General features: G+C 46.2%; 3 protein-coding genes and 1 non-coding gene across 8 annotated transcripts in view; 2 read left to right on the top strand and 2 right to left on the bottom strand.

Annotated features, from left to right (window-relative positions):
- Positions 1–4,118: 4,118 nt before the first annotated feature.
- Positions 4,119–87,473, top strand: Tdh (L-threonine dehydrogenase). 5 transcript variants are annotated; one of them, XM_084578224.1, is made up of 9 exons: positions 4,119–4,252; positions 66,486–66,621; positions 68,087–68,129; positions 68,246–68,316; positions 70,966–71,288; positions 72,959–73,049; positions 81,974–82,240; positions 83,802–83,983; positions 85,772–87,473. In XM_084578224.1, exons 1-8 carry the CDS (start codon positions 4,160–4,162, stop codon positions 83,927–83,929), a joined length of 1,152 nt encoding a protein of 383 aa, XP_084434350.1. In that variant the 5' UTR covers positions 4,119–4,159; the 3' UTR covers positions 83,930–83,983; positions 85,772–87,473. The 5 variants fall into 5 exon arrangements, with proteins under 5 accessions (XP_084434350.1, XP_084434353.1, XP_084434354.1 ...); XM_084578227.1 differs by lacking the exon at positions 4,119–4,252 and adding an exon at positions 19,090–19,244; XM_084578228.1 differs by lacking the exon at positions 4,119–4,252 and adding an exon at positions 24,953–25,095.
- Positions 55,604–55,676, top strand: TRNAT-CGU (transfer RNA threonine (anticodon CGU)). Its single transcript has one exon. It is a non-coding gene; the product is annotated as a tRNA-Thr (tRNA).
- An 882-nt stretch (positions 87,474–88,355) lies between the features above and the next one.
- On the bottom strand, positions 88,356–104,530 carry LOC146178394 (DNA primase large subunit-like). Its single transcript, XM_084578223.1, has 12 exons — positions 104,262–104,530; positions 104,064–104,179; positions 103,659–103,738; positions 100,956–101,076; positions 99,823–99,918; positions 96,176–96,454; positions 94,033–94,215; positions 92,438–92,564; positions 91,565–91,647; positions 90,278–90,440; positions 88,811–88,933; positions 88,356–88,505 (listed from the first exon to the last, which is right to left on the bottom strand). Exons 1-12 carry the CDS (start codon positions 104,419–104,421, stop codon positions 88,477–88,479), a joined length of 1,560 nt encoding a protein of 519 aa, XP_084434349.1. The 5' UTR covers positions 104,422–104,530; the 3' UTR covers positions 88,356–88,476.
- A 15,800-nt stretch (positions 104,531–120,330) lies between these two features.
- The window catches only part of LOC146178393 (sodium-dependent nutrient amino acid transporter 1-like), a 17,550-nt gene continuing 14,684 nt past the window's right edge, over positions 120,331–123,196 (bottom strand). Inside the window, exon 9 of the mRNA XM_084579687.1 lies at positions 120,331–120,424. Within this exon, the coding sequence (XP_084435813.1) occupies positions 120,390–120,424 (35 nt within the window). The 3' untranslated portion in view covers positions 120,331–120,389. The remainder of the gene's footprint in view (positions 120,425–123,196) is intronic.

The raw sequence follows: 123,196 nt of genomic DNA, 5'->3' as shown, positions 1-123,196 counted from the left end.
AAAGCGAAACCGCGAGGAAATTATGCTGCTGTAATCAAACAGCAAGAACAGAAAAAGCAGCACGTCTAACGGCGATCAGTCTCTTCTCAGGTTCTCTCTGCACTTTCAATGTTTGGGTATGGGGTGTGAACGCAATAAGTAAATGAAAAGCTACGTTTACAACATTCTTCATTCATTTAATCATTTCTTAAATCATCATCACATATCCGACTGATGCCCTGAGGCAATAAATTTCGTTACAAGAAAAAAAATGTCTGCTCAGGCGAAATTGAAAGTTGTGCGCGCGGGTGTTCCGACGCGAGCGGCGCGCACTTCGCGGTGACGTCGACGCCGTTCACGTTCTAAATATGACAGTTCTCGAACAGGCGGCCAGTATCCTTTCGCCAGTATAGGTTTTCGGAAGTAGCTCTGAAGACATTCGATTGCCTTAAAACCGCAGAAAATGAGAGCCGAAATACTTACCGCCGTACAACGCGAGCGCAACCCGACCGCGCCGGCCACCTCAGATTACTCGGCGCCGCCGTTGCCAGCACTGAACGCTGCACTCCACTAGCGCCGCCTGGCCACTGGAGGTTGCTTATTGCCCGCCCTGATAATGCACGGTTGGTGGCTGTGAAAATAGCGGGGTTGGAAGTGCCCGCTCTACTGGACACAGGTTACACTGTTTCTGTTTTTGGCCATGAGGTCAAGCGAGCATGCGATGCAAGACATTTGCAATTACGAGACGTGACCACAAAATTTCGGATGGCATCGCCACAGATAGCGTCGGCAACCTCTGCAGCACGTCCGACAGTTACTGTAAATGTCGGAAGATAAGGCAGCGCTTTCTGCACCTTCGCGGACTCTCTTGTCCGGCAATTTTGGGCCGTAACTTAATCTCGAAGGCAGGAATCATTGTCGACCTATATTCAGGCAGCTACCGATACGCCATTAATGCAGAACCACTGAAGTTCATTACAAACATAACAGAGCATCACTCAAACTTTCTGGTCGCAGACCCCCCCTCGGTCAGAGTGGCAGAGTGTGGCGTTCTCAATGTCCTGCAGTCTTTCACAGCGTCAGAAACGGAAAGATTTAGAATCCAGGCCACACTTCAGCCTTTCGCTGCCATGGTGACGGAGGCTCCTGGCAAAGCTAACGTGCTGACGCACAGGATTCACACCGGCAGCTCCCGCCCGATCCGTTTCAACCCCAGGCCATTGAGCGTCCACAAGCAAGGACTCCTGGATGCCGCTCTGGAAGAAATGGTGGCTACCGGTGCAGTAAGACCCTCAAAGAGCCCTTCGGCTTTTCCCGTTGTTCTTTCGCCTAAGAAAGACGGCACAGCACGCTTATGTGTCGATTATCGGCGTCTGAACGCTGTAACAGTCAGATTCGTACCCTTTTCCGTCAGTCGACTCTGTCATGTATACGCATGGATCAGCAAAATTATTCACTACTCTGGACTGTAGCAGGGGTTTTCTGCAGAGGCCGATTGACGAGAGTGACATCGAAAAAACTGCATTCACTTGTCATAGGGGATTATTCGAGTTTGTCCGACTGCCTTCGGTTTATGCAATTCACCTGCTACCTTTCAGCGCGTGATGAATATAGTGCTCGGAGACGCGAAATTCAACTATGCAATGACATACATGGATGACATCGTGGTATTTTCAGAAAGTCTAGATGAACATCTGATCCATTTAACCACTGTTTTACAACGAATGCAGGCTGCAGGCATCACCATTAACCCCCGCAAAGTGCAGTTGGTTTCATGCAGAATCATCCTGCTTGGTTTCGTTGTTGAACAGGGCACAGTCCGGCCTGACGAGGAGAAACTGCAGGCCAAACTGCGGCTGCCACCACCGACAAACGTCAAGAGCTTGCAGCGATTCTTCGGCATGGTGGGTTTCTATCGCCACTCCATTCCAAACTGCGCGGACCTGGCAAGACCCCTTCATCAGCTTCTCCGGAAGGGTGCCCGTTGGTCCTGGACAGACAAGTAGCAGGGATAGAGTCGGGCGCTGTCAACGGCTATCGCCGATACTGCTCATATGCGGCTCCCGGACCTAAACCGGCCTTTTACAGTGCAGGCTGATGCAAGTATGGAATCTGTGCTGTTTTGCTTCAGCAGCACGAAGGGAAGCTTTGCCCCTTTGCATTTGCAAGGTGCACTCTCTCATCGCCGAAGCGAAACTACACGGTAACAGAAAAAGAGTGCTTGGCAATTGTACTTGCGCTTAAAACATTTGACATGTATTTGGATGGGGGTTAAATTTACAATTCAGACCGATCATCAGGCACTGTCCTTGTTGTCAAAGCTGCAAAACCCAGTCGGCCGTCTCCCGCTGGGCGCTCGCTCCTCAGAAATATAATTACAGGGTAGAGTACAAGAAAGGCACATTCAACAAGGCAGCCGACGCCCTGTCCCGAGCTCCGTTACCTGCAGATGGCGAGCAAGTACCGCAAGTCCTGGTGATCGCAGAAGCCGCTGATACCTGGGGCACGCTGGTTTCCCGTCAACAGTTGCTCGAAGCTCAGCTAAGCGATCCTCAGTGCATCCAGATACGAAAAGGCCTGGACAGCGCCAACCCTGCAGGAAGCACAGAGCCTACCGGCAGCTATGACTGCTACCTGGAAGCAGAGGATGGACTTCGCCTGAGATATATACCCGCTGCCGACACAGACAGTGGTGAGTCCCCATTTCGTGTTGTCGTACCGAAGAGCCTCCGCAAGCTCTTTTTAAAGTATTTTCACGACGCATGCCTTGCAGGCCACAGCGATGACAAGAAAATATATAAAAAGTTGGGTCGCATCGTGACTTCGCCCCGCATGAGAAAGGACGTCGTGGCATACGCCGGTACTTGTCTTACATGCCAGACAGCGAAGGCAAGGGGAGGTAAACAACCGGGCTTCTTGCAACCTGAGGAAAGCCGTTACCCGTGGGAAATTGTTGCCTGCGACGTAATGGGCCCTTATCCTAGATCTGTGAAAAGAAATCGCTACTTGCTAAATGGGTTGAATTACACCCGCTGCGTAAACTGGACTCGAAGGTAATCTGGGATAAACTCCTAGACGCATTCTTCGGTTCGGCTCCCCGCGCAGCTAATCACTGATAATGCGACGTATTTTAGGAGCAGGATATTTGCTGACACCCACAAAGCTCTTCGCGTGCAGCAGAAAAAGACTGCGCCCTACCATCCTCACGCCAACATCACAGAGCGGATCAACAGAAACCTGAAAAACATGCTCGTGACTTTTACGGAGCGTCACAAAGACAGGGATTCGCGTGTGCAAGAGATGGCGTTCGCCACAAAAACAGCAGTAAACCGGTCGACTGGTTTTACGCCGGCGGCTATACTTTTTGGTCGTGAGCTTCGATTTCCTATTGAACATGCCCTTACCTATGACTCTGAATTACCAGCTCCCAGTTATTCCAGGTTCACCCAGGATCTCTCCATTCCTCTCGCTGGAACCCTAAAGGAGGCGGGGGAGAACTTGGACCTCGCCTGCCTGGAGCACTGCGGCCAGTACAACAAAGGAAGGCGTCCTTTGCAGTTCGAGGTTGGGGATAAAGTGCTCCGCTGCTCGCACCCGCTAAGTGATGCCGCAGAAGGGTTTGCCGCCTCTCTCGCTCCTCGGTGGACTGGTCCTTTCATAGTAATAAAGCGTCTTTCGCGGCTCGCTTACATGCTTCGTCATGTGCAGGGTGGCCGGGAGACCGGGCCAGTCAACGTCGCCGACCTCAGAAAATACTACGAGCGGCCAGAAAGTGCCAAAGGCACTCCGTCTACCAGATGTGAGCCACGTGGACCATCGCCTGATGAATGTTACCAACCCAGCGGATGCCTTAAGCGGGCAGCTCCTCGGCAGCAGCATTGTTTTTGTACTCCTCCCAGTACTCCTCTTTCTTTCGTTCTTTGACGTCTCGGGAGGTCTTGAGGGGGAGGGGGGGAGGGGGGGGGGGGGCTCCGCAGCCCCTTTGTGTTTTAAACCACGCGCACGTTTTTCTATTTGTATTGCGTTTGCGCGGGCAGCGCGAGTGCGCATGAGTGCGCAGATAATCTTGGTGGCGGGATGTTAGCGGCGAAAAACGAGGGTAGATAAGCGCGTCGGAAACAAGGCGCGGGGCCTTTTTTGCCACGACGGGGAAGTCAGCACGGGGCAGGCAGCGAGCGGCATGGGCCAGCGGGGTGAGCACGGGCGACAGAAAGAAGGCCGGCGACATGAAGGAAGGAAGGAGCGCCTGCAGAAACGGCGTAGGCGTATTCGCGTGAGTTTCTGTCATGCGAGGAGCAATGTATCTTGTGCCGCCGTTAGAACTTTAACCCTATTGCTCGCCCTGTTCGCTCCGCAGCCTGTTTTGATCGCCGCTGTAAAGCCGTGACTTTTTTCCCGCTTCAGTGTTCTATTGTGGCGCGCATGAACAGCATGTTCTCAGCGCAGTAGCGCCTGATGTTGCTTCCTTCTAATAAGTGCTTGTATGTTTACCCGGAATAAACCGGTGTTTATAAGAGACTGGATTTTTCACTCGTCGGGCGAAATTATGGCTCGCGGACCCGTTTTTTACGCCTTTAACGGGCGTTTTTCAACGGGCACCTTTACGCCTGTAAACATTGCGATTTGAAACTCCGAGCGACGACAGGTACTGTCACGATCACAATATTGCGGGACGTGGGAGAGCGTGGCAAAACTGCGTTCTGCGCCTTCTAACGGCGCCCGTCCGCTCCAGTTACCCTCGCAGGCTTCTCTGTACCCTTACTCCTACCTTGCGCTCAGCAGACGCAGATCGAAACCGGCGCCAGGGGACGCTTTGATATCTAGCGATGAGTGAAGCGATATCTGCTTCACTCATCACAGCGGCTGGGGCACATGCTATCGCTAGATATCAAAGCGTCACCTGGCGGCGGTTTCGATCTGCGTCTGCTGAGCGCATGGTAGGAGTAAGGGTACAGAGAAGCCTGCGAGGGTAACTGGAGCGGACGGGCGCCGTCAGAAGGCGCAGAACGCAGTTTTGCCACGCTCTCCCACGTCCCGCAATATTGTGATCGTGACAGTACATGATCGGATTCAGATGTTTGGCACGATATTCAGGGATAAAATGTAGACAGCCGAAGCTGCAGCAAAAAGTGTCTATCGAGACTGTGAGAACTACGTTCTTTTCTTCACTCGTCAGATATTTTCTTTCGCCATTCATTGTGGCGACATGCCACTCAGATTAAAGTATTACGCATCGGAAGTCCCACCTCCCGCTCATTGATATATAGCTGCTGCTGTGGCGGTATTTCATTGCGTGCATGGCACAATGCAGCGCCATGCACTGGACAACGCTGTCAAGGAAATGCGGACAGAGAATGGAGGAGATCTTATAATGGAGGACGTGGAGGACATGTTATGTTGTATGGAAGCATGGGACTTCGGCCTTAACAGTGTCTAATGGACGGGCTTCCTTCAATTGATACGAAGTTTCAACACGACAGAAGTATCCCGCAATATGTGCGGACATAGTGAGCTTGTTGCTCTAAAAAAAGACAACGTGCGTTTATCGTAGGCATTCGTTCTCCAGAGAACGGCCGAGAATTTGTTTTATTTGATTGAAATTTCTGGTCTTCCGTTAGAATCCACAACATATTTATTTCGACCGTAGAAAGATTACCGCAGTCCAGTTCGGACAAGTGAACTGTGTGTAGACTGCGGCACCCGAAGTTTTTCACTGTAATAGTGCTTGCGGAGTGACGCTGCATCTCGCAAGGTAAGTATCCTAGGGTAAATAAACAGGAAATAAAGCCACAACTAAACACGCAATATAAGGAAACCCCATTGCCAACCGAAACAGCGTTGCAGGCGAGAAGGTTACTGCATCCACTCCGCGAGAAGTCTGCCCCCAAAAGTGTTCCCGCCGTATTGTACCCTCTGTTGTGACCGTGCATGGTCCGCGCTTGCGCGCCCTATTGTTCGCCTGTGGGCATGGTATGATATGTGCTGTTGGTGCAAGGGCTCTAAGTGAACCTGTTTCCATGAATCTGTTTGTGTGAGCCTGCTTTGCTTTGTCGAGACCCTGCAACTGCCAAATTGGCCCTGTCAAGGAAACTTCAAGAAAAATACAAAGAAATGTCGCCCTGTGGGAAATAGCCGGAAGTGCTTTTGTTCAACTGTTCACCCGTCCCGTCGAGAAGCGCTATTGTCAAGTGAGGAATGCCTATTGTCCAAAGGAGACGATCGGAATGACAGCATGACGAATACGGCCATTAGAGGATTTCCCGGGAATGCAGGAAAGATTTGCAATTGCCGGAAAGGGACAATGCTGGGAGCAGTATTCGTGACGCGCACGTACACTTGGGTTTCTGAGAAGGAAATCCACTTGCCGGAACCACCATGTCGAATCTTTGCAGAAGAATAGAAATGTACCTCCTCGCCGTTCCCAAGCTCTACCCGCCAACAAGTGACCACGCCCAACGAAACAATACCGGACCAGTCAGTGCATCAGACCATCAGTGCAGTGATGTGTTCGATTGGATGCCGATATCTGAGGGGCCAGGGTTTTATGGAGCTTATCATAGGAGGTAAGCCATTATGCAAGATGTAGAGGTAATCGGGAAAGTGCGATGCAGTGACCACAGGATGGTGAGGTCCCGAATTAGCCTAAATCTGAAGAAGGAACGCAACAGATTAGTAAGAAAGAAACCCATCAACGAATTAGCGGTGAGCGGGAGGGCAGAAGAGTTCAGGATCTCGCTACAGAATAGGTTTTCAGCTCTAACTGAGGATGGCGACATTACCCTAGAGGCAAGGAACAATAATTTCAGAGATATCATTACTGAGTGCGCGGTAGAAGTAGGCGGTAGGATAGTTAGAGAGGATACCGGTAAGCTGTCTAAGGAAACGAAAGATTTGATTAAGAAACGCCAGAGTATGAAAGCTTCCAATCCAACAGACCAGATCGAATTGGCCGAGATATCAAAGCTAATCAATAAGCGCAAGGTGGCCGATATAAGGAAGTATAACATGCAGAAAATTGAGCATGTTGCAAAGAACGGGGGAAGCCTTAAAGCGCTAAAGAAGAAATTGGGCATAGGCAAAAACCAGATGTATGCGATAAGGGACAAGGCGGGCAACGTCATCACTAATATGGAAAAGATAGTCAAAGTAGCCGAGGAGTTCTATACAGATCTCTACAGTAGCCAAAGTAGTCAGGACCGTAATGAGATTGGCGGTAGGGAAAAACAGTCAGACGTTCCACCAGTGACGAAGGACGAGGTCAAGAAAGCACTAGAAACTATGAAAAGGGGGAAATCAGCTGGAGAGGATCAGATAACTACAGATTTGCTGAAGGACGGGGGGGATATCGTGCTAGAAAAACTGGCCACCCTGTATACGCAGTGCCTGGTGTCATCGACGGTACCAGAACCATGGAAGAATGCAAACATTATCCTCATTCACAAGAAAGGGGACTCTAAGGACCTTAAAAATTACAGACCAATCAGCTTACTGTCTGTTACGTATAAGGTATTTACTAAGGTAATCGCTAATAGAATCAGGACAACCTTAGACTGCAATCAAGCAAAGGATCAAGCAGGGTTTCGGAAACGATACTCTACTATCGATCATATCCATACCATCAATCAGGTGATAGAAAAATGCTCGGAATATAACCAGCCCTTATACATAGCATTCATTGATTACGAAAAAGCATCTGACTCAGTTGAAATCTCGGCGGTGATGCAGGCATTGCGAAATCAGGAGGTAGACGAGCCGTACGTGAAAGTGCTGGAAGATATATATAGTGGCTGCACAGCAACCATAGTTCTGCATAAAGAAAGTAACAAAATTCCCATAAAGAAAGGTGTTAGGCAAGGAGACACAATCTCCCAAGTACTATTCACAGCTTGTTTAGAGGAAGTATTCAGAGCCTTGGAATGGGAGCAGTTAGGGATAAGGGTAGATGGAGAATACCTGAGTAATCTGCGATTTGCTGATGACATTGCCTTGCTAAGCAACTCGGGGGATGAACTGCAAATGATGATTGATGACCTAGACAGGAAAAGTAGAAAGGTAGGCTTGAAAATCAATATGCAGAAGACTAAGGTAATGTTCAACAGCCTCGGGAAGGAACAGCAGTTTACATTAGGTAGCGAAATACTGGAAGTAGTAGGCGAATATGTCTACTTAGGACAGGTAGTAACCGCAGATCCGGATCATGAAAAGGAGATAACAAGAAGAATACGATTGGGATGGAGCGCATTTGGCAAGCACTCGCAGGTTATGACTAGCAGCTTACCGGTATCGCTCAAGAGGAAAGTATACAACAGTTGCATCTTGCCTGTACTCACCTATGGGGCTGAAACTTGGAGGCTAACCTAGAGAGTTCTACTTAAGTTGAGGACAACCCAGAGGGCTATGGAACGAAAAATGGTAGGGGTAACATTAAGAGATAGAAAGCGTGCAGAGTGGGTCAGAGAAATGACTCAAGTTACCGACATTCTAGTAGAAATTAAGAAGAAGAAATGGACATGGGCAGGACATGTAGTGCGAAGAGAGGATAACCGATGGTCGCTGAGGGTAACAAACTGGATTCCAAGGGAAGGAAAGCGTAGCAGGGGGCGGCAGAAAGTTAGGTGGGCGGATGAGATTAAGAAATTCGCTGGGGTCAAGTGAATGCAGCTAGCACAGAACCGGGTTAAGTGGAGAAATATGGGAGAGGCCTTCGCCCTGCAGTGGGTAATCAGGCTGATGATGATGATGATCTGAGGGGCGTGCCCTGAAACTGGTTGGTCAGCATCTTCAGAGAGGGACTGGACATAGGGGGTTTTAAGGACGTTGTAGAGCACGAAATGAGGCTCTGAGCCCTGGGTAAACGGCTCATCCAGACGCTTCTCGCTATGAACTCTTAACGCTTGCCATTTATTTTGCTTATATACCTTTTTTTTTCATGTAAATAAGTTTTTTCAAAGTGCCATTAAACCTGCTTGTATATATTTTACCAACTTCGAAGATTCAATCCTTCATCAACCCGGAGTCTCTGCACGCTACCAAGTGAAGGCCGGGGCGACTTAGTCCCAGCGTCACGACAACTGGTGGCAGCGGTGGGGTCTGAATCTACAAGCCACAACATCTGGTGATCGGAGGTGGCATCTCAAGCAACAAGCAGGAGCAACAATCGGCCAACAAGAGAGCAGCTCGGAACATCGATCGCATGTGTGCGTGAGTGCTTGGCTTTTCTTCTGATGTGGACCAGGTTCTAGAACAGGGTTAGATTTTAGAACTGGTAAAGAGTGTTGAAACGCCTTTAGGTTTGGTAGTTTGCACAGTTGTTTTGGAAGTAGCCGACACTCGGAGCGATCATGGACCTACAAAAGCTGCAGAAACCGGAACTGTTGCTATTGTGTGAGGAATTGGGAATTGACACAAGTGGTTTGGAACGAAAACCCTTGATTTTAAAGGCAATCACTGATTTGGGAACCGATGATGAGGAGCCCAGTGAAGCATGGAACTTCATCGGACAAAAAAAGAAAGAGCGGGGAAAAGAGGAAAAGAGGCGTGAGCGTGAAATTGAGAGAGAAGCAAAAAGGCTGGAGCAAGAAATTGAGCTCCGGAAATTAGAAGTAGAGTTGAGCAAGAGGTCGGGCAATTGTCCCCAGCTAGCGGTACCTCTTCTCAACAAGGAGGCAGATTTCAAGATGTCAAAGTACATGCAGCCATATGTGATATCAGGGGATATCGGTCTGTATCTGGCTAACTTTGAGCGAACCTGCGAAAAACTGTCCTTCCAGCGAGACACTTGGTCTCAGAGATTATTGACGGTTCTGCCCTGCGAGGCAGCGGAGGTTGTCGCGCGGCTAAGCAAGGAGGACGCGGACAACTACGAGAGGGTTGCCTTTTGAGAATGTATAGGCTTAGCGCCGAGGCGTTCAGATAGCGTTTTCGGAACGCTACTAAGTCCAGGGACGAGAGTTACCCTGAATTCCTGTACAATTTAAGAGTCAATTTGGGCAAGTGGCTAAAGAGCACTGATTCCTACAGTGATAGGGACGCTGTAGTCGAGCGAATTCTTTTGGAGCAGTTTTATAACTGCCTCCCAGAAAAAAGAAATAAATTGGTTACAGGCCCGAGGCGACATTAAGTCGGCAACTGAAGCTGCCGAACTCATTGAGGAGTACGCTTCGCGCCGACAATTCAGCAACCCAGCAGTGGATAGGACCCGCAATCCCAAGTTTAGTGTGAATAACCGTCAGAAAAGGCACTTTGCTAGAGTTGCAAACGAAGAAAGGAGGGCTTCTTCAGACAAACTCCCTAGAAAGGAGGGTATGAGAAAAGTGGGGAAGTGACCAACGCGCAGAACACAAAGAACAAGCTTGGGGCTAGGAAGCCGCTCACATGCTTTAGGTATAATGAGCAGGGTCACATTGCCGTTAACTGCCGGAAAGAAAAGATTGCTTTCTCGTCTGTCAGTGACTGCGATGAAAACATGAGGCTTTTGGAACCCTACATGCATGACCTAGTAGTCAACGGGAAGCCCTGCAAGGTACTGCGCGATTCGGCCGCAACGATGGGTGTTGTCCATCCGGCGTATGTGTCGCCTTCCGACTATACAGGACAGTGTGCATGGATCCGCCAGGTAGTGGAGGAACAGAGTGTGTGCTTGCCAATCGCGAACGTGGTCATTGAGGGCCCTTTCGGAGAGTTAACAACCGAGGCTGCCGTTTCAGGAAAGCTTCCTAAGTGCTATCCGTATTTGTTTTCCAACAAATCGGACATGCTGCTGCGAAAGAGGGGCATCCTTTTCGGAGACAGAGTTGTGCAAGCTTTAACACGTTCAAAGGCGCGAGTACTAGCTACACTGCTCATTCCAGAAAATTCCACAGCGGAGGAAACGGCAGTTAAAACAGTGGTCGATGCGGAAGATAGCGGGTCAGAAAACTTTGAGAGCGAGGCATCTCAGATAAGTCAACTTGAAAGTGAGCTTGATGAGACGCGCAATGAGGACGTTCTTGAGAGTAACCTCTTGCCGCCAGTGTTTAGTAATCTCACGAGACTTCTAAATGGAACCCGAGATGACTTAGCTATGGAGCAAGTCAATGATCCCAAGATACAGGATATAAGGGAGCGCCACCGCGCCACTAAGACAACAAAGAATATTTCTTTCGAGATGAGAAAGGGAGTGCTGTATCGCTTATTCAAGGATAAGCGCGCAGTAGAGCGGGACCAATTAGTCGTTCCCCAAAAGTACCGCGAAGACTTACTGCGACTTTCCCATGGCAGCTCGTGGTCATGTCACCTTGGAATAAAGAAAACAAAGCAGAGGCTGTTGCAAGAATACTATTGGCCTGGATGTTTTAAGGACACGGAAAATGTTGTACGGTCATGCGACACGTGCCAGCGGGTTGGAAAGGTGCAAGATAAGTGGAAAGTTCCGATGGTGTTAGTACCAATCATTACCGAGCCGTTTTACCGGTTAGTAATAGATGTAGTTGGGCCACTTCCTGTGACAGAGTCAGGGTACCGTTATATCCTCACTATGTTATGCCCAGCCACAAAGTTTCCAGAAGCTGTTCCCCTGCGCGAGGTGACGTCCGAAAGTGTAGTGGATTCGCTGCTGTCAGTGTTTGCACGAGTTGGATTCCCTTCCGAGGTCCAAAGTGATCAGGGTAGCGTTTTCACAAGTGTCCTCACCACCTCATTTCTCGAGCGATGCGGCATTAAGGTAGTGCATAGCTCGATCCACCATCCGCAGAGCAACAGCGTAGAAAGATGGCATTCTGTTCTCAAACGAGTCCTGAGGGGACTGTGCTATGAAAACAAGCGCGAATGGGATACCTGCCTGCCTGCAGCACCTTTCGCTTTGCGGTCAGTGCCGCACGAATCCACTGGATTTAGCCCAGCCGAGTTGGTGCACGGAAGGTCACTGCGCTCACCTTTGCGAATGGTGCGCGAAGCCTGGGAGGGGCGCGGAGAAGGCCTAACAGTAGTAGAACTCATTCCGAACCTCCTGAATCGCTTACATAACTCTAAGGAACTCGTTGAGGCCAGCATGAAGTCAGCCCAGGCTCGTTCCAAAGTGTACTATGAAAAGTCAGCCCGTCAAAGGACGTTTCGTATCGGGGACCAGGTGATGTTGCTGAGAGGTTCAAGGCAGAATAAGCTCGAAGTACAGTGGGAAGGACTTGCTGAAGTCGTTGCAAAGCTTTCTAACACTAACTACGCAGTGAAAATCCCCGGTAGGCGTAAAGAGTGCGCTTGCATTGTATGGGCCATTCAAAAATTGCAGTTCTATCTTGGAGGGGCCAAATTCACCGTAGAGACGGACCATTGTCCCCTGGCTTGGCTGCAAACTGCGACATCGAAGAACAGTCGCCTTCTGAGGTGGAGCTTGATTTTGCAGCAGTACAATTTTGAAATAAGATACAAAAAGGGGAAGTTAAATGGGAATGCGGACGCGCTTAGCCGCTGTTTCTAAGCGGTCCCAGGTGCTCCTTACCATGAATCCAAATTGATACTCAGGTTCTTTTTTTTTTTTTTTTCGTGCGCTTGTATATATGTGACCATGTCAAACAGCACGTTTGGTTTTCTAGGCATACGTGGGTCCTGAGCGTCTTGAGTGTGGGCTTTTCTCGGACAACGATGGCAGTTTTCTTTTGACCTGGTCTCTTCAGACGGGAGCCGAGTGCTTGCTTAGACATGTGGTTGACTTTCAGAGACAGCTCAAGCAATTTGGCCTACAACAATCAAGACAACTCGACAAGCGACAGAAGGCTTCAAGCATTCATGTGCAGGCCATTAAGTCGTCTCTCCATGCAGCAGCTGCGACTGCTGCCCTCCGTGGCTCTTCTGGCAGGGGAGGAGGCTGTTGTGACCGTGCATGGTCCGCGCTTGCGCGCCCTATTGTTCGCCTGTGGGCATGGTATGATATGTGCTGTTGGTGCAAGGGCTCTAAGTGAGCCTGTTTCCATGAATCTGTTTGTGTGAGCCTGCTTTGCTTTGTCGAGACCCTGCAACTGCCAAATTGGCACTGTCAAGGGAACTTCAAGAAAAATACAAAGAAATGTCGCCCTGTGGGAAATAGCCGGAAGTGCTTTTGTTCAACTGTTCACCCTTCCCGTCGAGAAGCGCTATTGTCAAGTGAGGAATGCCTATTGTCTAAAGGAGACGATCGGAATGACACGTCCGCTGACTTACAGAAGAAAGGAGCATGACGAATACGGCCATTAGAGGATTTCCCGGGAATGCAGGAAAGATTTGCAATTGCCGGAAAGGGACAATGCTGGGAGCAGTATTCGTGACGCGCACGTACACTTGGGTTTCTGAGAAGGAAATCCACTTGCCGGAACCACCATATCGGATCTTTGCAGAAGAATAGAAATGTACCTCCTCGCCGTTCCCAAGCTCTACCCGCCAACAAGTGACCAAGCCCGACGAAACAATACCGGACCAGTCAGTGCATCAGATCATCAGTGCAGTGATGTGTTCGATTGGATGCCGATATCTGAGGGGCGTGCCCTGGAACTTGTTGGTCAGCATCTTCAGAGAGGGGCTGGACATAGGGGGTTTTAAGGACGTTGCAGAGCACGAAATGAGGCTCTGAGCCCTGGGTAAACGGCTCATCCAGACGCTTCTCGCTATGAACTCTTAACGCTTGCCATTTTACTCATATACCTTTTTTTTTCATGTAAATAAGTTTTCTCAAAGTGCCATTAAACCTGCTTGTATATATTTTACCAACTTCGAAGATTCAATCCTTCATCAACCCGGAGTCTCTGCACGCTACCAAGTGAAGGCCGGGTCGACTTAGTCCCAGCGTCACGACACCTCCCTTAGCGTAACAGGGCCCGGAAAGGCAGCAGAAAAAAGCGTGGGGCCCTCTCTCATTGAAGTGTGCCTTTGTCCGGAACGCGCAGACACCAAGCGGAGGAGAAAGGTACTCTTAACTACAGAACTCTAAAGTTATTCAGATGCCGGACTTTCGAAGCTACTTCTCCTTTTAATATGTGGCACCACTCGGAGGTCCACCGTGTGATGCCCGCATAACAGGGAAGTCGCGGTTAGAACTTTCTCGGAACTGGAAAAACACGAGCAGCATAATTTGTGTCCGAAGAGCGGTATCTCGCAGTGTAGCAGAGAACGTGTCACAAAACCTCACCAGCGCTCGGTGCGCTAACAAGGAGTGTCGACATCGAGTCGCCGCTTTGCCGTGGTTATCGCGCATAACAGCGTTCGGGGCTCTATCAGCTCGCGCGGATTGGTGTGCTAACAAACTACGCTTTGCTGTACTGTTTTTCTCTTATAGTACACCATTCACACGCAGAACTCCTTTTTCTGACTGAGCTGGCTATTCCATGAACAATGAACTCTTAGATTGGGCATGCGAACTCTGCGAAATTCGGTGTAGGAATAGCATGTCTTGTGATCCACTGCAAACGGTAAGGCTGTTGGCCTGTTCAGTTCGCAATTCTATCGATGTGCTGTCGTGAACAATAATGTAGAGAAGTTTTTGAAGATATACCTCTAAAACACATATATTCGCGGTGGTTCAGAGGGTAGGGCATTTCACCACTGTGCACAAAGATGCGGGATCGAATCCTGACGCGGCGGCCGCTCTTAGATGGAAGCGGAAAGCAAAACGCCCGTGTGGTGTGTGATGTTAGTGCAAGTTACAGAACTGCAAATAATCGAAATTTTCGGAGCTTTCCACTACGGCGTCTATTATACCTGAAGTCGCTTTGGGACGTGAAACCCCATAAACCAATCCAATTATATCGATTAAGGCGACGTTGTGCGCCACGTCAGCAGTTTTCATCCATTTCGAGAAGTTCCTTATTGGCTGGTTGGTTTTGATGTTATTTCTTCTAAAACGTTCACATTACAACGCGCATTATTAGAAAACGTGTCAGGCGCTGTCGCAGACGTGCAAAAGTAGGTCTCTACCTTCAGTTCCCTTCCGGGTCCCGAATTTTACACTGTGAGCTTGAGGCACCAGGTAATACCTTCGTGTGGGCCACTCAGTGAGGCATCATGGAAATGTGCAGTGCTATGAAAAACGGACACAGGACACATGGAAGGACAGAACTAGCGCAGTGTTGTTGTTCCGTCAACCCACCACCCATATACCTCCCCGAACTTCCCATAGGCCCTACCTGCGTCAGCCTGTAGTCTTCAGAAAGCCCCATTCATCACACACCCAGGAGCCTTCTGATACCACGTACATACGGTGAAACCAAATTGAAAGAAGCAGAATCTCTGTACAGGACCCGTAAACGGCTGGAACAGACTAATAGAAGTGAATACACACCATATGTAGAATAGTGGTCGGCAATAAACATCTTTTCTCTGTTCTTTCCAAGTGGGGAGAATAGACATCCAGAACATTTTTGCTATGCAACTTCAATGGTCACGTCTTGCTTTGGTGATGGAACACGTAATTAACGCCAGACTAATGCAATAGCTGCTATGAGAACTGTTTAATGATGTTTTACCTCATATTATGCATGTGGTGTTCGCGACTTTACTGCAGAAAGTGAGAACTGAATCCTCGCAGATCATGTAGCCCTGCTGGCCCTGCCAAGTGAATACTTATATGCGTCATTTTGCAGCCAGTGAAATTTGTTTCCAGGCGCTTGTACACGAACAGATCATGTTCATCTTCTCTGTATTATGCAAGGTAATTATGCTCTTCAGCGTCCTTGACTTCACACTTTTACAATGCGTTGTAGACCGAGCTCATATTTTGCTAAGCAAGCTGCAAACTCCAGTACGTACTGTGCGGGCCACCCGTGTACGCCGTGATGCTGCACGTTCGTATTTGTCACAGCAGGCCACACGTGCACCTTCAAATACAAGCATCGCAAAGACGTAAGTTTTGAAGTGTGGCGCGAACACCCCCATGGATTTTGTACTGCAGACAATATGCGTTATAAGAAAAATATAATATTGGCGAAATATTACTTTCATGGCGCCACAGCAGCAGCTATATATGAATGTGCGGGAGGTTAAATTTAATTAAGAATTAAATTTATTAAAAGCACGCGTTTTAGTGCGGCGGCAACATTGTCTCGTACATAACAAATAAAAATAGCATTTACAAGATCAGTTATTTCTCATTTATTATAGTTATCTCTGTGCGTACATAATCATGTGCTCACCTGCCTGCCTTTGCTTATTATGCACTGCAGAGAGGAGCCTCCCAGCATGGTGTCATCTGTGTGGGCAGCATAACAGTGAGGGTAACAGTGATATATAAAAAGCGAGTTGAGTACCCGTGCTAGCTAGCTCCTCGCTTTCAAAGCGTACTGTTCGAGCTCAAGTACCATCCCAAATAAAAGGGTTATGTTAACTGAAGTTACTTCTTGACACCTCCAGCTTTGTACACGGAAGGCTGAGTCGTGTTGTTGAGTAAATATAGCGTTCACCTGGTTTTGAAAAAAAAAAAAAAAACTGCTCGGAATGCGAGAGTTCTTTTGTCCTCGATGTTGTGGAGGGTGTTTATGCACCGGCTTATGTGCATAACCACATGCGTCCGCAGTTTTCCATTGCAATGCGGTAGTCACCACGTCAGCTGCACCATATCTAACAACGGGTGGTTTCGGTTGCTATGGCCCCGTGACCAGTGTGGTATTCGATGCATGCTGATGGTAGTGGATGTAATTGCAGATGGCTTAACAAAAGTTGTTTTCTGGGTCACCTAGCACAACATAAAAAAATTTGAAAGAGCTCGGAAAGATAATGACGAGAAAAGTAGAGCGTTTGACTTCTGTCATCCCTGTCTTTCTGAGTGCTCTTAAATTTGTTACTGTATATTGCAGAAGAAGGTGGGCTGCTCCTATGGTTCTAGCTTCTCCACCTGGAGCAAGGTGAAATGTCTGGGATTCTGGTGCCAGAGCGGTGGCGCGTTTCTATCATGAGTGGTCATCCAACGACTCAAATCAAATCAAATCAAATCAGATTTATTTTCCAACAAGTGGATGGTCGCCTGGGCTAAAAGCTGTACAAACAGCTTGACAGAGGCCCAGGAGATCAAAAAACCAAGAAACCAATTCAAAAGCCAAACACTGGATTTCAGTTGAGTTTATTGAAGTTTAGACAAGATACAATTGTATGGGTGACGAAAGATAAATATGACTCGCATGGATTTCCTGATAAGGCCTTAGACCCGCTGTATTCATAAAGCCAGAGCTTGGACATATAATGCAAATACAATATGATAGACAGAACACACAATATTACAGGAAGACCGCAAGGATTTGTCACAGAATCGAAATTGAGATAAGAAATCTCAAATACGTTCACTTGCCAAAGCGAAAGGAGAAATACCTTAAGAAGTAGTACATGATCTTCTAAACAACAACAAATATGCAGACATTGCTGTGTTATACACACGAGCTGGAAGAGGAAATCGTACGTTTGCGAGGATACGGACACTCGACGTTCGCGGAATGCCCATGTTGGCAGAACATAATTCAAGAAGAAAATCTTCCCCTGTTTTCGGAAAGCAGACATAGAAAAACATGTTTTCATGACATCGATGAGGTCAGGGTGGACAAGTTGCGGAACTCTGTAAATCAGCTTCTATGCAAGGCTTGCTTTCCAATGGAAAAATCTTTTACCAGACGACACTTGCAGTCATCGTGGAAAAAAAAAAAAAAGAAAAAAAAAGCAGGCACCTCGGACCACGACGAATGGGCCGAACTAAGACACTGAAGGAGCAAGGCGCTGGACAATCTCCATAGTGGTCATACCATTCATCGTCTATCTTACATATGCAGAGGTGGTATTCAAACATTGTACTCTACTGATCCCTCTCCCCGAGTCATCTTGAAATTGAATGGAGACATTCCTGAATTTACTTAGTAAAGAGAGCTTCCATCTGCTCGTTTCTTCGAATAATGCGGGAGTGGCGTTTGGGAACGAGAGCTTTCTGTTGGAAAACAAGCCTTGCAGAGAAGCTGACTTACAGTGTTCTACATGTTGTTCATTGTGTTCCATAATTCGTCTTGCATTTATTTTTGACAAAACCGGGTTCCTAAATTCGTAGTGGCTCATGCATTGTATATTTCGAGATGAATATGGCAGGATCAAGTAAAATCTGAATTCCACTTACACTAAGGGGTCGAAGTAGAAATCGATCCAGGACAAACCGGAATAGCGCTGCGGCTTTCAAAGACCTGGAAGCGCCATCAGCTGGCTTCCTGAAGAGCAGGAAGTTGTTTGTACTTGCTGACAACGAGCGTTCACCGACGCGTATTTAAGACAAGCGATCGCGCTTATTCTTTTTTGTATCGAATTTAGGGCGGACGGGGTCTGTAGCGTGGTGCATGCCAGCAAAATGGACTCAGGCACGCACCTATGAGGATATTTTGTTTTTATTTCCATCTGTCTTTTGCTTTCAAAGTAGCACTCAATTCCTGATATGTCCTGTAGGGCTGTATGGAGAGCAAAGTTGCTGTAGCAACAGAAAGCCGTCACGCTCTTTTGTACCACTGATTTTCGTCTCCTCTCGGAAAATGTCGAGGAACTATGGCTACTGAACCTACATGCAAGGCTGGATGCGTTTGTGTGTGCGTGTGGGGGAGGGAGGGGGGGCAATCTACGACTCGAAAACCACGCCAACAGGAGCACCATCAAACAAAATAAAGAGGACTCAAGCGCACATGGGCAAGAGCGCGCTTTGTACGGTTCCTGGCGAACCCATCGGGGCAAGAGGAATTCACGAAAGCAGTATTTACTTGTACCCCGTGCTTGTACCTGTCATTAACGTTTCTCCTCCTCAGGACCATTGTGCCCGCTCTCGGACCCTCGCTGAGGGTGGGAAAGAACTGAGGAAAGAAACAACAATGAAAGAATAGGAAGCGAAGGGGCGACGACAGAAGCTGCGGGAGACAGGTGGGTGGGAGGCGGGGGAGGGGGTGCATGCAGTATGAACAACGACTCGTCATACCGGCTTCGTCTGAAGCCCTTCCCTCAGACAGCTAGGCAGGCCCTCTCTTGCTTCTTCGCTGCGCGAGAGAAAGGGAAGAGGCCTCACGCCATCGCGCGAAGCCTCTCAAGGACGGCGACTGCACACCTCCGCGGGGGCTCGCCGCTGCAGACGAGGGGCTCGCTCTACGTAGACGACGTGTGCGTGTTTTCTGTACGTGCGGAGGGCAGCGAAGTGGTGGGACTGCGTCAAGACAACGGTAAGGTGTGTGAGTGCGCCCATTGTCAAAAGCAAGCTGCTCAGTTGCGTCGACTTCTCTGGCTGCGGATTACCGGACTCTGAAGAGGCGATAAAAAGAAAGGTGCGCGGTTCTGCTTTTCAATCCCTACCGTTATTTTCAGATTCGCTAACTATAGTTTGTTGCGGCGCACCGGCCGATCGCCTGCAGTGGAATGATAGCCATCTCCATGGTTGCGAATTCCGCCTGCTTCGTAAAAGCGCGCGAGGGGGGTCGGCGTCTGCAACGCAGGCGTTAGCCAATCACCCCTGACGCTGAGCGCTTACTAGTTCAAATGGTATTGTTAAGCCGCTAGAAGTTTGAAACAGAATACGGCTGGCCCGGAAGCCCAGTCGGGCAGGGACTTGAGCTGTTTCGCCGGACCCGGGTCGGGCCCGGGCTTAACGTTGCTTGCCCGGGTGGGGTTTGCGCCCTTACATACAGGGCCGACGTCCGGCTTTTGATTCGCTATTGTAGTTTAAGTACACATTGCGCATTACAGCAGGCACAAAGATTAAATGCGTGGTACGCGCTGGGAAAAAAATTTGGGAACTTCTACCCCGCCGCAGAGGCTCTGGGTACCCAGATTCGGTCCAGACCGCGTTTCGATTGCAGCGCAAAGCTTGGCGTCAATGTAGTATGCGTTGTCAATGCACGTTAAAGAACCTCACGTGGTTGCAATTTTTCGGACCCTTCCACAAGGCTTCTCTCGTAGCCTGAGTTATCTTGGGACGTACAGTACGTTCCACTGTTATAGGGAACGAGGGATTATTTGGTGTAAGCAATTTACAAAGCGCTGTGCCGATAACATAGCTAGAATGGGCGGCCTTATGTACATGCCCGGGAAGAGCAGCCAGCCATGCTTACTGCGCATGCATCTTAGCGATCGTTTGTCGCCCGCTTTCTTGGCAGTGCTTTGTAAAGCCCGCCGACCACGCTGTCTTACGTTCCATTTAACAGTTGAGCGTATTGTACATATGCAAGACGTTTTGCTTTTCGTCCTTATTGAAAGACAACCAGACCAGCTAAGAATTCAACCCGTGAACTCGTGTTAGAAACATTCCATGCCACTGGCCACGGGGTCGCTTTAATATTTAGACACCGCGCGGGCAAGGAAATATGATTCATTAAAAATATTGAAGAATCACAAAGCAGTTTATTACATGCAACCTTTTTTCATTTGACTCTGGGCCTTCCGAGTTCCTACCGCTGCCAGCCAGGCGAACACCCTCATTGCACTTCCTTTTGAATTAAAATAAGATCATATTGTTTCAAGCGTCACTGTGAATCGAGCTATTTTGTCGGTCAGTCCTTTATTTGTGTTGCAAGGGCATAATCTGCTTACAGTGAGTGACTTTAAAACTCCTCAGTTAATTGAAGAGCTTTAAGTAATTAACCTCATGAATTACTGTGAGAGCGCGCTGGGTTTCACTCTGAGCTTTGCAGATTGGGCTGGGGCCACTAGAGCGATAATTTTGACGGGTCCGGCTTGAAGCCGAGGGCCTCGAATTCAAGCCCGTACAATGCTCTGGTTTGGAACACTGCACGTGATGCTTATAGGCCCGCGTACGTTTGCCTGCTCTGCGCGTGTCACAAACGGACTCGAGCAATAACTATTCCTTACGCGTTATGGGTAACCTAATCTCGCCGGCGCTAGACTTTCAATGTAATCTCGATATCTAGACTCTATATTGTTGCGGACTGTCGACCGGCAGCCGAGCTGTCTTTGTGTGCAGACGGTCAGTATTCCCTATTGCAGGGTATACGTGTTAAGGACAGTCTGCATGAGAGCGAGGATTGCGTTTTGGTATGAGGATTCAACATCCACCGCATTGCGGCCTTATTCCTCGCTGTTGTTATGAAATCGTTCACACGGTTGTTGAGTATCGCTAATGAATTGAAATGAAAAAGTGGCGGTATGTCAAGTACGCGGTGGAAAAGAGCCATTGATTTCTGAGCCACGACGCGAGTGTGGTCCACACGGTGGCCTCGCTGATGAACTTCCCATCAGGCGCATATGCGGAGGAACATTTCTTCGCGGGAGAAAGGTGGTGGGAGTGGGAGAGAACACATTTGATGTTCGCATTACTTAAAAGGGGTCGTAAACAGCGAGCACAGACACAGACGTCTTTCACGAGAGCACGTCACGAGGCCACGAACTCGTTCATTGGAATCGAAAGTAGCAGGGTGTCTTTTAGCTAACGGTGCCATCATCAACTCACTGAACCTTGTCTGACGCGGTAGTTCACATACTCAGCCCGTCAAGGGCCCCAATCTTCCTCGTACTTCAAAGGTGGACTCGCTTCCTTTATTAATTCGTAAACATTGTATGTAGGCGGGCTTGCCGGAGCTGTGAAAGAGGAACTAGTTGGCATATCGGAAAAAGAATAGTACCATCGGATAGAGCGTAAAGGAATGGTGTGCAAGTGACAAAATGGTCAATGTGGGTTAAGTGGTTTACAGGAAAGGAAAGGCCCAGTATCAGTCATTTGCGGAATCCTGCTGACACATCTCGCGGACAACACAGCAACGCCCAGGCTCACGGATTTCTCCAGTGCAGATTCTGCAGTGATCTCGCAAATTTTTTTTTGGTTCGATCATCCTGTCGCACAACGTTTGTAATCGGTAGAATTTAAAATTCAGCCTCTCGCGACTGAAAGGATTCAGTTATGGAGCGGTGCCGCCGTTTTTTCGACGCCTACGAGGAACGATCCTGCCATTGGGCAGTGCACGTAGACGCATTTTCGGCATCAAATTCATACACTGCATATAACTGCCTTTGGCGAAATGTTCGTGGCGGACACGCTGGCTGGGACGACCACCAGTGTGTAGCACGGGTGTTACAGTAGTAGCTGATGCTGTAGGCGCGGAGATACGCGCGTAATTCTCGGAGCTTTTTGATGGACGCGCCGTTGCGAATAATTGGTGGCATATAGCCGGAACTGCGTCTCTCCGCACACGTTTCCCACACCGTCTCTCGTTCCATGCACGCTTTCGTAAGCAGCAGGATGCGCATTAAGCCGGAACGGTTCAGAGGCTGCGCATGTTCGAGAGAAAGACAAACTTTATTTTCGTGGACAGCGAGCAGGAGACAAGTTCGAGAACAAATATCCCGGCGCGAAGATGGAGCATATATGCACGTCCCTTCACAGTGGACCTTTTCCAAGAGCTCTACTGCGCACGCACGAAGCCTCCTAGGCCGCCATTCTCGCCGGGATGCCACGCGCAAGTAGGGGCACACTGTAGTAGGGGGATGGACTTCGCTGCATGTGCTTTTCCAGGAAACGACGCCCCTCGTTTCATCTACGCGACGAACTGCTGCACAATAATTGCGTGCAGTGCTAGCATCTAGCTTCTAGGCCTTCGGAAGGGAATCATTGTATTGTCCCCGCCTACCCTATAGCTTGCCTCAACAGAGAAGACACGGCCAGGTTATCCAGCTTCTTGTTGTCATTGTGATGGTTTAATAGAAAGTAAGAAAAGAGGGGGGGGTCAATGTATGTTCACTGATGACGCACGTGTCTCTGCGGAGGCTAATTGAGACCAGCCATGCATTCAGCTACTGTTTGGAAAATAAGCCCACCCCACTACTAGGAACAAATTTCTGCACAAATCCACGATAACCCGTCCCGTCAATCGCACTTTGTCTGGCGGACACAAGAGGGGTGCGCTACTGAAAGATGGTCCACTGCTTGGTCTCTTAACGGCTCCCCCTCTCTTGTCTGTGCTGTCTGCGACGGAGTGGTCATAAAGGATACGTTGATTCATGACATAAAAGAGCATCGGTGTAGCCAACCAGAGAGAAAAAAAGAGCAAGACTCTTAGATGAGACCGACCGCATCCATAATTGCGGTGACACGTGCTTGATTTCTACGCCATAAATTGTCGTTTCTGAACCAGTCCGTCGCTGCGAAAGAAGGCCGCGTGAACTTTGTGGTGCCTCGCAAGATTATCGGCTTGGGATAGTTGGTTTTTTATCCGTGATATAATGGAAAAACAAAGAAAAAAAAAACTTCCACGTTGCTCTTACGTTGTCTTTACATTCCGTTGTCACCTTTCTTAAATTTCTTTAGTTGCTTGTTTGCACGTGTCACTTATTATTATACATTGCCTGAAGGAATCGACAAATATTGGTCGATAGTCGGCGCAGTCTCCTGACACTTTCTTCTCCGGTCTCTGTTTCTCGCCTTTTCCGAACCTCCAACGTACTTCCGCATAACTTCTTCTTGGACCTCGCGCATAAAATACACGCGGTGCGTGAGCCGCTTTGCGCGCACCGCCTGCGCACAGCACAGCGCGAGTTCAGTGAACGTCCCATTTCATGCGCTCTCCCCCCGTCGTTGTAGTGGACGCTAATGACGGATTGGAATGCCCGTCGACCCGTTTTCTCAACCCCTCCCCTCGCCCGCTCTTTTCTTCGTTCTGGCAGCGGTCGAGTTCTCTGACAGGTATAACAACAGGCTGCCTTCGCAAGCGAGGCCACCGTGTGCGCTGCCCCGAGGCATCCTCGCTATGCGGCTTAGCGAGCTGCCACTTCTGCAATATCGTGTTGCCTTGCCACACTTGTATACCCAGATAGCATCGTCGGTGCACAGTTAACAAGGGTTAAATTCAAGAGGTTAAACACCTCTCCAACTGATCTAACCATCTCGCCCTCTTGCCTCGCTCAAACTAATCAGTATTCCCCAGCACCTCCAATACTCTGTATTATATCGTAGATTCCTTTTGGATTCCATTCCGGTTTTTTGATATTTGCATTTTGGGGTTAGATGAAGCGTAGCCAAGCCCCCGTCATCACTGGCCTTGAGCCAACCACGAAGAGAGAGCTCGGAGTGAGGAGCCGCGGGAAGCAACTCATAAAATTGCAAAAAAAGAAAGATATGAATTGGCAATGGACTCGGTTTATTATACAAACCCAGATCTGTTAACCTGCAGTCCATTGCAGTTCTTTCATCCATTCAGTCAGTCCAGAGGAGTGGACAACCTCGGAACTATATATTGTTATGCATTGAGAGACGTTTCCTGCCTTACAAAATACAAGAATGTAATTTTACGTACGTGCAACTTTCCTGAGTAATCTCTACTTTTACGAATCCATACTGTACGTAGAAGTGCTGCACCAAGCGGCGCAAATTAAAATAATAATAATAATAATTTGAAGCGCGCACCTAAAGATAGCGCAGCCGATATCGATTTTCATTGGGTCCGTTGCCTTGGCAACGCGTCATCGCCACTCTCCTTCTGTCGGCACCGCTACTGCATGCAGACGGTCTCGCGCAGCGACTGAACCGAAAACCGTCTCGATATATATATAAAAAAATAATAAGTTGGTGAATCAGTCCACTGTCATTTTTAAGTCACCTTGAAGTCTAAAAAGGCAACAACTTCTGCACAGAAGATAATTAGGCTTTTTCCTGGTGCCGCATTGCAGGCGTGTTGCAGACGGGAAGGATTTCGCAGACGATACTCGCATCCATTTAGCAGACGACACGAGTGCCGCGCCTCAAGAAACGTGCCTCGAAATCGAAAGCATTGCTGCCACGTAATTCTGCGCTTTGTTTCCGCGGATGCGTTGATGCCATAAAAATAAAATACTTATAATAATATATTACACCTGAAAATTGTTTTCACCATATACCCATTTTTTTCGAAGCTCTAAGGTTCGTAAAGTGGTTTGATTCAACCAACATCGGCTTGGCGGCGTTCCAAACGTCGTCGCTGCTTGCGAAATGAATGGTCGGCGCCGGCAGATCAGCCAAGAAAGGCGATCGTCCATAGCGTGAGCTGAAACTTGAACACCACGAAGGAAGTCGCTGAAAGGCCGCGCAGTATACTTTCTTCCCTACACACACACCTCTTCTCTTCAAGCGTCACCGAATAGTGGACCACATTCATATCGCATCGCTTGAAGAACGCATCGCATGACGCATACCAGGTACGGCTGCGAGATGTTACAACCGTATTTGCTTTCCATTTTCAGTAATGCAGAAGCTCTGTAGAATTCCCGGGAGGAAAGCTGTCCCCAGCTTTTCTCTGCCCAGTCGCTTCTTTCCTGTTTATCCGCATACGCTCCTCGTGTCGGCTGCATTCTTCGCTTCTTTTACTTCATTTCTATTCCCAGAATCAGGCTCCAAGGCCGACAGGGAATTACAAGACCCGTGTGTCAGAAATGTGGAATGCATTTCATTTCCCTTTGCTGCAGCGAAGTTTCCGCTTTGGCAGAATTTATTCTTTTTTTTTTCTATAGCGGGTTCTGCAACTTTTTTTTTTTTTTCTCACTGAACTCTTTTTAAAATCACTTCCCTGCGTAAAACTTGCAAATAATCTGCACACGCCACGTGGCTTAATTCTAGTTCCTTTCTGTCCGTTTGCAGATTTCTTGATCTCGTCGGGTTGCAGTTATTGATTTGCTTCGTTATTCGATAGATCAGTTTGCGAATAAATGCACATATGCCTGACATGCAATTCTTCATATGTTTGCTTAGTAAATGAGATTTATCGTTGCTGTTTCGATTTCGCCGGTATTAACCATACTAGGATATACATTTCGACCGCAACTCTCACAGCTCGAAAATGGAGCTCCCGGAAGAGTGCGCACCAACAATAGTGCAGCTTCACCTTATTAACCTGCAAAAGCCCTCGTTATTGGCCTAGATGTTCGTACATCGATGACCCCTTCAGCGGTCTTCAGTGATGCTACTTGGAAGCCGTACAGGACAGGCCATGAGGTCAAGTTAATCGGCGCCGTATGGGTATATCATTATAATGACAAATTTACAAAGATTCGCGCCTAACACTAAAGCTGCAAATACATACCGTGGTTCGAATAGTTTGTCAGCTGCTGAATTCCTACGTCACATAGTGCATGACTACTGATTGCGACTGCGCGTTTTAATTCGTTGACGCGCACCAAATACGCGTAACTCCACGAGTGTTTTCGCGTTTCGCCTCCATGGACAGCACGCATGGCCGCGGCACGCGGGAATTTCCTACTCTCTCCACACTTTGCACTCGTGCAATGGAATGCCAATATATGATGCGTCTGGAGCAGCTGAGGGATCTTAACTAGTTGCACGACCGGGTTTCCGAAGCGCTTTCAATTATTGCAGCGCGCTGAGAAATTTTCTTGGAAAAGTTGTGAAGTAAGTAATAGAACTGCGCAGTGACGAGTTCCTTTTAGCGCATTGCAAAGTGAAGCTTTTCACGAAGCTCTGGAACGTCTTATTTGAAAAGCAGACAGGAAAAAATATCGACAATAAAAATGGTGGCGTAATGCGATAGATGAGGCCGCCTACAGTCCCGACTTGAAGTTCCGAAACGTAATTGCATCATTTTGCTATAATTGTCTATTTTTCTAATGTGTGATTACGTTACGAGCAAGTTTATAGACCTTTTCACGATCCCGGGAGAAACCGGTTTGACTGGGCTGTGAAGCAGGCGTAGGGGGAGAATCCGCAGCTTTTTCCTGTGCTATGAGCACAGCCCAGTCCCCAGTATGGCAGCGCCCTTTGGCCAGTTTTGAAAAGGTCTATACACAACAGGCATGGCCGACACGTGTCGACACGGTCCAACGTGTGCAGTGACATTCGTTGGGCATGTTTAAACCGTCTTCGCCGTTTGTTTATTTATTTTTGTCACTATTACATGCATTGAGGCGTCATTAATTCGAACTCTCCAGGTTAGAGCTTCCATGCAAGGGTGGAAGAACGGGCTAGTTGGTAGCTGATCGTAGGAATACAAAACAGCGCATTCCTGACACACGGACAAAGGAAGAGACTACAACACAGCGCTGAACTGGCTATTTTATTGCAGAGCAACGCATGTTCGAAAAGTGAGCGGGAATGCATAAGTAACAGCTGCTGACTTTACACGAGACAGAAAGTTGAAAAGACGAAAGATAACAAAGCTGAACATAAGAAAGCGAGACAACAAGCTAGACAAATTAATGGAATGATGATAAAATGGTGAAGTCAATAGGCAAAAACGAATAACAAATAACATTATGCGGTGACACGAAAACAAAATGCAGAAAAAGCCAAAACGGCCGTTAAAAGGAGAATGAAAATTAAAAGCGATAAAAGCCAATAAGGGCGATAAAAGCAGAAAACCTAAAACAACCAACGCCGAAAGGGCATTAAGAGCTAAAATATGTATAATCCGGAATACTGAACATTAAAACTACTCTGTGCATGGCACGTCTAACTCACGTTTCGTTAGCGCAATCGAGGGTATTCTAACGCAATGTTAAGTAAGTAAAACTTGAAATTTCTCCAACCAACACTTTTTTTTCTCCTCCCCCTTCTTCTCCCTCTCGACCATTCCTTTACTTATAGCTGCACGCAGCCCCGCGTCATGCACCCTTGAAGAAGGAGCCGAGCCGGCTCGGAAACGTCGGGTTTTGTAAAATAAAAAAGTGTTGGTTAGAGAAATTTCAAGTTTTACTTAGTTATCAACCCAACCAGACAGGCAAAGCTGTCGAAATGTTTAGCGTTCAACGCAATGTTGTCCCAGCTTTAGATTGTGGGCGGCTTCTATTATTTCGCGTTTGAGCTGATGCGCATTTCTCGCAATGACAGTGCATTTCTGAAGGGAAGGCTGACAGGACGGAAAGGGGAACTTTAGGCAGTGGACACCCAGGCTGCTCTTTACAGTGTTGTACACATTATTTGAGTGTTCCCTGATACGTTCATTGAGGCAGCGCTCGGAGCTTCCAACTGACTCGATTGGACGTTTCTGTCCTTGTCGAAATCAACGCATTCTAAAAGTGCTCTCTTCACTTCGAACTGCGTCTATTGCGAAAACCCTTCCCCGCCCCCTTCCAGTTTATGGTAATGATAGGATTTTAATATTTCGAGAGCTGCATGAGAAAAAAAAAACAACTAATCTTGATCTCCTTGGGCAAGTTCATGGTGCTCCCAGAGTTACAATATAAAAAATATATTCCAAGGTTCGTGCGTTTATATTGTGTTTATATGGCACTTCCAGGTGTGCGACGCAGATAATTTTTCGGTCATGCAAGTGATGCAAATAAACTACGCGTAGAATAAAATGACGCGTATGCATGCTGCTAGACCGTATGTGTGCACTTTTCCTTGTGAACGTGGCTTCTTTACACTGCGCGTGAGCCTGAAACAGTTGTAAAGCCTGTCTCAAATGATTAGAGCACTAACGTTCAAGCGAGCAGCTTTTACATTCGTATCTTTCCTTTTTGTTTCTGTTGCAACTGTCAACCTAATCTTTCCAGCTGTCAACGTTTTTTTTTTTTTTTTTTCTTGTTGCCGGGTTCTCTGAGAGAGGAGCGCCTCGACGCACGGGCTTCTTACAGAGGTCTGGCCACAGTGGTTAGTCACCAGTGAGCGAGCTAGGGTTTATTGAGGGGCTTTAAGCCAGGGTAGCTAGGGCGCCAAACGAGAGAACACACAAAAGACAGACGTGTCGGCGAGGGGGATCCCGGTGCAGTATCACATGTCACCTAACTGCGTCGATCGCGTTCTCACGCTGCGCGCGTCCCTGCACGCAGTGCAAGGCAATACATCTGCGGGCGACCTTGTGTGCATGGTTAGGATTTTCTTCTTTACGTGTTGTTGATATATACGGTGCCCCCTTTTGATGCGTGGTCGTGAACGGCGCTGGGAATGGGAGAGACTGAGCCAGGACGGTGTGGCGCGAACCAATCCCATCTCCCCTTCCCCTGGACGCCAAGAGTGCCGCCACGACTTAGGCCGGCATGACTCGTGTCCAGTATCCCCTCCCCAAGAATACCCCAAATAACTTGGCAGTAGTAGCAGTAGTGAATTAGAGGTTTTTTTTTTTTTTTTTTTTTATATAGCCATTCTGTTTATCCACTTGCGCGCTTTACTGTTCTTTTAATTTGTGAGTAAGTTTAAAGTTGGAAAAGGCAGTAAGCGGGGAAAAAAAGACACATTTTCTGATAACGTGTCAAGAGAAGTTCTTCAGAGCCTACGGACATAAGACTGCATTTCGGCCTGCTTCGTTGGCACAGGTTACAGTATCTATTTAAGCGCAGTGGCGCTTGAATTGGAAATCATCCACCGCCATCACATAAAACATATAGAGCTCTCCATGACGTCATTTGGAGCTTTCCAATTCGCCGAAAGTGATGTCAGGGTTGCTCACTCACCCCTCGGCTGCGCAACATAGCGTAGCACGCAGCTACGCACAAGGAGGACAACCGGGCGAACATCCCCAGACAGTATACGCCACCTTTCAAGGTGTGGACCAGTGTGAACCTCGCCGTACGGCGCGCTAAACTTCTCTGCGGGAACAGTATACCGTGTCGGTTTGCGCAGGGCACACACGCAACCCCTCTCAGCGTTCTCAGGTTCGGGAGGCTCAAGAAGCGAGACGCGGCATGCGGGCGTTGGCTTCCGCCTCGTGGTCGGGCCAGCCGGCGGAAGATCGGGTGTCCCGAGGAGGCCGCTGCAGACCACTCGAGAAACTGCGCGTTTCCGTTCCTCCTTTCAATCCTTCCACCTAGGTGCGGCGAGAGTCACGACGCGTTCCGAAAGTTCAGCGCGCATGTACTGCAGGCAGCGGCAATTTGAATTAAGGCATGAGTACACGGCCTTAATTTGTCTTAACATTAAAAAAACAAAGATCATGGCGTCTTGCCCTATTAAGTCCCGGAGCATCAAGGGACAAGAAATGGAAGCTGTGGCAGATTTGCCTTAATTTGTCTTAACATTAAAAAAAAAAAAAACAAAGATCATGGCGTCTTGCCCTATTAAGTCCTGGAGCATCAAGGGACAAGAAATGGAAGGTGTGGCAGATTTGCCTTAATTTGTCTTAACATTAAAAAAAAAAACAGATCATGGCGTCTTGCCATATTAAGTCCTGGAGCATCAAGGGACAAGAAATGGAAGCTGTGGCAGATTTGCCTTAATTTGTCTTAACATTAAAAAAACAAAGATCATGGCGTCTTGCCCTATTAAGTCCTGGAGCATCAAGGGACAAGAAGTGGAAGCTGTGACAGATTTTCTCTTCTTGGGCTTCAAGATTACCCCGGAAGGAGACTGCAGCCATGAAATTAGGAGACGCCTGCTTCTGGGATAGAGAGCCATGGCTAGCCATGACAGCCTAGTAAAGAGCAGAGACATTAGTCTGTCAACCAAGATCCGTATAACTCGTGCTATGGTCTTTCCAGTTGTGATGTATGGATGCGAGAGTTGGACTGTGAAGAAGGCTGCCCGCCGAAGAATTGACACGTTTGAATTGTGGTGCTGGCGGAGACTCTTGAGAGTTCCTTGGACTGCCAGAAGATCAAATCAGTCCATATTGTCGACCATAAACCCTGACTGCTCATTGATGGGTAAAATTCTAAAGTTAAAGCTCAGCTGCTTTGGTCATCTGATGAGAAGAGAGGAGTCGCTGGAGAAAGATTTAATGTTGGGAAAGGTTGAGGGTCACCGGATATGGGGCAGGCAGCAAACACGATGGTTAGATGGCATCCGCGAGGCGCTTCAGATGAAGTTATGTGATGCTAGGAAGATAGTGAGGGACCGGAAAGCGTGGCGTGATATGGTCCATAGGGTCACGAAGAGTCGGACACGACTGAATGACTGAACTGAACACTCAACCACTTATTACGAGCACGATTGCACGATGCGCATTTTTTTTTTTTTCGGTATGGTTCGCTTCTGCAGGGAGGAATAATGCCTACAAGTCATTTTGAAATTCAGAACTGTAATAACAAAGTTCGTTCAGTGACGAATCTCCCTCATACTGCAGCCAATGCAGCTGCCTCCCCATTTCCCTTTATTCGCACCTCCACCATATCTCCCCCCAGCTTACTTTCTGCCTTAAGTGGGCTTCGTGCCAGCCCTATATCAATGAATAGTGGTCATTCGCGTACGATCGCGCGTACACTGGGAATGAAGCTGAAACGTTATTTTTATTTTGTTAATTAACTACTTTCAGGACGTAAAATCCTCTATCTGTTTCGAGCATATGCCGCATCGAAATGAATTTATTTCCTGGCCGCGGCGGTCGCTTTCGATAGAGGCGAATTAAAAGCAAAGCGCCCATGTGCTGTGCGATGTCAGTGCACGTTCAAGAAACCCATGTGGCCGAAATTTCCAGAGCCTTCCACTACGGCGTTTCTTGTAGCCTGAGTCGTTTTGGGACGTTAAGCACTCTGAAATAAACTATTAAGGCGAAAGTGTTTCCCGGCTGATGGTGAAACCTCGCGTTCGCGAGTTGTGTTCGCGAGATTCCACGATATTTTACGAGATTTTACGAGATCCCAATAGGTTATGAGTCGAAATAATTTCTTCGATCAGGACGTCGCAATAGACCCTGACGTCGACATAATTTCCCCGTTCGGCTCGTTAGGCATAGGCCCTCCAAAAAGCCCCGTAAAGCCACGTACGTGTGAGTCAGTTCAGCCTCGCATGTCGAGGGGTCCTGAGATGCCGATGTCGCCGAAGAAATTAAATTATAACGCGGGCACAAACACGCAAGATAGGTGTAAAAAGAGGCAAAAGGGAAGAACGAGGAAAGGATTTCGCCGTTAGGCTCTTAAGCGAAACTAATTAAGTGTATTCCTGTCATTTTTGTCCGGGGCGATTGAAAAGATTTTCGCTTAGTGCAGTCTGGACGCCAAACATTGTGTTATGTTAGTCTGCTGTTTTCTCGAAGCATCTAGGCACTTGTCCTAGTATATGCGGCGTCAATGTCTGGAAATCAGCTTCGATTAAGCCCCTTCACGCCCAGAAGACCAGCAGCGTCCCGCAAGGCGCCGCTTCTCTTGGCGCCCAATGATCTCTGGTTCCATTCACGTATTATTGTTAATTCAGTGTGGCGAGATATCGAAACGTCGTTTACGCCTTTGTTGCGATAGCTGAAAAACTAAATCGTACCAGAGTCTTTCAACGGCATTGAAGGGCTCTGGTGGTACTTTCACGTTGTTCGATCTTCGGCGCCACAGAATCGTTTACCATTTCTTCAAGACATATGGATTGCAGCATGGAGCCGAGTAGGGTCTACTACATAGAAACAGGGCAATATTTTATGATCTCAAATTCGGATACAAATCGAACTGTTTAGCGACAAGACCGGAATTGTTTTTTTTTTTTTTTCGGGTCATTGTTTCGTTTAGTGCGAAATCACTAATCCGGAGGTTGCAATCTAAAACAAAAACTTTGAGAGCACTGCAGAACCTGCACCATGCGAAAGTTCGGTATTTGCTGCTGTTTCGGCGGTACTGGACGCGTCATTTCTTTTTCTTTTTAGATATTTCTCATTGTTTATTTTATTATTTTTTATTCTTTATTTTTTTGCTTTCCCCAGCGCTCTCCGCTGGACAAGGGGAATTATGGACACGTTCGCAGGAATTCGAACTTGTAGAAAGGAACCTATATACAACTTTTATTATTGGGATGTGTTTCCTGGAAACTGCCTCACTTTTGACAATACGGCCAGTCTACTTTGTGTATTGTGTGTGTGTGTGTGTGTGTGTGTGTGTGTGTGTGTGTGTGTGTGTGTGTGTGTGTGTGTGTGTGTGTGTGTGTGTGTGTGTGTGTGTGTGTGTGTGTGTGTGTGTGTGTGTGTGTGTGTGTGTGTGTGTGTGTGTGTGTGTGTGTGTGTGAGTGCGTGCGTGCGTGCGTGCGTGCGTGCGTGCGTGCGTGCGTGCGTGAAATAAAGGCAATGAGATAAGAAAGTCGGCTCCAGAACGGATATTTAATTGGACACAAATCTCGTTACAGCCACCCATACGAAGGTATAGGCGACAGAAGAGCAAAACAACACTGGCCGCTTTTGCACGATATTAGAGTTATATTTTGTTTCTTTCACGCGTTCAGTAACCCAATTTTGCGGAGCACATCCGCATCCATGCAAGAACTGCCGGAGTTTTACAGCGAAAGCCTTCCTTGGCTCACGGGCTGCGGACGAAAGTTTTGTTTTTAAAACCAATTAAAAACACAACTGCGTCTTTGACTGTCGATTTAACATCGACATATATCCGGAAAGAGCGAGGCAACAGATCCTTACAAATAACAAAAAAATAGTCCCAGTAATGCTCAGGTGGGGTGCCTGTTTTAAATTTTAATTCACACGTCACACTGTTAACTGTAACTGTTGTATTTTCGCATCTGTTTCAATGATTTCGATTCCGGTCGTCATCGCGGCCAGCTACCAAAGTTCGTCACCCCATCCGTACGTTTTACTGCTTACAGGCGTTGGAATTGTCTCTCAACCTGGAAGTTTGGCGCAATCAGGCTGCCAGATTTCACAGTATGAAACCTATGGGGATTCTCGTAGCTGGCACGGCCAAAGATCGATTTTGTCACATTCGGTCAGATGCGGCGCAGCCGGTACAGACCGATCGCTCAAAAGGGGCGGTTGTATATATATTCAACAGCCGCTTTTGGCTGAGCCGCATCGATTACTAACGGTTAGTTCTGAGGAATCGTTATCCAGCGATCGAAACCTCGATCGAACGAGGACCCGTATATATCCGCCGGGTAAAGTTTCCCGATCTCGACGCGGTGGAGCAGTTTGGATTATTTTAACTCGATTTGAAGGAGACAAGTTAAGGTACAACCTAGCCCGGTTAACTTTTTTTTTTACAGTTTATTTCCGCAAGGAGAAAAATTTAGAGCGGCAAGGGGCATCTTGTTTGCTCACTTCATCTAACACGAGCAGTGGGTTCTCTGCCGTAAAAGAACAGGTGCACTCATGCCTCCGTGCGTGTGCAGCGTTCAAGCCATCTGCGGCGGCCTTTTCCGCTCCGACGTACGTCCATGCAGCTGGCTGCCTGCAATCCATGGATGCTGCTCCCGAACTTGCCGCATGTTTGGCGGAGGAGAAAAGTGGCATTGAGCCGCCTATTAGGCGTGTGTATAATGTGCATGCAACATTAGCGAAGCTTTTGCGAGCGCACGTCGTATCGCTCATAAACAACCTACCTGCTTAATGCACATAAACTCCAACCATGCCGATTCAGAAAACGGGGGGACAAATGGTATGCAACCGTTTACTACGAGAATTAATAATTTTTTTATGCTATTTATTTGTTCTTTGTTTCTTGAAATTAAGCTGGTTGTCATGCATGTTCAGTTAGTTTAAGGCAGTGCTTACTGCTTTCGCGCTAAGAAACACCTAAGTCGCTACTGTTGCTGAAAGGCTGTCCGTTTTTCTTTATAGGTCTTAAGAGATGGTTTATTAGCCACACTGACAAAAAATATCGCCGCAGTAAAGAAGGAGACAGGATACACAACGAAGAAAATGTCTGTGATGCACGTATTTGCAAAATTTAGCTTTATTCTTTAACTGGTGAAATGTTTTCAAAATTAACGCTACGGTCACTCCCCCCCCCCCCCCCCCTTATGAAAATAGATGCCTGGCAGACTTTCTTTAGGCGTACCCATTTCAGCTGGAAAACACATTTCCAGCTGAATTTCTAGCGGGATTGCCATTTTCCAGCTGGAAAGAAATGAGATTCCAGTTAAAGTTATTCCAGCTGGAAATTTTTCATCTGGAGCTTGACTGGAGGTGTAAATTTTCCAGCTGGAAACCTTAAAATTACAGCTGGAGATGATTTCCGGTTCCATAATCCAGCAAGAAATAGATGTCATTCCAGCTGGAATTTCTGTTTCCCAGTTGGAAAGCATAGTTTTCCAGCTGGATAATTTGGGTACACGGCTCCACAATTCAACAGGAAAATGAGTGTTTTTTTTCTCTCGCAGTTTCTGAATATATTGGCTAAAAAAACAACAAAACAAAACGCGCATATTATTTGGCGTGTATTATATTGCTGTATGCACTCCTAAAGTCGGACTTGATTGTCAATGAAATTTCATACATTGTGCTGTGAGGTATATAACGTTCCGGAGGATGCTCTTAATTTGCTTTTATCGCTGGCTGGGAAGGCAGAAAGGCGGAGCAAAAGGTGGCGAAGCGTATACGGCCAGGCTTCCCTTGTCAATCAATAGAGACTCGCCGTTGGTTGCACGTATTATGCGATGGAGAAACTGCAGTCATTGCTAGACGTTCCTCCTTCCTTCCCTTTGGTTTTCTGTGGCTTCTCTCATTCACGTATCATAATGAGTACCTGATTTCCTCTTGAATTTCCTGCTTAACAGCTTGCGAGGATCTCGGTTCTGTCACTCTTGATGCATTAGGGGGCTCACTTACTATTGCTTTCTTCGCCGTTAGATCACGTTCTATGCGTGGCACTAGCGCAATAAAAGAACGTCCGCCGCTAGGTGCTGGCGGCCTCAGTCAGGAGAACGCTAGCGCACGTGTCGAGTACACCGACCGTTCATCCCATCCTTTATGCCTCCCTTTCTCAGCCTCGCCGACACCTAATGAACGTAAGCATTTTCCGCACAGGCACGCGCCAGTATCTGTTTCCGCGTGCGGTTCACACGCTACAGCTGCGTTGGCGGCGTAGTTATTGCATTATTTTCTCTTCTCTTTAACAGCTGTTGTAACCTGCACAGCGGTAAGCAGATCAAACGCATCCGCCTGCCAGCGCTGGCTGGCGCCGACACGTGCCTGAGTTTGCTCACCTCGCCGACAGGTGATACGCATAAAGAAAGGACATGCACTGTCTGCTATGCGCAGCAGACAGAGAGGGAAGGAGCAGTTTGGCCTAACTCGCATCGCATTTTATTTGGCGCACTGTGGTTCGAGTTGCTACTAGCGCAGTCAGTATTCAGCTACACTACTACTATTATAATACTACTATACTACGCTACCGCTGCTAGTACTTATAACTTCTTAGATATCAAGTATACACACATACTACTGCCACGGATACTACTACTACTACTATATTTTCTAGACATTATACCTATCCATTCCTACCTACTTAGTGGCGTAGAGAGAAATATTTTTCTGGGGGCGTTATAAGCCTCGACTATAAAGAAAAGGTGGGCGAAAAAAAAAAAAGGCCAAAAGCAGGGGGCAATACCAGGGCCGGATTAACTGTGATCTGAGAGGCCCCCTATAACCCCCCCCCCCCCCCTACCCCGCCCCCTTTTGTGGTGTCTGAGACAATTGACGCATTTTAGAATTTCCTACAGAGAACACACGCCATATTTAGTCAAAGAAACGGCAGACTTCGTATGAATATCTCCTGAGCATATATTTTCCCGCAGAGCACAGGGACAGACTGACATGTAGGCTGAGCTAGTCTAGGAAATGAAAGTACACACAACATCCTCCCTCAAAAACCACAACGCGCATTTGTGAAAAATAAATTTGAAATTTCTCGATGGGTTATTTTCTTGACTGATTTGATAGCGCAGGACGATTAGCTGCGTGTCAGCACAGACGAAGAGATGGGTCTTGTTCATAAGCTGTTCGCAAATTCTCACCGTAAATATGCTAAAAATAGCCTAATAATTTTGTGAATTCATCCACCAAGACGAATGGAAGCTCTCCTAAAAGGCAATGTTTCTATAGAAATTGCTATATTATGTTGTATATGCTGACATAATGTTGTATATGCTGACTACAGCAAATGGTGTTTACTAATCGAAACACTGTCATAATGCAAGGAGCTAAATTTTATCTAGGTGGTGACGCGCGTAGAAAATGACATCGTTACTGAACTGGCCAAAAACATTATAGTTTTAACCCGCTCAAATATACAGTACTATATCTACATTTATACAGTTAGGCCGCATTTTCAGTTAGACAGTATATTAACATTTTGCACAAAACTTCCAGTTTTAAAACAGAAAGAAGCATTTTTGGATATATCACACGTCTTTTCTGCTTTACAATTACAGAATACATTTCCATTTTATGAGATATAGAGCTCGTTCTACCAAGAAGCAGCCGCCGCCGTAGACGGCGGTCGGAAAAAATATGGTGAGCACTGAAATTTGAGTGGATACTTAAACTTCGCCTTTAAGTGTATTATGAGACAGCGTAATGGCGCCTATTTACCGGCTCCTCATGGAGATCCTCATTTCGCGTACATGTGCTATCGGGTCTACAAGGCGGAGCTTAAGCGTCCTCGTAATTTGTTTTGAGGAAACATTGCATATTTACACAACGAAGAGAATATGAGTTTAAATATTTCACAGGATTTAACATTTAAATGACACATGAATTCGTGTAACATGTCTGCTTTTTCGACTTTTAAGCAAGTGAATAAAGGTATATACGTTTCTACAAGAGTTTTCAAGTCCTTCTCTGGGTGAGTTTCCTGATGACATCTTCAACGTTGACCCGCCTGAGAATCTCATCTCTCTATTCACAGCAGCGTCTAATTACCGAGGCAGCTGTCAGCTATGAGCGGTCGTATCTCAAACTAGTAAGTCATTGCTTTTGTCACAGGTTTGATTGCTTACGCTTAGATTAAAAAAACACACAATGACCTCAACAGCAGTAATGACAGAGGCCATTTGGTTTGCCAGCTCTTACGAGATGACTCCCAACTGAAAGCCAGCTAAAACCCGTTGAATCCACTCGACCACCAACTGGGACCAGCTGACTTCCAGCTGGTAGGCACCACGAACCAGGTAATGCCAGTTGAATGCCAGCTGGGACCAGCTGACACCAGTTAGAACCGCAGGTAAAACGTTTGGATTTTTCCCTTTATTTATGCGAGTACAAAGTTTCGTTTTTGCCTGGCTTAATACGAGGCGGGCTTTGGGATTAAGCGTACGATACGACGAACAGCTTTTCAGGCATTAGACATTGCAATACATGAGGTTTATTTTAACCATGAGAAATCAGGAAGGTGATGACTTGGCTATTTTTCGAACCAAGCCTCGAAATCCTCCGTTGAACCCTTAGAACCCTGGATAATCCGGCCCTGGGCAACGCAGCGCTCAGAAAATTTCAGGAGGTGTTTTGACGCCGAAAAACTCTCCCCCCCCCCCCCCTCCCCCTCCCCCTGGTTACTCCTCTGTACCTACTACTGCTACCTTACCTACAGTACTACTCCTACGTACTATTAAAATTACTTATACCGGGACTAATTACTTCTACCAGGGTAGGCTAAAGTGAAGAATTAGGGAACAGCTCGTCGTTAACTTAAATAAGTGCACACTGAGGCCTGCGAACTGAGTCGCCTACTTTGGTTACCTGCTCACATGCGGTATCGCTGGCAACGAATACGCCGCTGCAAAACTACTACCTCACGATTCATCAGTGAGAATTCCAATTCCATTCTCACGAAGAGATGCAGCAAGACCTGGGGCTGCTGAATCCTGACGGTCGCAGCGCTTTCTGTGGTGTGATCCGGAACATCAATACCGACTTTTGCATTGAATCATACCCAACTTGTGTCTTTCGGATTCCACAAAAGCAGATGCCATCGTAACTGCCAGCGCCGAATTCGCTTGAATGAGACGCGCGCAAATTACTTCATACACAACATCGATATATCCCTCTGTGCTCTGCATGTGAAGATTTCGAACATTTGCTCCTGCCAAATGTTTATCGCACACCGCAGGGCATTAATTTAGGATTAGTTCAAGACACACGTTTTGAACAAGTCTCTGATGCAATGGGGCTTCGGCTGTGCGAGCTTCAAAAGCCCCAGTGACGTCCCTTAAAGACAATCCTTTGAAACTGATCTGTGTGTGATTATGTGTGTGTCACCGTTTTCTTTCCTTCATTTTCTTCTTCCCCTTCCCTGCTGTGATTAAGATTTTAAGCGGGAAGCCTACATGTGCAGGCATATTTGAGAGTTAATTGTGTGACATTTACGCACCGCTAAACTATCTGTCCCGAGTTTCAAACAGCTTTTATTTGACATATGCACGCGTATTCCCATGACACCTTTTCTCGGCGCCCGAGTGGGAGCGGCAGGTGAATATAGTGCGTCGTTGTGCGACGCGCTTTTGTAGGCGTGGCTAGCGCTAAAATGACAACTAATAGTAATAGCTAAGATCGTAACTGGGTAACCTTAGTTAACCAGCTTGCTAGTTAACATAGCTGAGATTCATTCTGATGCATCTGAAAAATGCCGAAAGATGCGGTCTTGCAACTCAGATACCATTTTTAAGTATTGGGGAAAGTCTTACATGAAAAAAATTAGTTGTGGTTTAACTCTGGTTAACCCTAGAGTAGGCAATTATATCGCTATTTTTTAATGCCGCACGTGACCTAGACTTGATCGTGACGCCAGCCATCTCTCGGCTGCTGAAACCGAAACTGGCGAGAAAAGAAATTTCAATTAAAAATTATTTAGCTGTCGTAGGCAAAATCTGCGTTGTGAACCATAATAGGAATTTTTTACTCATCATTAACGAAAAGAAAAATGCCGACAAAATTTGGTGTCTATAGTCCTTTAACATTGCATTTTAATTTGAAAACTGCGCATCATCATCAACAGCGGCAATAAAAAATATGACCTATCGTCTTTTCGTCCTTCTTACACTGTATCTCTCATGCAAAGCCGGGAAGAAAAACACGTCATCTGTGCCGTTAATAGAGCTGGTTAAGCCTAATCTTGAGCGTGGCAATACACAGGTGGGACGTAAGGGCGGCGAACTCGCTCAGTTTATCGGACAATCCGCGAATGTGCGGCAAGCTGTCGCCTTGCGCAATGAGCTATGTGAAACCTCTCGGCGGGCCTTTAATTGACACAGAACTATGGAAATACTGACACCTGCTGCGATAGATATAAACTGCAGGAACAGCAAGGAAACAGCGGGAATAGCCGATGAGAAGGTCCATAAATAAAGCGAGCCACGCATTTTGCGGACGCCGTGTGGTTGAGCACAGTAACGGCGTTTTCTTGCTCACCTTTTGACCGCAACAAACTGTAGGTATAGCTTTCACATTCCCTTTGGCTGAAAAGTGTCGGCAGCTTTGAGAAACTACGCCTGAAGTGAAGTTAATTTGGAAAAGACGAATTCAGCGACTCACAATATACTTATACGAAGGTAAGGGTTTTTGGTCTGATCGCACTCTTCTCCCTTCTAGTCTCCTTCTTATTCCTATCGGTCCGAGAATACGTCATGAAAGTGCGCTCCAAAACGGCACGGAATACCAAAGATTACCCGTTATACAGTGCCTTCCGAATGATATTTATTTGAAATAAATTCGGGGAAAAGATAACTAAGGAAAATTTAGCGTTGAATCAGGCCTGCAACAATTCAATGACAACAAATGCATGGTATTTGTGCCGTGCTATACACTGCCGTTATAGAAATGTTTCTTCCGTGTTCCTGAAGGTGTACAAATCTGCGGCCCTTCAACGACGCTGACAGATATTGATGCGCCGCATGCCTGCAGTAATTTCAAATGACCAATAACTGGATGACATTAAGAAGTTCGCAGGGGTCAAGTGGATGCAGCTAGCACAGAACCGGGTTAAGTGGAGAAATATGGGAGAGGCCTTCGCCCTGCAGTGGGTATAATCAGGATGATGATGATGATGATGATGATGAATAACTGGTTCACAGGAAAGGTAAGACGCAGTATCTGTTACACTTATTTCCGCGGTGTGTTTAGAGCTTTTAAATACCTCATATTCATTGAACCAGCGGTCATTTTCAGTGAATGTGCGCTTCGAATTCAGCAGGTAGCAAAATAACTATAGGGCCAAGATTTACTTGAAATGGCTTCTCTATAGAAATTTCAGTTGTACATACGTTCATTTTTTTTCTTCCTGCATTATTTTCTAGTTTTCGCAGTCCTTTTTGCTCGTCTTATTCCATTCACAAGTTGTGTCTTGCAAAAGTTTTCGAACACCACGCTGTCATGTCATTATCATCAGCCCCGCCGGGTTGATGCAGAGGTTACGGCGCTCCACTACTGTTCCCAAGAGTGCGGGATTTAATTCCGGCCTCGGCTGCCGGTTTTCGATGGAGGCGAAAAGCAAGGCGCCCGTTCTAGGCACTATAGTATGGTTGCAACACTGATAAACTTTTTCTAAAATTGGCATTAATACGATTAGAAGATATTCACAACTTTAGTTTATGTGCAGCACTGATAAAAGAATTCAAAGTCAACACTAATCTAGCTTAGCAGAACTTTCCATTAAAGAAACCTTCAGTAATGACACGCGAAATCCGGAACACTGGAAGATCCATCCCTATCGCACAAACTTCGCTGTGCAAACTCTACGTTATCATATTCCTCACCTATTAAACATGTACCTGAATAATAACATCGATATCTTCGAGCTGAGCCTCAAATACCTTAAAGTATACCTTTGCAAGCAGTACTACATTCTAACTTAAAATTATCCTTGCGGTGCCAGTGACTGTTGTCAACCATTCCAATTCAAATTTAAGCATGACTGACTGCAATGTGACCACCTGTTTGTTAAGCCATTTTTGTATTTTTCCGGTAACCTATACTGCTTGCTAAATTTTTGTTGTCTATCATGTTTCTTGGTGCCATTAACTTATTTTCTGTAGCATCACTTTGATCGGCCATGTTAAGTAGAATATTCACCTTTTTTTATTTTCTTTTGTGTCTGTGCATCGTACTTCCTGCGTTATTTTTTCCCATTATCGTAAAATGTCTTCGATATGTTATGCCTACGCATTTTGTGCTGTTTATTAGGTTGTGGATCGGTATTTCGTCCAGCCTGACACGCTGCTGTTTGTAGGGGACGAGGTCCAGTCAAGCTTCGAAGCCATGTCCAATGGAAATACATATTTATCTTATCTTATTGTTCCTTGCGCTTCAAGGTGAATTAGGATCAAATCAGTTAACTGTCTATCAATTATCCGTTTTCCTCCCCAATCGCTCAAATTTCATATTTGAGCAAAGCATATTTTGCTCGGTGAATTAGGCTACTATCTCGTCGCAAGGTCCCTGGATCGAAACCCAGCGGCAGCGGTTGGTGCAGATGGAAGCCACCTTCCATCTGCACCAGGTCACCTCGGATGCGTCTCGGTTTCATCCCTTCATTTCCCAGCTGCCTCCAGAGGTGGATTAAGAGGTGGCGGATGTCATCGTTAGACCCCCGGGGGATACTCCGTTAAGCAGTGCATTCTGGATGGAGGAAAAAAGCTGTAGCGTACAGCTGTAAATCAGAAGCACTAAGATCGGCGTTCTTACCACGTCACATGGGAATGTAAACACAACTACACTTTCCACAAACAAACTAACCCGAGTGCGGAGCAATGGGAGGGCCTGCTAACCAGCTGCGAGCTCACCGCCCAAAGGGCATTGGTGCAGCACGCATGCGAGGTAGCCAGGACCAGTGGAGCCCTGGAATGAGGGAACCACCCGTGCTAAGGAGTCTCCAACGGTGGCGAAGAAGCGGCTGCAGGAAGACTCTCCGAGACTAACCAAAAGACCTCAATAAAGTTTTTTCACTCACTCACTCACTCTCAGCCGACGAAAGAAGAAAATAAAGCGTGCTCGGTGCGCGCGCACGTCACGCGCACCAGTCGATATCCAGAAAACGGCCATCACTACATTATCTTGGAAGCTCCAACCTGCCGAGACTCGCTACAGCGTATTTGGCCGCGACCTGCTCGCTATCTACTCCACCATCCACCATTGCCGCCTTTTCTTGAAGAGCCAGCCATTTTAGGCTCTAACAGATCATAAGACCCTGGTGTATGTGTTCCGTACGAACTACAGTACCTTCAACGACTTGAGGACTGCATTCAACACCTGCGCCCAGTCTTGTTTCGATCATCTGACCGCCAGGTCTTTGTGCACCCAGACCTTGCTCCTGGACGAATGTATGCGCCCCTTACCCCCTCATACGACGGCCCGTACCGCGTCCTCAACAAGACGACGAAGTTGGCGATTATCCTGCTGGTTGGTCGTGAAGAGGTAGTCTCCTTGGATCACCTCAAACTCGCATACTTGGAGGCAGCCCCCCGGGAGCTCCCTTCGGATGTTGCTGGAGGATGCTGCCTGCCGCTGAGGCAGGCAGGTCTCGTACAACGGCGTGTCTCGTATAGCACATGTGTCGCTAAAAAAGGTTAAGTCCTTACTTCTCTCCTCCCTTCGCCTCAGCACCAATCGCCTCCGGTTTACTTGAAAACAAAAAAAAAAAACAAAAAAAAAACAAATGGATATTTCAGTAGCAAGGCATTTATGAAGCTCGTTGTATTCATATGGTACACCATGTACTTCACAAGTTTTTGACTGCTCTGTGTACACACTTTCAACCGTGAGAGGTCGGTCATGCGTCTATCTGCGCATGCACAAACTTATAAGAAGCGAGTGATTATATAGTATTGCAGACGGCGGACACCTCTGCTGCCGTGGCCCTATCCATCACAGAGCGAACTAAGGTGCTCGATCAGAGCACCGCCAGTTTCCCTCGCGGCACTCAAATTTAGCAACAGATTGCTCCCCTATCATTGTCACGTGTCTCGTTTAAACTCTACTCACGGCACAATATACGTCTGCCAGCCGAAATTAAACCGCCTGCTTTTTGCCCGAGTCTACATCGAAGTCTTGATGACCATTCACGACATTCGTTTTGTTTGCTTTATGAGGTTTAACGTACTAAAGCGACATCAGCTGTGAGTGACGTCGTAATAGAGGGCTGCGGATTAATTTGGACCACATGGTGTTCTTTGACGTACACATTGCACAGCACACGGATGCCTCTCCGTTTCGCTCTCCATACAACCCAGGTCGCTCTGACCACTGAGTCACAACGGTGAGGTAACCATGGCAATAACAAAACAAAATTTGATAAAGGCCTTATATGGGTATTACAAATTGTTGAATCTAATGATAGTCGAAGGCTGATATCAAGCCCTAGGAATACGGCATTGTAAATTAAGCTCCATTGAGTGAAAAAAAAAAAAAAAAAAAAGCTGAGACAGCTCCCCTTCTGCTCCGCCTCGTCGTGTCCGTGCTGCGTCAATCGCGGCTGCTTTTGGCTGAGGCGCAGAGTGAAAAGAAAGGGGTCAGGTGAACGGGCGCCGCTCCTGATTCGTGTAAATTCGATCACGCCATCGCCCGGCGGCGGCGGCGGAGGTTGTTTACGTCTATTTACGTCCGCCGTCAACTTTTTGTTTGTTTGTCTCGCGCCTGTCTGCCTACCTGCGGGTCTGGCCGACCCGTTTCGCCATAGTTAAATTATGGGCGCGTCCATCAACTTTGATGTGTACTTTAATCTATTTTCTCTCTCTTTTTCGCTGCCCTCCTGCTGGGTGAGGCGCCTGGCGCGTAACTTGCTGCCGTATCTATTTAGCTTCTACCATACAGCTTTTTGTAAAATATACAGCTCTCACATGCTACACGCGGCGAAGGCTCATTTGCGAATGTGAGTGCGATAAAATGCGCTATTCATATAATATGACATCCCCTTGCAACTCGCGGATAATGATTATGAAAACATTTTCTTCATGCGAAAATAAAAGGGGAATTATGGGAAGGGTGTTCGGATCCTTATTCCAATCTATATTTGGGGGTAAGACGCGTACCGTAGGCGTACTGTGGACAGAAATCAAGCAATAGCAATGGTTCTAATAAGCCGATACGCTAATTACAGATTATACAAAAAAGTGGGGAAATGCATGGAAGGGACGTGAACTTGAGAGAGCATACATCTCCTTGTACATCCTCCTATCAGGTGTACGTATAAATATATGGGGTCGGGGTTTGAGCCACAGGAAGACCCTTTTCAATATATATAATATAATATACGTATATATATTCTCAATTCTAGCTTGAAGAAGGACGGTCCACCGTCCGAAACTGATATATATATACATATATATGTGTGTGTGTGTGTGTGTGTGTGTGTGTGTGTGTGTGTGTGTGTGTGTGTGTGTGTGTGTGTGTGTGTGTGTGTGTGTGTGTGTGTGTGTGTGTGTGTGTGTGTGTGTGTGTGTGTGTGTGTGTGTGTGTGAAAACAAAAAATGATTACAGACGTTATCTTTGATATGTCACAATAAAAGTATAGCTACGTACACAGTGATGTAGGTACACTTTAAGGCAAAAGAAAGTCGACGTCAAGTTCATGTTGTGATCGACAAGGTTTCGGTTTGCAGGAATATTAAACAGAAACCATAAAAGAAATCAGGAATCGAGGCCACGTAAAAGGAGGCTAATGATGATAGCCTTGCCTTGTCAGATGGAGGGGAGGGTGCACTGGGTTCAGCCCTCCTGCGAGGGTACAAACCTCAACCAACAACCATCATCATCCTTCGGCAACCCCGGGCAAGGCCCCCCCACACCACAGGGGTGGGGAGGTTTTTGTTTCGGGGAGCGGGCGTTATCCCAGCCAAGGGGCTCATGCAACCTGGATTCGATCCGCCGAGACGGGTTCGCAGTGCCAATGCACCGTCCACGCATCACCCCGGCGTGTCGAAGCCTGACGCGAGCAAGACTCCTAATAGGAGACCTCTATTCTTCGATTCTCCTCCCTGAATATAATCATTGGGTGTCCCCATTCTTCAAAAAATTTCCTTGCGCCAAGGTGCCGTATTTCTCGCTGAAGGTGGAACCAAAGCGCCTTTCTGATCTTATTCTTCACTTCGAGGAGACACGGCATCTTGGGGCTGAAGGCAGCGCGGCATCTCGCTACCCATATTTGGTAGTTGATTGCTGCGAGTGCCAAGATGAATTGTTTCCGTGCTTCACTGGGCAGCGGATTGAGGTACCTCACCGTGCAGTACGGGATGCCTGGAAGCTTGAAAAAATCTCTCAGTCGATCGAGGAGCGCGGTTGGCAGGATGCAATCATAAAAAAATATGCTCTGCGGTCTCTCGTACTCCACACAATGGGCAGGTGTCGATAGTCTTGACACGAATGCTCGTCGGCGGACTGGAAGTATGCCTCGCGCGAATCGCCACATGAACGACGCACGACGCGCATCGAGGAAATGAGCAGTGATGCAACTCCACATGGGGCGCTCGGCGGGCATTAGTTCTTTCGATAGGCGTTTCGGATGTGCCGGTGTCAGCAGGTCAAGTACACTTTTAAATTCAGTACCGAGAGGGCCTTCGGCAGACTTTTCCCTTAGAAGCATCAGGTCTTCTGCCGCCTTTCCTGTTAGTAAGCGCGTACCGCGGCCTCCCGCAGTCTACGTCATCAGCACACGCGTTTCTCGTCCGGTGGACAAAACACGTGACATGTCGAGGCGTCCGTAATTGGGAGAAAACCAACGGCCGAGCGCTGGCAAACGATCTTCCCCGCGGTGTAACGCCCCTTTGACGTCACGATATTATATCGCCCTCTGGCGAGAGTATGTTGTTCTGTCGCCCACTCGCCTTAGGTAAGTAAAAGTGTTACTAAAGGCAAGACTTTTGTGAGAGCTACGTCCTCTTTCCTTCTGGCATTTATTGTAGTGATAGAAATATTATTGTGACAGTGACGGCGGCCATGAAAACAAGAGACGTTCGCTACCGGGAGTGCAGTAAGAAACACAGCTTATAACCTCAAAGACACGGCACGTCTGCCCGCAAACTCTCATCCTTCTTCCTCTCGTCCTTCTATATTGACGCTCATTTAAATCGGAGGGCTCGCGGGTGATCGCGCGAGAGTGCAGGAAAAACCCAAGGTCAAACTTTTATTTTTGAACACACGAAAAACGTCAGTCGCATGATCGAGGAGGAGGGGGAGCAGGGAAACGAAGGGACACGAGCTGAGGCAAAAGAGAGGGAGAGCAGAGTGTTCACCACAACTATCTCTCTCTCTCTCTCTTTGTTTTTGAGATAGGAACAGGACTGAGAGGCGAAGCGAACGGTAACTCGAACATGAGGGTCATTCGGATGCCATAGCTGACGACTCCTTCGGGGACCAAAAATATCTAAATGGGAGAGCTTGGGATATCAGCGACCATTGTCCTATTATGCACTGTATTACTCACAGGGAACAAAACTGCAGATCAGAGCTCGTATTCCGAGTTTGCGTCGTTATCGAAGTGTCGCTATCTCACGTGACCTCGAGGCATCTGATTGGTCTAAACGCCGGAACCGGGTGTTGCCACTACGGAACCGGAAGAGGTGGCAACCCGATGTTCCGGCGTTCCCGCCAATCAGATGACTCGAGGTCGGGGAGATGGCGACACTTTCGATAACGACGGAAACTCGGAATACGGGCCAGATCAAATGTGCCTCAATTAAGTGCCACAATTTGTGAGACGGGTGAAAACCTTCTGCGTTCTTCACTGTCTTGTAGGAGACGCTGGCGAGGTCTAGTATTACATTTGATTTGCTTGAAAGGGTTTGACGTCCCAAAGCAACTCAGGCTACAAGAGACGCCCTAGTGGAGGGACTCTGGAAATTTCGACCACCTAGGTTTCTTTAACCTGCAACGACACCGCACAGAACACGGGCGCCTTGCTTTTCGCCTCCTTCGAAAAGCGGCCGCCGCGACCGGGATCCGCGTTCTCAAGATTCAGGTACAACGCGCCCCTGAGTACGACGGATAAAAAGAAAGCTTTCAAACGATAGTGGCTGTGACCACGGTCACTTGTTCTAATCATTTCACTCGGGAAGACTTCTTCCTTGGGTATAGTAATGGTACAGAAGCCCTTGTCAAACCAGGGATAGTGACTTTAGCTCGTGTGCGCTCCCTTATGCAGTCTAGGAACACTAAAGCTCAAAACGTTTAAGTACGTTTCCGCCAAGTTTTGCCCTGTCCAGACTCGGTTCTTTTCTATATCACCGTTGCAATGCCATGTTTATCATTATTCGCAAGTATTACACGTGCTTGTATATGCGACCATCGGTTTGCGCCACACCTGGTCAAGGTAGGTGTGATAACGGATGTCCTTATGACGTTGACGGGGATTGCAGGTATAGCTGCCTCTTTCGCTGTGGAACTGGGCGAGAGTCTGCAAACCTACCCCGCGAAGAATGTATTATACTTTCTTTCCAGGTCCATAGCCTTTGCGCTTCCTTGGTGGTCTCCGTCGCCGTATTATATGTAGGGTTGTTCGTTTTCGGGTAAAACCCGATTTTACCCGATTTTAGCACCCCAAGCGTGTTCCTAAAATATCGGGTAAAACCCGATTTTTCCCGATTTCTGAAACAACTGTGCCCACGGAATTGCTGTGCCTCCAGTTGGTGTGCAACCGAGAAGCGGCCAAAGCGAAATATGCGTCTATAATAATCTGTTTGGCGCTGATGCAAAGAAGCCTCCTTCTGTAGTTCCGAACAGATGGCAAAGCTTCTACAAAGCGCTTGTTGTCGTCATAGAAATGTGGAGCTCATTAACAGAACTTGTTGAATGCTCGCATGATAGCACCAAAGCGGAAGCTATTCGAGCGATACTTTCTGAAAAAGAGGTTCTTTATGCAAAGGCAGTCTTAATGAGAGATGCACTCGAGTCTTTTTTAGATGTCCAGAAAACGCTTGAAAGCGGAGAACGCCTCATGCCAAGCTTCGATCACCTCGTAAACGTCAAGCTACAGCAGACTGTCAACGAGCTTTCCACGACGATCGGTAAAAGTGATCGGGCGAAAGGTGTTTTGTCTATGTTGCCTAAGAGCAGTGCCATATTAGTAAAAACTTGTTGTGAAGAGTTTTGCGCCAAAATCTCCACAAAATGGGACTGCACTTTGAAACGGAACGTCTCAGACAAAGAAGAAAACCAGTTGACATTGTGGAAACTGGGAGCCGTACTCGATCCGTTCCAGAAGCGGCTGCTGAGTCAGTCGTTTGATGACTACCGACCTCTCTTTAATTCCGCGATGGACGATGTAGGCTCGCTTCGCGAGGAGTTCAACCAGTACTTGCTGGGAGCAAGCCCCACGAATGAAGGTGTTGAAGTGATGGACTTTTGGAACGACGCAACTGTGCGTTACCCAAGGCTAGCGTATGCAGCGTTAACATTGTTGTGCCTAGCTAATGGCAGCTGTGACGTTGAGCGAACGTTCTCTCAGCTAAGATAGCTCCCGAGACCAGACAGGTTCCAGATGAAAACCGAAATGTTGCGCACGCAGATGATTATGTATGTTAATAAGGACGTGCAGAACGTCGATGACCAGCCCTCGTGAATAAAATGTTTCTTTTCTCAAAAATGACCGTTGCCTCTCACTGCGAATAATAATTAATTACCAAAGAAACGCCAAATTTTGCAATATTTTCTTGAAAGCAGCCCAAAATCTAGCCCTAATTGTTACCCATCGGTTAGAGCAAATCGAATAAATTATTAGTTTGCAAATTTAACCCGATAAAACCCGAATTGCAGAATTTTCCCACGAAAAACCCGATTTCTCCCCTATTATCAAGCCGAAAAATAACGCCCGATTTTTACCCCCCGAATTTGAAAAAATATAAAACCCGAAAACGAATAACACTAATTATATGTCGTCGGAAGAAGCTCTGCTGCCCGCGTGACCCGGCGGCATTGCTTGCACATCTATTTCCCGCGCGCGTACTTGACATTGAACGCACGCACTTTGTCGACGCAGTAGCAAGCAAATGCGTAGGGCGTCTCGTAGAAGCCTTTTTTTTTTTTTTTTTCTTCTTCTTCTTTCAAGTCGCTCACGACGCGTGCAAAGGCTGCCGAGGAACAGGAGACAGGATCGACGCTCGGAGGCATGGTGTAAGATCCGTGCTCGGAGGAAAGCGTTCGATGAAGAAGGCGGTGGGGAGAGCGCACACGGCGCTAGCGTCCGCTGACGTAGCCTACCGGCGTCGCGTGTCGTCCGCCGCTCGCCAGAGGCTCGGCTCTGACGTCGGCGACGACGTACCCGAAGCGCTCTCTGAGCGCGCAGCTGCCGCGGTTGGTGCTGACGCGCCCGACCTTCGCCTATGTTCCACGCCGTCTACGTGCCCACCTCCGCTACATTGGCCCACTAGCGTAGCAGCGGCAGAGGTGTTGGCGGCCTGACAGGTGTGTGTGTGTGTGTGCGTGCGGATTACCTGCGCCATTGTATCCCTGCCGCGCGTGCTACTCTCCGCTTTGGCAAGAAAAGTGCGCGACAACCAGCTGCCGCCGATCCTGCATATCCTTTGCCACGTGAGTGAGCAACTTAAGTCTGGGATGGATTGCGTCGCGTTCGTACTCTAACCACTTGGGGTGTTGACTTTAGCCGCCTGTGCCTGCTCTGTCAACTTAAAGGTTGAGCAAGCTCGCTTCACTCAGCAAGTTTACCAGGTGTAGCTTCCTCTTTCCTAAAAAGCGTGCGTGTTGTTCGGTGTTTCCACTTGGGTCCTGCTATAGACGGGACTGAATGGTGCCCGGGAAACAGAAATGCGAAAACATTTACTTTTTCACAAGTGGCGCGGACAAGAATATGGGTAGATAGTGTCTGCACGACCTGTCAATAGATATTGTCGCCACTGTACAGAAATTGTGGATATATCGTGTCGGCTGAGCGTGTCTACGCCATCTGCCAATAGATTATAAAATGTTGTCGCGACTGGGTTTCCAACCCATGCCAGAACAAACCAGCTTCCCTGGCACAAGAGCACTGTGGTATCGCCACAGCCTATCATGCCTAGTGTAAAACTGCAGCACACTCTTGCGCTGTGCAGTAAGCATCGCCGTCTTCATGAAGTTCCATCTTCGCTGCTACTTCATTTAACATAGGTAAATGTGCTATCTGGGTGAGTTCCGCGAGCGAATCTACCAAGCGGCGTGGCAGAACTTGTTTCCGCATTTACGAACATGAGAAGATTTAAGTTCATCCCTACTTTCGCATTTCCGCACGTGAAAAGACTTGAGTGCATCCTTGTAATTTTTACAGCAGTAACTATGCCAATGTTACTCCGGCACGACTGCGACGCACATTAACTTGCCGTCCGAGAAGAATATCGCCAGAGAAAGCCACAAAAGTCACATGGGCCGGATAGTTGGCGCCTTCTGCGGTGTGGCACCTGCAGTCGCGTGGTTCACTATGGCTGGTGCATACTCACGGGAGCTAGGGAGTGGAGTGCGGTATACAGAGCCATCTATCTGCGCTCCGTGTACGATCATGAGGAATACACGGAACAAACTTTTGGCATGAAATTGCGAATATTCAGCTTACTATACTAAACATGAGGAAGACATTAGGATATTAAGCATTAAAAGGAAAACTAGTTAGAAAACTAAAAAAAAACCTGCGCTTGTCACATAATTATGGAGTAATAAATAATTGAATGCTATAACGAAGTTCTCTGTGATATTGCTCATGACTACACTTGCAGCATCAGCTAGCGTAGGAAAATCTTTCCAGGTGTCTTGGACATAGCAGGTAGTGACGTCATCGATCACACGACCATTGTTTCACCTGACCCATTCATCTACTGAGCCCCTGGAACACATGTTCATCACATCCTGCCTTGTTCATGCAGCTGAGGCTGTTATAATGAGTGCCCCTAGAACGTTTGCTCCGCCCGCGCGGTAGCCCGAGAAGCGTTTTCCTCCGCAAAATCTCGTTGCTGCACGTGCCAACGGTTGGGGCAAGAAACCTAACTATCCTCCTCACGCCACCGACACGAACCCTCCTTCAGTCCTCAGTTCAAGATCGTTCGCGGTCGGCTTCAGTTAGTGGTGTGCGCCTAAGGGGATGAAGGAAAAAAATTACAGCCAATTTGCTTAGGTAATGAAATGCAAAGTAAGTGCGCTAGAACTGCTGTACTTTTTATGCATTATTTATATTTAATCATTTCGTCGAAAAGCATGGAAAGGAGGTTGAAGGCGCACTCATTAAGCGCGGAGGTGAGCACAAGCTGCTTCATGATGTGGCGACCGGAAGTGAGGTCAGGAGAGCACAGCGCGCACGCGTACGCTGTCCGTGAACGATATATGTGGGGTGACTCGACTGAGGAAAGAGGCCAAATTTATGGGCGTGCGGCAAACGACATCCGACTGCTCAATTCGGAGTAACACGCCCTTGTATAACACTGCCCGGTGAAGTCGCCCGCAACTGTGATATGTGCCACTCTCTCATTGGCTACAGCTGTGCGGCTGCTCCACCTTCTCACTGGCGAAGCCGTGTGACGCGCGCGTCACCGTCTTCTCTTTCACGCTTTCAAGTGCACAGAGATAGTGGCTTCGGACAGACATCGGTGAAATCCTTGATTGCGGCTAGTAGTAGTAGTGCAATTGAAAATAAAAAAAAAAGACTAGGAGGACAGCTAATTACCTAAAAATTAGCAGTGACAATGCCATAGCGTAAGAACCTCATTGTTAGCTGCCATGAATTACCTCAAATTATACTCATCGTACACTCAGAATACACATCGATGTGCCCAATATTGGAAGTGTGTTGGCCCTACGTAGACCATTGCCAACACACTCCACTACTGGGCCGATGGTTTCTGCTGCCTGTGGCCTCGCATATAAATGTTGACTTGATTGAAATCGTTTATCTATGTGGAAACAGGGATTGCCCCCTCTACACTTTTATATAATAGGAAACATAAGCTAACTGAGACCGTGGTAGGTCGCATCTCGTCCGTGCACCACTTGCAAATAAGTTTTTTTTTCTTCCGTGGTATACTTTCGGCCGTCTCCCTCCTCATCCCTAGAATAGAAGGCGGGCATTTGCGTGTGCTAGAAGATGGTCCCGCATACCAAGTGCTGCACACAAAGGTTTTAGTTACTTATTGATTTATTTATATGTAAGCCTTTCTTAGCACACAAAAGTACATGGATCAACAACTTTTCAGGAGCATAGGCAATAATTCAGTAACAGTAGCACCAACTGTGCAGCAAAAAAAAAAAAAAAAGAAAAAAAAACATCAGAAAGAGAACACGGCAGTACGCGAGAAAAATCAACAAAACAATGTTCGTTAGGCAGATCAAGATGGAAAGTAATCTCTATATCGCACTATCTAAGTTTTATCACGATAACAAGATCGTTGTGCGATATTATGCAACGTATAGAGAAAATATTTGTTTGGGGGAAATATAGGCGCCATATTTCGCTTTTTTTTTTCATCAAGCTCTCGCAATAAGTATTCGGGGGAAGTTAATGTGCATCAAGCTTTTATTTCACATTTCAAATGGTGGAATCAATACAGACGCAAACCGCTTTTTATGCTTAACAACTGAACGCATTACGAGGGACAGCCGTTATCAGTATCCGAATCAATATATAGGACCAATATCGACGCATTCCTGCTTTTATTTCCCTCCAGGTGGTTAGTGAATGGAACGCCCTGTCTGATGGTGCAGTAAGCACTGCTCCGCTTCCTTTATTCATAAGTTGCTTCGTGCTGTTGTGTTCGCTTTATCGCGTTCTCTGGAATTTATAAGATTGTATCTGCTTTCATTTCATATTAATTAGCTTTTTTACTGCTGTCCGACGGTTTGATAACTGTTGAGTGCTTGTGACTTCTATTCTGATTTATTTTTTATGAACCTCTTGTTTCTGTGTAATACTACGCCCAAACCTGTCATAGCCCCAACTGAGGATAACATTATGCATCAAATAAACAAAAAATTGTAGCGTAGTCAGCATCCTAAACCCCGTCAAATTGCACACACTAATGGGATGCGAAGCCTGCAGTCCAGCTGGAGTGGGATACGTATTACTGCGACTGCAGCGCAGCTGGGCGATGGGAACCGTCGTTGTATATATACCATGTACTTGCCGGATACGTCGGTGTTGCAACGGATAGGCATGCAATTGGAAACAAGAGTGTACGGGATGCGGGCGCGCAGAAAACGAAAAACTATTTCCAGCGCAGCTATGGACGCAAGCTAATGGCCAAATAAATGCTTGCATGTATGAGGGGCGTACGTGCTTCGTTCGCCCACGGCCGCTCAATGGAGGCGCCTCCATTGAGCGGCCGTGGTTCGCCGGTATGAATAGCTGCAATTGGGCCGCGAGGCGGCGCTACGGTTGATTTGCTCGTGAGCACACGTGTCCTATGAATTTTTGGTGGGAATGTAACACATGCGGGACGCGGGGGCGTTACATTTTACATACAAATTAATGTTCTAACATACGAATGGACATACAAAGGCGAATGTTAATTGTCTACCGCACGTTTTAATAATGCAATCGTCGTACGTGCAAAAAATTTAAAAACGAACTCACGCCTGCTGATGAGTCGCCCCCCCCCCCCCCAATCAAGAAAAAAAAATAAGAATATATATATATATATATATATATATATATATATATATATATATATATATATATATATATATATATATATATATATATATATATCAGAAGCGCATTATAATACCGTTTAGATCAGCATATGACATCATTTGGTGCTTTTTTAATTCCATTGAGGTAGGCTACACTGTCAGCGCGCGCTGTGGGCCCGTGGTTTATCCACGACATTGCAATATATTAGCCCGTGCACGTCGTGTCATGGACGTGCGACGACGTCTATTACGAGTGCACTGAGATATCGCTGTCACCGCGAGGACGGCGAACTTTACGACAGCGCACCTGTTACAATACGCGCTCCTCCCTCGCGCCATTTGATCGATGCGTCCCATAGAGGCGGGCAGCCCTGACAGCAGACAACATTGGAGTGGCTGTGAGGTCACACTGCGCTGGCGAATGAACTAGTAATATATATACGTTGGTACGGTTAGCTGGATCATACTGGAACGCCTAAACAGAAGCTCACCCAAGGGAATGCAGGTGGTGGCGGCAGTCCTGTGTGTAATTTGCATGCCTGAATACGTTCAGTCTTAGTTTGCATTACGCTGCACCACGTCCACGCTGTAGTAAGCGCTCTTGCAGATGAAATGATTATCGAATGCACAGTTAAGAAGAGATAAGGAGCGCTTTCCATGGATGTGGAGCTTAAGTTGTCTGCAGCATCGTTTTACCCCATAATATTCTCCGGCGTGTAAAATCCGAAAACAAAAAACAAGAACAAAACAAAAGAAGAAAAGAAGCTGGGAGGGGGTTGAAGGCACTGTCGTTAAATCGGGGTGAACGCATTTCGAAGAGAGCTTAAAAGCCTTTGGCTACGCCGTAAACTCAGCAACCGGCGCCTGCTACAGGAACTTCTATATATATATATATATATATATATATATATATATATATATATATATATATATATATATATATATATATATATAGGCAGATCAATCAAGGGGAAATGAGGGTGCTCGTTATAATACATGAAGGAAAGAAGCCAACAGTCGGCGAGGCCAAGGAAAGCGTTGGGGATGGTATGTTTATGTCATTTTTTTGTTAATGTTTACTTCGATAACCACAGAAATTAGTAATGTAATCTGTTTAGGGGAAAGATAATTAGACACAAAGTAGAAGAAAAAACAACGTGCCGATGGTGGGATCCGAACCCACGACCTCCGAATAACGCGTCCGGTGCTCTACCACTCTACCACTCTACCACGGTGCTCGCCGACTGTTGGCTTCTTTCCTTCATGTATTATAACGAGCACCCTCATTTCCCCTTGATTGATCTGCTTGTAGCTTACGGGGGTCTCGGTTCTGGCAGTCTTGAAGCCATAGGTAGCGTAAGAGGGTTCTAGCACAGCTTTCGCCCTCGCTCTTGATCACGTTCTACGTGACGCTGGCGGTAACAAAGGACGTCCCACGTCCGCCGCTATGGCTGAGGGCGGCGCTGGTGAACACTCTCAAGGTTCGTATACAGACAACATAAATACCCAAGCAAGTAGCAGGGGGAACAGCGGCCGATGTAGCTCAGTTGGTAGAGCACCGGACGCGTTATTCGGAGGTCGTGGGTTCGGATCCCACCATCGGCACGTTGTTTTTTCTTCTACTTTGTGTCTAATTATCTTTCCCCTAAACAGATTACATTACTAATTTCTGTGGTTATCGAAGTAAACATTAAAAAAAAATGGCATAAACATACCATCCCCAACGCTTTCCTTGGCCTCGCCGAGGAAAGCGTATATATATATATATATATATATAATATATATGCAGATAAAAAGAGCGCGTGGAACGAATGCAGTCAGAACGGGTTTCTTTCTGACGAGCAGTGCTGTCCCAGCATATGGTTGTAAAAACTCGAGTGGGCCTAAATCCCACACTGAGCAGTATATAACATTATAGTGCGCATTGAGGGGTTTCGTTCCGTGAATTATTTGGAACCGCGGGGGATGGAGTGTGTAATACAGGATGTAACGCTACGGTTAACAGCTGGAATGCATGGATGGATGCTCACAGCGTCCCTTGGCCTGAATGGTGAAATCTGTATTTAAAAGGAAGTAAATTTATAGGTATAGCATCTCTTGAATTAGAAATAAATCCTTATAATAAAAGAAAAACACGAGCAAATCAAACTAAAGGTAATTGGAATGCGTATTTATAAATGGTTAATTTATCGATAGTATATTTCCAGGTTACAAATAAATCGTAAAAACAATTCGTAAAAAAAAAAAAGGGGAAAACAACACTGAGCATGGTGAAACTTGGTTGGTGTCCATCAGCTGATTGAATGTCTCTGCCTACCAGTCGGTACACGAACAGGGCCGTCGCATATCTCCCATTTTTCGAACCTATATTTAAGGTAGCCTTTCTGGTTGTTCAATTTTCCGAAGTATAAAGCCGCTCACTCTCTGCCATATAGAGCAAAATGAGTAAGATTTGACGACGGTGACCTTGACGATGAAGTCGGCAAGCAGTCGGCGCGTGCGGAAAATTTGCGGCGGGGCAGGCACTCACGTATTCAAGCACTTGGTTAAAAGCAAAACTGGCGCTGCTGTCGCAAAAGTGGGGAATTCGGCTATGACGAAAGTTCTGCTGGAATAGCGCTGTTTCACCTACGCGAAAGTAAACAGCGCTTCACTAATTCAAAAACATTCACGGATATCTCGGACGTTTCTTTTTTCTTTTTGTTTTAGTCTAGGTAGCAGCATATAATTCATAGGACAGTAATGTGAGCGGCCGTGATGCATTCTGCGGAGAGAGCAGTTCGAAAGCAAAAGGACTTGTGTAGACTCCGAGCAGTGTTTATCAAGTGGAGGTCCCCCCTCAAAAAGAAAGAGAAAAGAAAGGTCACACGATAGGCCCTGATCTGGTTGGACACAGTTTTGCAGGGTAAAGAGCACGAGGTTCAAAGCCGACTTTAGTTTCTCAAAACGAAATAAACGCGAGGGGAGAGCGGTAACGGAGAGTGATTGTACAGAGTTTGTTCTGGTTGCACTCCTGGATGGGGCGGAAAGTGTCCGGCGAGCGATCGCGGCGCTGTGTTGGGAGCAGTCGAATTCCTTCAGTGGCTGCGTGCCGCTTCTGCAGAATGCATACCGGCGTCGCCCTTTCTTCACGTCCTCTGCACGATGTGCTCGTTTTTTAGAGACTAGTTTAGCCCTGACGCAATATATGCCGCTACCTGATCCCGTACTGCTGCAGCAATCCGCACACGATCGCTCCCCCCCCCCCCCCCCTTTTTTTTTTTCGCGCCTTGTCTCAAGGGATTCCACCACTTCCACTGGTCTACAAGGGGCCCAGCTGACACATTCATACCAGAGAACCGCTGCATAGAAGATGAAATGAGAATGCTCGGGATGTGTGGTGTGACTCGGTGGGATCTAGAGGTCGAGGTGGTAACTGTAGGAGGTCATGTGATGAGGAGCAATGATGAGAAAGTGGGAAGGGTGATGTTAGAAAGGAAGAAGACAAATGTACCGTGGGGTGATAGAGAGAAACCTTCGGGAGAAAGCAGCTACGTCACAGCTAGCGGCAAGGAGAAATCGATGAAGGTCGTTATAGAAAATGCGACGACTCCACATAGACGTGTTGAATAAATTTACGAAGGAAGCGGATGGTTACGATGTATCATTTCCTGAACAATGACTTTGCTGTAACTCACACGATAGAGGATGGCTCTTTAAGAACTCGCGTATACAGTAGCCCGCTTTTCACGCTATATAGATCACTCCGCGAACCTCTCTATACAGTTGTCCAAACGGTTTTTGCCCAGTGTTGCCAGTTGGTGTCTGATATGATCCATTTCATTCACTCGCATCTGAGGCAGAGAGAGACTAAAAAATTCGAGGACAATTTGGCGATTAAAGTGATGAAAGGCGAAAGCCTGAGTGCTGCATTCTGCTACGCGACTGTTGCACATGTAGCGATGAATACTGCTACGAGTAAAGCGAGCGACTACTCTTTCACATTCTGCGAGTGCATTTATTCAGTGAATTCTGCTTGGCTGTGACGAGATCGCGCTCCTTGTATCTTCGCAGTTGTTCTACGTTTACTGTTGTGTGGTTGATTTTACCAGGTGCGCCGCATTAAATAGCATTTAATTAAATACGCAACTGGTACAGATTGGTAATTATTGACTAATTAGTCGCTAATTGAATAATTAGTAATTGGCTACATAATTAGTCAATAATTAGTGAGTAGTATTATTTAGCAATCAGTAACTGATCATTAGTAATTAGTAGTTGATTAATTAGTCATTAATTGGTAATTTATCATTGATTGACATATGGCCATATAAGACACGCATTCGAGCATACTGTGGTGGTGTTCTGTGATTGGTCGAGACCTCCTTGACGTCATCCCGTCTCGACCAATCAGAGCCGCTGAAAAGCGTGACATTTTTGCTGCCGACAACGATGAGGCAATAAAGGCTTTCGCCTGAAAAGAAAACACACCAACTTGAGCGGAAAAATGGGCAAAATGACTTCACGGCTTATAAAAATTCATTGTTCCGAAACCTGCTCAGTGACGGGCGATCCAGGGTGCGCAGAATTAGGCTACGAAGAGCGCCTGCTCCTTCCCAGCGCCCGAGCGGAACTCGTCGGACGCTCGTGCCAGCATATGTGGGTTAGCGATGTTGTTCTACCCGTCCGCTTCCGGTGGTTCTGTCATCCATCCGATACGTTTTCTTCATATTTTTTTTTTTCCTCGTGCACACGGAAGTAAGCAATGCGGAACTTTCTCGCGACGCCACTTGTTTTTGCGTCGCACCACAGCGTTTGACTGTCTCTGACGTCAGACTCCTCCTTCGCACTTGTGTTTAAAAAGGATGTCTGCTGATGAACGCACTGGCTGCATAAATCGATAACACAGAGGAAGGAGGGGAACAAAAGGAAGGGCAAAAATAGCAAAATGTCGAAAAAAGGTCTAAAGATGAAAGAAGTGACAAAGGATTCGGCCTTTTAATCGTCCTGCTATGAAGATATATGTTCTACAGCGCAACAAGAAGACACAAACATACTCACTACCCTGAATCCTCCCCCAGTTAAGTTCCGCGTCTCAAACCATCACTGCCGATTATTTAACAAGGCCGGGGCGTCACCTGCTTTCCCAGCTGCAAAATGTCATGACTGCCGATTGGTGATAAAGGGCCAGCAAACGAAACTGCGCTCACGGGCATGGGAAAAGTGCGAGAGGAAGCCACGTGACTGGACACAGGTCTGCGTTCGTAGCTTCATTTGCTGGTCCACACATCCGCAGTCGTGACATAGGCTGCTGGGGTGTGTTGACTTTGTCAAGATCTCTGTGGTGACGGTCAAACGCATCGCATCCACTATAAGAGGATGCAAATTTAAAGAAAAAAAACAGCAGTTGCTAACTATACCGCCGGTCTCGATGCGCGCGCGTCGAGACCGGCCATGCTATGAGATATGGGATCAGTTCTTGAAATCTGACTATACAAGCTGGAGGCACTGAAATTCTTGAGCTGGTAACCTGTTTTTTATTTAGGTTACCAGAAGCGCTCTGACAGCGAACTACCTTCGGCTATGGAGGAATTGTGTGCGGCAGTTACTGCAGTTGTATCCGACTACCTTCACCACGTTTAGTAGCAACGACCGTTGTGGCCTATGCGTTCCATGTCCGTCAGGCATGCAGAGGGCCTAGATCAGAGCTCCAATAGCGGCAAATGTTTTCTAATCAACTGTTTCTGTTTTCTGCAATACCCATTCATAAGGCAGCGTTCAGATATTGGAAATGTTATTCATGTAAAATGTCCCAGCTCAAAATACACAAGACAGTACACCAATGGAATCAACTCTCTGTGTTGCTATGTTGCTATGTTGCCTCTCCGCCAATTCTGGCGTCATTTGTACCCTCCCCTATCCGTTAGCTGTACTGTATATTTATCCGCGACAGCGGTTGTTCGGCACATTTCGAATTCCAATTGTCTGAAAGGCCAACTCGAAGGTTGAAGGACGCATATATACATATATATTTTTACCCAGCAAATATCTTTTCCCGCAGATGCTGTCAGAAAATGAGATACGATGTATTGTTGGGCGCTGGCTGGAAGTCGTAAATTCGCGCCCACATTTTCTTGCAACGCCGACCATTTTGATAGGAAAATGAATGCTACAAGTCGAACGTTAGTATCCAAGCACCCCGCCGCGGTGGTGCAGATTGAATAGAGTGCTACCAAATTTTGTTGTAAGTTCGCCGAGCATGCAAGGGAGGATTTTAGGAATCCTTAAAGAAGTGTACATGTCATGTCGTGTATTGCAAGCCCGTTTTTCGTTTGAATATTTATCAACTGTGACGCGAAAGAAACTATAAGGACTTGTGCGATGTCTTTCTCCCGATCCCATTGTACAGATCGTTGTACTGTGCAGGTCCATGGAAGTCAGTCCTTAAAAGAGTAAAAAATATGGTTGTACCAGGGGCTGTAACTTTCCTTTTCAAACTCCATAGCAACAAACTAAAGTTAAGACTTATTTAGAAATGAAAGTTTTTTTTGTACCTTGCGGAAATCACTGTTTCATATGCCGCAAACCGGAAACTATCGAACACGTTTTCTTAGACTATTGGGAAGCCTTTTTCTTCTGGGACATTCTACAACGAACAATTAAAAAGACCTACCCGTGGATGCATTCGGAATTCGATTTTTACCAATTGAAGAAGATGACAGGCTACCGCTGGACATGATCATGTTATTGGGCCTGCACAGTATCTGGCGATCCAGAATGGCTTTCAGGCATGCAGACGTTGATGCGAGGAAAATACAGCAGTATTTTCTTGAAGACGTTGCGAGTGTTATTGAAGTTCTCAAGACAAAAGACGAAGTGCCAGAGTGGCTTCCGAGAATGGAAGTGTTGCTGCAAATGACTGATTTGTAATGGATCACGCAGCCCAAATCGCGTGGTTTTAATCCATGTTGTGTATTTGTCGCGCAATATTCACTCTCCCTCCCTCTGCGTGCGTACGTGTGTGTGTGTATGAGAGAGAGAGAGAGAGAGAGAGATGTTCTATATGTGTAAAATCTGATAATAAATTAAGCAATAAAGAAAAAAGCCGCGGTGATGCAGTGTTTAGGGCGCTCGGCTGCTGTACCAAAGGATGCGGGATCGAATCCCGGCCTCTTTCCGATGAAGGCGAAAAGTCTGTGTACTGTCCGATGTCGGTTCATGTTAAAGAACCGCAGGTGCTCGGCATTATTTCACAGCCCTCCACTACAGCGTCTCTCAGATCCTGCGTCTTTTTGAGACATCAAAACTCATAAAACTAAACCAATAGTATCCAAGCCGCATTCACGACACTTTAGGCGTTAGTGGGTTCTCGCGCACTGGTATAACATGGTGCAGTTAAAAGGGAAATTTAGCATGGCATGACCGACTGACATCATTGCTCTCTGTGTGTCATAGTGGCTATGTGCACTGCTTCCTTTCTGCAGTCCTTGCTACGATTTCCTTAATCTCACTTCAAGGTTTTAGGCAAACCTTCAAATTTCCGACCCCGCGGGAATTCTGGCAGGGAACATGCCTCCACACCAAGAGGTGGTGGTAGACTACTGCACTTGGCATTTAGGTCCCTTCCAAGCAGATTCGAATCCATTCCTACGCTCCTGAAATTTTATTTACCATGATGAGGATTTGTGGCAGTCACTCTACATGATTGAATGCAATTCAGGACTACCTAAAAGTAATCATTAAGTGCCGTAGAAAGCTGTTGTTTAATGACCAAAGTGTTGAACATTTTTTTTATGCTTTTTTTCTTTTCAAGCGGATCGTTTTATTATTTCTGGTAGGTCGTTACAGACGGGCACTGTAGTTCATCACCTGAATTTTTAAGCAGGATAATGTCGCCAGAAAGTCGTGGGTTTCTGCGTTGCGTCCCGGAAACTATTAAACTTTTTTTTTATTTACAATTCAGCGCCCTGAACATTTCTTGAGCGTGCAGTTACTGTCAGCAGAGGAATTCCTTTTACTTGCTTATCTGTTAAATTATACAAACAGTAGCAAGGGCAGTAATCTAAGACACGCCTGGCCATAACAGATGTTTCTAGCACATTTAGATGTGCGCTAGTCATAGGTTATAATAACCGAAGACCTCTCGACTCCTGCTTCCCACCCTGAGATAGTTGCCAAAAAGATGTCACTGCACGCTAAAGAACCCCAGGTGGCCGAAATTATACCGAACCCTCTCCTACGAAGTTCCACATAGCCTAAGCCACGTTGGGACAATAAACTCTAAAAAACTATGATCATCAATCCGCCTTGCCGCAAATTATGGCTAGTGTAGTAAAAAAAAAAAAAAAGAAAAGAAGAACTGAGCAATTGTTTATCTTTTTGTGGACTTGTCAATGCGTAGAGGAGTTCGCAAATGTACAGCATTTGAACGTTCCATTCCCCGAATTAAGACTGTCTGCGGCCAATGACGTTTGAACAGTGACAACAGCCTCGACCAGCTAACAAAATAAGATGAGTCCTATAGGGTCAGTGACAAACTTCCGTCTAGATGGGTGGGGTCCCTAGTCCGCGGGACTCCAGCGGCTGCAGCTGCTCTCCGTACGCATGTCAAGGGCTCTTTGGGCCTAAGTCCAGACCTGGATAGGGCAGCTTCCCACCTCTCAATAGTTGGCACTGCGTTTTGGCCATCAGCTTACCGCTCGCCCTTTTACCGAGAGTGGTAACGCCACCGCAGAGGGCGCGCTCAAAATTTCCCCCAAACCATATTAAATGTCATTTTATCGACTAAGTCCATTAATGTTGCCTGACAAGCGTGCTTCGCTGCATACGAGCACTGTAAAGTGAGGAAACATGTATCTAAGCAAAAAAGAAGATACGGAGGAAACACGAAACAAATATAGTAATATGATTTATAAAGAAGCCACCCATTCGTCGGGTCTCTCAATATAATAGCAGCGACCTGGGCTGCACGATGTCATAATTCAGCGGAAAGAGAAAGGCAGTGAGTGATTTCCCTTTCTGTCGAGATAGCTTTCCCTGATCTAATGAAAAACGAATTGCGTAGTAGTGATTTAGTTGTGACATTCAAGACAGCTCCAATTAAGCTGCTGCACTATGCACAGCACGTTAATCATGAGGCAATAGGCTGTGGAGCGCGCCGGCTGGCTATCGCAGGCACACTATAAAAGCCGGCACGCAGTTTCTGTTAACAGTTGCACGCTACAGCGTGCAACTGTTAACAGCATAAATAAATATATATATATATATATATATATATATATATATATATATATATATATATATATATATATATATATATATATATATATATATATATATATATTAGGGGTGTGCGAATATTCGAAATTTTCGAATATCGAATCGAATATCATAATATTCGATTCGTTAAACGAATCAAATAGTGAAAATTGAAAATTATTCGAAACTGTTCGAATATCTTCGCAAATTTTCGAATAATTTTCGAATACTTTCCGAATAACTGGCACGAATTAACGTCTCGGTTACCTCCGACCATTCTCGCGAAGGCAGCGTCAGCTCCGAGCAGGCACAGCTTGCTGCCGCAACAAACCTACGCGAGAAGCAGAGATCACCGTTTTAGGGAGCCTACATGCTTCAGCGTGGCCGCGACACGGTCCATTCGCATGGAAACATTCTTAAAGATTGGACATATCACGAATCGCGGAGGCAATTTCTCGTAGTCGTGTCATAGTTAGCACGTCTCTAATCTGCCGAGAAGTAACGCTACATGTTTATTCCCTGAAAATTTCATTCACTTTCATCATCAATAGTTGAGGTTAAGTTTATTATGCGAGTAGCGCATGACATGAGAGTTGCATGAATGTTGTCAGCTCATGCTCATACATCTCTCCACTATATATCTCAGGTCGCCTAGCGCCAGTTGTAATCGCCTAGCGCCAGCTAGAGGGGAGCACGCGAGCTAATTGAGAAAGAACGAAAGCAACGAAAGTCACTGAAAAGAAGAGGACGATGAGGAGATCGCGCGCTCGGCGATAACTAGTTCGAAGAGCCAACAGCAGGGGACGCGCAACTCTATGGCCTCGGGTTACGCGGACGCAAGTCGGACGAAAGCGTCGCTCAGCCATTCGTAATCTCTGATATATTGTATCATGCAATCTAGTTCACTAAATAAACTCTGAATATCCCTAGTTACATTATGATGCACAAGACTGCCTTTATATTGTTCCCATAGTTTTTGTTTTTTATAGTCGACATTTATTGCCTCAGAGCATCAGTAGGATATGTGATGAAGGATGAATGAATGTTCCCATAGTTAAAACACTTTTTTTACGTATAGTGCTGCCATTGCAACATTCCCAGTGTTCCATATACTCATTTAAATCTTTGTGAAATGCGCTTTGTTTCACTGCATCTGCACTACTTCTAATGTTCCAGCTTTGGGATATCAAATTTTATCTTTGTGAATGGTCGTTTCTCATAACTGTTGCAACAAGTTTCAGTCCTAGTCATTAAAGGCTCAAATAAAAACTGCAGATTAATCTAGACATGTATCTGCATTTTCTGTGTGGTTTCCCTGCGGTGTTAGAGCCTTTATCTAGTCAAGCATTTTTAAAATTTTTGATGACTAGTCTGAGAACGTCTTGTCTTAGTTGATGTGATGTTGTTTGACTGATGCCATGTTGACAGTACTCAATTTCTAGTTGTGGATTCTAGCAGTGCCAGGCGGTACTTCTAGCCGAGTTGCATCTAGTAATTTTATTAACTCCTGCCAACTCCACTTGACTTTACTGAGTCCTATTTTCTTTTGCTTATGGCTCTGTGCAATCTTTTTGCTTTTAAATATTTAGACTTTATCTCGCCTGTAGTTAAGGTTGACGCAGCTGTACATTGTTCTGAACTGTATATCAAACAGCATTTTGAATAAAATTGAATTTCAGACACTTTTTAATGTTTTGTAATCAACGTACAAATGATATGAACATACCTTGCAGAGTATTCAATTCGTATTCGATTCGCTGCTTGCACTATTCGATTCGTATTCGATTCGCTATTTAGCTACATTATTCGTATTTGATTCGATAACTAGAGTGCACTGAATGGTATTCGATTCGGTTTGGAAAAAGTACTATTCGCACACCCCTAATATATATATATATATATTAGGGGTGCCGACAGGCATCTGCGAAGGCAAACGCAAATATATATATATATATATATATATATATATATATATATATATATATATATATATATATATATTTGCGTTTGCCTTCGCAGATGCCTGTCGGCCGTTTTAAGTCTGCGACTGGTTGAAACACGTGCATTTTGTTTCGCAAGGGCCCCTGCAGTAGAAGCGACGCGCACTGCGACGCTTGAGAAACCGCACGAGAAAAATAGGGTCAGTCGGGAATTTTGTAGCGCTGCAAGCGTTTCATTGCTCATGCAATCAAGTCTGTCTCATGTTAACCAATGCAGTTCATCTGGCGACGCTCTGGCGCGCGAAACCACGTCTTGTCGGGATGCAGACGATAAGCGTGACCGCGCCAAAAATTTACCTTGAACAGTCGCGGTCAACATGAAGGGGAACGCCCAAGCTCACTTAATTTTTTTTTTTTTTTTTTTCAGAACAGTTTGTCCAGTTGGTGGTCGTATAATATAGACGACAAATGCGCGAGCAGAAGCAACTACAGTGTTATTCATCGGAAACGATTGTTTTGAAGTGATCACTAAAGGTCAACCTGGCAGGCCGCATGATCTTCAACAATCCAGAGAGCGCAGTGTAGCTTAACCATGGTACCACGTATGGTGTGCCACCACTTGACATCTGACAGCACATACAACATCACGTGTTTCCTCTTGTAATTGACGGCTTCCTCAACTCCATAGTCTCGGCAATTTAATTGCGGCAAAACCGTATCTGCTCATATATAAACCTAAGGCTAATCAAAGCAAAATGACGTTTTCGCTTCGCCTAACTAGGTTCAACCGAAGCCATTGTTTTAGCACAGCACGCGGACACGTAATGTGCTAACGCGAGAGCTTTAACGAACTGAACGCCGTCATGAACCGGATGCCGAAGCGAAGGAAAAAGCAAAGAAGAAAAACGTGCGGTATAGAAACTCCGGGACAACGGGCTGCGCGCAGTGGAACAGCGTTCTAGATCTAAGCGAGAAACGTGTATCGAACTACTACACAGGCCACAAAACAGTGTTCGTCCATCTGCATAGAAATGTAAAAAAGACGAAAATAAACAATGATGAAAGATGCACAAAGAGTGGAACATATGCATGAAGTCGTTTAATATCAAAGCAAAACGAAGCATAATAAAGTGTAAAATGCATGAAAAGTGTGGCTGGGATAAGCAGTGCTGCACATACTTCGTATTTGATTAACTATGCAAATTGGCTGTAATCTTATTCTGTCGTTTGCCTGCAGGTCATGTTGACGGGAATGCACAGCACACTGCGTCGAGCGCTGAGGCCCTCGCTGGTGGCGGCGGGGCGGTGTACGTCGGCGCGCTCGGCGTCGCAGGGGGCTTCGGACAGCGACCCACCCAGGGTGCTCATCACAGGTATATAGACGTTCTGCACGATAGCAACGGATGCACAGTTAAAGAACAAAAAGGGGAAAATACAAGGGGCGAAGTTGCGGAGGCCTTTTGTTTGCGGGCACGTTTGGCGGGTATATTTTATGGCAAATCACGATTCCTTGTGTTTATCAGCTTTCATTATGATGTTTTTATTAAATAAGCGTTACAAGACTTGCTCCAACCGCCTCTTGCGCGTGTGAACCGGTCAGCAAAGGCACCTTATTTTCTCTACTGAAACAATTCTAGACGCGATAGAACCCCTCCAGGTGATTAAATGAAACGCAGAACACATGTGGTAACGGTTTAGCTCGTGGTGTTAAACAGCTACCGGAGCATATCAATGCTTAGTCGTTGACAAGCTTTGTTGTCTCATATGCGAAGTTTTTGGAGCACGTCAGCGTGGAATTTCCTCGAAACCTAAATTAAGACGATTAAATTAGACGAGGTGACTTTAAATATGTAGTTGAACCGAATATACCTGAGAACCGTATACCTCTTTGTCCAGCAGTTTTTTTGTTTTGTTTAAATTGTAGTCTAGATATATGTACCCTTACTTCAATGCGGCTTGATATACGAGGTGCTAAAAATGCGCTGCCTAGGTGGAATAGATGCTCTTTCAGCACAGAAGGCCTTTTTAAGCGCTGCAAAATGATGGCGCGCATCAGAGAACTGCGCACGGCGTCAAGATATATAAACGTTGGCCTCGCCAGATACCACATTATATGATTGCGCTGAACAAGGTCTTGTTCGCTGCACCACAACCAACTATAGCCAAGCTCTCCGCTCAGAGTACACGACTTCCTATATCCGGGAAATGGGGCACAGAAAACAAAGCCATCGCTATTTTCTTTTATAATCGTGCCTGTTTTGCGGAGGAAACCTATTTCTAGATCTGTGCATAACTTATGTTTTTTGTACCGCTTTTAGCTTTCGCCATCTCGCGTTCAGTTACGTTTGAAAGCCCTTCAGTTTAATTCAGTTCAGTCGTTCAGTCGTGTCCGACTCTTCGTGACCCTGTGGACCATATCACGCCACGCTTTCCGGTCTCTCGCTATCTTCCTAACATCACATAACTTCATCTGCAGCGCCTCGAGGATGCCATCTAACCATCGCGTTCGCTGCCTGCCCCTTCTCCGGCGACCCTCAACCTTTTCCAACATCAAATCTTTCTCCAGCGACTCCTCACTTCTCATCAGATGACCAAAGTAGCTGAGCTTTAACTTTAGAATTTGACCCTCCAATGAGCAGTCAGGGTTTATGGTCGACAATATTGACTGATTTGAAAGCCTTTACTCGTACGCATACTGTCCTTCTTGGAAGAGGTGACAATTTATAAAGCCGCATTTTCTGAACCGAGAAGCAGTGGTTTGCACGTTTGCGCAGTTCGCTGGGCTTGTTCCGATGTGGTGTGTGGAATGTATACAGTTCCCTCTCTCTTCTGACGCAGGAAGCCTAGGACAACTAGGAACTGGGTTGGCTCGGCTACTGAGGTGAAAAAACTGCGGCCTTGAACCGCTCATTCCCACATATCTTTGAAATTATCCGTGAACACTTGTGGCCGTTACCTTGGCTGTGATACTTAGTGTCTAATCCTTTCTGTCTCCAGGAAGAAGTATGGCAAGGAAAACGTCATCATGTCTGACATTATACGACCACCCAAAAGCATACTGAACGAAGGTGAGTCATGAATTTTTACTTATATTTCATTTAAAAACAAGGAGATTTACTCCTTTGTTGCATGCTGGACTTAATTTAAATTATTATGTTAGAGCGAAAGCTTTGTCCCATTGATCAAAAAAAAGCTGTCGGCATTCAAGCCATACCGTGGAGGAAGAAAAACACAGAACCCCTCGCTACTAGAGCTGCATATATATATATATATATATATATATATATATATATATATATATATATATATATATATATATAAAAAGGAAAAAGAATGTGGCGGAAATAGCGTGATTTCGCAAGGGCTGCTGGAATTATTTCGTCACGCTTCGTCTCATGCTTCGTCTCATGCTTCGTCTGCGCATCACCGTTTCGACTATATCTTATTCACATAGCCGACCGAGGAGAGTTGGGAATTTGCATTTTGATGCAGTATTTACGTTAAGTAAACTGTGCAAAGTTTTGAAGGCCTACAGTTAGCGTCGGGCTTAGCTCACCCGCATGCCATCCTAAGTGGATTGGAATTCCGTGGCGACCTGGCGCAACGTGAGATCGGCCGCTTCGCGGCTGTAGCGGCGCATGTGCAAACGTGCTGCCACAGGCGCGTGACCGAATGGGTGAGGGGAGCCCTCACGCCGGATTTAAAAAAAGAAAAAGTGACATAACGCCCTCTACTTATTTCTTTCCTTCCTCCATGCATGATATAACCAAAACCCAGCTGTCGTCGGCAGCAGTACAACTCCAGGGGGTGCATGTAGAAAGGGAGATGCGGCTCATCAAAGCATGTTTTCGAGGGGAGTAGTGGCAAGAATGTAAGGTCATCGTCCCGAGCTCGTGACAAGGATACCCTCTACTCTACGAGCGTATCGTGCCTGTGTGTTCCTTCTCTCAATCACGCGTGATTACACTCACGGAAAGCGGACCACGTCGACTGGGTCTGCGGATGGGCATCCCCACAAGCACGCAGACAGCGACGAGGCGCGTCGTGCGAAAAAGCTTCGCTTGGTGTGGGGAAAAATAGGTCCGGGTTTCACCGTCAAGGGCAATGAAACAAAAAAGAAGACAGGAATTAAGATGCTGTCCATGCAATGCACTTTCTTCAGTCTTCTCCCGAGAGCACTGAAATTATTACAGGCGCTGGCCATTGCCGCCTGGACTTCTTTCTCTGTGATAGACAGGAATTAAGATGCTGTCCATGCAATGCACTTTCTTCAGTCTTCTCCCGAGAGCACTGAAATTATTACAGGCGCTGGCCATTGCCGCCTGGACTTCTTTCTCTGTGATCGGCTCGTCCATTTTCAGATTTGGGTCCCCTTTATACTCTTCTGCGTATGGAAATGGATCCTCTAACTCTACTCCGTAGTATTTGTCGTGAATGGCCTTGATCGCATCTTCCTTCGTGCCAGGGAATGTGTGTTGCAACCGCTCCAGCGACTTCTGCCCCTCTCGCTTGGTCGCGGTGGGGTCCATGATGGCCTTTAGGATTCGCCATGTCTTGGAACTGCTGAATGTCCCCTGCAGAGTATCGAAGAATTTGCCACAGTTGGCTCTCTCCGTTCGGCGTACTCCACCGCCTTCTGTGTGATCTCCATGATCTTCAGCCTAAGCTTTCGATGGTGCCCCTGTTTCTTCCATCTTTTAACAGTCCCCTTCTCGCTTCTCACAGGTGGAGTAGATGGGCGTCTATTTCCGGGGCCTCATTCGTGCGTGCCAATTCTTGCGTAAATTTCTTGTTTTCCCGGAGCGCCCCGCACCAGTTATCAATATCCTTGATCTCGCCTTGGTCCTCTTCCTGCGCTTCCCTTAACTTGTGCCAGTTTGTAATCCTGGTTGCGCCAATTTGACGCCTGATCTTATACGCGCAGACGGTCGTGCTGACTACATAGTGATCACTACCCACATCGTTCTTTCTTGTGGAGCAGCTGTTCACTAATGCTGCGGCGAAGATTCCATCGCCTCCGCGCAGCGAAACACGGGGACGAAGATGCGAGGTGGGCGGCAAAGCGTCAAAGTTCGTCATAAAACACAGAAGAGCAAAATCTGCGCAACACAGCTTTCGCACGATGTTAGAATTTTAGCCTCCGAAATTCTCTGTCATTTTTTTTTCCTTTTAAATAGCATATTCAGGCCTCAAAAAAGATTTGTTAGCTGTCAACCGCAAAATACGAGCGGGTAATTGCTCACAAGGATGTACTACAAAACTTGTACGAAATGCCAAAAATGAAGGAAAAAAAAATGGAAATGCCGCAAAGTAATGGGCGAGCACATCGGCAATAAATGACAGACGGCGTGGTATCCCGCTGTTTTACAAAATATTATTTTCGACGTTCATTATATGGCAGAAAATAAAAACCACCTTCTACACATGCTACATGAAGGATGCGAAATTTACATGAAACAAATTCGTCACTCTTACAGTACCAACGTAACCGGGAAGAGCTGCGAATTTCCTTTGTCAGAGGGCTAGAAATGCAATGACGTCATCGTAGCTGGTTTTCTTGTAAAAACGGCCGGTGGCGACGACACCCGTACTTCCTTTTTTTTTTTTTGCATTTTCTGGCCAAACCAAATCTCCAGTTTAGTGAGTGTTGTCGTTATAGGACGCAAACCGCACTGTGTTGCAGGTAATATTGACCACAAATGTATTTGCGCGTGCAGGCCCGTACATCTATGCAGACATCCTGGACTTCAAGAACCTGCAGGAGATCGTAGTGAACGAGCGCGTCGACTGGCTCGTCCACTTCAGCGCCCTGCTGTCGGCCATCGGTGAGCGCAATGTTCCGCTGGCCATGCGTGTCAACGTAGAGGGGGTGCACAACGTGATGGAGCTGAGCAAGCAGTACCGGCTGCGCCTCTTTGTGCCCAGCACAATCGGTGCATTCGGACCGGACTCGCCCCGGAACCCGACGCCCGACCTGTGCGTCCAGAGGCCCCGCACCATCTACGGAGTGTCCAAGGTTCACGCCGAGCTTCTTGGAGAGGTAAACTCCCTTTTTGCACTGACAGCGGCTTGTCGTGCAGCCACGTTACTCGCAGCCAAGATGACGTCAGCAGCACGTGACCTCGTCACGCCCAGTGGGAGGGCGCAACCAGATAGGCGCTGTTCACGTCAACGGGCAAAGGCGGCTAAGAACGCGCGGTTAAGTGCCGCTCTAATCGGTTGCTAGTTAACGCGTTAAAGCATTGCGAGTGGTCGCGAGAATTATTTAAATATGTTTTGTAAATATATATATATATATATATATATATATATATATATATATATATATATATCATCCACGCACAGCTTTTATAAGATCACCTCTACGGATTAGTTGCATTAGAATACCTATAATCATAAATAACTTTTCAGGGTGATTTAATGTTGGAGTTGCTGTGAAATCGAAAGCAGTACTTTAACCCAGTGAATCCTAGCAAACTTATAGTGAGTCTTATTAGAATCATTGGGACTGAAAAGTTTAAATAATATTTTTGGTTTGGTTGGTCTGGTTTGTGGGTTTAACGTCCTAAAGCGACTCAGGCTATGAGAGACGTCGTAGTGGAGGACTCCGGAATTTTCGACCATCTGTGGTTCTTCACCCTGCGCCATGGCATCGCACAGCAGACGGGTGCCTTGCTTTTCGCCTCCATCGAAAAGCCGCCGCCGCGTTCGAGATTCGATCCCGCATCCTTGGGCACAGAAGTCGAGCGCCCTAACCACTGCACCACGGTGACGGATGGTGCAGTGCAACCAGTCTCAATCAAGGCAGGTCAAAAACCCCGTGAAGCCACCCATCCCCCCATATTTTCTTTTTTCAAGTCGTTCCTAATTTTCTTTTTTCTTTAATCTAATGTGCGATCCTCGCACATCTGATATGACGAAGTGCCAAAGTTAGGGCGCCATAACTGATCACGGACCTAGGTTGCTTTTTGTAACGTTGTTTTCCTTCTGTTTTGTCTTCCTGGCGTTGGTCAGGTCCGGTTTGAAACCGAGCTGACGACGGACATTTCTGGCCGACTGTCACCCCTAACCTCATCAGTGGCCAGTGTCAACGATGGTGGCGAGGGCAAGCAAGACGAAAGAAGAAGGATATAGAGGAGACAGCAGCTTTTATCCAAAGAAACTATTGAACTGTGATCGGAATGCTCAGTTCAGGACGCGAATAGCTCCTGCCATACGATGAGCCCTCTGGGCCAGTTCCTGTCGCCAACCTGCTGCGTTATTAGCTGGACAGCTCACTCTTCCGTCGCTCTTGTGTGGTAGGGTGAAGAATGGGTGCTATAGCTCTGGGTACTCTGGGGTTATTTTGACAGATCCTTCCCGTGTGATAGAGAGTGGTCAACTCTTCGCAGTAAGGGCAGACTCCCATGTGTAATTGTCGCAAAAATGGAACAGGGCATATCACTTCGACTGAAAATTCTTATTCGCTGCGCATCATATAGATACAATTGTTGAAAGTATTTTTGTTTTTTAATTTGAACGAAAATGAAAGCGGGATCATTCCCTCAGTGTACCCGTCCTAAACAAAATGAAAATACTGATAAATTAAATGTAACAGTAATTATTCGATGTTCTCTTGCACCTTCGTCATTAAAAGTGTATTGGCTAATATCACTTCTCTGGCGGTGAAACTCTCGTATGCCTTGACAAGATCAACGACTTTGTGTGCAGTACTACCATCACAAATTCGGCCTGGATTTCCGGTGTCTTCGGTTTCCGGGCGTCATCTCATACGACAGCGAGCCTGGTGGAGGGACCACAGGTAAACTTGCGCAGATCTATGACGTGACAATTTAGATGGGAGGAACGTTTTCTAGGCATGTGCGAATAGTGGATGTTCAGTTGGAAGCGGATATAGTTATTTTGTTCGAATAGTTTCGAAGTGACGTGAATATTTTCGAAACGAAGTGAATAGGAATAGTTTGCAACAGGAAGTGTAGCATTAAAAAATAAAAATAAAGAGTGCGATTGTTAGGATTTGCCGAAGATGTTTGCAGAATTCAATAAAGAACTTGAAATAAAAAATTTAACAAAATGAAAATAAATATTTCGAAACCTACATTAGGTAATGTTCAAACAGCAGCAAAACTAAGCCTCAAGCCCTTACTTTAAGTATAAAAGGTGACACATTTTCCGGAAGTGATTTATAATAAAAAAATTCTAGAGGGCACTTTGGACCACTAAAGTGCGATGAGGCGAAAGTCATTATAGCGCGGTGGATCGTAGCCCTCCACTACGGCACCTCTATCTCCCTCTCTTCTTTCACTCTCACCTCCTTCCCTTCCTTTACGGCGTGGCACATGTGTCCGCGGAGAATTGTGACCGGAGGGAGGTGGTGAAGGGTGGCTGTTCCTGGCCCTACGGGGCTGGGACTGGTGGGTCAACGCCGCTTGTGGCGGGGACTAGCCTGCCACCAAATTTTTATCTGTTGTAGGCCGGCATTGCACCCGCCACCGCTTAGGTGGTGGACGACGGCTGTTGCGCACGCGTCTTTCTCTCCCTCGTCTTTTTCTTCTATACTTTCTCTCTTCTGTCCGCACCAGGCATCGGAGGGGAGGTGGTGAACGGTGGCTGTTCCTCTCCCTACGGGGCTGGGTCTGGTAGGTCAACGCTGCTTGCGGCGGGGGCTAGCCTGCCAACGAATTTTTATCTGTTGTAGGCTGTAATTGCAACCGCCACCGCTTAGGTGGTGGACGACGACTGTTGCGGCGCTCCTTTCTCTCCCTCTTTTCTTCTCTACTTTCTCCCTTTTGTCCGCACGAGGCAGCGGAGGTGGCTCGGCTACGGAGCCAGTAGCAGGTCCATGCATTTTCTTTTCCTTCTTCCTACAGCCACAACAACAAGGTGGCTCAGCTACAGAGCCAGTAGCAGGCCCCTGCATTTTATTTTCCTTCTTCCGACAGGCACAACAACAAGGTGGCTCAGCTACAGAGCCAGTAGCAGGCCCCTGCATTTTATTTTCCTTCTTCCTACAGCCACAACAACAAGGTGGCTCAGCTACAGAGCCAGTAGCAGGCCCCTGCATTTTCTTTTCCTTCTTCCTACAGCCACAACAAGGTGGCTCAGCTACAGAGCCAGTAGCAGGCCCCTGCATTTTCTTTACCTTCTTCTTATAGCCACAACAAGGTGGCTCAGCTACAGAGCCAGTAGCAGGCCCCGCATTTTCTTTTCCTTCTTCCTACAACCACAACAAGGTGGCTCAGCTACAGAGCCAGTAGCAGGCCCCTGCATTTTCTTTTCCGTCTTCCTACAGCCACAACAACAAGGTGGCTCAGCTACAGAGCCAGTAGCAGGCCCCTGCATTTTATTTTCCTTCTTCCTACAGCCACAACAAGGTGGCTCAGCTACAGAGCCAGTAGCAGGCCCCTGCATTTTCTTTTCCTTCTTCCTACAGCCACAACAACAAGGTGGCTCAGCTACAGAGCCAGTAGCAGGCCCGTGCATTTTATTTTCCTTCTTCCTACAGTCGCAACAAGGTGGCTCAGCTGTTGTTTTCCTCCTCTAATTTGGTGGCGCATACCCACACAGGTGGATCGGCTAAGAATTGGGGTGCAGAGATATTAGATTTTGAGATGTATAACTACATCGCAAAAAAAAAAAATAACTAGAAATAATTGCTAGGGAATAGAGAAGGAAATGTAAATATGAAAAACCAAAATAAAAAAGGGTAATTACTGGAGAATACTAGGAGAATACTAGATTTATACGTGCAGATTAAAAAAATCAAAGCTACTGGAGCCAGTAGCAGGCCCGTGCATTTTCTTTTCCTTCTTCCTACAGCCACAATTGTGACAGACACTGGGCCTTATCTATCCTGTAAATCAATTTCAAATGATGCCTGCTGTGCTAGCGCGCCTTCTAGACACCTGGGTCTGCTTCTGTTTGCTGTGTGGTGCGACGTTCGAGGAAGCGGTAAAATGAAAGACGCCGCATGGACGCCTGGATCAGACTCCCGGCGGGGTCAGCTTCGTCTATGCATGATTGATTTATTAAAACTTTATTTTCCACCGATTTAAGAGGCCCTTAATCCCCGCTCCTAGCACGCAGGCCTGAGGAACGGGGGCTGGAACCTCCGCGACTAAGGATTGGCGAATATACATTGCTTCGCAGGCTTTACATTTATCATTTTTTCTCTCATCTATCTGGGTGTGAAACAGCCAGACAGGGTTTGGGAAACTTCCGGCTTGTAATCGCTGCCAGGCTATGGCCTCTTTATTATTTAAGCTAGGCAATTCTCGCGGGACTGCAGGAATTAGGAGTCGGCGAGAGGACATATAACTACATAATGGATTTCATGACAAACAGGACGTTGAAACCAAAGTTTCAGAACCTAGAAACCCCCACTGTCCACCTGGGATGTAAAAGGCACACCGCAAGGCTCCATGCTCTCCCCCTTCCTCTTTAATGTGGTGATGAGAGGCCTTCCTGCCGCTCTTAAGGTCATAAAAGATATTAAGTTCAGCATGTACGCAGACGACGTTAATCTCTGGATGAACTATGGCTATAGTGCCTAGAATGTACTTCTAGGCACTATACTATGGCAGCGACGGCAGCATAGAGGAGCGCCTACAGGCGGCGGCGGACACTGTTGTGCTCTATGCGGCCGAAAGGGGGTCTCGCGTGCTCCCCGCAAAAATCCGAACTTTTCATATATAACCCAAAATCAATGAGGTGCAAGTGCGACTTTAACTTCAACATTAAGGTCGACGGCAAAATTGTACCAAAAGTCCATCAAATCAGAATATCCTCGGACTTTTTATTCAGGAGGACGGATATAACGACGGAACGATGAAAAAAAATTTCACTACCTACGCGACGCAAGTAGCAGGGATATTTAGGAGGATTGCACTCTTGAGGCTGATGCAGACGTACATTATAAGCCGAATATGCTATGCCGCACCCTTCCTCAACATTAGGACCAATGAAAAATATAAGATAGACGCGTTTATCAGGCGTTGCGTAGGCGTTGGTCAAGAGGGCGCTGGGTCTACCCATCTCCTCCTCTAGGGAATGCCCGCTAGAAATGGGAATGCATAATAGCTGGACAGAACTTGATCAAGCGGTGAGAGTCGCCCAGCATGAGATATTAAGTAGGTCAAGCACGGGTCGAAGTATCTTAGAATGGGTGGGTCGAAAAACAGATAAGGGCACAACCGACAAGGTTGCCCTACCGCCACAATGTCGCAAGATACATCATTGTCTTTCCTCTCCCCTGCAACATGCACCCAGAATACCACAAGGAGGGGGGAAAAGGGAGCAGAAGCACTGGTTAAAAGAGCCAAAGAATTCAGAGTAAAAGAAGCCGCCTACAAAAACGCTGCAAGCGGGCGATCGGGGCGGCAGTCGCCGCGGTAGTCGATGGTAGCGGCGCACCAGTCGTCTCCGTCACCATCCGGAGCAGAAACATAGACACAGTTGAAGAGGTCACAATAGAGAGATTTAGCTTACCGTGATCCGCGATCCGCCACCGTGGCTCTCTACCGCGCTTGGGCGGGGCGGTCAAGCTGATTGGTCCCGACGCGGCAGGTCTGTGTGTCGACATCCAGTATGTGGCGCCATCTGTCGGCGTCAGGGAGGGTCTGGGCATGCGCAGTGGAACGCGCGGTGGCGGATCCCAGTAGCGGATCGCGGATCACGGTAAGCTAAAACTCTCTAATAGCGCTCGCTTGCGTCGGAACGGAGGCTAGATTAATCTTTAGCGACAGCAAAACTGCTATCTGGAATATCGGAAAAAGCAGGGTCTAGCAACTCAAGAAGCCGCCCGAATTCTGTCAGCTGCAGCTAAAATCGATCGCAAAATCACCCTAATTTGGGTCCCAGCAAACACGCCCGTACCTGGCAAAGAGGATGCCCATGATTTAGCCCGGGATCTCTGCTTCCGGGCAAACGCGGAGCCGCCCGACTGCCAGGAGATAGACGAACGTTTGCAAACCTATAAAGAAATTATCGAAAATTATAGATTAGGAAGGCGTTTGATGCCGCCATCTATGCATGAATCGCCTGGTGACGTCATGACCAGTCGTGACGGTACATGGCGCGCCCTTTGTCAAACACAACCAGCATTCCATTGAACGCATCAAAATTCACCGGCGTTCTATAATTTGTTTACAGGAAATTAAAGGCGCAATATCTGTCAGTAGCTGAATCCCGCTATCCTCACGGCCGTAGACAAGGGGAATTATGATGAACGTTGCACAATCCTGGTAGTGGCGCTGTTAAAGCGCTCGGCTGGGGCTCCAAGGGATGGAGGTTCGATTCCCGGTTGAGACAAGGTTTATTCATTTATTTTTAACTACCTCCCTCGAAAGCGTGACACCTCAGCCGACAGCTTCTGCTGTCAATAATGAGGCATTTCGCCTTAAAACTTGCGCTTCACCGACCGAGTCACGCGTCCTACAGACTTGAGTGTACAAATGTGACTGAAATTGCGGCCGCGTCGTATTTCACGCCGCAGTTCCTTCCTCCGTTACCGCGCCGCGTGCGTGCGCTTTCGTAGCATTGCAAGAGACGATGCTGACTTGAATTGTCCGTTAGACGAAAGCCAAAGTATGTCAACGAAGGCACGCGCTCGTCTTGCCCCCGATACCAATCGCATGGTACAGTACCCGCGATTTTGCATATACCAACCGCGTATAAGTCAACTATTGGTGTAAACTTTATTGGCCATTAAAATGGGGTAGAGCCCCCCTCATGACCTATGGGAGGGGCCCGCGCATCCGGTCCTCCTGTACAAATGGTGTGCCAGCCCCTGGAGGGCCAGTCTGTCGGTGGCACTGGTGATCGTGAGTCTGATCTTGTAGCGATGAGTTCGACATGGTTCCTAGTAAGCGAGTGTCACCTCAGGGGAGGGAGGATATATGGGTATGTGGAACTGCTGTGAGTAATACATAAGGGAAATCGGCTGGTTGGCCGGATACTTGGCAGGAGGCGGAGAAAGGGTCGGGGAAAGGTCCGTGCATGACTCTGCTACAATTGCCTTTTCCGAAGCGGCCGAGCAGCGCGCACTCCGCCGTGCGCTTCCTGCATGCGCATATGCCTCAGACGCGCCGCGATTAACGTTCCGCGCATGCGTTACCCACACAGTCACTGCGTACGGCCAAACAAACTGTCTAGTTTACAAGAATATTTTCGCGTAGCACTGCCCAAACGGAACTTCGGATGCACCATGGGCATATACGGGCCAGCACGAGGCGCGAGGCAATATATAATTAGCACGCCGCTGCGTGAAGGGTGCGTATACATATCCTTAGACAACAAGTTTAAACTGTATTCTTCTGAGGCGATGTATTTGCCCTCAACCACGCGAAAAGGTAGCCGGTGAGGCACGTACGCTCCTACGCCAAAATTGTGAGCGCAAGAAAATGGCGGTCTTTGCAGCGAGAATTAACACTGCGCATACGCATCAAAACACTTGGCGCTGTCGGCTTTTGGAGCACCTAAAATAAGTGGCATTTATTCTATCTTCTAATTTCAACTGCCGAAGAATGTATAGGTTGAGATATGTCGCCTGCTTTGAAGTTGGTTCAGCAACATGCTATACTATATATATATATATATATATAGTTCTGTGCGGCTGACGCAGCGGAGTTCCCGCCGTGGCATATGCTCGTGAACGACGTTACGTGCGAAAGTGCGCAGCGGCCAAAGGTTGAGTTTCGAATGCGTCCACCGCGCCGTTTGCGCGACGCGTACCGGCATCCAGAGCAGTGCGCGCGATCGTGCGGCAGTGCCCATGGATACAAGACTATGAACTGCTTCTGCAAAAAGTTTATTTTCCTAAATTCTAGACCTTCGAAAATTTTCGAAGCTCGCTTCGACGCCCAAATCGAATACTGCATTATTCACTTCGAAATCCGAAACTTTAGAACATCCATACAGACCTGATGTTTATTGATGTTTGTGATGCTTTCAATAGTATGCATGGTATTGTCCCAGCTGAGAATTCTTGTCAGAAATGTTGACAGCAAAAAGAAAAGTGCAGAAAATTAATTTCAATTACAGCAGATAATGAACTGTTAAGTTTGTACCAAGATGTCATATTTTGGTGTACCAGAAACACCTGTAAATCTGAGAACTAATTCAGTCGCCGTAAGTGAATAATTTATAATCAAATTTCGTTTCTCATCTGTTTCGGTTTCAACAGAGCGATGGCTGTAATGTCAGTCAAGTCTAAAGGCCCGTTCACACTTGCGACTCGCAGCGGTCGCACGGCCATTTTTGTCGAAAAGTGACAGTCGCAAATGGTCGCGTCGGTCGAAAAGCGACTGCGCGGGCCATTCAGGCACTGCTCGATTTCCAGCCGCGTGACTGCTGGTCGCAAACCGTTAAACCAATCAGACGTGGACGTAAGTTAGCTTTACTCAAATGTCAGAGTTATGAGAGTTTAAAATAACGAAAATCCATTTTACAAATTAGAAGCATCAGAGATATTAGGGCAGAAAAGATAGTTTGTTTTGTGGCCATGAAGTACAAATAAACATGAAAAGAATAAGAATGCATAACAGTTACCCGTTGCCACCGACAACCACAGCCTGCATGTCTAGCCATAGTCCCTGTTGTTTCGAGTTTAGAAGTCTAAAATTGTTTCGTTTATTCATTTTTGCCTCCATCGAGCTGTGGCCACCAACTATGTGGTGAACAGTCAAGGTAGACACGATGTGGAAAGCAACCCGCAAGTCGCATTCGCAAGTGTGAACATTGGTTGCTTTCTGGTCGCAGGCGACTGCTGGTCGCGCGTCCTTCGCGAGTCGCAAGTGAGGGATGAAAATACCGCGATATAACATTTCTGTTTCATTTGAATTCACTACAATGATAGCCAGCCTACCTCAAGAACAGGAATCATTACAAGGGAAGAATGAGTGATTATATGGCTGTTTTTTCATACCGCGCATCAAGACATGATTGTGACGTCACAGCCATCTCTCGGATATCGAAACCGAAACTGGCGAGAAAGAAAATTCAATCATAAATTATTTAGCGGTCGCAAGCAAAAATTGCATTCGGAACGATACATGGTAATGACTTACGCATCATGAACAAGAAAAAAATGCCACCAAAATTTGGTGTCTATAGTACTTTAAGGTAATGTTTACATTCTTCCATGGTTCCGGTACAGTCGATGACACCAGGCACTGCATATATAGGGTGGCCAGTTTTCCTAGCATGATATCCCCACCCGTCCTTCAATAATTTTGCAGTTACCTGATCCTCACCAGCTGCTTTCTCCCTTTTCATAGTTTCTAAAGCTTTCTTAACCTCTTCCTTCGTAACTGGCGGAACGTCTGACTGTTTTTCCCTACTACCAATCTCATTATTGTCCCGACTACTTTGGCTACTGTACAGATTAGCATAGAACACATCGGCTACTTTGACTATCTTGTCCATATTCATGATGACATTGCCCGCTTTGTCCCTTAGCGCATACATCTTCTTTTTGCCTATGCCCAATTTCTTCACCATTTAATGCTTCCCCTTTACAGCATGCTCAATTTTCTCCATGTTGTATTTCGTTATATCGGCTACTTCACGCTTATCAATTAGCTTTGATATCTCTGCCAGTTCTATCTGGTCTGATGGATTCGAAGCTTTCATACTTTGGCATTTCTTAATCAAATCTTTCGTCTCCTTAGACAGCTTATGGTATCCTTTCTAACTATTCTACCACCTACTTGTACAGCGCACTCAGTGATGATATCTATAAAATTATTGTTCACTGCTTCTAGGCTAATGCTGTCATCCTCGGTTAGAGCTGAATATCTATCCTGTAGCGAGACCCTGAACTTTTCTGCCCTCCCCCTCATCGCTAATTCGTTGATGGACTTCTGTCTTACTAATCTGCTTTGTTCCCTCTTGAAATTTAGACTCAAGAGGGAACGAAACATTCTTTGCATCCTCTTGGAAATCAAAAGGATGCAAAGAAATTTTTCTACAGCGACATTTTCTAACGGACAGAGATGCATGACTAATGTGTCAGCTTATCATCTCAATGTCTGTGGAGAGTGCTGTGACAAGAACAAGTAGTGCAATAGATTCTATTTGTCTGAAGAATTCCATGGAGAACTGAACTAGGTGGCTCTGTCATGGGGCGGCACTGTGCCTATTGCTGGCAGTGTGCCATTGTGTAACTGAGAATATTGGAAGCACGTTGTTAGCCTTATGCACAAAGTGTGCAAGGTTCACAGCTAATGTCGTGCTCAAAAAGACAACTGGTTATGCCTCTGATTGCTCAGCTTTCAGTTCACCCTGTACACCTGATCACTACACGTACAATTTTTAGTGCAAGGCACCAAAAAAAACTTATGCTCCTTGCAGAATTTCCACCAGCCGGTCACAAATATGGCTTTGAACATAGAGTCCTACCCAGCATGAAAAGGAACCACACGGTGACCAGCTTTCAAAAGCATGCATTATTACTGTCTCCAGCTGAATTTGAAAAAAAAAAAATATAACAAGGCTTTTTCTTCAGTACGAAAACATTTTGAACTTTGCGAGAGATGTGGCTGAATACTATAAAGGTACTATTACCTTTTGCACACTGCAAAAGGTAATTTGTACTGCAAATTACCATGTACACTGAAAAGGAGATTTGTAGGCAACCCTGGTAGGCGAAAGTGCTGTTAGCTGTGGCTGTAACAGCTGTTTTGGAGACTGCCCTTTAGACAATGTTCCCCTGTTTCTGGTATGCAGACTATGCAGTCCAGGTGTTCCACGATGCTCTGAAGCATGGCAAGTTCACCTGCTACCTGAGACCCGAGACACGCCTGCCCATGATCTACATCACTGACTGCCTGCGTGCCCTCATGGAGATGATGGAGGCCCCCTCAGAGAACCTCAAACTTCGCACCTACAATGTCACAGCCATGGATTTCACGCCCGAGGAACTCTTCAAGGAAGTAAAAAAATTGGTGCCTGAGCTGGAGGTTCAGTACAAGCCAGATGGACGGCAAGAAATCGGTAAGTCCAGGAACAAGATTAATTGCAGCAGGAATGGAAGATGCATCTAAGTATTGCTGCTAAGCCAGTGGCCAGCATTGCCTGAAATGCAAAACAGCCTCCACGGACGGGCTAATACCCAAGTCAAGCGTGCAAGTTAAAGTGCACTTACAGGGAATGCACTTCGCAGGTCAAAAGACACTTTACGATATGCAGTGCTAAACTGGAAAGCGGAGTGCATTCGCACTAGCACTCGTTGGTACGAAACTGGCAACTGAAAAACATATCTGAAAAAAGAAGTTGGAACCTCCGAGCGTGAAGATCAGAGAACTGCTTCTTGAAGCGATAAAACACAAAAAATGCTTAAAATCTGACGCCGGGACATGATTCAGAGACCCCACATCAACAAACACCATGAACAACAACCAACACCCCCTAGCTGAAAATGGCGTCTCCGCAGTGGCACACCACGCTTAATTTGGAAGTTGTGTACATGGTTACATCATGTTTTTGTTGTGTGATATTTTGTCCGTTGCTATTATAAAAACATTCCTTTGATAAAAATATGTAGAAAACACGTAAACTAAACTTGTATAGATATCTTATAACATGTAATACATTTGTGACGAAGAAATTTCTGCCGGCGAGGCTAGCAAAGCTACACACTCGGCCCTCAATGTCTGTTTCGCAAACACACTCAGACTTGAGTGCGCACTTTGGCAAGTGCATTTACATTAGGCCGTTTAGCTGTGGTAGAGTGCACTTTTGGTAAGCGACACTCGCCGTAAGTGCAGTTTATTTTGCGCGCTTGACAGGGGTATTATATAGGTTGCCAGTTTTGTTGCCAGTTCCATGCTAACCAATTAGTGCAGTTTTGCTTGTCGAAAAAGGAAATAAATTCTAGAGCTGCCTTTAGATAGCCATGAATTATGCTGCTTACGCAGCAGATTTAAAAATGGTGCTGTATATACACCTTTTCAATAAGCGGTCGCTGGGCGCCGCCATATTGCTCACTGGGCTGCATTTTGCGCTTGTCGCTAGCACGGTAGAAGCCGCAGCGGAACCGGTTTTTCTGTGCAAAATGCAGTCCAGCGAGTACTATGGCGGCGCCCAGGGACCACTTACTGAAAAGGTATATAGTTTGCAAATGCTTATAACACAATCCACATAAATTATTTTTCAAGAATGCCTTTAAACACTAAATGTATGAGTACAACCTAGGCGGTACTCAAAGTTAACAATTTTTTAAAAAGATGAATCTGGTTTGGCAACGAGTTTGACGTGCTAAAAAGTGAGCATATAGCAAGAGACTTAGTTTTATGAAACTCAAAATTACTCCAGATTGAAGCGAAAAATTTTGGTCCATCAAAAAAAAATTGACTGAAGGAACTTGCACCATCCTTTATGCAGGATGCAAAAGCACAGGTAATTAAGGTCGTCATTTGTCACTGTTATCAGCTACCTTTAACTTCATACCATATGGTAGCGACATTTTATTGTCAACACTGCAGAGCAATCTTTCAGCCATTTAGCATTACACGCTGCTCATCACTATATTTGTCTTGCTGTGTTTCCCCTGCAGCTGACTCATGGCCGCAAGTATTTGATGACAGCAATGCGCGTCGTGACTGGGGCTGGAAACCGACCTATGACTTGGGTCAGATGTGCAAGATCATGGTGGACAACCTTAGACCAGTCTACCAACGCTGACCTTGGAAAGTGGTGGTTTAGGAAGATTATAACTATCTTTTCATTTGGAAACAGGTGAGTGCTACACAGTTTCCTTTCATTAGGAAGGAAAAACATGCTACTCAGTTCACAATGCAAAAGCTATACATACTGGTAGTATTTTCCACGAAAATTGACGTTCTTTACTGTGGAAATGCCATTTTGCATCTAGATCCTTACTCAATGTTCCACGAAAGTATTTTCCACGAAAATTGACGTTCTTTACTGCGGAAATGCCATTTTGCATCTAGATCCCTTACTCAATGTTCGGTCTTCTTGACTGCACTATAGGAGTCAGGCATCGACAGAATCTGTCTCAAGATCCTACACATATAATGTGGGCATTGAATAAATAGGGTGTTCCATGCTAGTATTTCCTTTGTGAAGTGGGTGTAATGGAAAATCTAGCCGTTTATATCTTCCCTCCTTTCCTTGGACAGTATCGAAAACAGCTGGCTTTTCAGACTGAGAAAGATAAAGAGTGCACTAGCATGAAGGAGCATCTGGTAAGAAGTTCGCAATACTGCTGTGAAGCTTTGTTATATCTGCTTTTGCATGTGCTTCGCAGACTCAGCGCCTCCATTTGATGCCACATGGTGGTAACAATGAACAGGAAAGAGGCTTTGGTGAAATACGGTTTATGGGGCGAACTATAGTGCCAGAAACAAAAGACAGCACAGCGACGATAGCAGCTGTTCTGTTGAAGAGAATCCTATTGCTGTCAAAAGGGTACTGGAGACAGAATGTGGCCTGCATAATATCGCGCCACAAAATGACCAGTTTTACCAAAAACTGAGCTTATGTAGACAAGAAGACGAAATATAGGTGTCCCCATTGCAGGCCAATTTCATAAGTAAAATGCTTGAGTAAGCACCATTTTTATATATACAAGGTGACAGTTCACTAGGCACAAAAAGAAAAAAGAAGTCATCCACGACACACACTAAATGTAAGACCACTCTGATAGATAAATGATAAGAAAAAAGCTATATAAATCAAAGAACTATATAAAGCAGGTCGAGGAAAGGCGGCATGCTTCCAAGGAATTGAAGGCTGTCTAAGCAGGGCAGCTTCCACAAATATTTTCTCTGCACTGATGAAGGGGTCCTCAGCACATATTTATGGTGCTTACCAAAAGAACAGGTGCCTCCAATACACAAGTGTGGCTTACAATTTTTCTTGGGAGAAAAAAATTTACCTTATAGGTGGTTGCAACTTATACAAAGGTGTGAGTTTTACTTTGGAAAATACAGTACTTGTAGTTGTGAGCACATGAATTCCTATCATCATTTGCAAAGTAATGCAAATTAAATGAGATAGATGACCAGCAGAAAAAAAAATGTAGGCTACAGCTTGGTTCAAACAACTCGACTGACATGCTATCACTGGGTTGTTGTGCTGGGTTGAGTATGATGGCAGAGGAGCATCGTTTGGCCCGTGTGTTGATGTCAGCAATGACACTGCCATTCAGTCGTCACTGTAGTGGGAGCGTGTTGCTTTTTCGCGACACCTGTGCACGGTTTCACGTCAGAATTGCCAATAAAGCTACTCAACTGCTCTAAGCAGGTGATGAAGTGAACAGTGTTTAGCTGGCACGTGAGTGAGCGATTTCTCAAATCACACAATTGCACTGCTTACCCAACAGTACTACCGTGTACAATCACATAAAGTCCATGACCTCCCCACTTAGTCAATTTTAAACTTTGAGTGTAACTCGTACTCAGCAGCCAGCTAGCACAGAGTTAGCGTTGTGCTGTCTAGCCTTTTTCCTTGTGCGTCGTCAATTGCTCTGTGCTCCGGTGACTAATGCATTTCTCATTGCAGCACAACCCAAGGAGGAGGATGCAAGTTTTGGGCATGTGTTGTTTCTGTCACATGACCTCCATGTTTCACCTGTCCACTTCCACTGACAAGGCAGCACCATCGTGGTTAGGCATGCACCTGGTCACAAATCCATGTGTGCAGCTTTTAGCACTGCTGACTTGAATATCTACATGTGACATGTTGTAATGCGGCAGAAACTGCAAATGTTCATTTCTCTGCTAAAATTGTGGCACAGGAAGTCCTTTTGTCCCTAAATCATTGTTTGCTTCAGAAAATTGTGGCAGCAGCCCGATTATATTGATTAAACAATTCCTGCAGTGCTACAGAAGCTGAAAAATGTATTTGTTCAATTAGCTGGACTTCCAAAAATTTGTTGGCTAGATCTTTCAATTTCTGACAACGCCTTGGTACACTGTATGCACTAAATGACAAGTGACACGTGGCATTCCTAATAATTTTTGCCGTTTTAGCCTTGTCTTTAGCCCGCATATCGGTCACATATGTTAGCTTACATTCATCAGTTGCAGCTTCCAATATCAAACTACACAGTACAATTTTCTGCCTCCTTCAAAACAATCTCATTATTTCAAGCAAGAAAGTCTGACCCGTGCATGCAAACCGTAACATAATGTAGTTCACTTGAATATAAAAGAATACCACAGCTTTCATTTATACAGAGTTACTTTTCAACAAGCAATGCATCCCATTGAGGCCACTGATGCAAGGAAGTCCTATAGCAGGCATATTTTTCATGCGGTCTCATAATACAATACAGCGTAAAGTCATTCACAAAGTGCATGGATCACATTAATTAGGCCTTCAACTGACTGTAGAGGAATTTTAGAGGGAAAAAATTATGCCTGGCACATTAGATGAATGGCAACATGTGAAGCTGGAGGTGCTATTATGCATAGCCAAAAAGGAGGTCAGCAAGCATCATGTGCCCGTACATACATGCACAAAGAAGTTCCAAGCTGAGATTACTGTACTTGAAAGCTCATTGGCCTAAACATAAAGTGGTAGTCTGACGACAAAAACTTGAACTAGCTTTAGGACCTCTACCCATCAGTGACTGTATCACAAAAGAACCAAATACCGTGCACTCTTTTGCATGAGGGCTAATATTTTTGTGACATGCCCACCAAAATGTGTGCCTTAAAAGTCTTTCATGGCGTGACAACTATCATGACCTGTGCACTGAGCTGGTTTGTCGTTCTGACACTTGTATCCACAGGGCACCAAGTGCTGCTGCCAGGTTGGCAGGCTGACTGGTAGCTGTCTTTAATGGCGCACTGTGACACAAACTGAGTATATGCACTTTGTTGGTTTCACAGAATAGAATCCTGCTGGTGTATGCTCCGATACAATTAGTACAGAGTTGTATTGAACATTTGAATAAGTTTGAGAGACCAAGACTCTAGGAAGCAGCTTTATACCTCTGCATAGTAGTTTGCAGTAATCAAAGTGTTGCAGAGCCTTTTTAGTAAAGGCAACCAGAAATGCATGTCGTAAGAGCCGAGTTCTTGTTTTGAATCTTTCTTTTTTCTTTCTTTCTGGGGAGGGTGCGAGATGACGCTATTGTGGAAATCTTCTATACTGTGCATTTCACTAAACTGGGAGGACACATATCTTCAGGAATTGACTCTAGCATCATTCAGTCAATTGAATATCAATTTAACTGAAAAAAAAAAAAATAAAAGAATCAATAAATAAAGCCTGAAGCTGCTGTGTAGCCATCACTGCATAAAAATTGAACAATGTTAAATATAGCAAAATATCAATGGTGCAATTTATTGATTCACAGTGTAAGCACATTACAGCTAGCAGTAAAAAATGCTGCTCTGGATACGTACTGTTTAGTTTCAGATACATATTTTTCATCTTGTGGACATCACTGTTGTGTTCATAGGTTTCCTTGTGTGTTCATGTCTTCACAAGCTGCTTCTGTTCTTAGACTTTCAACTAAATGTCTCGTTCTGAAGCCCTGTTCTGTATTTAGGCTTTAAGTGACACCTTTCATTATCTGTCTCTTTCAAAACATGATTCAAAACTATACACACTCCACTGGACATACGCTAGAAAAAGAGCTGTAAATCTTGTCAACCATGCAAACTTTAAAGGGTCACCTCTGCTTGCTGCCATATAGTAATGCTGCTCAGTGTTTGCAGTTTGAGGCCTTTAAAGATGCCTGCTTTTTTTTTTGTAAGAGATTTTATGCTGCAGATGTTGCCAAGTGTGGCTTTACTTGTACTTATCTATGACTGAAGAGCTAGTAGTTAAACATTTTGCTTATGTGCTTTTAGTTTTGAAGTGTAAACCATTGTTGCCTATCTACTCCAAGTCATTGTTTATAAGCGGATTTGGTTACTCATCATCCAATCAAAAGGTGACCCATTGAATGACAACTCATGGCTCGTCAAGTAATCAGTGTTCGTCAACCTGTTCCTCTGACTGCAATTTATCTCGCGCAAATCATGTGCTATGAGGTGCGAGCATGACAGGACTCGAAGCTGTGTGCTGAAAGGAGACATTCCACCATTTCTGCTTCCTGCAGTTATTTTGTTTTGGAGCAAGGAGAGGCATGTTAAAACAGGATATTTATTAAAAACTGCTGAAGCTGTTCTTCGTTTGCCCTCTTTCTTTCTTTTACCCACAATGCTATTCATAATAAATACAGTTGATGCAGCTAGAACATTGCCTTGCTGCTAACACTCCATCATCGATTCCTCTTGTGCTGGAATATATACAAAAAAAGAATTATCAGTGAAGTAGTAAAATGTGAATTGCAGCTAAAAATCTTGCACTCATGAATAGTACCCATTTTGTAATCCTTAAGAGCGATTCTGTGGGCAGCCCCTGAAGACAATCTTACCTAAAGTATGTCACTGGACAAGTTACCATTGCAATGTTAGTTAGAATAACACACAGCAATACATAGAGCAATGTAACACACACGAGCACACTCTGCAAGACTGAATTTTTTCTGTGAAGGAAACTGTTTGAAAAGGGCCGGCCAAAATTCTCCAGCGTTGTCCTTACCCTTTTGCTCAGCGCTGGCAAGCATCTCATCCAGGTCACACATATCATCGCCAAAGTCCTCGATACTTTGCGACTTCTGTGAATAAACCACTGCTTTCTGCGTCTCAATGTTCCGCAACGAACCTGCACACAAACAAGGCTCCCATCACAATCTTCTTCCTACTTGAATTTTATTATGTGCAATGCGTAACAGTTGAATCCTCTGGTGCAGTAGCCAAGGCTGTCATCTGTAAATTCCTTGCACATTAAATCCCAGTCCTATAGCTGTGAACACTTAGTATTTGAAACCACAATGAAATCAGAACAAATTGTTAATAATTCCTGGCTCGAAGAGTGGCAGTGCTGCATTAACCCTTTGACTGTTTTTTTGCCATACGGGTACTGCGGCCACATTCTGTCCTGCAGAGTTCTTGCTGTTCGGGTAATACGCTGAGCACATAGCATGTTAAAAAATTTGAGGCTGGGGGTGAATTTGTTTCGGAATATTCGACAGTCAAAGGGTTAAGTACCAAAACAAGTTCCCTGCCCTCAAGAAAGAAACTTGCTAAAAAGAGAGGACTGCACTCCTCACACAGTTTATATTTTGCTAATATAAACTGCAAGCAAAGCTGTATACTGTGGGCAATAAAAGAAAACATGCATTTATTGCACAAACAAATATAATGCTAAGAGCTTGCAGAAACTTAATAGGAGCAGCATCTAAAAGAGCTATATTTGGTGCTGCAATAAAGCATTCAGAGTACATATATATATATATATATATATATATATATATATATATATATATATATATATATATATATACACATCAAAGATCAGACAGTCTGGTGTGGCATCCACCAAATTCAAATCAAGCTTGACCATTAAAAAGAGAAAGGAAGGAAAACGTTCCAGTTCACACTAGTCCAAATCTATCGATTTAGTCATTCACTCTGTTTGGTACTGCAAAAAAGTCAATTTTTGCCCCAATGTAGAGCTCGTAAAGAATACGGGCACAGAAAGTCTTCCAACTTCCATTTTCAAAGCTGTGTACGCAGTTATGTACGCAGTGAGCTCACCACCTTTTCCTTTTTTTTTAAGTACATGTTGCATCTAGTAGTGATTTCTTTGTTTCATACGAGCTAAGTACTATGACCTAGAAGGAGCAATACATTCAATGCCTTTCAAAGCACTCAGGCATCACATATGTCCTCAACTGCAGTCCCAAAAAAGAGAGTAGCATAAGTGCATGACGCTGTTACTGTGACAGCAAAAGGCCTATGTGACAAATAATTGAATACATGAAAAAAAAAAAGGTGTTTGCCGTTCGCAGTAGTGCCAGTTGTTACAAGAAGTCTGAGGTGTGTTGTTCTACGTCTAGAAAAGAACGATGTGGTGACTGTCTCGTCTTGGGCAGACGCCTGAACTGCACTTCCTTTGGGGAAGGGATGCAGGGAGCGCAGAAAAAAAAGAAAGCGGGACACATACCAAACTTGGAGTCATTCGCTGAGCCTTCTCTGAACTGCCGGCTAAGCAGGTAGTACTCGTTTGGGTGGCAGATCACTTGTGCAGGCTCAGGGGACTTCTGGGTGATCCGGAACGTTGATGTGCAAGCTAGCTGGTAATGGCCTTTCTCCACAAAGCCCATCACCTGCATTACAACATGAGTGATTTGAATTTCACTCCACATGCAACTGCTTTAAAAGCATGACATACCTCTGCAGTAATCCGGTAACACTTCTACAGCTCATGCATTGTTGGTTTTATGGTGCAGCATAAGCAGATGAGGCTCTCGTGTGTCAAACACAGCACTGAATATTCTTGGTTTGTTTTTATGGGGTTTAATGTCCAAAGTGACTCAGGCCATAAGGGACACTGCAGTGGAGGGCTCTGGATAATTTCAACCACCTGGAAGCCATATTCACCCACCACCAGATCTCCAGCCTGCTTCTTGCTACCTTGCCATTGAAGCCGCCCATCAATACTGTATTATTGCGTTTTTACTTTGCCCATTGCTGATTGTACACCTCTATAGAATCTTTCGGCTGCCTGGCCATCATGACTATATTTAGGCACACAGGCTTGTACAACCTTCGGCTTATACCGCTTATTAAGCTCAATTACGATGCCTGCCATCCAGTCATTAATCTTACAGAATTCATCAATATTACCAGCTATAGACAAGAAACCCTACACTTAGTTTTCATCTTTCCGCTAAAAGTCGATAGTACAGTAGAGTACATGCCAGCCAAACCTTATTAAGCCCTATGATATATCCCATTTAATGCCTGTTTGTTCCTTGAACAGCACCGCTAGGCTTGCCTCAGTAGATAGCATTTTAGCATGAAACATTGCCACAGTCAGTTTCCAATGACGGTCTGTCTGAAGCCAGAGATTCTTAACATCCTCCGCTGCATCACAGGTCTGACTGCTGTCGCGGTCAGTTGCTTTGTTACTGCTAGGCACTGAGGGCCAGTGATATATTAGGGCATTCATGTATGATGTGGCGGCCAATTATTACACCAGGGTGACTAAATCCTATTCTGATGAGGGAGTGCATTTCCGATGGTTGTCATTGGGATTATGGACTTCGCTATGAAATCTATCAACACGTCGATTTAAAATGAAAATCAGTGAAGAATTGCGCAGAACCGGGATTCAAAGTGCAGCCCTCTTAAACATAAGACAGGTGTTCTACCTCTACGCCATGACTGCTCTAAGGGCAAATTACAATGTTGCTCTGTGATCAGATAGAAGCATGCACGTCATTTTCACCTCTTTCAAGTCATTGTCCTTGATTCCTTCAGCCTTGAGCTTTTCTTGAAGCTGAGTTCGATCACAGTGCTTAAAAGGGCAACCTGGAAAGGAGATGCCAATATCTCTGCTGCTACACAAGCTAGATCGAAGACTCTTGTTGGAGGATGACAAGCAGTTCAATTATTGCCACCATCAGCGACTTTTGCAAACCTCAGCGGACACCCTTTCAGTGGCTCTTTGACTGATATTTGTTCCTAAACATTTATTGCTTTTAAGCACATCATTTCATACACAAGTCTCATCGATTGTGACTTTGATGCATCAAATATCTTCCCTCTACCATGAATATCCTTAGGACAAGACCTGTTGCCAGAAAACGTGCTTCATATTTTACACGCTATGAAATGGCCGACGAAAAGAAGCAGTTTTCTAATTAAAAAGAACCATAACACCACGTGTGTGCAGCCATTTTATGTTACAAAGCAAGGAACATTGCATCGAGATACAAAAATAATATGACATCTTGTACTATCAACAGTGAAAAAGAGAAAAATGTGAGCAATGGGCCAATACCAATATATGCACGACCACCCACTACCTTCACAAAATGCATTTCCACGATAGGTCTGCCAGATACTATGAATGACAAAACCAAGTATTTAGCTACCAAATCAATATGGGAAGGAATTTGGTATGCGTTGCTGCCAAGACAGAAACACTGCTGTTGCTTTTATAAAGACGCGCCGGTTATATTTCTCTGAGTGTAGCCTCCAGCGTCTTCTCTCTAGAAGAACATCCTTCGAGATCCCCACTACAATATAAGCAGATCAACAACTGATTTTGACCTGTACTTAGAGCAGACAGAAAAGAGAAATAACGAAGGAAGGCTACCGTGGCATTCCCCTGGACCTGGAGGGATGCCTGAGATGATGCGGTTGCAGCTGTATGGAGTGTAGTTTGCGCGCTTGCCCTCTGTGCCGTAGTTGTGCCGGATGTTGTAGCTGTACTTCTTGTCGAACTGCACCAACAGATACACAATGGTTGGTTGTATCGCACACACACGTTAAAGCATTTCTGAAGAACGCTTGCAAAAATGCATTTTCAAGACCTGACTTGACTCCTGGCAGGCTAAGCACTAAGAACTGTAACTAGCGTGGGAAGATAGAATTCTTCCTTCCGTTTTGCCATTTTGCCATCCTATCCCAGCCACATATAACTTTGCACAACTTCAAAGCAATGAAGAAGCTCAACGTTGCTTGAGGCTGAGATGGCAAGTATACTGCTTAGTCTAGAATTTGAGATGTGACGGAAGGTATCCACTATAAGAAGAGCAGAAAAAAAAAAAAAAAAAAAAAGCCACCAGGTAACTACCAAGGATTTTTTGAATACTATAAGCACTCCCAGCATCCAAGATTAATTTTCTAGGCACTAAAAACGTGGCTTGAATTCAGGTTGGCTACTAAAAATAAAAGAATGCCACATATAGAAAAAGCAAAAAATTACAGGGTCTCTAGATGTCTCTTTAAAGGCCCACTGTCCACCCTCCGGTCGAAAATATTTTCTTCCCCGGTGACTGTGAGACCTCGCCCCTGGAACGCAAGGCCGCAAAATGTTTTTGAAAAGATTAACTAATAACGCAGTTACAGCCACCGCAATCACCTGATTCTATCCTGCCTCTCTCCTTCCGTTCCCTCGCAAAGGTTTTTCACTCTCCTGCCCGAGGTCGTCTAGCCTCCGCAATACAAATTCCCCTTCCTCCTCCGCGTTTGGCGGGAGGTGGGGCGTGGCTCTCCGCGAGCGCGAAAGAAAAAAAAATAAAAAAATAAAAAAAAAAAAACACGGCCGAGGGAGCTCGCGCCGCTGGATTCAGTCTGGCCGTGGCGAGGGAAAAGCGCGCTGCGAGCGGTAGACACCCATCCTTCTCCCGTCAGTAAGTGAGACGGACCAATGGACGTCGTTCCCAGTACGTACATCATTACCGGGCCCGTCGGGCCAGCGCTGGCTTCTCAAAGGAGAGCATGAGGGAGCTTTGAATTGTATTTTCGATGCTTTAGCGCGCGTGTCGCTGTAGAATTTTGCACAGACTATCTCCGGTACCTGATCGAAACACTGGGCTCTTTTTCTTAAAAGGGCCTTCCCTGGACAGTGGCCCTTTAAGAGGCGAATGGCGAATGCCAACCCTCTCTCTCCTATCATTTACCTCTCATCATTTGCCTCTTACCAGCATTCGTTACAATGCTACATATTATACATAATTGGTTTACAGGAAAGGAAAGGCCTAATATCTGTCACACTTTCTCTGGAAACAGTGAGTTTGGACAGTGCACCATTATTCCTGTTGCATGGCATTCCTTGGCGCGCGCTCAAGTGTGGCATTGCACATGGCAGGAACTCTAGACAAGAACAAATCTCGTGGAATCGTGCGGAATATGACAGATCTTGTGCACAACTAGCCTAGAAAGGCTTTCGCCTTAAAAAAATCTCACATTCTCAACGCCGACATGCTTGGAAAACTCCTCCCTCCAGAAACGCAGGGCATCCTGGAGGCCGAGTCCAATTCCCTTGAGGAAGAGGCCGTACTGCATGCGGGCTCCGTGACGAAGGTGGTGGTTGGCGCGCAGTGCGGCATGCATTGTCTTCATGCACATCGGGAAGGATTCTTTGCAGAGCTGCAAGCCATAAATCAGATTCATAGGAAGGACTTGATCACAAGGTCACGCCATGTTTATCACAGAGGACGCCCACTGCACCCACTGTTTTCTTGTATAAAAAGTAACTCGAGCTCAGCTGTCTAAAAATAACGGCAAAATCAAAAGTGTTAGTGTCATGCCGTAAGCTCCATAATGTGCTGTGTATTTGTCACCGCTAGAGATGCGATTTGACAAGCCTCAAGTCTGGAACATGAAAACAACAACAAAATGAAAGTGCCATTAACCCGCTGTTTGCACGAGTTACAAGACACTGCAAAACAAAGAGCACGTCAACATTAGCACACTGCTAGCGCACTCCCTGCTGCCTCCTTGTACTGATCTGTACCTTGCACCACCGTCACTCAAAACTTCAGAACTCGTACATTTATGGCAGTGACACAAACCATGGCCAAAGTCCGTTTACCAGGGCAATGGCTGGGCAGATCAAGAAAGGGAACACGAGGGAAACTGGACCGAATATTAGGCCGAAAGCCTTTAATGGCTCATAGTCCCGGCGTCTGGCATCCTCTCCCACTATAACCGTCAATCAAATTACATCATCAACTGAAACATACATCATAATTCTCCTTGTCTACCATGGGGAAGATAAAAAAAATAAATCCTGTCTCCACCGGAAATCGAACCTCCATCCTTTGGGCCCCCAGCAGAGCGCTTTAACCAACTGCGCCGTGCCTGAGATCATGAAACGCACGTCAATTCTCCTTGTCTACCATCAGGATGATATTCAGTTCAGTTCAGTCGTTCAGTCGTGTCCGACTCTTCGTGACCCTATGGACCATGTCACGCCACGCTTTCCGGTCTCTCACTATCTTCCTAGCATCACATAACTTCATCTGCAGTGCCTCGAGGAAGCCATCTAACCATCGCGTTCGCTGCCTACCCCTTCTCCGGCGACCATCAACCTTTACCAACATCAAATCTTTCTCCAGCAACTCCTCTCTTCTCATCAGATGACCAAAGTAGCTGAGCTTTAACTTTAGAATTTGACCCTCCAATGAGCAGTCAGGGTTTATGGTCGACAATATCGACTGATTTGATCTTCTGGCAGTCCAAGGAACTCTCAAGTCTTCGCCAGCACCACAATTCAAACGAATCAATTCTTCGACGGTCAGCCTTTTTCACAGTCCAACTCTCGCATCCATACATCACAACTGGAGAGACCATAGCACGAGTTACGGATCTTGGTTGGCAGACTAATGTCTCTGCTCTTTACTAGGCGGTCAAGGCTAGCCATTGCTCTCTTTCCCAGAAGCAGGCGTCTCCTAATTTCATGGCTGCAGTCTCCTTCCGAGGTAATCTTGGAGCCCAAAAAGAGAAAATCTGTCACAGCTTCCACTTCTTGTCCATTGATGTTCCAGGACTTGATAGGGCAAGACGCCATGATCTTTGTCTTTTTAATGTTCAGTTTAAGCCCAAACTTCTCACTCTCTTCTTGTACGCGCATCAGAAGTGCATTTAGTTGATAATGATAATGAGAGCAAACGTAATGCATCGTGTGCACCAGCAACGCTCAGGCTTCCGCATTTCTGCAGTGTAGATTCCACAGTGCTCTAAAAATTTTTAATAAACTTTTCATCGAGCGGTGACCATGTTTTAAGTTTTAAAGTTTAGGATATCCTTTTCATTTAAACAATTTTGCGGTACTCACAATCAGCACCATATGCTGTGAACAGAACACATACTTGTTGAGAAAGTGCGAGCCAAAGATTTTTTTACTACAGCTAACAAGTGACTGTGCTTATGGTGTTCTGCAGCCAGAGGTGCCCATGCATCACAAAGCTTCATCCTCACTATAATCATTCTTTTTATCAGGTAAACTGGGCTGTATCAGGTCATGACCTCCCCTCCCTCCATTCAGTGAAGTCCTGCCTATGCAGCCGGAACGAAGAAACGAGACAGACGAGAGCTGAAGACTCACCTCATCTATCATTTCCGGGGTGACAGAGTCAGAAGGTCGTGACGCATCGAATCCACTCCCAGCATCAAAACTGGCCACAGCACGCAGAATAGGAACAATGCGGTCGTCCTCTTCGAGCCGCTGGAAGATGCGCGTCGTCTGCGCCAGCAGGTGTGACAGGTGCGCCCGGTACTGGGACTCGACCAGGGTGATAAGGAACTCACTCGGCACATATGCCTCACCTCGCCGCAAGTATACAGACCGGTCGGACACCAGGGGCAGCACATCAAGGAACGAAACCTGTGTGGAACGTGGAAAGCACCAGATTTAACCATCTCATATGATACTCGTGCTTCTGAGCTGCTCTGCACACAGCAAATTCAGTAACTGGTTCAAAGCAGCTAAACGCCCCAACACAGCTTGATTATGGCCATGACTGGGTTTCAACCTAGTGTAGGTGCACAAACCTCAAAGTGTGTATGGCTGTTTCCATTATCTAACTGCTGCCACAATCTATATTGACTGATGATGTACATGATGCAGCAGACATCATACTGCAAAGTTACAAAGGTCCATGAAAACTTATTTATAACTTATTTTCACCAAGGTTGACAACTGGGCGAGTTGGTACTCGTTCATTTTAAAGCAGCCAAAAGACGAGACACAGAATTTTCACACTTTGTAATCTACATAAAGAAAGCAGTCTTTTGTAATCTACATAAAGCAAGCAATCTTTTGTAATCTACATAAAGAAAGCAATGCTTCTATGACAAAAGATTAAAGACTGAGCTACATGTGAGCAAAAAAGAGAGCGCAGCGAAAGTTATCATGGTTCGCTCCGTCGCCGAATGGGCAAGATACATGCACGTGACAAAATGAAGGCGGGATATCCCTGAAAATGTTAATACTCTTAACCTTTAGTTCCTAGTCAAAAAGAAAAAGTGCTTTCTAATAGTAATTGTAATTGTATGTTTTGCAGACAGATCAATGAAATGAAATGCATAAAACGCAGTTTTTTTCATGCAAATATTGAATTTAGCTATTCCTGGTGAGTTTTGGAGCTTCTCGTTGCAGGTTTTTTTTTATTTTTGACTTGACAGCACTGACGCAGCCCATATACAGTGCATTGAAAAGATGTTTAATAACTATTCAGTGTGCTATTTGGCAGCAGCTTGAACCAGCAAGTTGGAAGTCGTGTATGTTTTCATTTCTGTGCTGCTGTTTCATTTGCACAGCTTATTGAAGCCTTCAATAGGTTAAAACAACTCGATGAAAAATTCAGCACCCTTCCCATGTAGCATTTGAGAAACATTAAATGTATTGTTGATATTATGAATGCACTAACCTTAGTCATTTACGCTTAATAACCTTGAAACATAACATTAGGGATCCTCGTGATGTGTGTCAAGCATGCAGGTTAATGAACTGCTCATCTGCATATATGAGCAGTTCATTAACACCCGTGCAGGATCATTCATCAACACCCGTGCAGGATCAACACTGCAATCCCTGACGTGTCACTCCATTTAAGGAAATTTCATTTATAGGCTGATGGTGTCACAACCTGGCAACAATTCTAACACTGTCACATTAAAAATCTCATCCTGCAGAAAATCTGCGATTGTCAGCGTTGTGAACAAAAAGTGATGGGCATGGCTCTAGCATGTGGCAGTTGGTAGGCAACATGCCTGGGTAGTGATTGGCTGAGCAACATCCCGAGACCACATGACATGGTAGGCCCTGCCAATCCTGGCATCTCAAATGAGTCTTCTTTGCTCTTGAAGGAACAATTGTTCACAGCAAACGGCTTCATCAAACCACATGTGCGCACAATTATGTTTACACCCAATGGAAAGGAGTGAGGAGGAAGCAAAGAGCGGGGGCTATGTTGAGCAGTCTTTTCTGTAAAGGGGTGGCTTACGGCTGCATGCTAATGAATATGTGCTAAAAAGAGGTGAAAACTAAAGGCTTAGTTATTAAGCAAGTAGCAATGTACACGAATGAGGATCTATAAAAAGACGCGCAGATCTGATTCCACTAATCCTATTGTGTCATATCGTTAAAGGCAAAACTTACTTTCCTACAAATTTGTTTTGGCAATGAGTGAAGAGGCAAACGTCTCTGACCACTGCAACGGCTCTTGGCTAGTTATCCCCCAACGCTATGCAAACGACTCCAAGAAACATCTCCAAGCTCCTATTATTTCAGTTCAGTTCAGGCGTTCAGTCGTGTCCGACTCTTCGTGACCCTATGGACCATGTCACGCCACGCTTTCCGGTCTCCTATTATTTCCTATTATTTCACCCTACACAAAACAAGCTCAGGTAAACGGCCAGACCAAATGAAAGCAACTCTACACGGCACCCCTTGCCAGCATGGTTCAAACACTCATAATTGGGAAGTGTTTTATTCCAACAATCCCTGCAACAAGTACAATGGCATGGTGCACGAAAAGCATGTTTACCAATCCCACAACACTCTGGACAACATTCCCTACACCGGCCAGAATGCGAAAGTAACCGTTTTCATTTGCGACATGCCATGGCAAAAAACCCTGTGTGCTTCAGGGGAAGTATTCTAGAAAGCAACAGCTGAGCATCCCATCCCCCTTTCACCAAAAGAAACAGAAAATGTCTGCACATGATATTCTCACACATGCCTCTGTCAAAAAACACAGCCCAAGCAAGGCAACTATGACACAAATTCTTCCAATGCACTGCATGTAGTATATATGGAAGGCATATCACTAATTACCAAAGTTCGCTTTTGTGACTAAGCGAGACCCAAACAGACTGGTGAAATGTCATCTTTTGTAACCTTTTCACATGCAGATATTTTGTACCTAACAGGGGGGAAAAAAACTGTTTTCCATCCCGTGCTAGTCTCAGACAAGTATGAGGAATGCTCTAGAGGACAATGATCCGCAAGCAAAGAATAGCTGATCATTGCACTACGAGTAACACAAGAGGTCCTCTTGTGGTACTCATAGCATAACATAAATTTTAAATAAGTTACCTACACTGATGTAGCCCATGCTAACGCACAAGCCCTAGGGCTTCCACACCGCTAAAAAGCCTATATCAGCGAGTCTGGCTCTCTTCATGAGCGTGTCTGTGGCAGGTGAGATGGCCAGACACTGATTGGTCGACAGGTTGTGTGATATCATGGGACCACATGCCATGGCCACATTGGCAGCAGCTGCAAACTTCGTCTGCTCTTTTGAAATGGCAATCCAACCTGCCAGGACCCTTGGAGCCCCATGTCAGATACGCTACTCCTAAACCATGCATGCACGCTTGTATGGCTTGGTTAAAGCACGGCTTTCTATCTGAGTTGCTCCTGCCAACTTGGGTAGCATACATTATACGAAATGCCAAGCAAGGTAAGTCTGTTCCAATCTAGCAAACCCATAAAAGGTCAAGATGAGCGATGCAAAATGAGGGCAAACCGTGCTAGCACACGATAATTTGTAGTTAGCCTCAAGCTAAACTGCATTTTTGTTTTCGTACAGGCAAAAACGTCACTATAATAAATATTTGCATGCAACAAAATGAACTGTGCTACTTGCCACTGTGACACTTGTCCTTTGCCATCACTGCTTTTTGATAACAAAAAGTCAAAGCTATCCCACAGCCTAGAATGAGGAGCAAGGGACAACTCCCTCTTACCTTGTAAACATCCATTGTATCCAGTTTGACGGCAGTCAAGTCTGGCGATGAAGCAACTATCTGTTCAAAATACTTTGCTTTCTCGGCTGCACTTATCTGCAAGTGTAGTCAAACAGTAAAATCAATGCATACAAGCTATGTAGCAGTAGACAAGAAAAGAAAAATAATCATACAATTCAAGTTCTTCAGTGCAAGCTAAAATGTTAAAAAAAAAAAAAAAACTTAATAACTAGACAAATAATGTACAAAATAGACACTAAAAAACTAAGTTGGTGATTTTTCACTCAAATGGCAGATATAAACACAATGTCACCTTGATAAACTCGAAAATAGATATTGTTCTCTGTGCTGAGATGGTCAACAATCATTTTGCAGTCTACATTGGCCTGATCATGTGAATAAATTATTGCAAATGAGCTCTCTCACTGCAATGTTAAATCACCATCATTATTTTCTTCCTCAGCCAGTGAAGCTATTGGCCTACACAGCCGTATCCGCACCCTCCATATGTTAGTTCATTTATTAAGGGACACCACTACTAAAACAAATTTGACTAGGCTGTTAAAAATGCAGAAAAGAATTCTGCAAGTTATTGCAAATTTACGAACATAGAGTCTGCTGCCTCTCAACTGAAACAGTGCAAGGTACATAGAGCACACAATAAATTAAACTCATACAGACTGTCTCATACACATGACCTCTCCTTTCGAGTATTGCACCCTTGCAGCCGAACAATCTCCTATGTTGCACAACTACAGACAAACAACGGTGAGTGCTGAACTCAGATGTCCCAAAATGTTTTGCCATAGCTTCTAAATGCCTACGAAAGGTTACGAATCAATACTTCTAAACTAACCCACTCTAAATTAAAATAATTGCTCAAAATCTGAGGTACAAGTACCTTACTTGTATCACATAAATTACATGTTTATGCATGCTCACATACTTATAGGTTGTTGAAACTGATTTCTTTGTAGAGCATAAATGGAACTATTTAAGTATATTTTTGTGTTTTTGCTACCACTAAACTTCAGGGTCACGGGCTTTTCAAGGCATTGCAGAAGAGAATTTCCTATGTCCTCCTGTGCAAATTGTACTGCAAATAAAAGAGAGGATGAATTAACTGAACTCACTGGCGTGAACCCCATGTTGGCGTCCTTCAAGAAAGCCTGGATACCAGCGGCACTTTCGTTTTGGAATCGAAAGCGGAACAGGTCCATTTCTTGGCTCATAAACCAACGTCGCTGAGCTGGCCTACAACAAATGAGCAATGCATTAGTTACACTGAATTTGTTTCAACCTTTTGTGCGCCGAATAATATGGTACTGTTATGGTTGCTTTGGTGTGCTAGTTTGTTCAGCAGCATCGTGAAGCACACAGTGCGACACGCGATATAGAGTGGAAAAAACGGGACACAGCTGACAGTCAACCCTGTGTATCGTCTACAGTCTTTCTTCCTTCACTGCATGCCAGGTGCTGAGCTTCAGGATACTGATCAAATATGTCATGACAAGGCAGTGCCACATCACACACAGGGCTCAGGCATCAGTCTCTTGAGCAGAGACTGGGAGCTCATCAAATACACTGCATATGCTCAATAAATGTGCACAACATCAGCACTGGATATACAACTATTATTTTAACGGCACTGCGACATTTTAATTGCTGCCGATTATGCTGGTTAAATGGATTCCTCATGCATTCCAGACATCAGTGCAAAACGAGTTGATCAGATTGGAGCATGCAAATCAAAGTTACAAAGATTGGAAGAAAATGAGCTTAACAATTTCGTTCTCCCAGTGCCAAGACGTGGATGCTAACAACGAAAAAACAGTGGAAGCCTGCACCCAGATGTTGTCTTGCCAGAGCAGGCCTCAGCCATGCATTTTGACGAACCTCTGTGTATGCACAGTACGCAAGGCAGGGGTGACAACGAAAGCTCCCTCAAGCTCTTTTAATGGTAAAATAGGAAGGCACACCAGTTCCATCGAACTTCGCCTGTTTGGCCCTTCTCTTCACATTTTCGGCCAAGGTGTGTCAACTGTCTTTTCTTTGTCACTGCCTTTTTGTTGCAGTCTGAAAAGCAGTGCTGGCTTCCGCAAAAGCTTTAAGCTAAATGTAAAGTGCCACTTCTAGTGTTGTTCTTAATTTTCGCTCGCTTTCATGCCTTTGTTCAGCTTTGTCCCTTGAAAAAATTATACAGCACCCGCACACGTCATATTTTAGATCAACCTTAGCGCTACAAAGGAACCAAATTCATACTGAATGCCCACTCAATCAGAATGATAGCAACCAATATGGCTGCCACCTCATTTTCGCAGCTGAAAATGCCGCTGTGTTCCACAATCATTGGCTTGAAACGATAATTTCTGAAGAAGATTAAAATACTATATATTATGATTTTGGTGACCTTTTTAGGTGCCAGGCATCACCATGTTCCATAATGTGCAATTAAAGAATTAAAACCACATGCTTGACTAATACAGCAGGTAACAGCCACTAAGCATGTCATATTCTGGCTACACTGGCAGTTTGCATGTGGTATCATGGGTGTAATCTTTGGGCACAGAGTTTACAATCCACAGTGCATATGGGAAGTGGCTGCTGATGAGCGGATTAGCAAAATACCCAGATTCTTGCTGCAGTTCCTGGTCCCAAAGATGGTGGCTTCTATGACGTCAGTTCACACTATGTATACCAAGCAAAGTGAACGAAAAGAAAAAAAGAGCGCGGGCTTTAAAAGGACACTGAAAACAGATTGATGCTGGCCTCTATCGAGAGACTGCAGCATTTTAACAACAGAGAATTCTCTCACTAAAAACAAACCTTTTATGACTTGAAAATACCAAGAAACAAACTATAGAATCAAAACGCCAGCTCATTTCTTTAATAATGCGTTTGTTGATACCCTATTCTTGACCTAGATCCCTATACCGCCATTCCTTTCCAAATGGCGTTAACCAGTACTCGTCAGTGTGGATGCCATGAATTTTTGAGCCAAGGGGCAGGAAAATTTTTAATCTAATTCTCTCAGCTATCAATGATTTTCTTACTGCTGACAAGCATCAAGGTGACTATAATTTGTAGATAAATTTTTACGGAGCACAACAAAAAGATGCAGCTGTCTTCAGTGCCCCTTAACTCCATGACATGCTACATATGAAGTGAGCCTGCAGCTCTTTCTGATAATATGCTTCACACAGCAGTGATTTCATCGTGTCAAGAGAACTCCACACCGTTCATGTTGCAAAAAAAAAGTGCATTTTTTAAAATGATCAATGGCAAACTCAGTGCATAAAAATTCACAAAGCAGTGAGCATAGTAAAACATAGTCTAGCATTTTTATGCAGATATATTTTGCCACCAGAAGTAACACCGATGCATTCTGCGATTTCTTTTTGAAATATTGCCATGATACTTCAGTTGTTTACACAATGATGAGGCATTTCGATGCTGTTATCAATTTGGATACTGCATGAAACTTGGCATATTTCTGAAAAATTAACTGCCGGTATTTCGTGCTGCGAAACTAAAGAAATTGTCTTTAAGGCATGAACATATTATAGAGGAAGAAAATATTTTGGACACAAACAAAAAACGGCCTAAACTGCTCCAGGAAGAAGAAATTAGCCGGACTAGGTCAAAATACCTAAACTCACCACTCGCGGCAATAATTCATTTCCTCCTTTGGTGCTGCCTATCCCACACCCTTATCAGCTTGGCCACTAATTATTCTGCCAAATACTTCACAGATAGCAAACAAGCTCTGTACGACTTCTTTTAATGTTAACGTCATGTGATACAGTACAGAAAACAAAATGTGGGGCTCAGCTTACGTTTCACAGAAGGCGAAGAGGAGGATGAAAAACGACAAGTTGTCCTTCCGGATGATAGCTACACTATTGTCATCAGTCACCTACGGAGAAAGAGAGAGGAAATAAGGCGGATGAACTGCGCAATGATAGAGAAAGCAACAAATACACTACAAAAAACAAAGGCCCGCTCCCCATTTTCGAAAGGGTCCGTTTGCTGAAGTAATCTGAATACGAAGAATGAACCGATGAACCGCTCAGAATTGCAATTTCCACCTCGGTTAAGCATATCTCGGCAGGGCAATTGACGGCTGCATACGAAGCAGTGAGACTCATTTGGTATATGAACTTAGTACTAGCGCCCGCAGCTGCATGAAAAGCAAGCCAACGGCTCAACTAATCGCACGAAGTACAGCCGAAGGACCTCACCCTACTGACGTAGGCTTTCAGTTTCTGCTTGCGTAGGTCGTCCATCACGGCACTGGCATAGTCCGGTGAACGCTTGTTGTTGAACTTGGCATCAGCGACTTCGAAGGCTTTCAATACTGTGGGAGAGACACCGCATTAGGATAGGTGATGCCGGCTTGCGATTGCTCAAAGCGCGCTTGTTCTGCAAGTCTACTTCACCCTTCAACCTTTCGATGGCTATCTCCTCGAATTCGCTCAGCGGTATGTAGTCGGTGGGAGGAGTGTTGTAGAAATTCAAAAGCGTCTTACGACCCGCGTAATCGGTCAGAGGATCACCGACTGCGGTGTGTCGCCGTCTCCCGCGGCCTGAAAACTGCATTTTGAACCCGAAAAGAGGCGAAATAAAACTCTTCCCCGCAAGAACTAAATATGCGCGCCAAGACACCTCCCGCTACAACTTTCCCGCGAAAATTTAGACCCCCACAGGCCCACAGGCTTGCCGCTTACAGTGTTTACTCTTTGATGTCTAAAAAGAGCGCTGTAAGCCCAATAAAAATAGTTTTTAAATATTTTCAGAAAAAACTCACTTAATAAATTATTATTTAAAAATTATTTTACCAAAATTGTAGTAGTTTTTTTTTTTTATGACTGAGAGGCACAAAATTTTTCTGTAATGCTGAAGTCAAAAAGAAAAAAAAAATGACGTCATAATAAAGCAAACTGTGGCGCTAATTTTGAACATCTGTTTAGGCGAAATGCAGCCCAAATGTGGATGAACAAAAGATCGTCCTACGCCTGGCGGCCTTTTCTGCGGCCACGGCGCAGGAAAGCCGGCAAGGAGCCGCATTGGGCGTTGTAGCTGCGGAAGTTGGCGTTGCACTGCGTATCCTGCGTATACGCTGCTTGCGCTTTGCGGGGCCGGGTGGGATGCGTCTGCCGGTTTTCTCCGCCCATTTCTGCGCGCGTTCGTAACGCGCGTTTGTTTTTGACAGCGTACGTCGTGCGCGGTGTTGATTAGTCGCAACTTTATCTTCATAACCCACCAGAGAGGTAAAGGAACGTGTTGCTGATTAGCGGGAGCTATAGTGAACTAAAATACTAATTCATTTTGTGATTTACGTCTCTATGGAGGCGAAACGAAGTGACGTCCGTGTGCTGTGCGATGTCAGTGCTGTTGTTGTTGCGACTGAAGGAAGAAGGAAAAGAAAGTGCAGGGGCCTGCTACTGGCTCTGTATAGCTGAGCCACCTTCGCTGCCTCGTGATGAGGGAGGAGGCGAGGTGGTGAATGGTGGCAGTTCCTGGCCCTACGGGCTGGGACGGTAGGTTAACGCCGCTTGCGGCGGGATCCATAGGCCGTGCAGTCATTGACATGAACGCTGCCTATTAAACTCCCGCTGTAATGGCCAGTACTGTAGTATAAGCCTGATACAAAAAAAGGCTGTGGCTTAACTTGGTTAAGCCGCGAAATTGCGAAAGCAATACCCATGGCTACGCCCTCGCTCACGTGATAGTCGTGCTGTTGTGGTGCTTGTGTGAAACTTGTATACCTACGCTGCTGTGGTGATCACTTGACTATTCTATGTACAACTAGTAGTTAAACTATAATCGCTGCGGCTGTGAGGATATACTTGATTGCTGGTGATGTTAATGCAGACTGTAGAACTGCTGTTCCTGCACTGGCTACAACGGCATGCTTGGCACTCATGGTAAATGTCCTGGTAAATCCTAGGTACACACTAGTCACACAAGAGACACATTGTTACAGTGGTTCATCGCTTTTATTCAAGCCAATAAACACACTTCGGTGGTCCGTGAAGAAGTGACTCTTCACTTGTACCTCTCTTATTGAATACCGGTCTGCATTTCTGTAGGCGACCAAGTCCAAACTGCTCCCCCATTGAGTAGTTGATCTTGGCTGCTGAGGGCATAGCTGGAGGTATTTTTTTTTTCGTCCAAGGCCTCGATGAATTTGGGGTCTCTTCTTGGGTCCTTGTTGAAATCACCAGTGCATATGAGCATTCTGTTATCAGGCCGTTTGCGAAGGTTTTGAGTGCAGCATCGTCTCCTGTTTGCGGTGAGATGTAGACACCAGCCACAACTAAGTCCAAAGCAATCACTTCAACACACACTGCTTCCCCATCTTCGGCAGGCACTGGGAGTGTCACTACGGTTGCTTCCAAGGGTAGCCTTACGTATATGCATACTCCTGCGTTTCCACTTTGGTTATCGCTATATATGATATAGCTATGAGGTTCCGTACTCGCTTCCCGCGAGAGATGCCAGATTTGACTGTTTTTTTTTTTTTTTTTTTTTAGTGTACGAGCACTACAAGTGAACATTCAGGCGTTAGACAATTCTAACCAGATTGTAATGTTTAGACCGATGATGCCGTGCGAAAACACTGAGCTACACGTGCCAGGACAGGTGGACTGTGACATTACGATCTGGTGGTCCAATCCGGAGTCAAGCACAAGCAAGATCGTTGTTCGACGCTGATGAAAGCATGAGTTTTTATGCACTCAATGAGCACTTAGGGTAGCACCTCACCTCCTTGTTAGCGGTAGCGAGATTCCAAAAAAACTAGTTGTGGTTTAACTCTGGCTAACCCTATTTGAATTGCCATAGCAACGGTGGAAGCTTCTTTTGCCTTCTACATTATTGCCATATCGCGCTCTATCAATGTCAGGTGCTGCATTATTGGGGACACTTAAGCTCATCCTTTAAGAGTATGACGCGAGAGCGCAAGCTACCAGCCCACATATAAATGAGAAGGGTTCAATGCTGCTGAACCGAATGTGGAGCGAAATCATTAGCTGCGGGTGACCGAGCGTTCTTCGTCGTCTTCGTCTTCTTCCTTTTAGTCTTCGTCTTCGCGACTGTTCAAGGTCAAACGTGCCCCTTCCCGGGGTTACACGACGGGCCGAAACCTGGCGTAGTATTGCTATCGCAATAAAATTAGTTGTGGTTTAGCTCTGGTTAATCCTAGTTGAATTTCGAAAGCAACAGCGGAAGCTTCTTTTGCCTGATACATTTTTCCCTTATCAAACCATATCAGTGTAAGGTGCTACATTATTGGGGACACTTAAGCTCATCCTTTAAGGGTATGACGCGAGAGCGTAAGCTACCAGCCCACATATAAAGTCACGCTTCAACCAAGCCGTATGGACGTGCCTGCGTGTCATGGGGGTAACGAGAATGCAAACGATTCTGGCAGGCTGATTCTGCTATCACCCTCCCATATGAAAGGAGCGACCCGAGTTGGCAGCTCCTGCCCGTGGCATAGAGGTAACGTGAATTCAAATCTCATTACAGGCGGATCTTTTTATGAGGAGACCGTATACCTACGGCTCTTCACCGCGTAGCTGCAGCCACCCGAGGTCTCGCTTTGGCTGTCGCATTAATGCTTTCGCAATAATATAAAATTCCAAAACCAAATAGAAAATATCTTCCTTGTGGGGATTGTTATGATCGGGCATCTAGCCGCGGTTTCCGCGGCTCCTGCAGCGACCGATGACCGGAGACGAGCGAGGGCGGGTGAGCGCCTAGCTGTGCACGGGCTCGGGCCGGCCTGAAAGCCCGTACCCGACCCGGCCAGCGGTCCGGGCTCGGGCTGGGTCCGGGCCAAGGTACATTTGTCTCAGGCGGGCAGAGCCGGGCCAGACACCGATCACGAACACATGCAACCTTTGTGAAAGCGCGAATACGGCCGTATACGATGTCTAGAATGCAGAGCATTTTCCCGCGTCTTCCCCACACGAGAGCTTCAGAGTTCTTTCTCTGAGTCCACCCTTTTCCTTCCCGCCTCCTCGTCGTGAACGGGTATTTGGTAGCCGTCAGTGACCAAGAAGAGGGGCCGCTTGTGGACTATTTAGTTTCGAGTTTCGCATTTCCGCTTTGGTAACATCGGCGCTGATGTTTAGGTATCCGTTTCAAGATTCGCGCCATGCCGTCGCCTATATGACTCCTACCTCGACATGGCCTCATTTGAAGCTGGACACAGCTAAAAGCATCCGCGGTGCAAGAGTTTCTTCTTGTTTCTTTTGTTGCGAACAGTTCACGTGAAAGGCTCATGGTAAGCTCACCGAGCACTAGACCTCAAAACCAACTACTTGTTTAAAGTTCAGAGCTAGTGCACTTTTGGAGAAGCAAACAAGCTGCTTACCGAAAACTTGCGTTACTATCAAAGAATATGTTAGTTATTCCAGCCACAAGTTGTAGCACCAAAGAAACTTCAGCGCTAGCGTCGGGTTCATTATCCAGTAGCGCCGCAAATGCCTCAATTCAATGCATAACTTGTTTTGCACAACAATTTCATCCTACGTACATGCTGTGCCTCTACATATTCAGCAAATTTGCCGTCTCAAACGTGAGAACCCAGCGTTCCAAGATCTTGGATAAAGTTACCCTGAAATTATTTTTTTGCCTTTTTCATAGCTTAATTCAACTGCAATTATCGCATGACGGGCCGGGCCGGGCCGTAAGTCTGAGGGCCGGGCTGTGCCGAGCTGGGCTCAGTACCTTTCAGAATCGGGCTGGGCCGGGCTCGGGTCTGTAACGTTGAGCCCGCGGGCTGGGCTCGGGCTCAAAATGTCGGCCCGTGAGCACCTCTACGCCTGACGCCCGCTTACAAGCCCGATGCTGCTCCGCATAGCACCGGCGCAAGTAGGAGAAGCCTCAGCGTCTGATTGTTTGGACTTGTCCGAGCAGAGGCCAAACAAACATTTTGGTGCCTCAACGACCGCCGACGCCTCGGAGGTGCGCCCTTTTCTCCCGCCTCCTCGCACCGCAGCGGGAACCTAGTGCGCTCGAAGACCGACGGCTTTCTGAACCCCATAAAAGAAGGCGCTCAGCCGGTGGTCGGTCGAGACACGTCGAGACCGTCGTGAGAGTCGTCGCGTGCAATGCTGCGCGCCTGGAGCAGACGTGGTGGAGTCTCCCTGGCCGTCGATGTGCGAGGACAGTCGCGTGAAGCCAGTAACTTTCGGCCCCCGTGCCAGTATTGTTGTGCCTTGTACCGTAAATATTGTATAAATTCATCTCTCGTACATCTCATTGCGTTGACCTGGAGCCTTAATACCCGGACACAGACCAGGATTGTGAGAGGATGCACATTAGTCCCCTATCACTATAACGACCACGCGTAATTATCACGCGAGGTTACGCGCGCACCCTTAGGGAAGATGGTGCGAGGAAAGCATACCCGCCACCCCAACTGCATCTCATGCTCATGCAGCAATGTTATGGGGCCAATTTAAAAACGTTGGTAGGGCCTTTCTCTCCTGCCCTTACAATTCTGGAGTGACGCCTTCTCAACAGTCTAGAAGGAGCGCAGTGCCTCTCGCGATTTCATCTTGTCTTGCGGCCGGTGGACGCGCATGTGCGCGGTTAAGTGTTTGTGGTGGTGGTGGTGGAGGTGGTGGTAAAAACTCTATTTAGTGAAGGCCAAAAAATAAATAAAACTATGTTGCCGCCATTCCGTGGGTGGCCTTCCGGCTGCTGGTCGTGGCCTCCAGGTCACGCCTGGCGGCGACTTCTCTTGCCCAGGTTGCGGAGCCGCTGTTGAATATGCGGCTCCTAGCTGGCCAAAGCAGCCTTTGTGTTGCTGTGTATAATTACTCGGGCGGAATAAACCTTGCTTGGAGTACGCAACTCGTGTCTGTTCCCCCTGGCCTGAACCCGCTGTGGTGGCGACTTATTGCACCGCGAATTGGGGTTCACAACTCTGACTGCAAGGGCTAGCACGTTGGTGCTGGAAACTGACTGCCGCGTATAGCCCTTTGAGCGTTATTACAAGGATAACCCCCAAACCCTGCATGGCTATACCAACAACGTAAGCGGATAAAGTTGGCTGAAGCCACAGCTAAGGTGCCTGCATAAGGCATCTCCCGCGGCAACAGAAATAGCAGACGTACTAGTGCCTCCAAAATAAAATGGAGTACACGAATGAACAAAATTGCATTTCGTGGCGCGCCCTGCAAGCGGATGCACATGTGTCTAGCTTGGGTGCGTGTGGGAAACCCGGATGTTAAGCTTGATACTGGTGTTCGCCGCATCAATAGTCCTTGACGAAGGAGAGCACTTTTTCCACAGGTCCATGCTCCGTTTTCTTTTTTTTTTTTTGGAGGGGGTGGGGGAGGGGATGGCACTAGTATGCGAGAGTGCATTTACTATACTGGCCAGCAGACCACAAAGCAATGAACTACATTCTAAGGCAACCAGCATTTTAAATAAAAACATCCGTAAAGGCAAGAACGCGTGCCATCAACTAGTCGAAGGAACGCGATGATGCTCAATCTGACGGGGCTTCTATATTCGTAACAAAGGATAAAAGTGACGTTGTAGCCACGCTGCCACAATCAGTGAAGCTGAAATGCAATTCCATTGGGACGACGTGAGACATCAACGACCTCTCATCTCTGGTATATGATCTGACCTTCCAAGGCTGAGCTGAGTCAAGAGACCAAACTGTATGAGGTGGTAATCTGTTATGGCTTGGCGTCGCGTACGCCAAACATAGCCTCCATGCCATGCGCAGTCCTGCATTGTGTGTACGGTAATACATGAGCTCACAGCGGGGTTCTTATGTCATTGTATTACCACAGCTAATGATAATTAGATGTCATCGAAGTTTTGTCCTCTCTTTCCGAATATACACAAGAGTCGGACCCGCCGGGGTGGCGCAAGCTCGAATACTGCTCCCAAAGATGCGGGATCGAATTCCGGCATTGGCTGCCGCTTTTCGGCGGAGGCGAAAAGCAAAGCGCCCGTGTGCTGTGCGATGTCAGTGCAAGAACTCCAGGTGGTCGAACTTTCTGGAGTCCTCCACGACTTCGTCTCTCATAGCTAGCCGGGATCGCTTTGGGACGTTAAACCCCACAGACAAAGCCAAACCAAACCAAACCCAGCAATTAAGAATCTATATTCGTGTGTAATGGTTTGCACGCGCACATTTAACTTTTTTAGCATGAATAGATGTATTATGTACGTAGCTTTATCACTTCAATCACATACGACAGTGAGAACGTTTCTGCACAAGTCAATGGTAGTCACTGAGTTACGCTTAACTGAAGTGTGCTAAACGCCGAAAATGCGCTTCTAATTATTTTATTCACTCATCATACAAATGTCATCAATTTTAAAGTCTGAAATGGGCATGCTCACTGTCGACAGCCGCGGATTTGCAACCCGCCATTTTCATAGAGAAGAAAGCGATTTCTTCATTGCCTCTTGTTTAAGGCTTTCACATCGCTGGGAAACAACATCGCTCTTACGAAGGGGCCTACAACTGTGTTGCTTTTAGCAGTGTCTTAAATATGTTCTTTGCTAACTTCTTTTTAATCAATAACTTTTGCTTTCAAAGCGTATAATGTGCCACTGTTTTGAATGTGTTACAACTCGTTGGAAGAAAAGTGCTGCATCCACTCCTTAGCACCAATATTTTTAAGCTGCTCTTTTATTGCTCTCTACTGCTGAACCCTGAGATGTAAGGTCAATCCCGGCAGCGGCTGTCACTTTACGATGTAGGCGAAAAACAAGGCGCCTGTGTGCTGTGCTATGTAAGTGCCCATTAAAGAACTCCCGGTGTATGGTGTGGTCGAAATTTCCAGAATGCACTATGGCATCTCTCATAGAATCATCTTGTTGTGCTTCTTTCATTTGTGAAAAACAAGCCCGAATGCATACCACAAAGACGCCTTGAATGAAAATACGCGGCTGCACGGGACGCACTCATGGAGCGTTGTCAAAACACAGCTAAGCATAGAAAAATGAAGTGGTTCAAAAATTATGCCTACGTGAAAGTGCGACTTTAAATTATTCGAGGGCTGAAGTTCCTGCAAAAAACACAGCCGTAGCCAAAAACCGACGAGCGTCAAGTAAATTGTCCCTGCACAAGGCAGCGGCAGTAGATCCGCTGATGCGTTTTCCCATTCAGAAAAGGGGACGAGAATTTACTGCGTGTTAAAAGGTGACACTGCGGGAAGCTTCACCCTTCCAACAGAGGAATTCCTGGCGTCAAGCTATTCGAACGACCGACATTAGTAGCCGTAGTGGTGCCCCCTTCCGGCTGCGACGACAACTTTAAAGAGGAGCCGCGTGGCTGCCAGCGAAAGTGCGAGATGGGGCCCTGATTCTTGGTCCACGCCATGCTGGAGGCGAAGTCTCGCTGCACCCTCTCCGCGTACTGGCATTGCACGCGCGCTTCCGGGTTCGGGCCCCACCGCACCGACGGCATCAGGCAGACGGAGGGTTCCTGTCATGTGTGAGGAAACGTATAGTCAGGAAACGACAACAGAAATAATAATAATAATAATAATAATAATAATAATAATAATAATAATAATAATAATAATAATAATAATAATAATAATAATAATAATAATAACAATAATAATAATAATAATAAAACTATTATTACCTCAAGTAGTCATGTTCAGTTCAGTTCAGTTCAGGCGTTCAGTCGTGTCCGACTCTTCCTGACCCTATGGACCATGTCACGCCACGCTTTCCGGTCTCTCACTATCTTCTTAACATCACATAGCTTCATCTGCAATGCCTCGAGAATGCCATCTAACCATCGCGTTCGCTGCCTACCCCTTCTCCGGCGACCCTCAACCTTTCCCAACATCAAATCTTTCTCCAGCGACTCCTCTCTTCTCATCAGATGACCAAAGTAGCTGAGCTTTAACTTTAGAATTTGACCCTCCAATGAGCAGTCAGGGTTTATGGTCGACAATATCGACTGATTTGATCTCCTGGCAGTCCAAGGAACTCTTAAGAGTCTTCGCCAGCACCACAATTCAAACGCGTCAATTCTTCGGCGGTCAGCCTTTTTCACAGTCCAACTCTCGCATCCATACATCACAACTGGAAAGACCATAGCACGGGTTATACGGATCTTGGTTGGCAGACTAATGTCTCTGCTCTTTACTAGGCGGTCAAGGCTAACCATTGCTCTCTTTCCCAGAAGCAGGCGTCTCCTAATTTCATGGCTGCAGTCTCCTTCCGAGGTAATCTTGGCGCCCAAGAACAGAAAATCCGTCACAGCTTTCACTTCTTGTCCATTGATGCTCCAGGACTTGATAGGGCAAGACGCCATGATCTTCATCTTTTTAATGTTCAGTTTAAGCCCAAACTTCTCACTCTCTTCTTGTACGCGCATCAGAAGTCTCTTGAGTTCCACTTCACTTTCTGCCATTAGAGTGGTATCATCCGCATATCTAAGGTTGTTGATACGTTTTCCAGCAATCTTCACTCCAGCTGAAGACTCGTCCAGACCGGCCTTTCTCATGATGCACTCTGCATATAGGTTAAATAGGCAGGGCGACAGTATGCAGCCTTACCTCACCCCTTTCTCAATCGGAAACCAGGAAACGGAGGGTTCCTGTCATGTGTGAGGAAACGTATAGTCAGGAAACGACAACAGAAATAATAATAATAATAATAATAATAATAATAATAATAATAATAATAATAATAATAATAATAATAATAATAATAATAATAATAATAATAATAATAATAATAATAATAATAATAAAACTATTATTACCTCAAGTAGTCATGTTACAGAACCTCATGTAGTCGAAATTTCCGCAGCCCACCACTACGGCGTCTCTCAAACTAAACCAAACCTTGCCTGACACCGTTCCTGATTTTAAGGCCCCATGCCACAAAAAGCCGGCGTCGGCGCTGTTGCGGTGGTAACGCGAGCATCAATTCACTTGCACGCCCATGATTTCGTATCGAAATTCTGACGCAACTGTTTTTTCACGGCTCTGCGTTCAGGAGTGGTGTCATACCACTCTGCTCCCTAGCTGGAGGCTAGTCCGCGGTAGGGATTCGAACCGACGCCATATGTACCTCCATCTGTATGTCATTTAGTGTAATTGTATACATTTTCACCGAGAAGTGAGACATGCTGCGCTTTCCTTTCCCAACAACCTAATTAAACAAAACTTATGCAAAAAAAACCGTTCCCTTGCCGCGGTGGCACAGTGGTTAATATGCCCGACTACTCTGCCGGAGTGCCCGGGTTCGAACGCGACCACCGGTGGCTGTGTTTCACCGGGGGCGCAACGTAGAGGCGTCCGTGTGCTGTACGATACCAGTGCACCTTAAGCTGTTGTTGCAACTATAGGTAAAAGGAAAAGAAACTGCACGGGCCTGCTACTGGCTCTGTAGCTGAGCCACCTCAGCTGCCTCGTGCGGACAGCAAGAAAATAAAGAAAGAAAAAGAAGAGGGAGTGAGAAGCACGTCGCAACAGCCGTCGTCCACCACCGAAGCGGTGGCGGGTGCAATGACGGCCTGCTACCTAGTTCTGTCTACCCTCAGCGTCGTCCTTTTCAGACAGTCTGCCCCCTTCATCATCCTCTGGCGCACCGACTAGCGTCTACCGCTAAGTAACACTACCCACTCGGGAAAAGCAGTCCCTGTGCGTTCTACGTTAGTGAAATAGAACGTGAATGATAGAGCTTGAGGCGGGACACATGCACAATTTCGGAGGGTGGCGTTGCGGACGAGGACTTCGAATGCACAGGTTGAACTTCGTATGTGACGTCGGTAAAGGGGCGCCAAATACGGTAAAGGCCCGTGTAACGGGGCAAAAATGTTTCGCACAACCCCACTTGACGGCACGGAAGCCACAGCAAGAAGAGAGGTCCAGGAGTGTAGTGCATATTACGCTGGCGACTGTTGTACCGGCATTTTCGGGAGTCTTAAAATGCTGCGAGCCTGTCACGAGCAATCCGGCGGGAATCATGAGCGCAGGCAACGGCATCACTGGGTAAGAACTGGCGGCGTCAGCCGCGGGTAGTGAGGTCTCGAGGAGCAGTAACGGGTGTCGGCCAAAGAACAGGTAGAATGGATAGTATCCAGCGGGAGAATGGCAAGACGAGCTGTAAGCGTGCATCAGAAATGTAGATCAACATCCCAATCCCTGTGGTCGTCAGACACATACATAGACAGCCGGTCTGTGAGCGCACGGTTTAGACGTTCCGTGAGGCCGTTGATCTAGGGGTGATAGGCGGCGGTGAATTTGTGGTGGATGAAACACGAACGGCGAATTTCGTCAACCACTCTTGAGAGGAAGCAGCGGTCACGGTCAGTTCACGAGGGGTGACATGATGAATCTCTTTGTCTAGAAGGAAGTCAGTGGCGTCTGTAGCGCAGCTGATTGGGATGGCGCAGGTAATAGCGTACCGCGTAGCGTAATCGGTGGTGACGGCGATACATTTATTCCCCGAGGCAGAGACTGGAAAGGGCCCAAGAAGGTCAACGCCAAAACAGGGGAACGGGTGAGTCGGTATGTGGATCGGTTGCAAGTGACCTGATGGCAAAAGGGAGGGTTTTCTTTTCCTACTCTGACAGTTTACACGATGTGTGAGCGTAGTGTTGGACGGTCCTTCCAGAGCCCCGGCCAGTAGAAACGTCGGCGCAGGAGAGACACCCAGGTGTCCAGCCGTGGCAGCATCATGAAACTGTTCAAATGTGGTGGAGCGCAGATGTTGGGAGCGACGAGCGAAAGCTCAGCGCCATCTGGTTGCATATTATGTCGATATAGGGCGTTCCCGTGGAGTACAAGTAAGACGAGGGATGGATCAGAGTGGCCGAGGAGGTAAGACGGTGGATAAGGGAATCAGCGAAGGATCCAAGCGCTGTTCATCGGCTGTGTTAGAAAAGGCCGAGACAGAGAAGACATGCGGCATCGTCACAGTCAGAAGGACTAGGGAAGTCGACGGGTTGACGGGACAAGCAGTCTGTATCTTAGTGAAGCCGGTCGGGCTTACAGATGACAGAAAAGGTATATACTTGCAGTCGTAATGCCAAGCGTTTCAAACTACCAGTAGGGTCTTTAAGGGAAAAAAGTCAACACAAAGCGTGGTGTCCTGTTCTAACAGTAAACGGGCGGCAAATAAATAAGGGCCAAATTTCGTTATAGCCCGAACAAGCGCCAGGCACTTTCGCTCTGTAATACAATAATTTTGTTCAAGCATATAGACATGAGTTGGTGGGTATACGCAATCACCCTTGTGCGGATGTGTTGTTGCTGAGCGGATATAGCTCCAATGCCATGGCCACTTATATCAATGCGGAGTTAAGGGCGAATGTGTTGAAATAGGCCAACAGGTGGTGTAGTGAGAGCAGCAATAAGCTTCGAGAAAGCTGCAACTTGTTCCGGCCCCCATGAGAAAGAAACGTCTTTCTTCAGTAGGTGGGTGAGAGGGAAGGCAAGTGCTGCAAAGTTCGGGACGAATAATCGAAAATAGGAGATCTTAGCCAATAAAGCTTCGATAATCGGTGGGTAAACGCGCAGTCGACAAATCTCTGACGGCGCGAATCTTTTTCATGGTCAGGCTGAACACCGGCAGCGTTAACCAAGTGACCAGGGACTTCGGTTTCCCGGTGACCGAAGCTGAAGTCCGGTGCGGCGAAAAAGCGCAAGAATTGTAGAAAGCGAATGAGGTTGCTGTTAAAGGTAGAGGAGGTTACAAGAGGAGTAACGTTAGAATAAACGGGCTACGTTGAAGCAGGCGCGAGACGGAGCCTCGTCATGAGGAGTCCCGGCCTAGAGACGCCAACCATGTAGCGGGGCCACCATGCACAACGACTCCCAAACTCCATTTCGGCAATAACATTTTCAGTACCACGGCCACGTCGCATCCTGCCGGTTGAGCCACAGGAAAAAAGCGAAAGGATTGCGACGTGTCCGCTCGTAGAAACGTAACTTTGCAGAAATTGTGCCCCCATGCGCCCTTTTGATCTTTATCGACAGCCGGAATCTTTAATATCACAGCACCAATGAAAATGAATTGATTACATAGAGCTAACGATTGACGTTGGCTGCCATGATGGTCTGCTACATTTCTCTGAGCTCATCTGAGCGCACATAGTTGCTGATTACCCTGGTAATCGACTTTTCACAGAAGTTTTACGGCTTAGCCAATGATGTAGCTATATATGGTCGCGAGAATACTTTTATCTCAAGAAGCTTGCTTTAAAGAATTACTCTTTCTGCCCTGTTATATTATAGCGCATGTTTTTATCCTCTGGTCCATATTGTCAAGATTGTAAAGTAGCATTGAGGAAAGCCAGTCTGACGGTTTGGTTAGCTCCAGTCCATGGTTTCTCAAACCCTATTAGCTCGTTTTGGTAATTGCTAATATGGCTGCGTTGCTCAAACCATATCAGCATTTCGTACTAGGGACGCCAGCAATGTAGCAATGCCACTCTGCACCATGACTTCCAAACTCGATCAGCACCATCATCACATTGCATCCCTTAATAGATAACGGTTATTCAGCTGACCTGCTTGTAATTTTTCGAGTCCTTGACAATCCCTTTTTTATCGATCAGAGCGATGTTAGCGTTTTTCCGACTGTCAGGAACGCTTTAAGATTTTTGAAGCATCGCTTACACAAGGGGGCAACTCTTTGTTCTTTGCAGCACAGTCTTCCATTAGCCCTCCAACATATCTGCGCGTGTGTTGTGTCTCTTCGCATGTGTTTGTGTTCGTTGCGCCACATTTCTGGGTATTATGCAGCACCAACTAGCCCCTCAAGCTGTTCTTCTGAGATATCTGCGGTTTCCCAATAGTCGATGGTCTTAAATTCTCACTCTCTGCATTGCATGCGTTAGGTTTCCTTTACTCTTTTGTCGTTACCTCACCCCACCCCTTTTGATGACCAATTTCTCAACACCAATGCCCCCACTGTTAGTGTTCCGATTAATTTGGCTATCTGTAGCATTGACACTTTGGACTTTTAGATTAAAATAGTGTGGCGTCAGCCTATGCCGAAATGAGCGTTCTACGCAATGGAGCATAAATAACAGACAATGTTTCATTATTCTGTCACTGCTCATGACTTTCACGCCATTAAATGTTTTTGAACTCCATTTTCTTCACTCTGAATTCCAGTTTCTTCATTCATCGTTAGCAGCGTTGGTAGGTTCTCATCAAGGATTGCTTGGACGGCTCATTTCACGATAAGTAATCTAAACTTAGCGCTACGTCTCATCTTTGACAATTTGCATCCGTCGATTGGCGGGAGTGATAGATGTGCTAAAATTCGGTACCTACTATGGACTCTTTGTAGTTGCGGTGACGGCGACCATGACAGACATCCCCCCTCCCCTCCCCCCCCCCCCCCCCCCCCGCCTCAGGTTTCTCTACATAGGTGCACAGCATCAAAACACTTAGTGCAAGCCTACAGCGAAGTGAGCCATCACAGTCACTTCATTGGATGGCAAGCATTACACAGATCTTACCCATCCACTCTTCATTAATGCGGCGACGGCATAGGCCGGTATGAAGCCCAAGCCTGCCAAAGCCAAGCCAAGAACAAGGTCTTGTGTCCAGGTAGGATAGGCGTACCCATTGTACGACAAATGTGACGTGTGCAACATGCCTGACAGCAGCAGCACCTGCACAGAGATTGTTTATGAATAAGGGGAAACCGTTGCAAAGCAGTCGCTTGAAATAGAGACCTCTGTGAAAGAAAGCATAAAACTCCATGTAACTACTTACAAGTTTGAGCCCATGTCCACAAGAAAAGAGCACAGCGCAATTACGCAATCTGAGCTCTAGAGAGATCGACGACGAACGGTGAAGGCGGCTAAAGAGAAAAATATTGGCTTTTTATGCCGGAAGTAGGGTCTTCATAAAGGAAATTAAAATCGCCATAACGCCAGTTGAGATAGATGCAGGATAGAATAATTAACACACACGTCCCCTCCCTCTCTCAAGATGCGAACTTGGCCACAATGCACGAGGGCCCAACCTTACCATGCACTTTGGACGTCGAAATCGGCAACGGTTGGGAGCTTTGGACACCAGGATTGAGCCCAGTGGCGCGAGCATGCGCTGTGGTACTGCTGAGAATATGAAGAGAGAGGGGGGGGGGGGGGGTGATAATTCTGCTCCCGATAATGAACAGCCTAAAAAGCTGGGCACGGGGTTGGCAAAAAGTGCTGTGGATTTGAAACAAAATTTTAGCAAATGCGGAAGGAAAGCAGTTTTTCTTGCAACAGCGCCGCGTAGATTATGTTTCACATGACCCTCCAAGAACGTCAGTCTTTGGTGGGCGTAGTACTTGTTTCTCGAATGGACGCACTTATGATGCAATGGGTCAAATACGCTCGTATATTTCAGTTCCTCTCAGGGGCTACGAGTGTAGAGGCATCTAAGATTACGGAAGTCAGCCTGCATTTATATTTAGAGGTTGTTTCTACGCTCCAGATGTGCTGCAGATGCACAGTTCTTCCAACGACTTTCTAGATAGCCACCGGGCGCTGTCTTCACCTAGGCAGCATTCTTCGTAGCTGGCTCATTGATTAACTCTATATGCACAGCAGACTGGATCGCTGTCTTCTACTCACCGTGAAAGACACGGGTAGTACAAAACTCCAGGCGGCACGTAGGCACACATTGGGCGTTTCATTCGTTATCAATCGCGCATCCACGATGAGACGACGGAGGCCTGCATGTCATAACTTCTTGTGTAGCAGTTGGTAAACAACGTGGTAAGGCACGAAGTTTCGAGTAAAGAAACCTGGTCCATTAGATGAACTCAGGGAGAACAACTTGTACTTTTCCTGACAAAGCACACATCCTATTCGCCTTGCTGGTCGGTACCGCAATTTCGGTTCAACGTTTAAGCTAGATCCTTTACACTAGCAATCCCCTGCCTTAAAGTCACATCAGCTAGATACTAAGTTTTCCTAGTCACCGAGACAAACGAAATTGTGTTGCTGTCATAGATAGAGAGAGAACAACTTTATTCTCGGCTTTTTCAACTGCTCAGTTAATGGCAGCGCCTATAGTAAGTTTGGATGCCAGTAAACATCTGACGCCTTTTGAAAACGAACGCCTCTGGCCGTCATCTGCGTCACAGTGATGTCATGACTTTAAAGTCCATATAATTTTAGTTGTTACAGGCATGATTGAAAAAAAATGCACTGCGCTAAAAAAGATGACGACAAAACGCTTAAGAACTGGACAAGCGCCAGTTCATGTCTAGTTACCAATTCGCCCAACTTTCTACCTTGTTACAGGCAACCGGATATGTGAGTCGTTTGCATCGGGTTTGACTGCCAGAAACGACCTGTTGATTACGGAAAATAATTTGTTTTCCAAAAATATCTGCGCAGAAGAATGCACCCCTTAATTTGGTACTATCTCTGTCCGTTCTAATAAGCTTCTACGACATCGCTTTTTTAGCTAGCTTTGGGCAAAGAAAACGCTTGTGTTTGCTGATCTCTGCCGCTAGAAATCTCGTGCGTACCGTAGACACGGGTGAAGACCAGCAGCTCGATCAGGTTGAGTATCAGGTAGAGCGATCCCTTGAAATTATGGTCTAGCAGATCGACAAGATAAGGTCCAGCCTAGAAAAAAAAAGAGGAATATAAATGCTCGAAGCAGCACCTCGCTAATCACATGTGAAGAGGGGTGAGAGGCACCGCTTCATAGAGCTGGAGATATAAGTTCTTCGGTAAACTCAGAGAAAGCGGCCTGAAAATAAAATTCATGCTGGAAAGTAAATACTGCACAGCTTTAGAACATAACAGGATTCCACACTTGCTCTGGATTTCAGGTATAGTAGCCGATTTCAAGTTCGACCAGGTAGGAGGCGCTGAGCTCAACGAACGGCTGAGACCCGGTTATAAAAACTTCGCTAGTCACACATAAGAATGTACTGGCCCAAACGCCGCGTACGCAGGACAGCCCTGGCAAAAATTTCAGTCGACAGTACAATGACCTTTTATTGGGTGGGTATACGGTGTGGGAATAGTCTGTAAGACGTTTTGACTCGACCCTCACTATCAACGTATGACACAGCGATCTAAGGTGATACAGCGATCTAAATTCTTCTAGTGTCACACACCTGAAAATCGTGCTGCCAAAGGTTTAGTTTCTTTTTCCTAGGCTATCCACGCTTGATAACTACGTAGTGGTGCAGATGTTGGCACAGCACTGAGCAGGAGACATCCTAACATGAAACTCCACAACACCAAACACTGAAGTAAACACGCAAGGGAAGGCACAGCTGAAAAACATGCCCTGCTGGAGAATAATGGTACTGTGCCCTATTATTTTACCAAAAAGCGCGCAGATACAGAGGGCGAGAGAAGGGGGAAGCAACAAACTCTGCAGGTGTGTAGGGCTTCATAGCTCAGTATAATAAGAAATCGTGGGACCAGTAAAGTGTCGCAGTTATTGAAGTGAGTACAAAAGCAGAGGAATCGTGTTGGGATGCCGTCTATATCAGTGACGCTAACTAAACTTTTAAGCTTGGCTATTTCAAGTCGGCGTTTTAGTAGATGAGGTCGTTAAGTGCACTTGCAAGTTGCCCGATTCATGTCACTGTCTATCTGCCCACTATACCACGTGCCCATAAAGAAAGTTTAGAGGTTGAACAGTTGTGCGTCCTTTTAGAGAGAAAGTCAAGTTTCACCAAGGTGATCGTGTGGGTCAATTTGACCTTGAAGACGACAGTTTAGTTTAAAGTAGGCCCCTTGCCTCAAATACTTTGACCTTCGACATAGAAGCTTAACGACAAGCGAAGACGAACCAAACAGAGCTCTCGCTTTGTATCTGTCTAGAAGAATTAAACTTCAATATTTTTTCTATCCGTACTCTTGCTTTCCTTTGCTTGACCGCAAGACCCGTCCAGACTAGGCGCGCACCGCTGCCCCGTCTTTTACTACACATACAAGACACGGCGACAAGGAGACGGTCGACTTTGATAAGGACATAACCACGACACCGCGGCCAGAATACGACATGACATTCGGTATGACATGATATGACATGATATTAAGCCATTCGGTGCATCTATGGACCTAGTATGTCAGCCCTTCGCAGTGCTGTACAAATCCGTGTCTTAGAACCTTCACATCATCTCGTTCTTCGCGATGTGGTGACTTTCATTCTCTTCTATCCTTTCTATAAGCATTGACATTTTCACGTTATCTCGCAGGGTCCGCATTGATTTGCGTCACCGATACGAGCGCTGCTTCTCTGTCGTCCCGCTTCATTTGCGCTCTATTCGTTCAATATGTTCCCATATTATCAGTAACCAATCGAGGTGATCGCTCGGTGACCACAGGTATTGCTATGAAGACAAAGAAATCGCTGTGGCTTAGCTTGGGTAAGCCCGGTTATGCAAGCGAAAGAATTGTTACGCTTGGTTATGCTATGTTGATAAGCCAGGTAAGACTCATAGACAAACACATGTTTTGCATTGTTTATTACTTCAAACGCCGTTGAGCCAGTCGACGCTCCCGTTCTTCGTAGGTCTCTGCCGGTGGCTTCGCACGTTTAACTTCCCTGCCTCTATAGCTGAATACTTAGCATGATTGGCAAAGTCATCCGGATGGTCAAACTCAGCCCGCCGTCTATACGGGACTGCCCCAACAGCATATACGGTCCTGGCCAGCCCGCTTCATCCATAGCGAGAAACTGCGAGGCGGCAGTGTGTATGCACGCTCTTATATATTGCCTTATGTACCCTAAGGATCTTCAGCTTCAGCCCGGCGTATACGATACACAGTCGAAGCACTGGTTCCGGTACGAGGCTCCTCTCTGGCTATCTGCGGACTTAAACAAACGCCTCACGCTTTTGTTTAGGCGAGCGGCGAAACACGTGGTTCAGCGTAGATGCGAGACCAGCGAGCGCCGCCGCGGCTCCGCGCGCCGCAGCTACGGCTGCGAGTCACGTGGTACGTCACGTGACTGACACGTACTCCTCAACTCGAAGGTCAAATTTACAACACCGATGACCTTGGCTCAACGATGCTAGTAAAGCTTTCGATTTAAAGTTCAGGAGGTTTATCCCGGGTAAACCTATAGTTATTCGAGCGCAAGCTCCGTTAAGAACAGGTATACACATCACCAGCCTAACGCCTGCGCGGAAGCGTTGACGCGCTGGGAGTGGCACGCACGTCATTCATGACGAGACTGAGCAACTAAGCGCCGGTGAAGCAGTTGCGAAATCCACCGCCTAGTCACATGGTCAGTGCATGTTAAAGAACCCCATGTGGTCGATATTTCCGAAGCCATCCATTACAGGGTCTCTCGGCTGAAGGTCAAACGCGTGAGTTGCCTTGGGAGTTGCAGTGCGAAGAGTAGAGCGCATGCTCTAAACGCTCTAAAAG

The sequence above is a fragment of the Amblyomma maculatum genome, chromosome 9, assembly GCF_055883805.1.
Source record: "Amblyomma maculatum isolate TAMU_Amacu chromosome 9, ASM5588380v1, whole genome shotgun sequence".
Lineage (NCBI taxonomy): Eukaryota > Metazoa > Arthropoda > Arachnida > Ixodida > Ixodidae > Amblyomma > Amblyomma maculatum.
Note: the sequence above shows the minus strand (reverse complement) of the source record. Positions and strands in the feature narration are given on the sequence as shown.

Coding starts and splice junctions, on each gene's coding strand:
- LOC146178394 (XM_084578223.1), bottom strand. CDS start 104,421: ATGCAGTTTTCAGGCCGCGGGAGACGGCGACACACCGCAGTCGGTGAT. Junction 94,216..96,175: donor CCCCGGAAATGATAGATGAG/GTGAGTCTTCAG, acceptor TATGGCTTGCAG/CTCTGCAAAGAATCCTTCCC. Junction 88,506..88,810: donor TGCCAGCGCTGAGCAAAAGG/GTAAGGACAACG, acceptor TATATATTCCAG/CACAAGAGGAATCGATGATG.
- Tdh (XM_084578224.1), top strand. CDS start 4,160: ATGGGCCAGCGGGGTGAGCACGGGCGACAGAAAGAAGGCCGGCGACAT. Junction 68,130..68,245: donor GGGTTGGCTCGGCTACTGAG/GTGAAAAAACTG, acceptor TTCTGTCTCCAG/GAAGAAGTATGGCAAGGAAA. Junction 68,317..70,965: donor CAAAAGCATACTGAACGAAG/GTGAGTCATGAA, acceptor TTGCGCGTGCAG/GCCCGTACATCTATGCAGAC.